This window comes from Ahaetulla prasina, chromosome 6 (genome assembly GCF_028640845.1).
Source record: "Ahaetulla prasina isolate Xishuangbanna chromosome 6, ASM2864084v1, whole genome shotgun sequence".
Lineage (NCBI taxonomy): Eukaryota > Metazoa > Chordata > Lepidosauria > Squamata > Colubridae > Ahaetulla > Ahaetulla prasina.
Genome location: NC_080544.1, coordinates 114874064 through 114990751, shown reverse-complemented (window position 1 = coordinate 114990751; position 116688 = coordinate 114874064). Strand labels below are relative to the sequence as shown.

Sequence of the window (116688 nt, the reverse complement as noted above, 5' to 3'; positions counted from 1 at the left end):
ATTATCTCCTTACAGCCCCAGGAACCTCTGCTAACCTACCATAGTGACCCCAGGAATGGTCTTCAGAAACTGAGGGTTGCTTTCCTTAGGAAGTCCCACTGCCCAGCATGCCCTCTGTTACCCTCCATCCCCAGAGGTGCTTAGCAGAAGGTTCGATATGGATGAGGATTAAGTGTCAGAGCAGGGCGGACCAAGTTTGGCAACTTTAAGACTTGTGGACTTCAACTCCCAGAATTCCCCAGCCATTTGACAAGGTCAGACCGTAGGGTCTTCAGCCCCCCCACCCCGGGATTTACCCTTTGGGGTTTGCCATCCTGATTGATCTGCCCTGGTCTCCTTTTCCAGGCCAAACCACTAAGCTCTGTTAGCCTCCATGTTGGGCTTTTCCGGGGTTCTGCCATTTGGATCCTGCCTGGGGATTTCCCAGGATTGGCCTTTCGGCCTGTGCTGCAAGGCACCAGCTGTGCCAGGCAAGAAGGGTGGCCTTTAAAGAGTGCCTGCTTCCTGGGCTGCCAAGCACAGTTTGTTCTTCCACTGGCCTGGGAAAGCTGGTGGGGGAGTCCATCTTTGGGACATCCTGCCAGAGGCTCTTCTGGCCACTCCACCATGTCCCAGGCCGTTCAGACCCCACGTGGACCTTAGGTTGTTCCCTGCAGGGTGCTCCAACCATCTTCAGGCAGGATGGTTTTGCCAGTGCAAGGAGGCGGTGAGGCAGAGGAGAGGCTACTTCCTTCCATGCCTTTCCTCAGAGGTGCTTCTTCAGGCCAGGTGGCTGTGGCTGTGGCGGTGGCAGGGCTTCCTCTCAGAGCCAATCCAGGCTGGTCCTGTGTTTCTTTAGCACTGGTTCCTGCTGGACCAGCTGCTCCGGTCATGGCTGCCACCTCCGCCAGAGCAGGCTGGGCTGAGGAACCTTTGTTCTGCAGCGGGGGTACAATCCGGTTAACATGCCCGGCTGCTTTCACACAGATGCTCTGCAGGGGAGAGTCTTCCAAGCAGCGCTTGGATCTCTGAGCTTCCCCTGGGCTGATCAGATGACAGCAGCTGCCCAGCCAGCTGTTCCTGCTGCCCAGCCTCTCCCAACTGGGGTGGAACAAGTGCCCAGAGCCCCTCACCACCTCCTCCCTCGCCAACAGAGCTTGTTATGGCTTCCCGGGGGTGGGGGCAGCCTTTTAGGGGCTTCTGCCCATCTCAAGCTGGCCTAGGGCTTTGGAGGTCCTGCAAGGCATATCCCTGCCTGGCCAGGCTGAAAGGGAGAGGGGGCTGCTCCCTGGCCGGTGCTTGCGGCAGCGGCCGAAGATGCCACCTTCCAGGAGACGCCTCTCTCTGCCTCCTTTGGCTGCTGCAGGGCCGCAGTTCGCCTGCACAAGGGGCGTCCGGCGGCTCTTCACCGGGAGGCGGGCCTGGCTCCTCAAGCTGCGTGGATGGAACGCGAGTCCCCTGAAAAGAGAAGCCGACGTTCTAAAGAAAAACCTGGACAGGCACCAAGTTCGAGGCCGCCCTTGGAACGAGCCGAGTTGAGCGGGGCGTTTCTGCCGGCCATTCCCGACCTCCCTTCTCCCAGGGAGGGGCTGCGGCCGGGCCGGAGAGCCAGCATTTGCCCTTCGGCCAAGCAGCCCCTCGGGCCCCGCTGAGGCATCTGGAGAAGGCAGCGCTGGCCTTTCGTTCCCCCGACCACCCCGGCCGTCTTCTCGGGCCGGAGCGCAGCGGGGCCCTCGGTGGCTCCGGTCGCGCAAGGCGTCACCTGACGCAGGTGAATCACCGGCTTGGGGCGAGAAGCTTCCCGAGCGCACCCGGCTGTCAGAACGGATGCGCTCGTCGCTTCTCTCCCTCTCAGGGCGGGATCCGTGGGCGACGCGCGCCGTGAGTCACCGCTCCGCCCGACGCTCTTGAAAGACCCTGTGGCTGCGGAGACCCGGTTTCGCCCCGCCCCGCCTTCTCCGCTTTGTGGGTACCTCGTTATCGGTTTATTAAAAACATTTCTATTCTATTCCTTTGCTTAAAAATCCTGAAGACACCAATAATATTTGCAAACAAATACCTCTAAACAAACAAACAAACAAACAAACAAACGATTAAAAGTTGAATTAAAACCATCCATTCAACTCCAGAGGGAAATGTTAATAGAATTAATGACAAATGAAAGGCAACATGAAAAGCTATTTTTTCCATAGATGCCAGAGAACCATCAAGCATTACTGGGCAGAGCACGAAAGCCTCTCTGCTGCTCCGTCCATGGGCCCCTCCTACAGGAAGCCCCCCACCTTCTTTCACTCTGGCTGGCAGGCCTGGAACCCTTGGGGGTCTCCAACCTTTTGCTGCATAAGGTCCCATTTCCTGCTCTCCACCTTTCCATCCTGGGTATTGCCCACTCTCAGCCCCCCCCACCCCCACATGCCCTCTTTCTTTCCCTGGCAACACACTCCCCCATTGGGCAAGGGTGATGCCCAGAAGGTGGGCCATACCATTTCCCCAAGTTATAGGGCGAATGTTCCTTTGCCATCCAGGGCAAATCTCTGGAAGGAGCAACTGGAGTCCTGCCGGTTTTCCACCTGAAGGCCTTGGCTGCTAGAATCATTCACAAAGCATTCTGCTAACCTTGGTTTGAGGGCTCTAGTACCTTTGGATTTTTTCCCAAGGTATTGTGTGAACCCAAAAGAATTGGTTCATTCAGTGCCCCGTGCAACCTGTTGTCCGGAGGCAGAACTGCCGTAGTTCCTGCAGAGCAAGGGGTCTGTGGGTGGCCATAGGTAGAGTGAATGGGGGCTGTGGGGCATCATTAACAAAATTAAAATCCTTTAAAAGCTCCCAGGGGTTTTTCCAAACCCTGAGCAAAGGATTTCACTGGCATCTCAGGACCAAACTGCACTGCCCACAACATTCCTATCAGAACAAACAGTGGCTGCCTCTCTCGGGAGCATGGTTTGATTCATGAAACCTACATTCACACAATACACTAGGCTCGTCTACTTTTAACCTTTTTTCACTGGTTTAGCATGTTAGGTGATTGCAGGTGCTACATTTCTCCTTGACCAAAAATTATATTCTGCCAACTCAGCTCCTTTGGATAGCTTAGGGTCAAGGTTCCCCCAGTGGGCTAATTAATTAAACCAGCTGCACTGCATGGAACCTCCCTCCCTCCCTCATCCCAAGTGACGGAAAGCCGCTGTGGCCAATGGATAGGCAGAATAGACATGGAGAGGCCAGGAGAGCCCCTGCCAGCCCTTCAGGGCCCAGCCAGGGAGCAAAGCCGGCCTTTGTTGTACAGTGAACCCAGGAAGTCACCTGTGGTGAGAAGCGTGAGTGCAAAGGGGAAGGAAAGGATCCCACCCAAAAGGCTGCTGGTCAACCAGCCACTGTCCCTCATAGTGCCTTCAATGGGAAGGTTTCCTTCTTCCTAGAAACTCACTCCCTCTCCAAGCCAGAGGTGCATCGGGGCCCTAGTAAGAGGAGGGCAGGGAGGCTAGGGATGATGGTACTACTTCCCTGCCTAAAGGCCCAGTGAATCTCCTGCATCTTTCTAGAGATCTGTCTGGATGGAGAAAGCAAAGCCCCATGAGCCACAGCCACACTGGCTCACCTGTACAGAAAGGGCCAAAGGTGGTCTCTGCCCATTGGAGGACAATGCTGGCACACACGTGCTGGAGTTCCTGCTGCAAAGTCCTCGCCTCCAACAGCCTACAGTCCCTCCCAGGCTGGTTATCCAACCGCTTTGAAGGAGGACTGAAACCAAGCCGGTCATGAGCCTGAATTAATTATAGCTCAAATGACACCCAGACAGGCGTCCCAGAAACTGAGCTCTCAGCTCCGTCCAGCACAAGCTGGCAGCAGCCTACCTGTCTGGTTGTGGGCCTTGGCAATGTCCAAGAAGGCCCAGTCTGGCCCATTGGCCACATTCCTCAGAGCAGCACCCAAGGCCTCTCCACAGCCCCCTGGGAACGGCTTTTTGGCCAGGAGCTCCCAGGGCTCCAAGTGATTTGGGGTCTGGGGCAGATGGAAGCTTGACTGAGAAGCCACCGAGAAGCCACCATCGCCCAAACCAGGTCTTGGAATGAAACCAAAAGCAATAGAGGTGGGGCTCCCTGGCCCTGCAGGCGAGATGAAACAGGACTGGGAGATGCTGGGGAAGCTGAGGTGCTAGACTGGTGGCGGGGTGGTGGTGGAACCTCCAGCAAGCCCACCTATGGCAAGGAGGGCTGAGGAACTATCTCTCCCCCCCACATCTTGAACCAGCAGGGAGATGCCAGGGCTGGGTGCACGCTGCCCCATCAAATGAAAGCACACGGGTGGGTTGGTGGGTGGGTGGGTGGTGGGGTGGGTGTGCGTGTCAATGTGACTAGCTGCCTTCCTGCCCAGAAAAGGTTGCAGGATCCAGTCCTGCTGGAAGTCATTCCTTGGCTTCTTATTCTATAACGAAAAAAAAGCTCCAGGAATCAGGCTGCAAATTTGGACAATTGTTCAAATTCTTGCACCGAAAAAGCTCCTCCCACCCACAGAAGAGCCGCCTAAGGCAGGACTCCAACAGGCAGCACCAGCCAGTTCCCAATCCAACTCCCCCAGGACCACCCGAAGCCCAGCTGGACTGTGGGATGGGCTCAAGAACAGGACCCTCCCTGCCCGGGAAGCACAGCGCCGCAGCTTTTCTGTTGCTTTTATTGTGTGCAAGACAAACCGAGACAGCCAAAATCCAGGTATCCCCCCCCAGGGGGCAGCGACTCCTCAGGTTCCAGTGAAGATCCACACGGTCCAGTTTCTTTTTGCACAGCAAAAGATCCGGGGGGGGGAGAGGGGAGGGAAGATGAGCCCCTGGGGAAGGGACCCCTTTCCCCAGCCTTCCGGGGAAAAGACGCCCCTCTCCCCGCAGAGCAGGACCGACGAAGGCGCCCCCGCCCTTTCAGACGCTAAATTCCACGGCTGTAAACAAACGCGCCCCTCCCCAACCCCGAAGACCGACCGATGTTTGGCCGCAACTCGGAGGGAGGGCGCCAGGCAAGCCGACCTCCGGCGCCCATCCCGGGCCGTTCTCCGCCAGGCCGCCCTCTTTCCTGGCGCCGTCTGGGGCCCCGCAGGACTGCGGGAGGAAGCGGAGGTGGTCAGCCGCAGTCGGGCTCAGGGCTGTGACAGGACCGCAAGGGCGGCGGGGGTGAGGAGCCTCCTCCTCCTCCGCCGCCGCCGCCGCCCTCGTGTCCGTTGCTCTCGATGGAGGACTCGCTACCGGTGCTTTCCCCGGAGAGCAGGCGGGTGACGCGCAGGTCGGCGCGGAGAAGCGCCACGTCGTTGCCGATGGCCAGCTCGCCCAGGCCGCAGATGAGCTGCCCCAGGCTGGACCCCGCGGGCGCCGCGCCCTCCCCGTCCTCCTCCTCCAGCGGGGCTAGCAGCTCGTCTTCCTCGTCCTGGGCGCCGTCGCAGTCCTCGTCCTGGGAACCGTTGGCGCAATCCGGCCCGGCGGCACGCTCCTCCAGTTCCTCGCCCAGCGAGTCCTCGGTGATGGAGCCCAGTTTGGGCGCGCTGCGGCTTCGCTCGACGGGCGGCTTGTAGCAGCCGCCCGGTCCGTGCAGAAGCAGCTTGCGGAGCGGCACCAGCGGGATGGCGCCGTCGGCCCCGGGGCCCACCTGCTGCAGCTGCTGGTGCCGCGCGTCGGCTCGCTTCTTGAGGCGGCGGAACTCGGCCAGCGCCGCCGCTGACGTCTGGTACAGCAGCAGCGCCATGGCGCGGGCCTTCTCTGCTTTGGACACCAGCACGGCGTGGCAGCGGAGCAGCACAGCCTTGTGCTTCACCTCGTGGCGGTAGATCCAGGCGAAGAGGCGCGGCAGCCGCGGGTCCGCCACGCAGTAGGTGACACGATGCAGCAGGTAGAGGTGGCCCGGGCGGGAGGCGGCCTCGGCCGGCACCGCGGGCGCCAGACGGATGCCCTGCGGCCCGATGGTCAGCTTCATCTTAGTGCCGTGGCGGCCGGCCTCGCTCTTGGCCCAGATCTTGGCCACGGCCACGTCGGTGCAGCCCTCGCCCTTGGCCTGCAGCGTGGTGGCGTTGCCCAGATAAAGCGCCGTGTAGGTGGGCGCCTCGCTGCTCACGCGGAACTTCTTGCGCTTGGAACGGAACAGGCTGCCCATCCTGGAGAGGGCGCTCTCGGCCGGGCAGGCGCGGGCCAGCGAGCCCAGGGCGGCGGAGCAGGGCAGGCTCCCGGCTGCCGCCTGGCAGTAATCCTTGGCCTTCCCCGACGGCGGAGGAGATGCGCCTCGCGGGCCCGCCTGCTGCTGCCGCTCCCGCCGCCGGCCCTGCGGCTGCGGCTGCTGCTGCGGCTGGCACTCCTCGTCCGCGGCCAGCAGCTCGAATTTGTGCCTCTTCCAGGGAAGCATCGCGGCGCCCCCGCCGCCTCCCGACGGCTCAGCCAGTCCGGGGCGCTGCGGCTGCTGCTCCCGGTCCTCAGCTGGACGCGCCCGCCGCCGCCCCGGTCGCCCGCGCATCCCGAGGGACCGCCGGCCCGGGCCCCGCCGCCTGCCGCCGCCGCGCGCGCCGCCGCCCCGGTCGCCCGCGCATCCCGAGGACCGCCGGCCCGGGCCCCGCCGCCTGCCGCCGCCGCGCGCGCGCCCGCCGCCACTCCGTCGCCATCGCCGCCGCCGCCGCCGCGCGCGCGTTACATGCCGGCCTAGCCCCGCTCCGCCGCCGCGCCTCTGCTGGCACTGCTTGGCCGCACCGCTAGATATAGGCCGGGCGAGGGAGGCCGCTGCGCCGGGAGGCGGCGCCCGCGATGCCGGTAGAGAGCCGAAGGGGCGGGCCGAAGCAGCCGCTGCAGGAGGGGCCGAGGATGTGGCCGTTGGGTCGGGGGGTTCAGCCGGGGCTCCCCGCCCTGCTCGCTCCCGCTACCCTCGCTGTCAGTCGGAAGTCCCCGCGATCAGCAGCCCGGGCATGGCGGGCGGAGGGAACCTGGCCTTCTGCCCCAGGACGAAGCGGGGCACATTTTTGCCTCGGGAGAGTCCTCCACTGAGCCCAGACGCCCCGCGCGCTTGGAAGGGCCGCGACCGGGCACCCACTTGCGGAGCCGCACTTGGGTTGCCTGCTCCCTGCACCGCCGGTCTCTCCGCGTTTGCCGAATGCCGGTCCCAGCTCTTCCACCGGTGGGGCCACCGCAAGGCGTTTCCTTTGGACAAGCGTCGCCCGCCTGGGCTATTTCCTGACCAGCAGTAGAGGCTTTAAAGCGCGCCCGGCCTCATCCAACCCGGCTTGGCCTGACGGGCCGGGTATTGCACCAGGAGCGCAGCTGATGCGGGACGGGAAGTTTCTGGTGCTTTCGGGGTTTTAGAATAGAATAGAATTTTTATTGGCCAAGTGTGATTGGACACACAAGGAATTTGTCTTGGTGCATATGCTCTCAGTGTACATAAAAGAAAAGATACGTTCATCAAGGTACAACATTTACAACACAATTGATGGTCAATATATCAATATAAATCATAAGGATTGCCAGCAACAAGTTATAGTCATACAGTCATAAGTGGAAAGAGATGGGTGATGGGAACTATGAGAAGATTAATAGTAGTGCAGATTCAGTAAATAGTTTGACAGTGTTGATGGAATTATTTGTTTAGCAGAGGGATGGCCTTCGGGGAAAAACTGTTCTTGTGTCTAGTTGTTCTGGTGTGCAGTGCTCTATAGCGTCATTTTGAGGGTAGGAGTTGAAACAGTTTATGTCCAGGATGCGAGGGGTCTGTAAATATTTTCACGGCCCTCTTCTTGATTCGTGCAGTATACAGGTCCTCAACGGAAGGCAGGTTGGTAGCAATTATTTTTTCTGCAGTTCTAATTATCCTCTGAAGTCTGTGTCTTTCTTGTTGGGTTGCAGAACCAAACCAGACAATTATAGAGGTGCAAATGACAGACTCAATAATTCCTCTGTAGAACTGAATCAGCAGCTCCTTGGGCAGTTTGAGCTTACTGAGTTGGCGCAGAAAGAACATTCTTTGTTGTCCTTTTTTAATGATGTTTTTGATGTTAGCTGTCCATTTTAGATCTTGCGATATGATAGAACCTAGAAATTTGAAGGTTTCTACTGTTGAAACTGTGTTGTCTAGTATTGTGAGAGGTGGAAGTATGGAAGGGTTTCTCCTAAAGTCTACCACCATTTCTACGGTTTTGAGTGTGTTCAGTTCCAGATTGTTTTGGTTGCATCACAAGGCAGTTTTCACTGCCAGATAAACCAATCCCGAACAGGGCTTTTTTGTTCCCTTTTTTGCTTCACTGGTTGATGTTATGGAGGATTTTACACTTCAGGTTAAAAGGGAAGATTTTTTTGGGGTGGGGGGGCCCAAAATTTTTATTTTCCAATTATTATGGAAAATAAAAATTCCCCCCCCAAAAAAAGGGAAGATTTTCAGAGGTAAACAGACCATCTCAAAAAGTGTATGGCTGCACACTTAACCTGGTAACTGAATTAACTTGATATATTGATTGACTAATGGACAAAGCTGGGTTTGCTACAGCACTAAGCCACAATGGATTGAAGAACTGGTAAACCAAGTTTAATGTGAGTCTGTGACTTCCTCAGGTGCACCTGTTTACTCAGTTTTCTGGTCACAGTGAAAAGACACACACTGGGACCAATTTTACCCTAGAGTTGTATGAACTTGTTCCAGCTGGCCCTTCTGAGCAGGAAATGCTGTGGCTTTCAGGGCTTTTCCCAAAGATGCTGGCTAGCCATGGGAAGTCCCAGGGGCAAGACTATCCTATGGACTGCAACTAAGGTGCTGCACTGGCACTGGGCAGACACAGGTTCAAGCTTCCCACATGGAAATCAAAATAACAGAGTTGGAAGGGACCTGCTGAAGGAGGAGCTCCTATACCAGTATTGGGAAACCTTTTCGGCACTGAGTGCCAAAAAAGAGCACGTGCACACTAGTCTGCGCCGCAACCCGGAAGAGGAGCTGCCCAGGGTACATGCGCGCGCCCAAAAATGAACTTCCGGTTTCCAGCACGCACATGCTTGCCAGCCAGCTAGTCTTCCAGGTTTTTGGTGCACATGCGCATGTGACGATCAGTGTGCATGATCATCCAGGATAACGGAAGACCAGCTCTTCCAGTTTCCAGTACAGTCGCATGCACGAAGGCCAGCTAATCATTGCACGTGCATCCGCGCTAGAAACGGGTGCCACCGCACGTGCCAGGTGACATGGCTCCACATGCCATAACTTCGCCATCACACCTATACCATTTAAGACAAATGGCTGTCCAATCTCTTCTTGGAGTACCCACCAACTTCTGGAAGCAAGCCGTTCCACTGATTCTTCTCATGTCTTCTTTCTTCTTAATTCTAGGTTGGATCATTCTTCAATTTATTATTTATTATTAATCCAATTTCTATACCGCCCTTCTCCCGAAGGACTCAGGGCAGTTTACAGCCATATTAAAAATACAAAAATACACATAATATAAATAACAAATTTAAAAAACATTTAAAACAAATATATTAATTGGCCAGATTGCTAAAACGGTCAAAGCCGACATAAAACCCCTTAAAATTTAAAAGCTATAATTAAAATACATTTAAAATACATTTAGGCTAGTCCCGCACGATTAAATAATAGAGTTTTTAATTCCCGCTTGAAGGTTCGGAGGTCGGGGAGTTGGCGTAACCCCGGAGGTAACTCGTTCCAAAGAGCCGGTGCTGCCACAGAGAAGGCTCTCCCCCTGGGGGCCGCCAACCGACATTGTTTGGTCGACGGCACCCTGAGCAGGCCCACTGTGGGAGCGCACAGGTCGTTGGGAGGCTATCGGTGGCAGAAGGCAGTCTCGTAGATACCCCGGTCCTAAGCCATGGAGCGCTTTGAAGGTGGTCACTAACACCTTGAATTGCACCCGGAAGGCTACCGGCAGCCAGTGCAAGCCACGCAGGATAGGTGTTATATGGGAGCCACATGGTGCTTCCTCTATTACACGCGCAGCCGCATTCTGGACTAACTGGAGCCTCCTGGTGCTCTTCAAGAGGAGCCCCATGTAGAGAGCATTGCAATAGTCCAGGCGAGAGGTAACGAGGGCGTGAGTGACCGTGCGTAAGGAGTCCCGGTCAAGGAAGGGGCACAACTGGCGAATAAAATGCTCCCCTGGCGACGGCCGTCAAATGTTCTTCTAAAGACAGCTGATCATCCAGGAGAACGCCCAAGTATAAAAATCGAATAAATAATAATACTTCACCCCCAACAGTCAGCGATGGCGAAAGCTGGCTGTACTGGGATGCCGGAACCCACAGCCACTCTGTCTTGGTCGGGTTGAGCTGGAGTCTGTTCCTCCCCATCCAGACCCGCACGGCCTCAAGACACCGGGTCATCACCTCAACAGCTTTGTCGGGGTGGTTTGGAGTGGAAATGTACAGTTGAGTATCATCAGCGTACAGATGATAGTCCACCCCAAAACCCACGGATAGCCTCACCCAGCGGCTTCATGTAGATGTTGAACAGGAGAGGCGAGAGAACCGACCCCTGAGGCACCCCACAAGTGAGGTACCTAGAAGTCAATCTCTGCCCCCCTGCCAACACCATCTGCGAACGGTCAGAGAGATAGGAGGAGAACCACCGATAAACGGTGCCTCCCACCCCCAATCCCTCCAACCGTCGCAGCAGGATACCATGGTCGATGGTATCAAAAGCCGCCGAGAGATCTAAAAGGACCAGGACAGAGGAACATCCCCTGTCCCGAGCCCTCCAGAGGTCATCCACCAACGCGACCAAAGCTGTCTCAGTGCTGTACCCAGGTCTGAAGCCGGATTGGAACGGGTCTAGAAAGACAGATTCCTCCAGGTATTGGGGAAGCTGATATGCCACCACTCTCTCAATAACCTTCGCCAAAAAGCGAAGATCAATGATCTTCCACCCATTGCTTCTATCTTGTCCTGCCTTCAGGTGCTTCGGAACATAGGTTGACCCCTTCTTCTTTATGGCGGCCTCTCAAATATTGGAACACGGCTATTCTGTCGCCCCGTCCTTCTTTTCACTAGACTAAGACATACCCAATTCCTGCAACTGCCCTTCATATGTTTTAGCCTCTAACCCTCTTAATCAGCCCCCTAATTAAGATGTACACTCTGCCGTCCTGGGGGGGCCGGATTGCCAATCTAGACAGAGGGGCAAGGGGGAGGAGAAGCAGTGCCACACAAACACAACCCCTTGCATGCTATGCTAGAAGAGAAGGTGGGGTGGACTTAGTCACAGGCCAGTGAAAGATTCTTCAGCTGGCAGGATCTGCGTATTGGGGGGGTGGGGGCAGGATCTCAGCAAGTCCCAGTAAGTGGAAAGAGGCTGTTAGCCCCCTTCCCTGTGTTGGTACTGGTGCTGTCCCAACCCAACGCACTGACTCTTCCTAGCAACGGATGAGGCCAAGATGTACTGCCTGCCATTGCTGGGCATCTTACCTTGGAGGCTTTGCCCTTCTTTGTCCAGAAGTATCTGGTCATTTAGGGTAGCCTAAAGCTGCGCCCAACCAAATTGTCATTCTCAGCTTAAAAGCCATCCTAGAACCTGCTCGGTGGAATGAAAGTGACCTGAGACCGGCCAATTCTCCTTCCCTCTGCTGGATCCTTTGCACTCCCTGGCCACGCACGCATGGACAGGTGGTCAGTCTGACTTCGGACGTTTTGGCACTCAGCCGGTGTGGGCTGGGAGCCACAAACTCCCCAGGCTTTTTATTTATTTTATTTATTTTATTTTGTCACAATATATGTAGGTATCATACAAAAGATTATATAGTATATAAACACATATATGAGTAAATATAAGGAGGTATAAGCATATATATAGGAAGAAGAAAAGAAAAAAAACAATAGGACAGGAACGGTAGGCACGTTTGTGCGCTTATGCACGCCCCTTATGGTCCTCTTAGGAATGGGGTGAGGTCAGTAGTAGAAAGTTTTTGGATAAAACTTTTAGGATTATGGGAAGAGACCACAGAGTCAGGTAAAGTATTCCAAGCACTGATGATTCTGTTACAGAAGTCATATTTTCTGCAATCTAGATTAAAGCGGTTGACATTAAGTTTAAATCTATTAGTTGCTCTAGTATTATTGCAATTAAAGCTGAAGTAGTCTTTAACAGGAAGGACATTACAATAGATGATTCTGTGAGTTAAGCTTAGGTCATGTCGAAGGCGACGGAGTTCCAAGTTTTCTAAGCCTAGGATTTCAAGTCTGGTGGGATAGGGTATTTTATTGTTTTCAGAGGAATGGAGAACTCTTCTTGTAAAATATTTCTGGACATGTTCAATTGTATTGATGTCAGAGATGTGGTGAGGATTCCAAACAGGCGAGCTGTATTCTAGAATTGGTCTAGCAAATGTTTTATATGCTCTGGTTAGTAGTGTGGTGTTTTTGGAAAAGAAGCTACGCAAAATTAGGTTTACAACTCTTAGAGCTTTTTTTGCTATGTAGTTACAGTGGGCTTTGGCACTTAGATCATTTGACATGAAAACTCCAAGGTCTTTAACGGGATGGGGGTCGTCTGTAAGGTAACGTCCATCTAGTATGTACTTAGTGTTTGGGTTCTTTTTTCCTATATGTAAGACTGAGCATTTGCTGGTTGAAATTTGAAGCTGCCAATTTTTAGACCAAGCGGATAGATGATCAAGGTCGTTTTGAATGATAGAAGTATTGTCTGTGTTGTTAAATAGTTTGACATCGTCAGCAAAGAGAACACAATTACTTGAGATGTGGTCACAAAGATCATTAATGTATAGTATGAAGAGTGTTGGTCCAAGGACGCTGCCTTGAGGAACGCTACTCTTGACAGGAACAGGATTTGATAAAGCATTGCCAATTTTGACCACTTGTTGCCTGTTAGACAGAAAAGCAGATATCCATTTGTGGAGGGGTCCTGAGATGCCATAGGATGTTAGTTTTAGGAGAAGTTTATCGTGTACTACTGAGTCAAAAGCTTTGCCTTGCACGCGCACGTTCAAGCGGTTACGCCAACCACAAGCAGCTCTCCACCGTCTCCCCCTCCGCGCCCCCCCCAATGCGTGGACGGACGGACGGACAGAAGCGTCCCTTCCTCGCCTCCGCCTGAGTTTGGAGGCCTGGCGCTTGGGCTACGGCAGGCCGCCTGTCCCCTGCAGACGACGAGGGCTCGGCCGTTTTCGGCAAGAGAAGCCAAGTTGTGGCTCCCTGACCCCGCCGCCCCCTTTAGCCGGCGCGAATGCGGGCGCGCGAGGGATGCCTCGGGTGGGTCCCGTGAAAAGGCGGCCCGCGTTTGTCTCCGTGTTCTTTGCCCTGAAGGCTGGCGGGTCGGCCTCGATTAGCCGCCTTCCAGCGCTTCTCCACGCTTCAGGCTTAAGTTTCCAGTCCTCCGAAGCTCCGCCGAGGAAAGAGGAAGCAGCGGCGGCCCTTCAGCGCCCCCGTCGCCGGAACCGCCGGTTTGCGGAGCGCAGTTTCCGCCCGGAGCCTTCGCGGCGGCGCTCCCGGCCGCGCCGCTGATTGGCCGCGCCCCGTCCCGTGCCCGGAAGCGTCGGCCACGCGATGGGCAAGAAGCAGGCGCCGGGGCTGGGGCGCTCCCTCCGTCGCGGGGGCCGCCCGGGCGGAGCGGGATGGGTGAGCCGCGCCGCTTCCCTTCCCCCTTAACTCCCTTCCCGCGGGGCGGGGCGGGTCCTGCCGGGGAGCTCCCGCGGCTCCCGGTGACGGCGCGTTTCCTCCCGCAGCGCCACACGAGCGAGCTGAGCGAGCAGGGTCGCGGCCCGCCGCCGCAGTCGCTGACAGAGCAGAGCCCGCTGGAGGCCTTCCTGGCGGCGGCGGAGCTGGCGGGCGCCGCCTTCGTCGCTGGTGAGGAGGGCCGGGCCGGGCCGGGCGGCGGGTGGCGGGGGCACCTCTGCCCGCCTGACGCCGCTTTCCGCCCGCAGAGAAGCTGAACGTGCGCCTGGCTCCCGGCTGCGGGGCTGCAGAGGAAGCCGGCCGGCTGCGGGAGGAGGAGGAGGAGCGGGTCCTGCGCATCCCCAGAAGGTGCGTCTCGCGAAGGACCAGGCCGCTCCGGAGAACCGGGGAGGGGGGGAGGATGGGGGGTCTCCTAGCAAAGGCCAGGCAGGCCGAGGGCGAAGCGCTACTGGGTCCTTTCCCATTTTCTTGGCTCAGGATGCTGGAGTTGCCGTTTCTCCCTGATAAACTTAATCCTGCCTGTTTCAGCCCCTCCTTTTCTCTCTCTTTTCTGAACCATTTGCTCTTCTTTCCAGCTTTGTGATTGTTTGCAAATTGGATCCCTACGTGATAACACCTTTATTGCTCAACTAAATGTGAGCTTGCTAAAGCTGTAGGCAACTTCGATAATGTAAATAAACTGTGTTGAAAGGTGTCTGGTTTTGTTTGTTTTTTCCAAAAAATTTTTTATTTTCCATAATATTTCCAACAATTTAACCAGTGTACAATACATTCAATTATCCAACATTAATTCCTCCCCATAAATTGTACTCAATCGGGCCTGCCCAGTCGCCACTCCCTTCCTTAAATCTTTCTACCCTTCTCTACCTTCTTTTACTTTCTCCACCTTCCTCCACCTCACTTTCCTACTTCCTCTCCTCCTTCCCACTTCTCACTTCCATCCTTTCTCTCACTTCCCCTCCTTCTTCTCCCCCTACTTCCTACCTACCTACTTTCTTCCTTCTCTCTTCTCCTCTCTCCCTACCCTTTCCCTTCTGGAGTGGTTGCTGAGCAGGCCCGACTTTGCACCATTCCAACTTAATTAATTCTTCAATTATTCATGTACATTGGCAATCGATCAATTTATAATCTTCCCCCTTCCCCCCCCTTTCCCCTTCCCCTCAAGACTTCCCAGAACAAAATACAGGGTATTATATCTAACAAACATAATCTGAAATATAACATAAGACATAATCCTCAGTCCTTTCATACCTTCCCACTATCAATTCCCTTCTTTCTTAAACTTACTAATATAAAACAAATCCTAACTTCACTCAAAAGCTAATTGGTATTTTTTAATCTGATACTTATTTTGAATATAATCAATCCACTTTCTCCATTCCAAAATATATTTTTCTTGTGTATAGTCTTTCAAGTAGGCAGAAATTTTTGCCATTTCTGCTAAATTGGATACTTTACTAGTCCATTCTCCAATTGTAGGTAAGCTTTCTTCCAATATTGTGCAATCAATAATCTCGCAGCAGTTATTAACTTCAAAATCAGTTTAGTCTCTATAACAGTACAATCTGGAATAATTCCTAATAAAAAGAATTGTGGAGCAAACTTAATCTTCTTTTTCAAAATGTTCTGCATCATCCACCATATTTTAATCCAAAAAGCTTTAACTTTTTTGCAAGTCCACCATATGTGATAATAAGCATCCTCACAATCACATCTCCAGCATTTTGCTTTCACATTTGGATACATACACGACAATTTTTTCAGATCTAAATGCCATCTATAAAGCATTTTGTAGAAATTTTAAATTTTGTGCTTGTGTAAATTTAACATTCCTCACCCAAATTTTTTCCCACGTTTCTAACATCATAGGTTGTTGAAAATTTTGTGCCCATCTTACCATACAATCTTTGACCATCTACGTTTCTGAATCAATTTCTACCAATACATTATATAATCTCTTTATATGTTGTTGACCTTGATCTTTTATTTGTTTTACCAAATTATCATCACTTTGCCTAATACCAATTTTCTGATCTATTTTCCATCTAGTTTGCAATTGTTCAGCTTCGGGACGGATTGGATCAAAATTGGGTAGATTCGGACGAGAGTTTCGAGACCCGTCTTGTTGAGAGTGTTTGGGATGGTTTTGACCCTGTGACTCCCGAGGACATGGACAGGTTGCTGGGAAGACTGAATGCCACCACATGTTTACTGGACCCGTGCCCCTCCTGGTTGGTGCTGGCCACGCAGGAGGTGACACGAGGCTGGCTCCAGGGGATTATAAATGCTTCTTTGCGGGAGGGGGTCTTTCCCGCTGCCTTGAAAGAGGCGGTGGTGAGACCTCTCCTCAAGAAGCCTTCCCTGGACCCAGCTGTTTTAGGAAATTATCGTCCGGTCTCCAACCTTCGCTTTACGGCGAAGGTTGTAGAGAGTGTGGTGGCATGTCAGCTACCCCAGTACCTGGATGAAACTGTCTATCTGGACCCGTTCCAGTCCGGCTTTCGGCCTGGGTACAGTATGGAGACGGCTTTGGTCGCGTTGGTGGATGATCTTTGGAGGGCCAGGGATAAGGGTTACTCCTCTGCCCTGGTCCTATTAGACCTCTCAGCGGCTTTCGATACCATCGACCATGGTATCTTGCTGCGCCGGTTAGAGGGGTTGGGAGTGGGAGGCACCGTTTATCGGTGGTTCTCCTCCTACCTCTCTGACCAGACGCAGACGGTGTTGACGGGGGGCAGAGATCAACTCCGAAGCGCCTCGTGTGGGGTGCCGCAGGGATCGATTCTCTCGCCTCTCCTGTTCAACATCTACATGAAGCCACTGGGTGAGATCATCAGTGGTTTTGGGGTGAGATACCATCTGTACACTGATGACACGCAGCTGTACTTTGCCACCCCAGGCCACCCCAACGAAGCTATCGAAGTACTGTCCCGGTGTCTGGAAGCCGTACGGGTCTGGATGGGGAGGAACAGGCTCAAACTTAATCTCTCCAAGACGGAGTGGCTGTGGATGCCGTCACCCCGGTACAGTCAGCTGCAGCCGCGGCTGTCTGTTGGGGGCGAGTCATTGGCCCCGATGGAAAGGGTGCGCAACTTGGGTGTGCTCCTGGATGGGCAGTTGTCTTTCGAAGACCATTTGACAGCCGTCTCCAGGAGAGCTTTTTATCAGGTTCGCCTGATCTGCCAGTTGCGGCCCTTCCTGGATTGGGATGCCCTATGCACGGTCACTCATGCTCTCGTTACCTCTCGCCTGGACTATTGCAATGCTCTCTAAATGGGGCTCCCCTTGAAGAGCACCCAGAGACTCCAGTTAGTCCAGAATGCGGCTGCGCGGGTTATTGAGGGAGGGGTTCGGAGCTCCCATGTAACACCTATCCTGCGCAGACTGCACTGGCTGCCTGTTGTCTTCCGGGTGCGCTTCAAGGTGTTAGTTACTACCTTTAAAGCGCTTCATGGCTTAGGACTGGGATACCTACGGGACCGTCTACTGCCAACGTCTATCTCCCAACGACCAGTGCGCTCTCACAGAGAGGGGCTCCTCAGGGTGCCGTCAGCCAAGCAATGTTGGCTGGCGGCCCCCAGGGGGAGGGCCTTCTCTGTGGGGGCTCCTACCCTATGGAACGAGCTTCCCTCTGGACTCCGACAAATACCTGACCTTAGGACCTTCCGCCGCGAACTTAAAACCTACTTATTTCGTCTTGCTGGACTTGCTTAAATTTAAATTATCAAATTGATTTTATGGGTTTTAAATTTTTTGTAAATTTTAGAGGGTAATATTTTATCTATAAGTAGCCATATCAAATAGGTTTTTTTAAGGGTTGTTCTTAGTTTTGTATTGTTGTTTTTTCCTGTATTTTATTCTTGGCTGTACACCGCCCTGAGTCTTTCGGGAGAAGGGCGGTCTATAAATAAAAATATTCTATTCTATTCTATGTCTGGGGATTGCCCATATTGGTATCTTACCATCTAACTTATATTGGTATTTTTTCCAAACCCTCAACAAAGCACTTCTAACCATATTATTCTTAAATGCCTTATCAATTTTCTTGTCATATAATACATATGCATGCCAACCATACAACAAACCGTAACCTTCTATGTTCAAAACCCTTTCCTCTGTTAAATTAATCCAATCAGAAATTAAAGATAGGGCGACTGTTTCATAATACAATTTCAAATTTGGCATTTTTAATCCCCCTCTTTCCCTAACATCTTGCATTATTTTTAACTTTATTCTCTGTTTTTTACCCTTCTACACAAATTTACTAATCCCTTTTTGCCATTCCTGTAAGTTTGCTTCTTTCTTCAATATTGGTATCATTTGAAACAAAAATAAAAATCTAGGCAGAACATTCATTTTTATAGCTGTCACTCTTCCCAACAATGATAATTGTAATTTCTGCCAATTCTCCATTTCTTTACTTTCCGCCACAGTACCTTGTAGTTATTTTTATATAATTTCACATTCGATGCAGTAATATATACTCCTAGATATTTAACCTTTTTTACTACTTCATAGCCAGTTATTCTTTCTAATTCTTCTTTTTGATGTATATTCACATTTTTAATTATCATTTTTGTCTTCTGTTGGTTCACTTTAAACCCAGATACCTTACTATACTGATCAGTTGTCTCCTTTAAATATATAGCTGAATGTGTTGGTTGAGATAAAGTAACAACCAGATCATCTGCAAACGCTCTTAATTTATAATCTTGATTTTTAATTCTAATTCCTGTTATTCGATCTGAACCACGTATATTACTCAATAATATTTCCAAAGTTAAAATAAATAATAACGGTGACAAAGGACATCTTTGTCTAGTCCCTTTCTCAATCTTAAAAGACTCTGTTAATCCACCATTTATTATTATTTGTGCTGTTTGCTTTCAATATATAGCCTTAATTGTTTGGATGAAATAGTCCCCAAATGGCATTTTTTCCATTACTTTAAATAAAAACTGCCAATCCAATCTATCAAAAGCTTTCTCCGCATCCAAAAAAAAAGAGTGCTGCTGAGACCTAGCTGTTTCTTTCCAAATATTCAAGTAAATTTACAATTTGTCTCATATCTCATCTGCCTTCCCTTGATAAATTTTGTTTGTTTTAACCCTATCAAGGTCTTTGTGAGTTTTGCTTAATCCTGAAGAATATGTTGAGTTTAAAACTAGGTTTCATATTTCTACTGTAATTGTGAGAATCAGAGCCTATGAACTGTTCATCGTCTCATCGAGCCTTGAAATCTTGCGTGCTCTGCGGCTTGTTTCCTCTGGTTATGAATAATGACAGGCGGCAAGACTTGGACATCTTTTCCTTGCCTCTTCTGTGTTTTTAAAATATAATTTTCTCTAGAGAACTATTTTTGAGAACTCGACAGTTTGTGATGTTTTGTGTTCTTCAGCTGACCTATGTAACATGTTGATATGGATTGTTGCTTTTGTGTAGCATTAATGTTCGGGAACCCTTTTGGTGAGATCTTTGCCCTTGGGGAAAACAAAGATCGAACATGTTCTTGTACTTGCTCTGCCTTTTTTCTAGGCCACCAAGGAAGGACCTTATGCAGGACAAGAGGTTGGGCTAGAAGAACTCCAGGGTCCCTTCCAATTCTAAGATTCTACAATTCTGCATCTCTTATAGGCAGCTGATAGCCAGCTCTCTTCAAGATGAATTTCCATCACTTGTTTTGCTTTCCTGCTCTTTCACATGTTCTATGAAATCTGTCCTCCCATGAATTTTGAATAGATAACAAAATGTTTTGAGTTCTGTCCCTCTTTCCTTCCGTGTTCCTTTTAACTATCATTCTCGGGTATAGAAGCTGCTTGCAAAAAGTTAGCTCCCATCTTCCCTGAGGGGCAGGAAGAACTGCCTGAAAGACTCACCAACCAGAAAGTCACTTCCCAGCCTGTCCAGCTAGCTCTCTTTTCAGCCTTCCTCTAGGGTCCTCAACCTGTGTTTCCATGGCCCACTACCGGGCTATGGCCTATTCTCAACCGGGCCATGTAAGTGGCAGCCGGTATGCGTGTGCGCACGGCTCAACTTACATGAGCAGCAGGCGCCAGCACTTGCAACTCCACTCGCACAAATGAAGCTGTACGCATGCACACAAAACCATCCCCCTTTCCCCCACCTCCCCACCCCTGCGCCAGGCCACCAACCCGGAAAGGTTGGGGAACACTGCTCTAGCAAGTGCCTTTTGGTTTCCATTACCAAAACTTTCTCTCCCAAGATCATTTTCTACTACACTGAAGCAAGTGTTTCTTTGTGGTGCATTCAGCAGGCTAATAAACCTCTTTTTTCATTTTGTGCTTGTTCTTCCAGGCCACCATGGGACAAACAAACAAGCCCTGCAGCATTGAACCAGGCTGAAAGAGAGAGCTTCCTGAGGTGGAGGAGGCAGCTTGCTTGGTGAGCCTTCTCTCCTGGCGTTGGCCCAGGGAGTCAGCAAAGAACCCCTGAGAAGCCTAAATTGGGACTTGAGGAGACTGCCAAGGAAGGAGAGAGAGAGAGAGGGAGGAGAGAGAGGAACCCACAAGCCTCATCTTGCGGGTTCCACCACTACTACCACCACCACTACTACCCCTACTACTTCCACCATTACTACTCAATGGTAGTAACTGTGAGAGGGATCTTGGAGTCCTAGCGGACAACCATTTAGATTTTTTTGTTTGTTTGTTTACATTTATACCCCGCCCTTCTCCGAAGACTCAGGGCGGCTTACAATGTATAAGGCAATAGTCTCATTCTATTTGTATATTTTTTACAAAGTCAACTTATTGCCCCCCCAACAATCTGGGTCCTCATTTTACCTACCTTATAAAGGGTGGAAGGCTGAGTCAACCTTGGGCCGGGCTCGAACCTGCAGTAATTGCAGGCTTTGTGTTCTAATAACAGGCTTCTCTATTGCCTGAGCTATCCCGGCCAGAAGTGTGCAGCAGCTGCCAAAAAAGCCAACACAGTTCTGGGCTGCATAAACAGAGGGATAGAATCAAGATCATGTGAAGTGTTAATACCACTTTATAATGCCTTGGTAAGGCCACACTTGGAATATTGCATTCAGTAAAAAAGATGTTGAGGCTCTAGAAAGAGTGCAGAGAAGAGCAACAAAGATGATTAGGGGACTGGAGACTAAAACATATGAAGAACGGTTGCAGGAACTGGGTATGCCTAGTTTAATGGAAAGGAGGACTAGGGGAGACATGATAGCAGTGTTCCAATATCTCAGGGGTTGCCACAAAGAAGAGGAAGTCAAACTATTCTCCAAAGCACCTGAGGACAGAGCAAGAAGCAACGGGTGGAAACTAATCAAGGAGAGAAGCAACTTAGAACTAAGGAGAAATTTCCTGACAGTTAGAACAATCAATAAGTGGAACAACTTGCCTGCAGAAGTTGTAAATGTTCCAACACTGGAAATTTTAAAGAAAATGTTGGATAGCCATTTGTCTGAAATGGTGTAGGGTTTCCTGCCTGGGCAGGGGGTTGGACTAGAAGACTTCCAAGGTCCCTTCCAACTCTGTTATTATCTTGGTTCTCTCATAACTGTTGGAGAGACAGAGATGGAGGCAGTTGAAGTTCTTTGTTATCTAATCCTTTTGGTGGAAGGGACTGTCTTAAAATCAAAGTTGCCTTCTACCTAAGCAAAAGGGCTATGGGTCCTCAGCCCCCAAGCATGACAGAAAAGAAGAATATAATCAGCAGCAGAAATTATATAATGTCGGCAGACAAATACTTTGATTTAAACAAGTGTCCTCATGACTGCTGTAGGAGGCCCCAGTCAGTAAACAATAAAATGGAGGTGGGTAGAAGAAAGCCTGAGGTTGACCTTAATTTTTAGCCTGGTTTAATATGAAGCCAGAAAAAGTCACAAAACCCTACCCAGCCCCTTTTAAAATACGTATTTGGCCACCTCAAGGCAGCTGATGCTGCTTCCTCCTCCTATTATCCCCTCAACAACAACCCTGTGAGGAGGGTTGGGCTGAGAGAACGACTGAGCCCAGATCACCCAGATGGCTTTCATGCCTATATAACAGCTGATGCCATTTGATATTTTGCTGTAATGGATATTGGTTTGCGGCAGTGGTTTTTCATGATCTTTCTTCTTCTTTTAAGTTATGTCCTTATAAATTGTCTGAGCAATTTATAAGTGTAAAAAATGAGAGACTTCCAGACAGTGAGGCTAATCATGAGTTCAAAGCACATGTGCGTTTAAGAGTGAGCAAGAGGGGCTCTCCTCCACACAAAGAAACTGATGGGGCATGTTGGGAGCTTCTGTGAGACGGTTTTTCAACCGATGTCAAGAAGCACTCAATATACTGAACATCCAAGACAGGAGGAGGACGTTCGCTCATTAAACAAGATTATCCAGAATGATATTTTTTTTAAATTGCCCTTGTGCTGCTTCCTGTCATGGCCCAGCCTTAAAATGAAATCAATTGAAAATAAAAGTATAGTGTTTAATAAAATTCAGATAATAGCACAGCTTTTATTAAATGGCAGAAACAGCCCTGAAGACAAAGTTAGCCAACAAATGGAGAAGATTGCTTCTGCAAAGGAAAAGGACACACACACACACACACCCCATGTCTGGAGAGAGGGGGCTCCAAGTTGCACCTCCAGGGGAAACTGGCAGAAGCCAGAGTCAGGAAGGAAATTTTTGGTTTAGGATCAGCCATTTCATGCAGCAAAAGGATCAGTGATGAGGGACCTCACAAAATTGCTCTTTCAGATCTGTTTTATTCTGCAGGATTTATGCCCCTCAAGTTCATGGTATCATTCATTAAATAACCATGTGATTGTGACCAGAAAAGCATCTCTTAGTGTGCTTCCTTAAAATCCCCAAAACTCACTCTTCCCCTGCATTCATACAGGCTGGAGGAAGAGGAGAACCTCCTGCTGACCCCGTTTGAGCGAAATTTGGATTTCTGGCGTCAGCTCTGGAGAGTCCTGGAGAGAAGGTACCTCTGTTTTGACTGTGACAGTCCAGCTTGCGTCCTGGGGCCAGGTGGGCTGTCTCCTTGGTGGCTCAGGCTGCCTGTCAGCAGGTGGGATGGTGAAGAGGGGTCTCCTTGTGGACAGGATGCTCTTGGCTGCCATGAAGGAGCAGCCTCGGGAACATGCCCACCTGTGGGCTGTGTGTGTGTGTGTGTGTGTGGGCTAGCTGGCTGGCTGCCTCAGGCTCCATGCTGGGATCCTGTGGATCAGGACTGCCATGAGCTCAGGGTGTGCTTTAAGCTGGGGGAATTTATTTATTTATTTTTCACATTTATATACCGCCCTATCTCCCTAGGGACTCAGGGCGGTTCACAGGCAAATAAAAAGTACATATAAATACAGACTAAAATAACAATTAAAAAACTTATTCTACATAGCCGAATTATTAAAAACTATATAATTAATAAAACCCATTTAAAACCAGTAAATTTAAAATCTAATCCAGTCCTGCGCAGATGAATAAGTGTGTTTTAAGCTCGCGACGGAAGGTTCGGAGGTCCGGAAGTTGACGAAGTCCTGGAGGGAGTTCGTTCCAGAGGGTGGGAGCCCCCACAGAGAAGGCCCTTCCCCTGGGTGTCGCCAGACGGCACTGCCTAGCTGACGGCACCCTGAGGAGTCCCTCTCTGTGAGAGTGCACGGGTCGGTGAGAGGTATTCGGTAGCAGTAGGCGGTCCCGTAAATAGCCCGGCCCTATGCCATGGAGCGCTTTAAAGATTGTTACCAAAACCTTGAAGTGCACCCGGAAGGCCACAGGTAGCCAGTGCAGTCTGCGCAGGATAGGTGTCACACGGGAGCCACGAGGGGCTCCCTCTATCACCCGCGCAGCCGCATTCTGGACTAACTGAAGCCTCCGGATGCCCCTCAAGGGGAGCCCCATGTAGAGAGCATTGCAGTAATCCAGACGAGACGTCACGAGGGCGTGAGTGACCGTGCATAAGGCATCCCGGTCTAGAAAGGGGCGCAACTGGCACACCAGGCGATGTCGTGTCCCACTCCTCCGCTGACGGCCGGGTCAGGGAAATCGGAATCAGGCTTGCCTCTGCAGCTCTGCCCAAAGTCCTAGCAAAGTCCTCAGAGAAGGCAGGAGACCAGTAAGTGACTTCAGCAAGATAAGTTCGACTTTTGCCTGACTCAGAGACTGCCAGAAAGTAGATCCTTTATATAGGCCATGGGGTGTGGCTCCATGACTCAGCACTCATTAAGGCCTGCCCCTCCCTTCCCTCTGTTGCCTCCGCCTATCCAATCTTCTGATGCGAGGATTACTCCAATCAGCTGTTGGGAATAAACCCTCCTCAGGCTCACATGCTGTGGAGGAGGGGGAGGGGTCTAGCTGCTCCGTTTGCCTGGGCATGGAGTCAGGGCTGGGGCCGGGAGATTCTCCTTCTGCAGTTTGTGTGGGCATGGAGCCAGGACTTGGGCCGGGAGGCATACATTCCTCAGTGTTCGGGAGCAGGTAAGAAGGCCCTGGCTGCTCTGAGGGCGGGCAAGACACAACAGGCGAACCTGGTGGAAAGCTCTCCTGGAGACGGCCGTCAAATGATCTTCAAAAGACAGCCGTTCATCCAGGAGGATGCCCAAGTTGCGCACCCTCTCCATCGGGGCCAATGACTCGCCCCCAACAGTCAGCCGTGGACTCAGCTGACTGTACCGGGATGCTGGCATCCACAGCCACTCTGTCTTGGAGGGATTGAGCTTGAGCCTGTTTCTCCCCATCCAGACCCGTACGGCTTCCAAACACCGGGACAGCACTTCGATAGCTTCGTTGGGGTGGCCCGGTGTGGAAAAGTACAGCTGAGTGTCATCAGCGTACAGCTGGTACCTCACACCGAAGCCACTGATGATCTCACCCAGCGGCTTCATATAGATGTTGAGCAGAAGGGGCGAGAGAATCGACCCCTGCGGCACCCCACAAGTGAGGCGCCTCGGGGCCGACCTCTGCCCCCCCTGTCAACACCATCTGCGACCGGTCGGAGAGATAGGAGGAGAACCACCGATAAACGGTGCCTCCCACTCCCAATCCCTCTAACCGGCGCAGCAGGATACCATGGTCGATGGTATCAAAAGCCGCTGAGAGGTCTAATAGGACCAGGGCAGAGGAACAACCCCTATCCCTGGCCCTCCAGAGATCATCCACCAACGCGACCAAAGCCGTCTCAGTGCTGTAACCGGGCCGGAAACCGGACTGGAACGGGTCTAGATAGACAGTTTCATCCAGGTGCAGGGGAAACTGATATGCCACCATACTCTCTACAACCTTCGCCGCGAAGCGAAGGTTGGAGACCGGACAATAATTACCTAAAACAGCCGGGTCCAGGGAAGGCTTCTTGAGGAGGGGCCTCACCACCGCCTCTTCCAAGGCGGCCGGAAAGACTCCCTCCAACAAGGAAGCGCTCGTAATCGCCTGGAGCCAGCCTTGTGTCACCTCCTGAGTGGCCAGCACCAACCAGGAGGGGCACAGGTCCAGTAAACACGTGGTGGCATTCAACCTACCCAACAACCTGTCCATGTCCTCGGGAGCCATAGGGTCGAACTCATCCCAGACAATATCACGAAGACCACCCTCAGACGCCCCATCTGAATCGCCGCAATAGCACCTCTTGCCTTCTCTTTTGCAGCGATGTCGTGGTTCAGATCTTGGATGCCAGGAACCCCCTCCTGTTCAGATGCCGAGATCTGGTGGGTAAAAGAAACTGAGGCAGCAACTCCACTTTTTGCTAAAAGTCACCCGTGTTCTAGGCCAGGCCAGCTATCCTGCCTCCTGGTCAAAATTAGGGTGGTCCTTAGAAAATTAGCAGTTGTGTATTTTGGCTTCCAAAAGACTGCATCTCACACAAATAACAGGTCAGAATGAAGCACCTCAGGTAATTGCTGGGGGGTGGGGGGGAGGACCTGGGCACAAGTGTGGCTACTTGTGCAGAAGCAGGAAGCTTCCTTTGCTTCCTCTGTTCAGAGCAGTTGCGCCTCTGAAAGTTAAGTCCCTCTGCTCAGGAAAGGCTGGGTCAGGCCGATCAGAGTCTCTGCACTTCTGGGCCTGAGGAAGGTAGCAAGGCTGCCTTCCACACCCTCCTGGCAGAGCAACACGTGGGCGTTCAGGCTCCCAAGAGCTTCTTCCCAGGGCGTGAAGTGCCTCCTTTGTGGAGCTGGGCTGGAGGAGCCACACGCAGATGAGCAAAGAAAGGGAAGATGGCAGGGTGAGAAGACAGAAACTCTGAACTTCAGAGTTATTCAGATGGAGGCCCAGAATCTAATAATTGCAGAGCTATTTGCTAGTGACCTTTTGTCCCCAAGGGACTTGCTGAGACTTTGCACATTTTTGCCAGTTGTGCATCACAGACTTTCACTTGCAGCAGCTTCTCTTTTCCCTTCAGCATCCATTATGCAAGCGACTTCTGCCTTCCTCACAGTCCACATTATTAAGACTGGATGGCAGCCATCCCAATGAGATGGCTTCAGCTGTGGGCGTATCCGTCCATGCCTACCATGGTGCTTCCATCTAGGAAAGTGTCCCTTTGATTGAAAATTGTGGTGTGTGACCCATTGCTCCCCTGGTGTCTGGAACCAGGAACAGGTGAAGTTCACCCTTGCAGGGACGGAATGTTCCAGGGTTCCAGGAACATCCTGTTTGCACTGCCTGGGCCGTATCCAGACCATGACAAATCCCTTCCTGAACCTGAAGGTATAGTTTTGGAAAATTGCAAGCAAGCCCTACAGATTGGCACATTCAGGCAGGAAAACTGAACATTATGGGGTGTTACAGCGAACTAATTTAAAGCCACAAACCTGCCAGCAGGATTGCCATTCAACTGCTCAGATCTGTATAGGTGAAAACCTCTGTTTTGGGCTGGACTAGCAGGACAGATTGGTGCATGGTTTACCATAAATGGATAGTATTTAACAGGACTCTCGATAAATCACCAGGGGGCTTGAGGAGAAGTCTTGACTCCTGCGATGGGCAAAAAAGTATTTCGTTGCAACCAAGGACATAAATTGGTAAACGTGAAAACAAAATGGCTGAATCAGCAGCAGCTCGTGCAAAAAAAGTAAGAAGTGCAGCCTGGAGGTTTTCAGCCTTTTAACAGAATAACAGAGTTGGAAGGGGCCTTGGAGGTCTTCTAGTCCAACCCCCTGCTCAAGCAGCAAACCTTGTATCATTTCAGGTACAGGGTTTCCTCTTAAAGTGGATCTCTGGCATCTCCAAAGCTCTCCTGCCTCATTCCTCTGATCTCTTCAGATTGAGGCCTCCAGGATAAAACAGCCGACAGTCTCAGATGTCCTAAGAGCACCAGATTGGGATAGACCTGATAGTGATGAGGAAAGAGTGTCTGTGGTGCTTCCGGGTGCACATTAACGCATCGTCATGGGATCCTCGGTTTCCTTCAGGTCTTTCTGGTTCCAGCTCTGAATACCAAAATTTGCTGTGACCTGCACTTCCTCACTCATGCTAGATTTCCCAATCAACTTTACATGCAATGAAGGGTAGTCCGACTGGGGTCTGATGATGCATAGTTTAGTAATGGACGTGCTTGTGGTTAGTAAAGAGCAGGAATCACAGCATGATGGCGCTCAAGGGGGCCATTTAGACCACTGGAACAAAGACCTGGCTTCCTGCAGAAATAAATGCCTGTTTAGCCTTTGCCCTAAGATGCCCAGTAAAAGAAAATCTAAATCATCATAATGGGTTATGTGGTTCCATTATCCAACTCCTCTTATTTTTAGGATTATGTTTCCAATTATGGTATATTAAGTTACAGTATTCTTAACAGGCTGTTATGTACATTAGCAAATCAAAAATAAAAGGATTAGTCTAGCAAAGAAAAAAAAAAGATTCCTTGAAAGAGCCATGCTGGTTTCTGGCAATTACATTTTTTCAGAGTGCTTTCAGATCATTCTGCGAGATGCTGTGCTGTGGAAAGGACCTTGGGGGACGGGAGGAGGATCCACAGCTTAGTTGACCTCTGATAGGAAGCAGCTCGGTCTGCAGGTGGGCAAAAGCCTTTTCCCAGGGACCCTCCCTAGTTTTTTGGGGACTAAAAAGAGAGGAGGGTCCCTTGGGAAAGGCTTCCCAGGCTTACCCCACCTGTCCTGAGATGGCCTGAGCTGCCCGTCTTCCAACCATGGCCCTTTTCTTAGGCATCAGGGTCTGCTCTCTTGGGGAGATCTGTGTCAGACCGCCCAGTCTTTAGTTTTCTGTGTCTTCCATGCCTTCAAAGAGAGAGGCAACTTGGCTTTTCTCCAGATATTGGCCACACTTCAGTTAAGAGGAACGTCCGATCCCTCACCTCCTTCCTTTGACAGTTCACGGTGCAGTTTCTCTGCTTCTGGAGATTGAAAGAGGCCTTTCCTGACCACGTTTCTCTCCATTTCGACCTTCAGTCCAGCTCCTGGTGGCTTTTTTTGGGTGTGTGTGTGTGTGAGAGAGAGACGGGTGAATCAAAATGGGCCTTGAACAGGTCTGCCTTTTCTTTGTTAGCTGTTGGTCTTTAGGTTTCCCTAATTGAGCAGAGTTGGTATTTCTTTTGGGCACAGAAACCCTTCTTTATTCTTACCATCCTTAGAATCACCTCCGGGTGGCTTACAAATCTGATAAGTAAATCAATCCTTCACCATCCTCATTCTGAGCTTTGTTTTCATAGTTCTGGCATACCTATCCATCCTCTTCCTCTCCCACCTGAACTGTCCTCTTATCCTCTCTTGCCAAGAGATCCTACTAACCATTGCTGGCCCAGCAACAGGTGAAGAGGACGGTGGTCATCTCCAGCTTTGTTTCCATTTATTCCTTGAAGGGGGAACTGTGTTTAAATGGATGCAACAAAAAAAAAAAAGGAGAAAAGAAATTTGGCTGCCCAGGGAATAGACACCAGCGATTTGGGTCAGCTGAAAAAAAGTGACCAGAAGCAGAGCGTGAGGCTCAGGCCCAGACTCCGTAAGGGGCTGGACGATTATCCGATCGGGGTGTGTGTGTGGCCATCGGGGACACTCCTAAGGCTTAGGAGGGTCTTGCAGACTGCAGTCATGGGGTGGGTGTGTGCCAGTGGGACTGTCTAGCACTGGAATTAAGCCCAAGAAAGATGTTTGGTTGTGTGCAGTTTTTGTTTCCTTCAAGAAATCCAGTGCTGGAGAGTCCCATTCATCCAGTGTTTCCACTATCCCAGTTCTTTCACTAAATTTCCCCTGGTGGTTAGTATGGAATAGCTGACCACTTTCTGTCAGGAGAAAATTCTCATCAGACAGTTGAGGAATTCCCTGGGAGGACTGTGCTTGGTGACATTCATCATCCAACTGATGACATCACAGGGCGACAATATTTATAAATATAAGCTGGCATCATTTCATGTGACTGAACAGAGGCGGCTCCTCCCCCGGAAACAAGAAGCAAGTTCTTGTGGCTGTGACTTCCTGCCTGAAGACAACTCATCCTTTCATGACCATGACTGCAGAACCATCCGATTCTGGGGATAATTTAGTCCAGGCATCTCCAAGCCTGGCAACTTTAAGGCTTGTGGACATCAACTCTCAGATTTCCTCAGCCAGCATTCTGGGAGTTGAAGTCTACAAGCCGTAAAGTTGCCTAAGTTGGAGGTGCCTGAATTCTAGTCCAGCACCTTGCCCAGTGAAGAGCTGCCCCACTGCCTAGCATCCCCAACAGGCGGCCTTTCGAAAAGCCTCCCAACAGAGGGAACCAGGCCGCCTCCTGAAGTTTCTCTTCTGTTGCTGAACAGCTATTACAGAACATTTCCTGAGCTCCAGCCAAAATCAACTTCCTTGTAATGGAAACCCATTGATGCTTGTTCTGGAATACTTCTGAATAATTCTACCCCATCTTCTTTATAATTCAAATATTTAAGGACAGCTTTCTTGTCTCTCGAACAAACTCTACGTTTCTTATTGTCCCTCCTAAATTTTCCCTTCAGGCCCATTTTGGTTGCTCTCCTCTGGACTTGCCCCAGATGGACAACCTAGAAATGTAGAAAACTGATGGTAGAAAGAGCTAGTGGTCCGTGGAGTCTGCCCTTTAAGTTTTCTTGCTGTTTGTTTTTAAATTTTTGTCAGATGATAGACATGTGTTTTCCCCAGGGATGTTTAAACTCAGTTTCTGACGCTTGGCCCTCTACCTCTGCTGGAAGTTGGTACGACTCCTTCTGTGAAGCCATCCCTTCTGAAATGACTTTTCTCAGTTTGGCCCCCTGGCTCTTGATTTTTGCTTGACTTTTGATGTCTTTCCTAGAAGGTGCTCAGAACTGGATTTGGGTGCGATCTGAGCAACAGGTTAGAGAGGAGCAAAAGATCCTCTTGATCTTGACCATCTTCCCTTTTGTTTGTATTAGCATCACACTCTTGGCTCACATTTGGGTTGGGATCCACTGAAGCACTGAGATCCTTTCCACTGAAATCCTTGTTGCCCAGAATGTTCCCATCTGGGGATTTACCCACCCACCCAGGTGTAACACTCGGTGTTTGTGGCAGAGTGGTGTTGTCGTGTCCCACTCCTCCGCTGACGGCCGGGTCAGGGAAATCCGAATCAGGCTTGCCTCTGCAGCTCTGCCCAAAGTCCTAGCAAAGTCCTCAGAGCAGGCAGGAGACCAGTAAGTGACTTCAGCAAGATAAGTTCGACTTTGCCTGACTCAGAGACTGCCAGAAAGCAGATCCTTTATATAGGCCATGGGGTGTGGCTCCATGACTCAGCACTCATTAAGGCCTGCCCCTCCCTTCCTTCTGTTGCCTCCGCCTATCCAATCTTCTGATGCGAGGGTCACTCCAATCAGCTGTTGGAAGTAAACTTTCCTCAGGCTCACATGCTGTGGAGGAGGGGGAGGGGTCTAGCTGCTCCGTTTGCCTGGGAATGGAGCCAGGGCTGGGGCCGGGGGATGCTCCCTCCTCTGCAGCCTGCTTGGGCATGGAGCCAGGGCTGGGACCGGGAGGTGCCCCCTCCTCTGCAGCTTGTCTGGGCATGGAGCCAGGACTGGGGCCGGGAGGCATACATTCTTCCGTGTTCGGGAGCAGATAAGCAGACCCCGGCTGCGGTGAGAGCAGACAAGACACAACAGGTGTCTATTCCCTGGGCAGCCATGTTGGGTTACCGTTCCTTTCTTTTGTCCGGTTTTTTTGTTATGTCCACTTAAACCCAGATCTCCTTTAAGGAATAAATGGAAACAAAGTTGGAGGTAAGCATCATCCGCCTCACCTGTTCTTGTCCGAGCCATGGGTCCGTCCCTTCTTTTCCCTCCATCGATAGAGCCAGAAAGCCCCCAGTGTGGCTCTTCCTGTGTTGTATTTGCACTTCCATGGTCGTATTTTTGCATGGCTCCTGGTTCTCCTGTGCTTCCTTTGACTTGGTGGTTTCTGGCCACGAGAACTCAGCTAGTACTTCTCTGAACTTGCTTTGATTGTCTCTCCAAAACTCGAAATTTCTGAGGAGTTTTGGGATCTTGCTCTCCTGGCCAAGTTGTTCTTTATTGCGTCCCTCCTCCCTGAAGGTTCTGAAGATTCAGTCAGACCCTGGAGGGTCCAGACCTTCTGCCAGCTGGGAGCAGACCGGGCCAGCGTTAGCTTTGTCTCGTCTCCTTCCTGCCTGAATGTTCGCAACTGGACTCCCACCTTCACATTCTTGGGTCTCCATGCTTCTTCCTCCTTCTTCCTGCCAGATTCTCTTCCACAGGATCTTTTAAAATGGGGGGATCCCCTCACTTCAGTCTCCCGTCGCTTGGCATATCTTGTAGGAATGCTACGCTAAGGAAATCAGCCTGGAGAAGGAGAACCTCCTCCTGCTCAACAAAGCGGACCTGCTGGGGGAGGAGCAGCGCTTGGCCTGGGCCCAATTCTTCGAGCGGGAAGGGGCCCGCGTGGTCTTCTGGTCAGCCTTGGCAGAGGGGAACCGGCTGGGGGCCAACCTTGAGGTAAGAGGAAACCCTTCCAAAGACCAGACGGTTACGTGGCACCCAAACTTTCAGCTGCTTAGTGGCCGCCTTGAAGTTCCTGCCTTGTGAGTGCCTTGCGTGGACCGCCTTGACTGGCGTGGTCTTCTGCCCTCCCCACCCCTTCTCTGGCTTTTCTTTGGGAGTGTTGTTTGCGTTACACCCACTTCACCTGGCAGCTGTGCCACCTTGGTGGTTGAGACCTTTCCAGCCACGCCCTCTCTGGCAAGGAGGGGATGCATGGAGTCTGTTTGGGGGGGAAAGGGGTCTCTTCTCCGGCTTTTGGCCACAGGCCTCCCCTTTCCTTTGCTCAGGAGCTGGAAACCATGGAAGTGGCAGAGCCGGTTGGCCAGGGTGCCAGCCCGAGGGAGGAGCAGACCACCCACCGAGGGAGTCCCCCTGGCACCCAGCAGGAGAGCAACACGGAGGAAGAGGGTGACGTGTATGAGGACTGTGAAGAAGAGGAGGAGGAAGCCTGGCTGACCTGCTCTGAAGATGGGGAGAATGAGACTCCCGTTGTGCCCTTGGAGAGAAGCAGGGCTGACCTCTCACAACCAGCAATGCCCCCTCAGGACCTCCCTGTCAGAAACAGCAGCCGCCTGGTACAAAGAGATGAGCTCCTGGAGATATTTAAAGCCGTTCATGCTGGGAGGAAGAAGGTCAGAGAAGGAGAACTGACCGTTGGCTTGGTGAGTTAATGGTTGCCCTGGGGACATGCTGGCTGTCAGGTCCTCCTTTGGCTTGACTCCCACCCACCTTCCCTGCAGAGCAGGTGGGCAAGGGAACACACACACACACACCCCGTGCTTCTGCCATGAGAGATGAAGTGGGGCTCCGTCCTGGTCCCGGTTGGCCAAAGGTTGTGCTGGGGGAAGTGTGGACTGTGTGAAAAGACTTCTTGGGGGGCGGGGAAGACAGAGCACTTTTCCTCATTGCTGAGTTGAAGTGACCAGCAATGGCCAGGCTGAGGAGGGGAGGCCCAGAGGAGGATGGGCTGCTGTGTCTTGGGGGCTCCTCTACTTATATCACTTTTACAAGCAGCTTTTTCATTGTGTGCAGTCAGACTTCCATTTGGTTTATTTCTTCTAGCACACATAACTTTTCCTCACAGCCTGTTGAAAAAAACGTGCTACTCTGTACCCTTAAATACCTGAACTCTTAGAGCCCAAAGAGGAGCTTCAGGAGGGCCACCGGCTTGGGGCCGAAATCCCAGTCCAGACCTTCCCGAGAGGTGGCTGTGCAGCCTCTCCTTGAGGGGGACCCCTGGCCCCTCTGGGTCGCCGAAGGCTTGTCAGGCACCTCGTCTTCAGGGAGCTGCCTTCCTGTAGCTTCCATCTCTTACTCAGAGGAAGCCCACCTGGCCCTTTCCCAAGAACCCCCCTTCTCAGAAGCAGCCAGCTCACAGACATGACTCGGCCAAGCTCCCTGAAGTGATCAGTATCTGCTCCGGCCCCTCCCTCCCTCCCTTTCCAGGTGGGCTACCCCAATGTGGGGAAGAGCTCGACCATCAACACCATCCTCGGAAAAAAGAAGGTGTCTGTCTCCGCCACGCCAGGACGCACGAAGCACTTCCAGGTAGTGTGAGGAGCTCTGTAGGCTGATGGTCGGAGACCCCTCCCTCCCTCCCTCCCTCCTGCTTGGTCACCCCCTGGCAGTGAACCCCCCCTTTTAAACTCCATCCGGGAAAGGCCTGGCATCTGGCCAGTGGTGGGATTCAAATAATTTAACAACTTCTTTGCCCTAATGATTTCTTCCAACAACCAGTTTGCCAAACTGCTCAGAAAGTTAACAACCGGTTCTCCCGAAGTGGTGCAAACTGGCTGAAACCCACCACTGCATCTGGCCCAACAAAGGGGTGCCCTGTTGACTGCCTCATTCTTCTCTTTGGAGAGCCCGGGAGGTGGCAAAGGGCCCTTGCTGGTTCCCCTGTGAGCGAAAAGGCGGAGGGTGCAGAAGCCCCGGGATGAAGCCCCCCTGGATCTGCTGTGGAGGAAGCCCAGCTCTGGGCTGGCCTACCCCCTCCTCCCCTGCAGGAAGGAGAGGCTTGTCCTGACCTGGGGGTGGGCTTTGCAGACACTGTTCGTGGAGCCCTCCCTTTGCCTTTGCGACTGCCCTGGCCTTGTGATGCCCTCCTTCGTCTCCACCAAAGCTGAAATGGTGTGCAGCGGCATCTTGCCCATCGATCAGCTGCGCGACCACGTCACCCCCATCAACCTCATATCCTTTCTTGGGGTGCACCATGGCTGGACAGGGGAGGTGTACAGAGGGTGGGTAGGGAAGGGAGAGGCATGCCCGGGGTGGTGGGGGGAGGGAGGAAGGAAAGAACTTGTGAATGACTTTGCCAATATTCTTCATAGCCTTTGCTGTGGGGTGGGGTGGGGTGGTCTTTCCCCTGGAGAATTGGTGCTGCACATAAAAGCCAGTTTCCTGAATAAGGGAGGCAGGCAGTGGGCCTCTGGCTGGAGAGGGCAGGTCCTTCAGGTCTCCAATGTCTGGAAACAACTGGGAGGCAGAAGGGGAGGGGCTGGCCCACCCAGATAGGGCTCAGCTGTTCTAGAGTGAGGAGGGGAGACGGGGGGGGGGTTCTCTCAGGAGGGAAAGAGGATCCCCAGTTCAAAGGCAGTTCCTTCACTCCCCCACGTCTGCCAACGGATCCCTCGGCCTGTCTTGGAAGCCACTTATGGGATCAGCATCCTCCGGCCACGCGAGGATGAGGACCCTGACCGGACACCCACACCAGAGGAGCTTCTCTCGGCCCTGGGCTGTGAGTAAACACCCCCCTGGGAGGCCCCGAAAGGGTGCCAGGGTGTTTGTGCAGGATCTGTATGTCCTAGTCCACAAACTGCAGGGAGATGAGGGCAGGGGCTGCCACTTGGACCGCTGGTCTGGAGGGTGACCTCTGGGGTTGGTGGGGGAGACAGGCATGGGTAACTTTTGGGGGGGCCTCACACCAGAGAAAACCGCTGGGCAGAAACCTTTTGGGCCAGGAACAGGCAGCTCTCTGGCTGAGCACTTAAAAAGGGGAGGAAGTGGGAGAGTGCCATTCCCCAAGTGCAGATCCTGGGAAGCTCTTAAAGACTACTCCTCTTCTTCCTCCTCAGCAGTAAATCTGATCCTCCAGCCCTGGGTCTCCTTGGAAGGGGGAGAGAGGGGAGTCTAATTGCCCTGTGGGGACACAGCCTTGATAGGGCCCAAGTGCTGGGTTAGGCTAAGCTCTGTGTGGCCCTCTTGTCTCTCCAGCAAAGGTCCTGGGGCTTGGGCTTGCTTCCCCCTACGATGCTTGTCCTGCAGGTGTGGTGACCCCTGGCCTCTGGCTTTCTCTCTCCCCTCTACACAGGCATGAGGGGCTTCATGACGGACCACGGGCAGCCAGACCAGCCGCGCTCAGCCCGTCTGGTGCTGAAGGACTTTGTCACGGTGCGTTTTCGGGTGTCTGAGCCGTGGTGCCGGCCTTGGGACAGAACCGCTTCCAAAAGCGGAGGGCGCAGAGGATGCATCCTTCTGTCCCAGGGGCTTGCCGTTCTGCTTGACCCTCTGCAGGTCTCTGGCCTGGCAGGAGGCAAAGCCCCCCAGAGCACCACCACCCCACCCCCATAATTCAATGAGGGATTACTGCGAGGAGGGAGAAGCCTCCTTTACTCCAGGATTTCTGATCAAAATGGGAAGACATTTCCTAGAACAGACAGGTAGAAGGCTGATGTACCATATGCAGCAACTGCCCAGCAAGTCTTCAAGGCCAGGCTTGGCTGCTTTTATTCAGGGCCGTTGAAGAAACCACTCTTCCTCCTTTCCCACCTTTATCCCAAGCCCAAACCAAACTGCAGGTGGTTTAACCCAATGTGTAAACCCAGACAGAAAGCAAGGAATACCAGGAAATGGGGAGGCCAAGGATTAGTGGAAGCTGGCTGCCTGGGCAGGGACCAGGGGTCGGCCAGGGCTGCTTTCGGGCCTGTGGGCACGGCCTTGCTCCCCCAGATGGCAGGTGTTGTGACCGAGGCCCAAGTAGTGATTACCAAACACAATTCAGTCCTAAACCAACTTATTTTATTAAAACAGGTGAGAATTAATTCATTTGCAGCTTAGTTCAAAACAAATTCTTTATAAACAATCCTTCGGCCTTATCATCAACCTTTGTTGTCTTTGGCAACCTGCCAAAGGCTTTTCTTGGCAAACCCCCCACAAAGTTCAAGAGATGCTGATAGGAATCAATGGTGCTTTTCCACAAAGAACCCAACAGCTTGTTGCTACTCTTTTAAGCCTTACGGGAGTGGCCAATCATCTTCTGGCCTTACTCCAGAGTCGTCCTTTTTGCTACAGCTGTTCTTGCCTTCTGGTAGCTCTTCTCATGCGTGCACTAGGAACAGGCTTCTTCAGAGGCTCTGGAGTCTGTGCATCACTCCCAGATGGCCCTGGTCTCATCTCTGCCTCTGACACAGAGCCCTCGTCTGCGCCTTCCCCGACTCCCCGACTGGCCCATTGTCCTCCTCACTGTCCAACTCTGCTGCCAGGTCCTCAGGTTGCTCCTGAATGTTTCTTCTCCTGGTCTTCCCTGCAGGGCAAGCTGCTCTATTGCCATCCACCTCCGGGCACAGATGCCAAGCTCTTCCAACGGGGTCTTGAGCGGCTTCGTCCCAGCAAAGAGGCAGCAGCACAACGTAACGGGGAGCAGGTGTCTGGCAGGGGCCCCAAGGCAAAGCAGATGGAGAACCCAGTGGACCTGGCCTTCTTCCACCAGGTGAGGCAGGGGAGGCCTCAGGCGGTCAGTGGTCCTGGTCTCGCTCCTCCCTGCAGTGGTGGGGGGGTGCGCCCCCGAACAAAGCAGCTTTCAGGATTTGGAGCACTGCAAATGGCCAGGATAACTGATGTGCCCCGTACCCCCTCGTCTTCCTGCCCTAATGGGGGCTCAAAACAGACTTGGTCTCCAGAAAGGAGAGGGGAGAGTTGCTGGACTGACCCAGATGAACCTCCTGCCCTGGCATTTGCCTTTCCTGTGTGCCTCCGTCCCCCTACCCAGTCCCACCTCTCCTCCCCCCCCCAACATTGATTCGGCTTCCACAATCTGTTGAGCCGGAAGCTCACTTTAAAGGAGCTGGCTTTGCAGAGTGCAGGAAGCCTAAATTAAGCAAGGTTAACTCTAACCAAGTTAACGTTGTGCAAACGCAACCCAGCTGGCAATCTTAAGCACTTAAAATAAATGCAGCCATGGCAACACCATAAGATCCACAAGGGTTCAAGACCGAGCGTAGCACACAGACTTTTAAAGGAGTCGTGTGTTTTTATTGGGGCCGAGCCAGGGCCGAATGGGCAACGGTTGGTTCTCCAGAAACCGTGCCTGAGGCATCCCACACAAGACTTTTTCCCATCCTCTCCTCTCTTCTCGCACAGCTGCTTCTTGGGAAGCTCCTAGGAGGGTTTGCCCTCTGGCCATCCAATATCCAGCAGCCCCTTCCCCTTCAGTGCAACATTGGGCTAGGCCTATGCCTGTCCCTGGACGGGGCCTCAATGCTGTGGCTGTCTTCCAGGAGAATGTCCGGGCCCTGACCAGAGGCAACCGGGCTGGACTGGGCTATCCAGCAGGGACAGCTGCTCACCCCCCTTCCGGACCTGACTTGGCTGATGGAGCCGGGAAACCATGGAAGAGGCACGGGAACAGGAACAAGAAGCAGAAGCTGCGCCGCCTCACCAGGCACCTGGAGGCCTGATTGGGGGAGGCGGGTGGGGGGAGCAGAGGCTCCTGAGGCAAGGGGCTGTCCTGGTGCTCAACTGGGGCATTCAGAAATAAAGGACGTTCCTTAATAGTATCTCCTGATCACTTGGGCTTCATCATCTCCTGAATCATCACGAAAGGAGACAGGCACCAATCGGCTGGCTGACAGGATTGGGTGGTTCTGCCAGAGAGGTGGGTGGGATGGCTTTTTTATGGGTTTTTTTAAATTATGCGCTGGATTTATCAATTTTGTAAGCTGCCAGAAGCCGAACTGTAATATAACTTTGTTAAATAAAATAAATGAAATGTTGAGAACTACCTGTCAGCAGAATCTACTCCCCAAGTGGTGCCTTTTCCTTTTTCAAGCCCTGCCTCAGTTAACTTCCCACCCTGGCCTGGCAGGTGTATTCTGGTAACAGAGTTGGTTGTAGAAGCCATGATGACTTTAGCAGCATTGCTGTGTGGGTCTTGCTATAAGGCCAAGGAGAAGGCTCAAGGGCGGGGGAGGGTCCTGCTGAAGAGCACCCCAAAGGCATTCGGTTGGCCTCCATGGAAGACAATGCTGGACTGATGGGCCCTGGCCTGATCTGACAAGGCTGCTGGCCTTGGCCAGCTTGGAGCCTGTTTGGGTGGGGGTGAGGATTGCCTGGCCCTCTTGCGGGGATTCTCAGCAGGTGGAAGGCTCTCCCTGGGCTCTCAGAGGGCTGCTCCTCTTGTTGACATTCCCTGCAGCTCTTTCCCTCTCTCCCCCACAAGGGAGCGCTCTTCCCCCTGGATTAGCCACAGCAAGAAACAAGCCTGTTTCCCCTTATGGGGAGGGGAGGGGAGGGGAGGGGAGGGGAACAACCTTGGAAAGTCATTGAAAAAGCACCCACATGTAAGGTTTTATTTATTTTTTATTTTTTGTATGTGGACATCTTATTATTTTAGCTTTATTCTAGCAATATATAGAGGTAATGTAACTGAACAAAAAAAACATGAAAAATTAGCTGGCAATATTTGTACAAGAAATTAACAGATATGTGATTCCCTTTTGTGGAAAAAGTAACACACCCCCTTTATTTCCCCCTTTAGCAGAAGCAACCTCAGGGGGAATTTTTGTAACTACCTCCCACCCTCTGACATCCGGGTGTGTGTGTGTGATTTTTGCCATGCCTCCATGCAGCATGTTTCCAATGCTTGAGGTACCACATGCACAGCCCATTCCAACTCGCCCCGCCCCCTCGCACCTTGATGGGATTTAGAGGTGGGCTTGACTCCGCCATCCCCAAGCCCTCCATTTCTTTTTTCAGCTCTGCTTTGGTGGATTTATTGGTATGTGGAGGACCAATGTCACGTTGCAAGTGTTGTGGTCCGCTGGCAGCCTGCAGAGCTGGCAGCAGTCGGACAGTGAGGAGGTTGGGGAGGAACATGGGCCAGTCCTGGAGTCAGACGGGGGCTCTGTGTCGGAGACAGAAGGGGCCAGGACCATCTGGGAGTTACGTGCTGCCTCTGGAGCCTCCAGAGGTGAACATCAGCGAGGCAGAGGAACCGGGGGAGCCAGTTCCCAGAGTGCGCATGCGCTGAGCTGCCAGAAGGCAAGAACAGTTAAAACAAAAGGGACGAGTCGGGGAGTAGGGCTTGGAGAGGACTGGCCCCTCCTGTAAGACATAAAGGAGGAGCAAAGGCACGTGAGCCTTTGCAGGAGGCAACTTTGTTCATGCTGGTCGGTTTAAATTCTGAAGCTCCATTTTGACTGCTCCGTGTGGCCTTGCAAAGCTAACTGCCAATTAGGTCTTTGGCAGTGTGTCAAGGGAGATAAAGGTGGGTACTTATCAGCCTTATCCCGAAGGACTGTGGCAGACTTCTGTTGGACTCTTTGTGACTCATTACAAAGAGTCCAACAGAATGAATGAACAATAATTATGAATGAACAATAATTCAGTCGTTGAAATAAAAGGATTTTTGGAACTAATCGTGTGCTTTTTACTGTCTCGGGAAGCCTAGGTCAGAACAGCAAGGTCCCCGTTGCCCTGAGCTCCACTCTCCCAAGAGATGGTATCCTGCTACCCCCTCAAGCATCCCCTGGTACAATGAAGGCTTCATGGTGCCCTCTGTGATGGTGAGCTGGCCAGGTCCTGACGCTGTGAAGCAGTTCCAGACCATAACTTTAACTCTGGCCATGTCCCAAAGGTGCTTTTTCAGGAGGCAACTGGACTTTTTTGTTTTTTCTTTGAAGACGTTTTGCTTCTCATCTAGTGTTTTCTTTGAAGAAACATGCCCCCGGTCCCCCCTTTCCCCAGGCCATCCACACATTCCATTCCAGGGCTGCAACCAGAAATGACAAACTTGGAAGGGGGTACCGCTTAGCAGGCGATGCGGGGCTCCATAGGGTAAGTTCTAGAGTTGACCCCATTGCACAAATCCAGCAGGCACCCACACCACCCACGCAACTTGTCTATTGAACCGACCACTTTCTGGGCTCACAGCAATTCCTGAGCCAATAAGGACGATCCAGGATGGCAGAAAAACGAAAGCATGAAGACTTGAATGAACCAAGCTCAACCAGCCTGCTCTCTTTCCGACCTGGAAAGCAGCACCCTTTTGAGCATGTCCTCACCTGATGCCCCCAAGCGGAACCCTTGCCCCCCCAAAGGCTGCCTGCCCTGCTCTGTTCACTATAGCTGGTGAGGGCTTTGCATGTTTTTTCCCTTATTTCTTAAAAATGCATCCTTTTTATATTTTTATGTGAGCTGCTCTGAGCTACTGATTGCAGATAGCAAGTACTCGTTAATATTTTGTATGGATAATATTTTGTATTGCAAACTGTATGGAAGGTTGGGGGATCGGAGGTGCCTTGCTATGCTTGTACAGAAAATGGACGAGGGGTCTCTAGCCTCATTGGGCTTCACTGTCTGTGTAATTCAAACAATGTTGTGTAAATGCTCTTGATTCTGGTCCAGTAACAGATGGCTGTTTTCTGGCAATTCCTCTAGATTCCTTTTGCAGCCGCAGTTGATTGCCTCTGGCCCCCAGAACCTCTGGAAAGTGAGGGGGGCACTCCAGTGGGCCTGCTCCACTCTTTTCCTTTTCTCCAGGAACTCTGGGGCAGCCACAGACCTCCAGCACTGGGGGTTTTTTGGGGGGGAGAATGCTTCCCTGGCCGGTGGGCAGCTCTGCCTAGCCTGGAACATTTCATGGGAGGGGGCTTCTGGGTGGTCCTTGGGGACTCTGCAGCTATCCTGGTTGCCAGAGGAGAGAAAGCACCTCCTGCAGAAGCTGTGTCCGCCTGTTGGGGTGGGGGATTCATCAGCCCCACAACTAAAGCCCTGTTCCCAAGACCCACCGGCTGCCTCTCCATGGTCCCCCACCTTGTGTCGCAACTTGTGCCTGGTCCAAGACAATGAAGGTGGGGGGAGAACCAGCTCAGGGCCCAGGAGAAAGGAGTATCCTTTGCAGTATCCTTCCCCTGGAGTGGGGTGGGAATAGAGATTTTGCAATATCCTTCCCCTGCTACACCCACCAAGCCACGCCCACCGAACCGGCAGTAAAAAATTTGGATTTCACCACTGTCCTCAAGCTTTCTGCCTGCTGGGGCGGGGGCTGTTCCAGGGCCCTGGGTCACGTCCAGGAGGAAAGTCTGCAGGGTGGGGGGGGGAGTTCGCCCCGTCCTTCGCTTTCCCTGCAGCTTCAGCTCCCGGCAGGTGGGCAGGGGGCGTCCTCGGCCTGGTCGATCCCCCCCCCCCCGAGAGCCCTGCCGGTCCTGCTGGCCGAGGGGCTGAAGGGCTGGCCGGAGGGCAAAATCCCCCCCCTCCCAGACGGGAGGGGCATCTTGACTTGGGGCTGCGGCCCTGCGGGGGCGGGGGGGGCTCCCTTCCTCGGCAGGTCCTTCGAGGGTGGCGGGGGAGGCGTCCCGTCGGGCGCTGCACTGGCCGCAGTTCCACGGCGGGCACCGGCCCTTCGGAGCCGTGGGCGAAAGGAAGTGGCCCCCGCAGGGCCCCTTCGCGGGTTGGCGAGGTTGCCCGTCGCCCCTTCGACGCCTGGCGGGGGTCGCCCGGGGGAGGGGGCCCGGCCTTTGGGGGTCGCGGGGGCGGGGCCGCCGGCGAGCGCCCCTCCCGCAGAGGCACGTGGGCCCGTCGGGAGGCCCGGCCGGCGCGGCGCATGACGTCACTTCCCGTCGCCGGCGCGGAGGGGGCCGCGGAGCCGGTTGGACGCGTGCAGCCTGGCCGGGAGGGCGGGACGGCCGCGGCAGGTGAGTCCGGTGTGGGTGGGGGGCGCCTCCTTCGCGGGAGCCGCGTGGCCGGGCCGGGAGCGGGGCCCGCGGGAGGAAACCTCTGGCTCGGGGTTCAGGCCGGTTCCCCGGAGGGGGGAGGAGGCGGCGCCGGGGGCGAAGTACGGGGCTCCCCTCGGAGCGCGTCTGCCCAGGAGGCCGCTCCAAGGAAGGGGGAACCGCCGAGGGATCCGGCCTCTCCAGGCAGGAGCCCGCCTGGCAGCTTCGAAGGGCCGGAGGAGAAAGCGGGAGGCTCTCGAATCCTCCCTCCCGCGGGAGAAGCCGCCTTTGCTGCCCTCGGGGCTGCCCCCCCTCCCCCCATCGCCCGCCCCCGGGGCCGGGAGAGGCAAGCCGAGGCTCTCCCGCCTGGCCCGGCTCCTTTCCCCGGCTGGTTCCCTTCCCGTGCGCTCTCACAGAGAGGGACTCCTCGGGGTGCCGTCCGCCAAGCAATGCCGGCTGGCGGCCCCCAGGGTTAGGGCCTTCTCTGTGGGGGCTCCCACCCTCCGGAACGAGCTTCCCCCGGGACTCCGACAACTGCCTGACCTTCGGACCTTCCGCCGCGAGTTGAAGACTTAAATATTTATTCCCGCAGGACTGGCATAGAAATTTTTAGTAGCTTTTAATATTTTGAGGTAAATTTTATGGGGTTTTTATGGTTTTAAATGGTTTTAATTTTAGCCTGATATTCAATAAGTTTTTTAATTATTGTTTTTATTGTGTACATAATTATTGTTTTATTCTGGCTGTGAACCACCCTGAGTCCTTCGGGAGAAGGGCGGTATAAAAATCTAATAAATCTAATCTAATCTAATTAATCTCCTGGCGGGGCTGAATTTCGGGCCGAGCCTGAGTCCTCTCCTCCCTTGCTAGGTTGGGCTGGGAGTCCGGGACCCAGGCAGGGCTGGAGGGCTTGGGGTGAAAGGACCTGCCCTTCCCGGTTGGAGGAGGGAAGGACCCCACGGCCCTACAGGGTTTCCCCCCCCCCCCCCCGCCAGGTAAGGCTCTGGGTTCAAGAGCCGCCCCCCCTTCCCTTCCTGGAGTTTTTAACCTGGTGTTGACTTTGAAGTCGGATTTATGAAAGGACTGTTACATTTAGAATAGAATAGAATAGAATTTTTATTGGCCAAGTGTGATTGGACACACAAGGAATTTGTCTTGGTGCATATGCTCTGAGTGTACATAAAAGAAAAGATACGTTCATCAAGGTACAACATTTACAACACAATTGATGGTCAATATATCAATATAAATCATAAGGATTGCCAGTAACAAAGTTACAGTCATACAGTCATAAGTGAAAAGTAAACCAACAGAAGATATGTTTTATGTTCATAAAAATAAGGTGACTTTGGGATTGGTGAAGTTGGGTTAATTTATTTATTTATTTTATTTATTTTATTTGATTTTTATACCGCCCTTCTCCCGAAGGACTCAGGGCGGTGTACAGGCATAATAAAACCGACAATACAATATACAAGTTTAAAATACGATTTAAAAAACTTATTTTAAATTAGCCCAATGATTAAAATTTACCATACTAAGAAAACCCCGTTTAAAATTAATAAATTTAAACATTAAAATCCCAATTTAAGCCAGCCCTGCGCGGATAAAAAGATGAGTCTTGAGTTCGCGGCGAAATGTCCGAAGGTCGGGTATTTGGCGTAAACCCGGGGGAAGTAGACTAGTTTTTCAAAGGTTCCCCCTAAAGGTGAAAGAATGGTGGGCACAATGCAATAATTCTGTACAAAAAGAATACTCATCAGAGGAAACACGCACCTTTCCATCTTGCTTTTGAAAACCCTGACACCTGGGCCCTGCAGGGTCATTCTTTTGTCCTGCCTTCACTGGAAAAGTTGGGATACATTCATATATCCCAACATGATCCCAACTACCTTAAAAGTGTTGAACTGTATAACATAGTCAAAATATCAGCACGGGAAATGGTTAAAGACATTTTGCATCACATCATAAATCACTTTAAATGTCCTAAAATATTCTTTAAAAATTGCCAAATTTCAATTCTGTGAGAATTGTGCATCCTGGGTTTTGGATGCATTCTGTAAGTTAGCCGTTTGAGGTACCTTGGTTCAAAAGGTTTTGCCCTATAATGCACGGTTTTGCCAAGTTAAACGTTACAGGCATCAGATTTTTATTAGTGTATAGATTTAAAGCATCTTAATTCCAACCATTGCATCTAGTTTTGTAGTTTGATAGATTCCCTACCAAGAGAAACCTGCACCATCTGTTGATTTCATGTCATTGTTCATCCAAGACCAAGGAAGATTAACACATCATTTTAAATTACTCTGAATTTCTTTACACAAAAATGCCTGTGGTTATATCCTTCCAAAAAATCCTTATTGTGGATATTTTACTTTTTATAATACTTTATATATCCCATTCAGGAGAGTAAAAAAAGCAGAAAATAATGAAAATTTCCCCCTGTCCTTGTGACTTAAGGCAGCATTTTCTTAGCGTCTGCTGAGTTCAATCCCTTCAGAAAATAAAACTTAACAGCTATTGTGGGGAGGGGGGGGGCTCTGAAAGGGCAATGACATTTGAGTTTGGTTGTTTTCATCAGTTTTTATTCCTTCTTTGTTTAATATGGCACTAAAAAATTCAGAACTTTCAAAAAAGAAAATAGAGAACTAAAACCAGCCAAAAAAACCAGAAAGGCGTATGTGTGTTACTTACATTACACAGACAGTCTTAAGGAGAGAGGCCCCATGGTTGGAGTTACATATTCAATATTCCTAGAATTTCATTAGAAGAGAAAGCAGTAATCTTGGTCAATACAGGCAAGAATAATGGGCCAGGTTTGGGAGAAAGAAAACTGTCCTTTAATAGCAGGGTTCATTAAAGTTCTTTAACTGTTGCTTTAGTCAGAACTCCGATAAGTGGGAATTTCATTTCTGACTCAGGTCTAGAGTTTAGTCTGGAAGCCAATTAAAATTGAACTTCCAGGTTGGACCTGAATCCTATCTTGTGCTGGTGATGCAAATCCCTATCTTAACTGGGATGCAGGTCAGAATGTCTTGACACAGCAGATCTACTCTCCACGCCTGCCGTGTTACGAAAGAACGTACTACTACACCTGGGCATATCTAGAGGGAGCCCAATAGCCCTCCTCTCGGGCGTACATTGTACCTTAGCTGTGATGTAAGGTTTTGCTTGTCTGATTTGTTAGCATAAGGTACCTTTGGCCTTAAGTCTCACTGTCCAAATGAAATATATTTTTTACAGACGGCAAAACCCATAATTCTGTAAAGAATGCACTTTTCAGCAATGTAAATATTCTTTTAGTTTGATGGGTGCTAGATACAATGGTCTTCCTTAGGCCTAAACTTTGAAACAAAAGCTTACATTATGCTGCAAATCCCAAGATGGGAAACGATAAAAGAGAGAGCTTTGTTAAAAAGTTGCTGGTATACTTGTAAAATTTCCAGGTATTCATCCAGTGATGATGTCATGCAGATTTCCAAGTGGCGTCAAGGGGGCAACTAGACTTGCCATTCAGCTGCAGAGTCTTTCTGGCCGCACAAAAGCTCCTTGGAGGGCTGGAGTGGCTGCAAAGAGGCAGGAGGAAAATCAGGGCCAGGGGCTTTTTAAAAAAAAAAAAAAAAGAAGGCCATTGTGTAGCCTCTGCCTTCTTGTCTCTTCACGGAGAATACCTCAAAAGAGGAGGCAGAAATGTGAGGGAGCCATTGTCCATTTTTCAATAGGAAGAGGAGATGACCCTCCTGTGGGACCACTGATGGAGGAGAAGCTTTAGATCTTGCTTTACAGTTGCGCACTCTCTTAGACCAAGGGCATGATGATGCCTGTCGCCGGGAGGTGTGACTGCAGAGGCCAGAGCGGACTTCTGATCCATTAATACCTTAATGGCATTAGCTCTCTTGACCCAGAGTTTGCTGGCGTGTTTTATTTATTTATTTTGTGGGGGAATGAAAGCTTCCTCCTTCTCATCTTGTACCGAAGGCTGCTTTTTCAGTTTTTATTTGAGCTGAGCACAAAACAGGCAGCTGGTCGTGGAGAAGGCTCTTGAACTAAGGGGAGGGTGATGTCAGATTTTGGAAGTCACTCAGCAGGGACAGGAGGGGGTGTAGGGTTGCACAATTGGTTCTCTTAGTCTGGAGGGCTTCATGGCAGGAATGGTTGGGGCTTCTCTAACAAAACCTCCAGTAATGTGTGTCCTTAGAAATGTTATCGCTCGGAAGATAGGAACAAGGACAGACAGGGCGGCTGCTGTTGCATGACATAGTTCAGGTATTGTTTAAGCAAAATATACACTATTTTTAGGTGCCTCCAAGTAGCTGTTGCCAACTTCCTTTGTGATTTCATCTGGCCTCCCAACACTCTGGCGAGCTGTGGGTCATACGGGCCACTCTGGGAGGCGCCTTTCTCGGAATGCGCCTGGACTCTCCGGAGCTGCTGTCCCGAGGTCTGAATGCCTATGAAACAAAGCACACATAGCGCTGCCCTTCCTGAGCTGTTTCTGCTTTTCTGGGGGTGGGGGTGTGGAGAACTTCCGTGGGAGTTGAGGGGAGCTGTTTCCCGGTCCAGCAAGATCATTGGCCTCTTGGTTAGTAAAGCATGGAGGCCTCTGGGGATGCAGCTTCACCTTCTTGGAACCTGCCTTCCACTGAGGACCTGCCCACTGCACGAATCAAGAAGAGGGCCGTGAAAATATTTACAGACCCCTCGCATCCAGGACATAAACTGTTTCAACTCCTACCCTCAAAACGACCCTATAGAGCACTGCACACCAGAACAACTAGACACAAGAACAGTTTTTCCCCGAAGGCCATCACTCTGCTAAACAAATAATTCCATCAACACTGTCAAACTATTTACTGAATCTGCACTACTATTAATCTTCTCATCGTTCCCATCACCAATCTCTTTCCACTTATGACTGTATGACTGTAACTTTGTTGCTGGCAATCCTTATGATTTATATTGATATATTGACCATCATTTTTGTGTTGTAAATGTTGTACCTTGATGAACGTATCTTTTCTTTTATGTACACTGAGAGCATATACACCAAGACAAATTCCTTGTGTGTCCAATCACATTTGGCCAATAAAAAATTCTATTCTATTCTATTCTATTCTATTCTATTCTATTCTATTCTATTCTATTCTATTCTATTCTATTCTGTTCTGTTCCAAAGATGGGGAGCCCCAAAGAAAATGCACTGTAAATAAACCATTCTCTGCTTCAGACAGAGATTGAATGAGCATCAAGTCGTTCTGAAGTCCAGACAGATCATCGCTTCTACTTGAGGATTGGTGTGATGCCCACATGATGATCCCACAATATCATCAGTGTGCAAATGTTATTGTCTCACTTTCATAGCTCTGCCTCTTCTAAAAAGGCCCATGCAGCTCTGTGCAAAGTTACAAACTCAGAATTCCTTGGTGAAGGCTGCTGTCGTTCCTGCTCAGTGGGGTACTTTCCCAGCCCTCTCAGAGGTCTGGATTGACCTGAAGACCTGGCTCTTCCCTCGGGCACTGAGGCAGCAGCCAGGATAGGCATGTGATGAATTTTCATCCTGAAGCTGTTGGTGCTTGTTTTTGGTTTTGTCTTATTTTGGTTGGACAGCAATGATTGAGTTGTTGCTTTTCATGTTGTCAGTGGCTTAGTTGCTTAGTGAATGAGCATCCATACAAATAGAATGAATGAGTGAATAAATGAATAAACAATTGCATCAGTAAGGGATGCGATCTGGTTGAATTCTGTGCATGCTTTTCCTTCTGCACTGGCAGCATTTCTGGATTTGTGCACTTGTCACAGCTTTTCTCACCAGAAGTCGTGAAACAGAAGTTGGGGAGGGAGGGGGCGGACCTCATGCTTCTGAGGCAGACGGCCCCCTTTGAACACCTGGTCTTTAGGCACCACTGTTTCTTCCCTTTAGGAAGTTGTTCTGTGAACCAGGAAATACATTCTTGGGAAGCCTTTCAAGTTTGAATCCCAAGTAGGGGTGTCTTCTATGCCAGTTTTTATCAACCTTAGTGATTTTAGTCATGCGGACTTCAATTCCCAGAATTCCCCAGCTAGCAAAACTTTGAGTGGAAATCCATCTGACTTAATGTTGCCAAGGTTGAGAATGACGTTCTGTGCTCTTCAGCCTGCTAACAGAGCAGATGAGGGATGGCGAGAGGCTGTAGCCAGGTCTGCATGCAGACTTCCCTGCTGATGGGGAGCAGGCAAGACCCGCCCTCATTCCTGCCACAGTTTGACCAGTCTGCCACACGTCCAGCCGAAGCCCAGTTTCCCCCCCAAATTCTCTTTCTGTGCTACAGAAGCTAAAGATGACCTTATAAGCCAGCCTACTTTTCCTGATAGCTGACCACCCTGGAGGCCTGGGTTCAGGTGCATCTGCCTATTTTCTTATGCGAAAATAAGAGTTGAGTAAGCAAAGGCAAGTTCAAAGCATGCAGGTGGAAGTCTTAATAAAGATGTCTGGTAAAATAAGATCTAATAGAGTCAGGAATGAACGGGTGTTCAACGAATCAGTGCAAAAGGGAGTGACCGGTGGAAGTAGTCATTTGGGGAGAATGACTATTGTTTTTACTAATAATTAATACAGGAAAAAGAAGAGATGGGCCCATTTCTATGATTGCCCGCTTGCCAAGTGTTTCATTTTGGCTAACAAAAACAGGGTAAAAAATCCACCAGGAATACGCAACCTGCTGTGCCAAGGACAGTTCACACACACCTGCAATTGAAGCCATTCGCCCACCAACTCTGACCTGGGGCTTGGGCAAGGCCAAGTCTTCAAGGTCCTTTCAAAGGCAGCCATTTGGCTCTCGGGCAGTCACTGGGGCAGGGCAGGCACAGCTAGGACGGAGAAGCTGGAGGGAGGGAGGGAGACAGGTTTTTCTGAGACCCTCCCTAAAGTGAGAAGAGGTGTGAATGTGCAGATGGTTGGATAAAGGGATGGAGAGTTAAACCTCAGGCAGGAAACCCTGTACCATTTCAGACAAAGGGTTGTCCAGTCTCTTCTTAAAAACTTCCAGTGTTGAAGTTGACGTGAATGCTCCAACACTGGAAGTCTTTAAGAAGAGATTGGACAACCAAGGTAAAGAGCAGGGAGTTGGACTAGAAGATCTCCAAGGCCCCATCCAGCTCTGTTACTCTGTAATTCTGTTAGTGAGCAATGCTGGCATTGAGCCCTCCCTCCCTTCCTTTTTTTTTATTATTTTATTTTTAAACAAACATACATAAAAAACATAACATCATCTTCTATTAAAATTACAGACAGTGTGTTGGTTGGTTACAATTTTTTTTTGCATTTTCACCATATTCATAGATTATAGTTTATCTAATTTCACATTTTATAAATCTAGTATATATCCTCATTAATCATTTATTTAACTATGAGTATTTCTTCCCTCATTTCATACAAAATATTCTAAATTTTAAGTTAACTTATATTTGTATCATTTATTTATTTATTTATTTTTTATTGCAAAATTTTTATTTTTCCATAATAATTCCCACAATTTGACCAGTGTACAATACAATCACTTATCCAACAATCAGTCCTATACTCAAATTATACTCAATCAGGGCTGCTCGACTGCCACTCCCCCCTTTAATCCTTTCTTCCCTTCTCATCCTTCTTAAACTTCCCCCACCACCTTCTCCTCGCTTTCCTACTTCCCCTCCTCTTTCCCACTTCTCACTACCATCCTTTCTAACCCTCTATCTTCTCCTTCTTCTCCTCCTCCTATCCTTTCTTCTCCCTCCCTTCTTTCCTCCCTACCCACCTGCCTACCTACTTTCTTCCTTCTTTACTCCTCTTTCCTTACCCTTTCCCTTCGGGAGTGTTTGCCGAGCAGTCCCGACATTACACCATTCCAACTTGTTTAATTCTACCATTATTCCTATACAATGGCAACCAATCAATTTATAGTCTTCCCTTCCCCCCCCCCGAGACTTCCCAGAACAGAATACAGGGTATTGTAACTAACAAACATAATCTAAAATATAACATAAAACATATTCCATTTCACACCATCACACTATCAATTCCCTTCTTTCTTAAACTAATACATAGTAATTCTTAACTTCATTCAAAAACTAATTGATATTTTCCTCCCTTCCTTTTTCTTGCCTTTCTTACTCATCTGTTCTTGGCTGTTTCCCCACCTCAGGGGAAGAGCGGGATAGTTGTGTGATTGTGTGTGTGCCAGGTATGTCCTTTTTTTTGGATGAATTGCACTAGTCATGCGGGCAGTTTGTGCGCCTGGGTCCAGCACCCCCCCACCGTCCCTGTCCTGTCCTCTGGCAACAAAGCCTCCCTCCTGGGCAGCCTCACGGTCTTGTTGGGTGCTTCTTTGTGGGCTGGGTGGCATATCTGGGGTGCCGTCCCTGCATGGCTGACTCCCCAGGGCAAGCAGTGACCGCCATACTTCAGTGCCAGAGTGTCGGCGCCTTTTCCCCTGTTTTGGGGTCTCGTGTTTGCCCCAGCTCTGAGCACAAAGCCGCCCATTGTGGAAACAAGGAAGGGTTTGGTCGGAGGCATAATATCCTCCGTGCTTTTAGCCCTGCAGATAAGATCAGAACTCCTGCCCGCACGGCCCTCGGTCCCAACCGGCCATTTGTGTGCTTTGAATAGAGTGCGCTGCTCCCTCCGTCTGGGGGCTGCCGGCACATCCTCCATCCCGGCCCCCCATTCAAACCAGCCATTGTTGGGTTTTTTGGTGGTTGCGCGCTACAAGGCACGCTGTGCCAAGAGCTTTCTTGATAAAAGAGTTTAAGCACTTTGGAGACTTTGTTTTTTAAAGGTTTTGACAAAACAGTTCATTGGCAGGACTTCCTCTCAGATAGCAGGATGGCTATTAAGGACCGGCTGCAGCGATAAAAGCTGGCCAGGCAGCGGAGAGGATGGAGGGGAGCTGCTGCTGGCACTGAGGGAGCCGGGCTGTGGTCCATCTGAGTCTCACAAACAGCCGGTTCGCCCTTCTGATGCGGTGCTTTTCCAGGCTTTCATCCCAGGGGGTGAGCGAGGCACCTGGGGGCCAGGAGACGATGGATGCTTGGCAGTCTGGCTGAAGCAGGAGCAGAGGGGAGCAGGACAGTTGCGGGGGGGGGCAGCAAGGCTGGCAGGGGAGGGGAGGAAATGGAGTGCTTCACCCACCAGGGTCTCCTTGGATCCTTTCAGCTTTGGTATCTTGCCCTGCAGGAGGGTGCCAAAGCTGCAGAAGGCAGGACTTGCTCACTTTCTGCTGGAGTTGACACTCTCCAGCTTTCTGTTGTAGACTGGGTGGCTTTTCTTCCTTTGGCTGCCAGATGTGGCTGACAGTCAAGCTTCATTGCTTGCAAGGGCAAAATAATTTTGAGGACCAAGCTCAGCATTATAGAATATAAAATAAGTTCTGTGCCCGGTTATCATTTCTTACGTCTTCTGATCTGGCAAAGAGGTGAGTACCGTTTGTCCTTTCCAAGGGACAGAGCCAGCCCTTCAAAGGAACAACTGAGAGCCGCAACATTATTATTATTTATTATGGTTGATCAGCCAGATATTTAGAGAGGATTTGGCCTGATCCACTTATAGGAACCTGGAATGGTCAGATGGTGGTGTTTGATGGTATTAAAAGTATTGTCTCAAAAGGTAAGCCCTCCGGAATGCTTTTTGCAATCGACTGACAGTGATTTTGTGAATGCTGCCGGTGTTCAAGCAGTGCTCCAGGTGTCTGGATTGCACCCAAAGCGTCTATCATTACTATTGGTCTGATCCTTGCTCTCTTTGGCCACAGTCACTCAACTTTCATTTGCAGGTCTTTATAAGTTGGATTTTCTCCAGTTTTTCTATTTTGTGTCTTCAGGAATTGCAACATCCATTATTCAGATTCTTCTTTCTTTCTTTCTTTCTTTCTTTTTTCTTTCTTATCAAAAGTTGTAAAGTCCGGAATGGTCTGTGTCGGTTTGCATTCTAAAGTCCTGGAGCGCTTTAGAGCTTCTTTGTTTTCTATGACTTTCTCTATTTTATGATCCCACCAGTTCTTGCTTGCAGGCAAATGGTATTTCTGGAAGATCGTTGTTTCTACCTTGTCATGCCATTGCTTGTAGTCGGTCCTTGTGGTTTTCTTACAGCAGCTAATCAAGTAGCCCACTGTTTCTTCACCTCCTTTACAGAGGCAACATTTTCTGTTTGTAGTGGTCTTCTCAGTGCATTGGTTCTCAAGGCTTGGTCTTGTGCAGCCAGCTTTAGCTACTTTCTTCAACTTTCCCGCTCTTAGCCATTGCCACATCTTGTTATTACCTGCTTTGCCTGCTATTTCTTTTTTAATGTAGTGGCCACGTGATACTTTGTCTTCCCGTGTTTCTTTCGTGTTCTTCATTTGGTCTTTCTTGTAGGCCATTTTGGTCTCTCCAGTACTCAGTAAGCTTCCTCACTGTCCTTCAGATAGTCTTCCAATGCCCTTTTTGCTTTTTCAACTGCCTCATGTACTTGCAACGTTCCCCATCCATCTGTTTCCCTTGGGAGGTAGAGCCTGTCAACATTGCTGTGTGGATTCATTGTCATTATTTTTCTGATCTTCCTATCCAGGGCTTTTAGTTCTGCTTCAGTCCAGCTCACTATTATGAATGGAATTGCCCAGGTGTTGATTGCCTTGATGCTATTTCCTCCTCTTGAGTTTGGGCATCCTCCTCAAAATATTTTTCACTCTCCTGATTCCTTCACTTCTCACCATCTTCTTGACTTCCATGTGCTTGGTGTTGTCGGTTTGAAGGATGCCCAGGTGTTTTTAGTGGCTGTCTTCATCCAGTCAGACTTGGTGTTATTTGCAGTGGATTCCTTCAGCGTTACTGTTTTCGCCTGTTGATGCTAAGGGTGGCACCTTCATCCAGCCCAAACTCCACTGCAGCATCTTCAGTATCTATATCCTCTTATGCCTCTTGCCTCCCAGAACAGGTAAGAACAGGTGGATCTTTTTTTTCCCTTCTTTTTCCAAGGAGACATTCTTAGATCTGCTCAGACGGTAGCATGGATTCTGGGAGATGCTTTATTTTGGGGTCCAAATCTAAACGGCAGACTTACTCAGGGTCAGGTCCCAAGTTGGCTTTATTAAGTTTTCCAAGGAGTTTTAAGAGCTTCTCAGCTTGAGGTGGCATTTTCTCCCACCCAGTGACAACATCTGGGGCTGCCCTTGTGGGGAAAGAGTGGCTGCCTCCTGGCCTTCTTGAGGGCTGGTTGTCCCTTTGGGGACAGAGGCTGGCCTCTCTCTTCCGGGGCTCTCCTGTGAATTTGAATAATTCGGTCTTATTCTCTCAGGGAGCATCAGTCCCACCTTTACCGTGGAACTGCCATAGGCCCCAATTCTCTCCTGGCTCTGGAAGAAACGGGGAGGCCGAGGCTGGCTGCTTCTTTCTTTCTCAGGGGAGGCCTCGAAAGGCAGCCCAGGCCCAGCAGCAGAGTAGGCGGTGGTAGCCCTCTTGCCCTTTGGAGGTCATGCTGAGCTCTGAGCAATGTCCTGATCGCCAGCTGGGTACAGATGGTGCTGGGCGAAAGGAGTGTCCTGGCAAGGACAATAGATAGCGCAGTTAGAGCAGACCAGGGTGGAAAAGCCCACTGGGCAAAGTTTTCAAAGTTTAAAAGGCCCCCTTCTCCAGTGCAGAAGTAAGCATCTTGCTGCCTCCTGTTTGTTTTGACCTGTAAAGCCTCTGGGTATCGCTCGTAGCCCAGCCCTGTGGTTTTTTGCCTCCATCCCTGTTCCCTGCAGTTGGAGTGAAGATCAAACCTTCTGGACTCTGCCGGCAAACCCCACCCCCCTTAACCTAGATTGATTTAGGTTTATCGAAAGGTTTTAAATTAAAAACTGGAGGGAGAGAGAAACCAGTTTGTAGGACCTGATCCCAAGGCAAGTTGCCTGAGTGGTAAGAAAGAAGGGGAACTCTACATACAAAACGGGAGGCGGAGGAAGCAAACAAACACAGGGTCAATCAAAAGGCACCCAGATGCCCTATGCACTAATCCTCAAAGTATGAGGAACAGATCCTGGCACACTGCTGCCTTTAATGAAACTTGGTGGGATGAAATGCAAGACTGGAATGTACAGCTAGAAGGATTTAAATTGTTCAAAAGAAACAGACCTAACAAAGGAGGAAGTAGAGTAGCACTATATGTAAGAAATAACTACACCTCTACAGAAACTGCCAAAAAATTTGGATGAAAACCTTCCTGAATACATTTGAATTATCATCATCAAAGGGGGGGGGAAAATGACATTGTCATAGGTGAATATTACAGGCCATCCAACCAGAGGAAATAGGTGAACTCTTTACTGACCAGTTAGCTAAAGTGTATGGGAAACACACTACAATCATAATGGGGACGTTAACCACTATCAACTGGGAGACAAACTTTGCACCGAGTGGGGGATCAAACAGATTCCTGACAAACCTAGCTGACAACTTTGTCTCCCAAAAGGTAAAGAAGATGACTAAAAGGCCAGTTATACTGGGCTTAATTCTTATTAACAGATGAAAATGATAGATGGGGTTGAAGCTCCAAAATGGGAACTTTGGATGTGAGTGAACATGTCACACTGGAATTCAGTATAATGCAGACACAAAGCAATAGAGCAAAAATAGAGTGTCTTAGCCTTGAAGAGGGCTGATTCCAACAAACTTAGAGCTTGGGAAATAGTCTGTGGATGAAAATCTTCATCTCAAGGAGCTTGGGAAACACTAAAAAATGAGATTATTAAAACCCAGTCCAATATAATACCACTGAAAAAGAAAAATAAGAGATCCAAGAAGAAACTAGTGTGGTTTCATAAAGAACTCTCAGATAATCTGAAAGACAAAAAAGACAAGTATAAAAAATGAAAAGAAGAACACATAACTAAACCCAAATACCAGCAAGTAGCCAGAATCTGCAAAGACAAAGTCAGGAAAGCTAAGGCTCAGTATGAACTTAGATGCAAGTCAAAAACAAATGTCAGAAATAACAATTTAAACAGTTTCACCATGTAAAAAGCAAGAAAAAAGTAAAGGAAATGATTGGCCCACTAATGAGAGAAGATGGCAAGGAGGTAACAGCTTTCGGGGAGAAAGCAGAACTGCTTAATTAATTTTTTGCATTTGTCTTTAGACAAAAGGGAAAAAAACAGGCCGACCTATCAAGCTGTACCATAAAAGACAGAATAGGAATGCAGGCCAAAAAAGGCAAGAGAAACCAAAGGCATACATATAACACAGTGGTACCTGGCTCAACAGTAGTAACTGCGAGAGGGATCTTGGAGTCCTAGTGGACAATCACTTGAATATGAGCCAGCCGTTTGCTGCAGCTGCCAAAAAAGCCAACACAGTTCTAGGCTGCATTAACAGAGGGATGGAATCAAGATCAGGGAAAGGGATAGTGCTGCTTTATGCTGCTTTGTTAAAACTTGGAATACTGCATCCAGTTCTGGTCAGCACAATACAAAAAAAATGTTGAGATTCTAGAAAGAGTGCAGAGAAGAGCAGCAAAGATGATTTAGAGCAGTGGTAGTCAACCTGGTTCCTACCGCCCACTAATGGGTGTTCCAGCTTTTATGGTGGGCGGTAGAAGTTTTGTCAAATTATCAAATTATAAATTTTATAAAGTAAAGTTACTTCCCTACTTTATAAATCACCGTGACTGTGGAACCGGTGGGCGGTTAGAAAATTTTACTACTAACAGAGATATAAAAGTGGGCGGTAAGTATAAAAAAGTTGACTACCCCTGATTTAGAGGGCTGGAGGCTTAATGGTATGATGAACGGTTAAGGGGACTAGGTACATTTAGCTTGTTGAAGAAAAGGATTAGGGTGACATGTCTTCCAGTCAGGGTGGATAAAAATCGATTTTTATCAAATTTATTTTAATAAAAAACTTTTGAAGTAAAAATCTAAAGATTTCTATTTAAGTTACATTAATAATTGAGTTTATTCAGCATAAAATGGCGCTTAGTTGTGTAGCACGAGGCTGCATATTCTGTAATGTTGGGACTGTCGGTGAGTCAGCAGTGGGTCAGAGGAGAAGCTGCCGTGGGACAGTGATGACAGTTGCTCTTTAAAAATTACGTTTTAAAAAGTAAAGAGATAGTTCTTCTGCGCATGCACGAAAATGGAGGGTTTTTGATTCTCCGAGGAATGGGGGGCTAGAGATCCTGAGCTAATGTGGCGCCCGGACTTGCCGCCGGTCCGGTCCTGCCTTCCGACTCGATGTTAGAATGCCTCGGCGACCGAATGAGACCTTTGGGCCTCGGGAAAAATCTTTGGTCGCCGAGAATTGAGTCGGGGAGGCGAACGGCGTGTGGCGGCGTCCATTTTGGGCGCATGGGGGCGGCGTCTCGGCCTAGCCAGTCCTGGCCGGAACAGAACAGCCGAAGGCCGCAACAAAAGGTCTATCAGTTACTTCCATCGGCGCGTGGGGGCGGCGTTCCATCGGCGCGTGGGGGCGGTGTTTCGATCTGGCCTGCCCCAGCGTCCCGGCCTGCTTCAGCGTCCCGGCCTAGCGTCCCGGCCTAGCGTCCCGGTCCGGCCTGTTCCAGCTTGTCCTAGCCTGCCTTAGTCATTTCGGCCTGGATCTTGTTTGCTGTCGGGCGGCTTCCTGGCGGCGGCGGCGGCTGTCCATTGGTTCCTAGGATTGGCATCTTCCCAGCTGAGATTTACCTATCGGTGAGGGGGTCTCTCCCACAGCCGATAAGGTCTTCCATCGCCAGCTGGGATTCTCCAATGGCGGCAGCTATGACTTTCCAGCAACGGTGGTTTCTTCTGCGGCGTTTCCTGCTGCCTTGGCCATTCTCTGCTGACTTTTGGAACTTTTGGCTGCCCGTACAATTCCAGCCTTGCCTGAGGACGTTGGTGGGGAAGATAGAAGTGGATGCGATCCTCGGGGATGAAATTTGGCTGGACTGTTCCGGAATGCCTAAGATGGGGCTGTGCCATGTGGAGGGACAGAGTGATGGAGGCGACAACGGAACTGGAGGGACGAGGGAGATATATTCTGCAGGCTGCGTCAACCCCTATTATGGTCTGTGTCATCTTGGTCCTGTGTGCTTTGAAGTGGTCTGTGATTGTCATCTATCAGACTATTTATTTTTATCCGACTATTGCCAGGGTTTTTTTGCCTGGATGACTGATTGTCGAACTTTTTTCCATCTTGCACCAGGCCCTAAATGGACCCAATTAAGCTGAAATAGTTTTTATTTATTTATCATCTTCATTGATCAGAGTCAATGCCACTGTTTAGCCGCCTTTTTCTCTATGAGATACTCACCTTTCGAACTTTTTCGCTTGCGAGATTCCCCCGCCTCGCAAGAATGGCCCTCCACGTTATTGAGGGCCTACCTTAATGAAGGGTCTTGGGACCCAGAGAGGTGGCATGCGGCCAAGAAGAACTTTCGGGGATTTTTAAATAGATTTTTAAATAAGGGTTTTCTAAGGGGAGGGGAGGGATATGACGGGTGGGGGGAAAAACCCGTTGGGGAGGGATCCAGTCCCTGTGCTTGTTCGCGGCACTATGGCATCTGGTCTGAAGGCAGAGGGGGAGGGGTTTGTTTCAGGATTAGAGGGTCGTTCAATCTGTACGGTAAGTGGGAGAGGCAGATATGGCGGAGGGGGGGGCCCGCATTGAGTGTTGGGAGCACGTGCTCGCTGTTTGAAAGTGATCACGTGCTCCGGCCCCTCAGTCCCTACCCGTTCCTCGGGCAGCCATGATCCTCAGAGCCTGGGTCTTCGGTTGATGTTATGTAATGCTCGGTCCGTGGTTAATAAAGCTCCCCTGATTTGTGATCTTATTCAGGGGGAGTCCGCGGACCTCATGGGCATTACGGAGACCTGGTTGGGCCCAGAGGGGGGGGTCCCCCTTGTTGAGTTGTGCCCTCCGGGTTTCCGAGCATTTCATCAACCGAGGGCCCAAGGTAGGGGTGGGGGGGTGGCGGTTGTTATTAGGGAAGATCTAGAGCCGAGGGAGGCCACTGTTCCTCAGATTGCCGGTTGTGAATCCCTCTTTGTGAGGTGGGGCCATAGGAATCAGTTGGGTTTGTTGATCACGTACCTGGCTCCTTGCTGCGTGACTACAGCCCTACCCGAGTTGTTGGAGGTGCTTGCCGGGGTGGCGGTTGAGACCCCCAGACTTATAGTCATGGGGGATTTCAACTTGCCATCGACCGGCTTGTCATCGACTGCAGCTCGGGAGTTCCAGGCTTCCATGACGGCCTTGGACCTGAAATGATGGCCCTACGCACATGGGAGGAGGCACGCTGGATCTAATTTATATCTCTGGACAGTGGCTAAATGATCTGGAATTAGATGATTTAGCAACAGAACCGGTGTCATGGTCAGATCATTTTCTCCTTCGCCTGGACTTTTGAACCGCCACTCACCATCACAGGGAGATGGAACCAATACGCTGGTTCCGTCCCAGGCGCCTGATGCACCCGGAGAGGTTCCTGACGGAGCTTGGGACATTTCCTGAGGATCTGGCCCACAGCATGGCTGAAGAACTAGTTGCGGCCTGGGAAAAGGCCGCGGCTGGAGCTTTGGACCGTGTCGTGCCTTTGCGGCCTCTGACCCGGCGCAGATCTCAGCCGGCCCCTTGGTTCTCCGAGGGGCTGAGGGAGATGAAACGCCGGAGAAGACGCCTAGAGAGTACCTGGAGGTCCAGTCGTTCCGAAGCTGATCGGACACTAGTTAGGTCTTATTCTAAGACCTACCTAGTGGCAATGAGGGAGGCGAAGCGTTCTTACGCTTCCACCCTCATTGCGTCGGCAGATAACCGCCCGGCCGCCCTGTTTCGGGTGACCGCTCTCTCCTTCATCAGGAGGTGCTGGATGACCCTTTGCAGGGACGTGCCGAGGAGTTTAGTGGTTATCTATACGATAAAATCGCTCAGCTCCGGGATGGTCTGGACCAAAATTGGGATGATCCAAGTGAGAGGGCGGAGCCACGTCTTGTCGAGTCTGTTTGGGATGAGTTTGACCCTGTGGCTCCCGAGGACGTGGACAGGTTGTTGGGGAGGCTCCACGCCACTACATGTTTACTGGACCCGTGCCCTTCCTGGTTGGTGCTGGCCACACAGGAGGTGACACGAGGCTGGCTCCAGGGGATTATCAACACTTCTTTGTTGGAAGGGGTTTTCCCTGTCGCCTTGAAAGAGGCGGTGGTGAGACCCCTCCTCAAGAAGCCTTCCCTGGACCCAGCTATTTTGGATAATTATCGTCCGGTCTCCAACCTTTGCTTTGTTACGAAGATTGTAGAGAGTGCTGTGGCGCGGCAGCTGCCCCAATACCTGGATGAAGCTGTCTATCTAGACCCGTTCCAGTCCGGCTTCCGACCCGGATACAGCACGGAGACAGCTTTGGTCGCGTTGGTGGATGATCTCTGGAGGGCCAGAGACAGGGGTTATTCCTCTGCCCTGGTCCTGTTAGATCTCTCAGCGGCTTTTGATACCATCGACCATGGTATCTTGCTGTGCCGGTTGGGGGGATTGGGAGTGGGAGGCACCGTTTATCGGTGGTTCTCCTCCTATCTCTCTGACCGGTCGCAGACGGTGTTGACAGGGGGGCAGAGGTCGGCCGCAAGGCGCCTCACTTGTGGGGTGCCGCAGGGGTCGATTCTCTCGCCCCTCCTGTTCAACATCTATATGAAGCCGCTGGGTGAGATCATCAGTGGCTTTGGGGTGAGATACCAGCTGTACGCTGACGACACTCAGCTGTACTTTTCCACCCCGGGCCACCCCAACGAAGCTGTCGAAGTGCTGTCCCGGTGTTTGGAAGCCGTATGGGTCTGGATGGGAAGGAACAGGCTCAAGCTCAATCCCTCCAAGACGGAGTGGCTGTGGATGCTGGCACCCCGGTACAGTCAGCTGCAGCCGCGGCTGACTGTTGGAGGCGAGTTATTGGCCCCAAAGGAAAGGGTGCGCAACTTGGGTGTTCTCCTGGATGAACGGCTGTCGTTTGAAGATCATTTGACGGCCATCTCCAGGAGAGCTTTTCACCAGGTTTGCCAGTTGCGCCCCTTCCTTGATCAGGATGCCTTATGCACAGTCACTCATGCTCTTTTCACCTCTCGCTTGGATTATTGCAATGCTCTCTACATGGGGCTCCCCTTGAAGTGCACTCGGAGGCTTCAGTTAGTCCAGAATGCAGCTGCGCGGGTGATAGAGGGAGCTCCACGTAGCTCCCATATAACACCACTCCTGCGCAGACTGCACTGGCTGCCTGTGGTCTCTCGGGTGCACTTTAAGGTTTTGGTTACTACCTTTAAAGCGCTCCATGGCTTAGGGCCTGGGTACTTACGGGACCGCCTACTATTACCCCATGCCTCCCACCGACCCGTACGCTCACACAGAGAGGGACTTCTCAGGGTGCCATCCGCCAAACAATGTCGACTGGCGGCCCCCAGGCGAAGACACTTCTCTGTGGGGGCTCCTACCCTCTGGAACAAACTTCCCCCTGGTTTATGCCAAATATCTGACCTTCGGACCTTTCGCCGCGAATTGAAAACGCATTTATTTATTCGCGCGGGGCTGGCTTAAATTTTGTTGTATTTTTAATTTATATTTTATATTTCTAAATTTTATATGAATTTTAATGAGTTTTTAGAATTTTAAATGTTTTGAAGTTTTTTCGGCCAATTGTATAATAAGTTTTTTAATTCTGTTTTAATTGTATATTGTATTGTTTGGGTTTTTATTTTGGCTGTACACCGCCCTGAGTCCTTCGGGAGAAGGGCGGTATAGAAATCTAATAATAATAATAATAATAATAATAATAATAATAATAATAATAATAATAATAATAATAATAATAATAATAATAATAATAATAATAATATAAAAAAAATCAAGCCTTTTTACTAGTGATTTAAATTGTGATTTAAATCAAATACACCTGCTCCAAGTGCTGGAGGGGCTGCCCCAGGGAAGAGGGCTTCGATCTATTCTCCAAAGCACCTGGTGGCAGAACTAGAAGCGACAGGTGGAAGATCATGAATGAGAGACGCAACCTAGAACTAACAAGCAATTTCCTGACAGAACAATTAAGCAGTGGAATGGCTTCCCTCCAGAAGTTGTGCCTGCCCCATCAGAGACTGGGCAGCCATTTGACCAGCATAGGAAATAGGGTCTCTTGCCTGGGCAGGGACTTGGAAAAGAAGATGACCCTACCAACTCTTGTTATTCTCTATTTGTCTTCTGGAAAAATGGTCTTTTTCCTCCAAGAGGCTTAGAAAGGTGGAGGTGGAGCCCTTGGGCAGGGAGAGGAGAGAGCAAAGGTCTACTCGGGAGCCCTGATAAAGGAAAACCATGACCATTCTGCTATTTCGCTACCAAGGGGGAAAAGGCCACCGCTTCCTGCTGTGGGTGGTGGCCCAGGGCTTCTCCTGCACTGCAGATAGAAACGGGCAGGGTGGGGTGGGGTTGGTTTGAGCTCATCCGCTACAGAAACGAAACAAGCCTCTGTGGGAAGTGTCCGGTATCGTTAGCAATATTACCTTATTTCCTGGTATGGGGAATCCAGGATGGCGAAATAATGGGATAAACACACCTACAACCATCCATTGGTGTCTTCAGCAGAGGAACAGAAACTGGAGGGGGTGGGATTTAAGGGGCAGAGATAATGCCAAGGAGGCGGGGGGGGGGAGGAGTGGTCAGGTGTGGCTCTTCAGGTGGAGCTGCCATCCACAGTTGTTGACAGGTTTGGGTTCTGTTTACTTCAAGAGGCCCTTATTTCTTGAACAGGATTTATACACGGATAATCCTCCACTGAAGCCGAATTTCCATTGCTAAGAGAGTTGTGCCCCATTTTGTCACTTTTTGCTGCAATTCAAGTGAATCCCTGCAGCTGTTAAAGTGAAACGTGGGGGGAGGGTTAAGCAAATCCGGCTTCCCCCATTGACTTTGCTTGCTGAGAAGGGGGGAACCTGCGACTGTCCTACCGCAGTGCCAGTTGCCACGTGTCTTTCAAGAAGAGATTGGACTGCCGTTTGTCAGAAATGGTGTAGGATCTCTTGCTTGGGTAGGGGGCGGGGTTGGACTAGATGTCCTACAAGGTCTCTTCCAACTTGGGTTAATCTGTAAAGTGTCCAAACTGACCCTGTCACTGCGGGCAGCCTGCAGCGGTCACAAGTGTGAAGCCGGTCATAAGTCACTTTTTTCAGTGCTGTTGTAACTTCAGACAGTCACTAAATGAGTGTTTGTAAGTTGAGGGCTACTTGCACACCACCTTTTGTAGCAGAAGGGCGACGAGGAGCAACATCTTTGTACACTTTTAAGAGCTCCATAGTTGAGTCTAGGTCAGGAATTTCTTCTGGGCTGTTGCCACTGAACTGGTGCCCCCCTCTTCTCCCCCACCCTCTGTGAAGGCTTGTTTCTTCCCAACTGCACTGCGGGTGGCATGAGAGAAGGTGGCGGGGTTTTCTCCAGGTGGCCCATTTGTCATGGGCTTATGGGGCTTCTCTTGAGGAAGGCCAAGGCAGAACCAACCGCTCTTGGTAAATGTGCTTTAAAACAGCGCTTCTCACTCTTGGCTGGGGATTTCTGGGAGTTGAGGTCCAGAGCTCTTAAAGCGGCCAAGGTTGAGAAACACTGTTTTTAAAGCTGTTTCCTTTTTCTCTCCCAATCCTAGGTTTCCTGGGACTGAGCTAAGAATTCAGCATCATGGACAATGAAGAAAACATGCTCCAGGAAGGTGAAGAAGAGGAGCTGGTAATTCCTTAATCCTGGTTTCTTTCCCTCCTCTCTAGCCCCCCCCCCCATTTAACTGCATGGCATGACACACACACACACACACACACACACACACACGCAGCTGCAGGAAATAGTTGACCAGAGATTGAAGGCTTCCTGCAGCCATTCTGAGCCCTCCCACAAAAACTGAGCCCACATGTTGACCAAGATCTTACCCGCCTTCAACATGCCCTCAACCATGGAAGTTCCCTGGGCAGCTTGGGTCAAGCTCGCTCTCTCTCTCTCTCTCTCTCTCAGCCCAGCTTACCTCACAGGGCTGTTTGGGGGAGATAAATACCCACGGAGACCATCTAGACCGGAAAAATCAATCCATCCATCCTTCCTTCCTTCCTTCCCCTCCCTCCCTCCCTTTCTTGAGAAGATGCAAAGGTCACAGCTCCCACAGGGGCTCTGGAGACTTTCTTCCCTCCAACAAGCTGCACCACCATCTCTAGGCATTGCCCCTCAGGGAAGCTCCGAAAGGGCTTTTCCCCCCCTCCCCCCCTACACAAAGACAGTGCCTGCAAGCAGGCCTAAAGGGCAGCTCTCAAAGGGAATCCTGGGAGATCCTTATGGGGAGTAAATGCAGAGTGGCCCAGCCGGGGCAGAGGCAACCTGATCCCCCTTCCTCCCATAGGGCAGCTCTTCAGAGACCATGGAGGTGGGGCAAAGTTGCCTTAACTTTTGGGTAGGCCTAATGGAGGGGATCCTGCCTGGAAGCCCCCAGGGCCGGGTGAGCCCCACTTGCAGAAAACTCCAACCAGCCCCTTGGCCAGTTGCCATGGAGACAGGTGCCCGGCTAAATATTGATTGAGGGCAAAGCACCTCTAGGGCAGCTCCATCCTCAAAGGAAAAGAGCATTGCAGGACCCAGCCGCTCAAGCTCATTTCCAAAGCGGTGGCCTTGGTAGGAAGGGCTGTGATGGCCCTGGAGGGGTCTTGCATGGCAGGCTGACCCCAGAAAGACTGAGGGGGCACCTGGTGGGGGGGAGGTCTGGGATGGCCTCAGGGCCTTTCAGAACCCCAGGAAGCTCCCTGGCTTCTTTGGCCTTCTTCCCAGAAATCCATGGTGCAGACTGTTTCATTGCCACTTCTGGATGTCCTGAATTTCCTTAGCAGAACCAGATCGTGGAATCCAGTAGAGTTCAATCCTTCTTTTGCTTCTATCTAATGGACAGAATGTTGGCAGACTGAAGCTGTAACTTTCTAAGCCGCCGCTAAATCTATCTGGAGAGATTCTAGGGTATTAACCCTGAACTTCATTTCCTCCCCACCCATCCAGTTTGGGATTCTTCAGTCTCTGGAAGCCTTTGGGTTGTCCAGGCCTTCCCCCTCTGCTGCTGCGGGTGCCCAATCCATCACTCGCCTGCCACCTTCCTTGTTGCTCCCACTGGGCCCTTCCTGGCCCCGCCCTGCAGTGGAGGTGACCTTGCAGCTGGGGTGAGGGGCCGGGCCCTCTTGTGCGTGGCCCAGGGCTGCCGCTTTGGGACACGGGGCTGCTAAGACTCGTCCTATCACAGCCCTCTCCTTGTACCACTTTCGATTGTGGCCGTGCCCCACAGATCCAAAGGGCCATCACTAGGTAACTCATTGTAGACGGCTTTGTCCCGTTGATGCTCTTAAATTTAGCCCCTTTCAGCTAGGAACCTCTTTTTGGGGTATTTGTGGATGGGATGCCTGGGGTGGGGGCACTTAGGGCTCCTGCCTTGCTTTCTCCCTGCTCTTCTGATGCCAAAATGGTATTGTGGGGGTGGGGGACAACAGTAAGACCACCACTCCTGTGCCAGGGCCACGAAAGCTCTTTAGGCTGGTGGCATCCGGCCCAAGAGCAGCTGTGAGCTATCCCCAGCCAGGCTGCTCTCAGGCCCCACCCCCCTTCCATAGGTAACCTGCTGGAGCTGCTGGACTGCCAGGCTCAGCCGCCTCTCTTTCTGTGCAGAAAATCTATGGGTACAACTTTTGCCGATGGAAGCTGGTCTTTGTGGCTGGAGGAGTACTGTGCTCAGGCGGCCTCCTTCTCCTCCTCCTCTACTGGATGCCGGAGTGGCGAGTGAAAGCCACCTGCCAAAGGGCTACGCTGAAACATTGCCAGGTGGTCCTGCTGAGAACAACCGTAAGCCTGGGCCCTGGGAAGCTGCGGCGGGTGGGATCGGCATCTCAGGAGGGTTTTTGGGTCAGGACTGCCCCTGTCTGGATTCAGGAATGGTTCTTAACACCGTCTGGGTTGCCCCTCGGGCCTTCTGCTTCAAGAGCCAGCAAGCGGTTGGACTTGCTCATCTTTCATCTTTTAATCCACCTTTTGATGATGTTGTTTTCCTGGCTGAAATGTTGTCAGCATAGGACAATACAGTAATAAAAAGCAGAAAACATAAAAGAAAATTGAGGTTAGATTAGACAATATGCTAGCACCTAAAACTGGGTTAGCAAAATGTAGTTTGTGGGGTCACATAAGTTAATAACGGCTTAATACTCAACATGCTAAGGCAATCACTAGGTCTCACCCAGTTAAAGAGCTGAAGAGTCTCAAGAAGGAGAAGGGGCAGTTGTGTTTTTATGGCTTTGGAAAGTGGCAACCATTTTGCGTGTTGAGTGACAGGAGAGTTGTGGAGTGAAAACATGGACAGGAGGATAATTTAAAGCTCAGGTGCTTAGCAAATACCCAGATGGAGCATTAAGAGAATTCAGTGGAGAAGACAAGAGGATGAACTTTGGCAGAAGCGCTTTAGAATTCACTTTGGTTTAGGCCTTTAGGAATTGGGCCTTTGGGTCTGCTCTGTCAGCGGACCTTCTCAGGCCAGGGGTGGCCACTGGTGGCCGCACCATAGTTGCTGCCCCTGGGAAAGGCTCTCTGGGCTGGCCTCTGGCTCCCTTGCTGCCTGTCCTGGGTGGCTCCCCCTTTGCTGCCTTGGCACAGAGAGTCTGCCCTGCATGACCAGGTGGCTCTGAGGGCAGGAAGAGGGATCTGTCAGGGCGGCCCAAGCAGGTCTCAGAGGGTTGGCAGCTGGACCCTCTTGGTCTCCTGTGATTACAGGAACCGAAATAGAAATGTGTTCTACCTTTTTTTCTTCCTCCAAAGGATGAATTCCAGACCTGGTTCTGTGCAAAGGTCCGCACGGTCTTTTCCCTGGGCCCCCACCCCTTACAGGCCCCCAAAGAGCTGGTCTTGGAGAAGGTAGCCAATGGCTCCAGCACTCCTTTATGCATCCCTCCCTCGGAAGAGAACGGCAACAGCGCCTTGGATGGCCTCTCCCAGGCCCCACAGCTCCTCCAGGTACCCAGCACGGCCAGAACAGCCTGGTTAGCCCTTGTTTCACGCAGGAAGCTTCCGGAAGGCTTCTGTGGGAAAAGGGGCTTCCCTGCGGGTAAACTGCCCCAGAGAAATGGGGTGAGGGAGGCAGCAGGTGGAAGGGTGTGGAGGTGTAACACCGCTGCCAGTGCTCCATCTGCCTATATGAACAGCACCGGCTGAGTCTCCCCCTGAAGCAGCAACCCGGCCTGTGTTTCTTGCCTTCCAGCTGCGCTATTTCACCCACCACAGCGTGAAGTATTTCTGGGATGATGCGATCCAGAATTTCACTTCCATAAAGTAAGAGAAGGACGCTGATGCTGGCAGCACGAGGGTTTCTCCCGCCTGGGCTGCCCTTTCACACAACCCTCCTCTCCCTTTCCTGCAGAGGTTTGGATGACTCCACCACCTGCGCTTCCATCCACCGGGAACACAGCACAGGGCTGACGAAGGAGATGCAGGACTACAGGTGAGCCACTGCAGGGAACATGGGGGAGGGCTGCCCGGCAGCTTTCCTCTCAGCACCAGCTGCTTTTTCCCTGCCTCTCGGCCACCAATATCGCCTCCCTCTCCCCATTTGGCTTCCACATCCTTGAGGCCATCCGGAGAGGGCCCAGAGGTGCCCAAGAACCCCTGCAGGACCCTCGGCCTCCCTGCCACTCTCTCTCTCCTTCCTATCTGCCAGCTCTTCCTCCTCCTGGCTGGCCTTCTTAGTGCTGGGTGGCTGTTTTGGGTAGCAGCTTCCAGCTAAATTTGTGCACTTTTTGTTTTTTTATCTCTTTTGGATGCAGGAAGATTTTCTACGGACTGAATGAAATTGCGGTCAAAGTGCCTTCCATTTTTAAGATGTTGATTAAAGAGGTGAGCCTTTTGCTGTGGAAGCGGAGTGGGGAATGGCTATTCTTGGCCGTCTGAGTCTTGAGAAATAGTTACCGGGGGTGAGGGGAGACTAGCAATCTCTCAGCTCCCCTGTCTCAGGCTGCTGCCTATGTGGGTTTCTGGGAGAATCGGTTGACTATCTCAAAAAGCAGACAGGGTTGGGTTATGCACAAGAACGCTCCAAAATCTGTGTTGGGGCATCTCTTGTGGGCCAGCCTGCTTTTAATTTGCTACGTCATCTAAAAATGTTCCTGCTTGTTAAGCAGAGTCTGGTTGCTGTGCTTCCAGGGTCCTGGAATGGGAAGAGGCCAGACAAGGACAGAATGGTTGGGGGGGGTGGGAAGACTGGGCCATCACTCTGAGTGAGGTCTTTGCAGGTTGGTGTAGTGCAGGGGTGGCAACTTTAAGACCTGCGGACTTCAGCTCCCAGAATTCCCCAGCCAGCATGAAACACTGCTGCAGTGTCCAATTTCTTTTTGCTTTTATTGAATGAATTTTAAAAAAAACAGAGAGAAGGAAAAATAACAATAAAGAAAAAGGAAATTAAATTAAAAATCAAAAGTAGGATATATGTGCACAAAGGCATTTCAGTAAAGGTTGTCTTTCCTTACAATCAGTCTATAGCTAATCTATTTCAATACCGGAGTCAGTCCTAAATTGCTAATATCATCAACTCTGCAAGCTATTGAATAGCTGAGGCCCTTATTTATCTTTCCCGTGCTGGAGAATATTTAAGTAGGACACAGAGAATCCATTTTTTTTGTCCAGGTGCCAGTTTTCACACAATAAGAATGTAGTTCAAAAGGATCTAATATTAAATCTTGTCTCAAATTGAGCCTTAAAGCTTTTGGGACCTGCAGCATTTAAGTGAAACATTAATCTCACTGGAAGATATAACTTTTTGTTGAATAAAGTGCTGTGTAGCTTCTGCTGAGACTTTTAGTACTGATGTTAGCATCTTCCCAGGGAAACAGCTGAAGACAATGGGAACTGAACTCCTGTTATGTTAAAGCTTGCTTATGGAACCCATCCATCACAACAGAAATGTATAAAGTGCAATTGGTTGTGTGTGTGTGTGTGAGAGAGAGAGAGAGAGAGAGGGAGGGAGGGAGGGAGGGAGGGAGGAAGCTGAGAATGCCAGAGCTCCAGGCTGAGACTCAGCAGACACTCTGGCTGAAAACTACGCTTGTCCTTTGGGATTTAAAAAAAACACAGCCATTTTCCTCCCTCAAGAGCCCACAAATATGGGTCCTACCTTCCACCCAAATGACAGCTCTCCCCACCCTCAGAATTCCTGTTTCCTAGAAATAGTGCTTGGACAAGGGACCCCTGCGGCCCCTCCTTGTGGTTGGGGCTCTCGCAGCTTCCCCAGGGCCACAGGAATTGCCCTCTGCGACCTCCACCGTGGTCGGCTTCTGGCAAGCAAAGCCAATGGAGAAGCGGTGAGAGATCCCAGGTGGAGACCACCACTGGACGCTGCGGACATGCAAGGTTCGCCTCATGGTGGCAACTGGAACTGCTGCAAATGCCATGCGTGAGCCAGCATGGCCATGCGACATCAGCCCCCCCAACAACCGGGTCGCTCAGGGACGGAGTTCCCAGGCCCTTTTGTCTCTGGAGTAGCTGTCTTTCGTCTTGATCTCAAGAAGACTACCAACTAAGATGCACCATGCGAACCTTTGAGAGGGCCTCCAAGAAGAGTTTCCACTAAAGGGAGTCATCCACAATTTGGTGCTGTAAGATATACAAAAGGTCTAATTCAAGATGTGAAATACCAGATTCTCCCCTCCAACAGACAGCTGCATGTATTTAAATCCCCACAACCATTTGTGAAATGTTGAACTAAACATTAGAAAATGCTTCGTAGATTGCCTAATGTGTGTGTTTGAATTCCATGCTGGGTCTCTTAACCCTGAGTAGCGAATTCAGCATTTGGACAACCAGGTGACGCAGGGGGCTACTTTCACTCCAACGCTAGTTTCTGTTTTTCTCTCTCTTCCCCCCTCCAGGTCCTCAATCCTTTCTACATTTTCCAGCTATTCAGTGTGATCCTCTGGTGCACAGATGAATATTACTATTACGCAATCGCCATTGTGATCATGTCTCTGATCTCCATCGCCAGCTCTCTCTACAACATCCGGAAGGTGGGGAGTGGGACCAACAAGCCCTGCTGGGGCTTGGTTTCTTTTACTCCTGCTGTGCATGATCAGCTGGCTGGGGTTGGTGCAACGGGCCAAGCTTAGGTTACTTTTAACTGATCAAGTGAATTGCAGGAATCCAGCCAGTTTAGGGCCCTAGGTCTGGAGGAAACACTCCAGTTGGTTACTGTGTTAAGTATGTTAGTATACAAACGCAGCCTTTGTGCTCCCAGCACATTGTGTTGTCCTGCCCTAAGCCATGGATGTGTCTGGTCTTGGAGGGTGTCCTTCCTTGGCATCAGTTTGCCTGAAATATTTCCCAGATCCTGCCATCATTTGGCCACCTACTTCGGACTGACCAAACCTCTGAACGTTCAGAGACATTTCAGAGGAGACGACAGTGATGTTGAAAAGCTTATGAACAGTTTTGAATGTTCAACATTTCTGCATAAATGAGTCAGAAATAAATATGTATAGTTTTAGATCGCTTTCTTCAATGATTAGATTAACAGGTCTAATATTTTTGACTAATTGGAGTCACTTTATCTGGTTTTAGGACTTGTGGGGAGAAGAGAGCACATTTCAGGTCATATTTATACAGAAATAATGAAAATTCAAAACAGTTCACAGACGTTTAAGCATCACTTCAGTTCTGAAAACAGAAAGTGCCCGTCGCGGGGGACTGCTGCTGGGACCTGTTTGGGTCACCCCCATTAGCAGCGTCCGCAGAGATTCAGACAGAAGGACTGTGCTGGACCCCTGGGTAGCCTTCAGGAACCCCCAGAAGTAGCTGACAAGGATGGCGTCTGAAGGGCTTGTTCCAGTGAGCTTCCTTGAGGATCATCCTTAGCTCACAGCAATCAATCAAATTGCAATAAGATTAATAAGTGATTAAGATAAAAGATAGCGAGCACGATAAAGCGAAAAGTCTTGCCGAAGTCCTGGGCAATCAGCCAATTCTTCACATTATTTCAGAATGTGTCTTCTAATGCTCCCCGCCCCCTCCAATTTGTCTGGTGCTTCAAGACTTTGTCTGGGGTCTTGGAATTGGTGCCACATCCTTCTGAGGGTGCCAGGCGCCACCTCTCAAGCGAAGCCCAAGGGAGCTTTTTAAGCTCCGAACGGGTGTGTGTGTATGTGTGTGTGGTATCCTTTGAAAGGCAGACCAGGACGATGGTTTCCTCTGCAGACTCAGTTTCTAGGTGCTCCTTAGTTCATCGCTGAATTTGGGTTTCGGGAACAAAGAGATTAGGTCCGTCAGCTGCTTTGGCCACCCCTGGAGGCCTCGGCCAGCTGGCCCAGAGGACGTGGAGGTGCTCTGCTTGGGCTGAAGAGAATCCCTCCTGGAAGCCTCCCAGCTCTGCTGGGGATTCCACAAGAGGCAGAAGGGTTAGGCAGACTGGACCCTGAGAAAGCCGGCGGTCAGTGCAGAAAGAGTGCAGGATACTCCAGCTACACAGGTTTTGTCTGCATCTGTAGGACCCTGCAGCTCCAAGAGAGCGGGCTGCCACCTGGGGCAGTCCGGCTAATTGGAGCTGCTCCTCCTTCCGCCTTCCCCTTTGACTTGTGGGGTGGCTGGGATTGCTCTGTCAGGCTTGGGGCGTCTGGCTAGCAATGTTTTCCTCTCCTCCCTTCAGCAATACACGATGCTGCACGACATGGTGGCAGCTCACAGCATCATTCGGGTCTCCATCAGCAGAGCCAACCACGGTAGGATGGGCCGGGCAGTTTAGCTGGCAGGAAGGGAGAAGGCTCCAGAGGGGCATCTTTGGGGTTCCTGCTTAAGCAAGCTGCTGTGGGGGCTGGGGGGTGAGGGAGCTTTCCAAAGCAACAGGCCAACGCTTCAGAGCTGGGGTTGGTCTTGGGGCAGAGTGCCAGTCCTTGGCTTGTTGCTGCCAAGTATGCTGCAGGACAGGCTTCTCCATCGAGGGACCGTGACCCTTCCGGGGTGGGGGTCCCTCTGCCAGCCTTAGGCTCCTCCCAGAGTCTTTGCCAGCTGCTCTCTGCATCATCAGCCTCCGGGGAGGCAGGAGGCGTGAGGGGGTTGGGTTTTGCCTATTTTCAACCCTCTTGTGCCCTTCAGGTGTAGAAGAGGTTCTGTCCACGGACCTGGTGCCTGGAGACGTCATTGTGGTCCCGCTTAGGGGAATGATCATGCCTTGCGACGCGGTACTTCTCAGTGGCACTTGCATCGTTAATGAAAGCATGTTGACGGGTGAGTCGGAGGGGGCGCTCGCCCCGTGCCCAGAGCCAGGCCACAACACCACCGGTGGCATAGGCAGTGAGCGAGGCTCTCCTTCCCTCCTCAGGGGAGAGCGTCCCTGTCACCAAGACCAACCTGCCCAACCCGTCCAAGGACTGCCAGGCCCTGGAAGACGAAGTGTACAACCCGGACGGGCACCGGAGGCACACCCTCTTCTGTGGCACGACAGTCATTCAGACCCGCTTCTATACTGGGGAGCTCGTCAAGGCCGTGGTCATCCGAACAGGTACACCAGCACCGGGCGGGAAGGAGGGTCCGGGTCTCTTTGGGGAAGGCTGACTCCCATCCTTCCCCATCTCTTTCCCCCATCGCTGCCCCAATACCAATCAGAATAGAGGTGGGAGGGACCCTGGAGGTCTTCTAGTCCAGCCCTCTGCTCAAGGAGGAGATCCTAATACCATTTCAGACAAGTGGCTGTCCAGTCTCTTCTTTAAAAACCTCCAGTGATGAAGTACCCACAACCAGCTGTGGCAACAAGCAGTTCCACTGGTTAATCGTCCTCCCTGTTAGGAAGTTTCTCCTTAATTCCAGGTTGTTTTTCTCCTTGATTAGTTTCCATCCATTGATCCTTGTCTGGCCTTCTGGTGCTTCGGAAAATAATTTGACCCCCTCTTCTTTGTGGCAGCCCCTCAAATACTGGAATACTGCTATCACGTCACCCCTAATTCTTCTTTTCTTTAGACTAGCCAAACCCAGTTCCTGCAGGTGTTCTTCATATGTTTTGGCCTCCAGGCCTTTGATCAGTTGCTCTTCTCTGAACTTTTTCCAAAGTCTGAACATCTTTTTTGTAATGTGGTGGCCAAAACTGGATGCAGAATTCCAGGTGTGGCCTTATTAAGACTTTATAAAGTGCTATTAATACTTCACGTGATTTTGATCCTATGCCTCTGTTTATACAAGCAAGGGTTGCATTCGCTTTTCGGGCTGCTGCCACTCCCTACTGGCTCATGTTTGTCCACTAGGACTCCAAGATCCCTCTCACAGTTACTGTTTTTGAGCCAGGTTTTGGCCAATCTCTACTTGTATGTTTGGTTTTTCCTGCCCAGGTGTAAAATCTTTCTTTTCTTCACACTGAATTTCATTTTGTTGGATAGTCTGTCAAGATCTTTTTAGATCCCAAGCTTGTCTTCTTGGGGTGTTAGGTGTTGCTGCCAGCCTCTGCCAGGAGGTCCAGCTCCCTCAGTGCCTATACATTGCTTGCCCCACAGCAAGGGCCCTTTGAGTGGCTGCCTGAGTGCCCTTTTTGGGGTCAGGACCTTCTCTGCCACAGACATGCATGAAGCCTGTGGGCTCCGGGGGGGTGGTGGTGGCAGCAGAATCCCTCTGGAGAGATTGCTGAATGGCTGTGCTGCAGCCTGTCTGGGTCTGGGTCACCTGGGCCACATCCCTGACCCTACCTGCCTCTTTTGAGGGTCTTGGCACAAGTGAAACAAGCCATGCCCTCTGACCTTCCGCTTTTGGTGAGGCTCCATGCAACTCTCCATCCCTCCTGAAAAAAGGAATGGCTCCTCAGAGATTGTTTTGATTTCGTAATGGAGGTCTTTCTTCTCTGCCCGCCTTTCCCCCGGATGATGAGGCTCAGTTCCTCCTTTCCCCAAGATTCTTCTCCCCCCCTCCCCTGGAGGGAGCTGCCCTGGGTCACCAGCTTCACCTGCCTGGGCCTCCGGCTCTTCTAAGGGGGCAGGAGCCTCCAGGCCCCCTTGGCAGTTTTTGGGCCAAGATGCGGGGCGGGCCTCCCTTCTGATCCACTCTTTGGGGATCCAGGCTTCAGCACTTCGAAAGGGCAGCTGGTGCGCTCCATCCTGTACCCAAAGCCTACCGACTTCCAGCTCTACCGCGAGGCCTACCTCTTCCTGCTCTGCCTGGTGGGTGTGGCGGGCATCGGGTTCCTGTACACCATCGTCATCAGCATCCTCCACCAGGTAGGCTGGCAATGCCCCCCTGCAGCAGAACCAACCGTGCCAGTGCTGGCTCAGTTCTCGTGGTCTGCCCTTAGGCAAGGGGCAAGGGGCTGGCCCGGGTGATGCCTCTGCTGGCCACAGAGCCACCTCCTGGGCCAGGCTTGGCTGCTGGCGCACCCAACAGGGCTGGGATGGCTGGCCGGAAGCTCCTGCCCCAGCAGCAAACAGACACTGCCCTCCCTGAGGCCTTCCCCAGCTCCAGCAAGGAGGTTGATGCCCAGTCCTCCTTCCAGGTTCCTGCCCGCATCATCATCATCGAGTCCTTGGACATCATCACCATCACGGTCCCTCCGGCTCTTCCGGCCGCCATGACAGCCGGCATCGTTTACGCACAGCGGCGGCTGAAGAAGGTCGGCATCTTCTGCATCAGCCCCCAGAGGATCAACATCTGTGGGCAGCTGAACCTCGTGTGCTTTGACAAGGTCCGGCCTCTGGCCACACTTTGCTGGGCTGCTGCGCGGGGGTGTGTGTGTGTTCATGAACTCAGGAGGGGGAAACCCCCAGCCCCAGCTCTTTTGCTGCCCTCAGGACCCTGCTGAAGAAACAGGGAAGGAGGGGGAGCAGGACCTGACAGAGCCCCCCCCCCAATCCTCTCTGCCCTCAAGCCTGCTCGGCCCCTGAATTGGGCGGGGTGGGGGTGGGGCTGCTGCTAGCATTTTCTCCCAAGAGCCAGCCTGACCCCTCCCAGGTGATAGGCAGTCCTTGATTTACGGCCGTAATGGATTCCAGAAATACAAACTTGTAAGTCATGTTAACTGGGTCACCACATGCATGTGCCCAATTACGACCTTTTTTGTGGTAGTCAGTAAGCTAACACTCCTGGTTAGATGAATCTATTACATCATTTTCTGCCGGAAATCAGGAGTAAAAGGGAGTTTCCAGCAAATAATAAAAGAAACGCTGAGGTTGTGGTTAGGTGACTGACTGCAAAGGGTTGCAAATGCAGAACGGTTGCTAAGCACCCCAAATACCGTCACATGACCGAAGGGGGGTGTTGGAACTTGGAAGCCAGTGGAGGCCCCTCCTCACTCGGAAGAGGCTCCCTGTATGCAGCCCCCTCCCCACTCAGCCAAAAAGCCAGCCTTGCTTTGCAAAAGCTCGGTGCCCCCCTCCCCGAGCTGTCCTTGGAGGGCTCCATGTGTGTGAACACCCCTCCCTTGTTTGGCTTGGGAAAGCCAAGGAAAGGAGCCGTTGGGGAAGTGGGGAGATAGGGGGGTGGGAGGAAGTCTGCACAGCAGGGGCCGGCAAGGAATTCAGCCCTGGCTGCTGTGTTGACAGAATCTGGGGAGGCGGGGGTGAGGTGGGTGGGGAATAACAGATGTGTGGGGGGGGAGAGCAGGACAGATCCAGGCCCCTCTCTAGGAGCTCCCAGGGAGCTGTGGGGGAAAGCTGGGAGACCCCTTATTGAGCTCTGAGGCTGCCCATCCTCTTCTCAGAAAGCTCTTGGACAGCCTTCCTCCCCTTGGGAGCCTCTGGAAGCAGGGTGGTGGTGATGTGATGGGTGGGCGGGGGCCGAGAAGAGATGATGCTTGAACTGGGGCCTGACCAAAGCCACTAAGCCAGGTGCCCCCTGAGCTCCTCTTGTCCTGCTCATCCTTCACCAGTCTGGGCTGCAGGCATCCTTGGGTATCAGCCAAAGGAAGGAAGGCAGGCTGGGCGAGGGGAGGAGAAGAGAAGAGAGGAGAGCCAGGGAGCTTTGTCTGCTCTGCTCTGCAGGGGGAGCAGGCACAGGCACGGCCTTCCCAGCTGCAGGGGGTGGGGTGGGGTGGCTTCTCTCGTCTTCCAGGGTTGTAATTGCAGTCCTGCCTCTTGGACACCTGAGAGGGAGGGGGCCTCGCACAGCCCCTCCCTCAACTTTGCCGGGGTGGAGGGGTGGGGTGGGGGGCAGCGCTCAATGCAGTCTCAGCCACCAGAAGGAGCCAGCTTCTCTCCACCCCCAATGGGTTGGTGTTTCCTGGCCAGATTTGGGAGAGTTTCCGTGGCTCTTCACTGGGCCTGGCTTGTCTCAGATCTGGTGTCAGGTCTGTGGCCCCAAAAAGCTGCCAAGCGGCTGGTGAAGCCAGGGGGTGGCCCTCTCAGCCCCACAGCCACCACTCTGCATAAAGTGCCCTTCTTCCCCCTAGACCGGGACCCTGACAGAGGATGGCCTGGACCTTTGGGGCATCCAAAGGGTTGAAAACGCCCGGTAAGTCAGAGAAGAGCAAAATCCTTGGGTGGGGGGCCTCCTGCTCCTCAGCCACCAGGTGGCCGGGACCCAACCTGTCCAGGGTTTGGGGTGGGCCGTGCAGATCAGCCCCCTCTCATTGGTCTTTGGGTTGTCATTTCCACTGAAGGGCGGGTGAAGAGGCGCCTTCCTCATCCTCCCTCTCTCTGCTCCATTCAGCTTCCAGCTGCCTGAGGAGAGCGCCTGCAAGGAAAGCCTGGTGCGGTCGCCCTTCGTGGCCTGCATGGCCACTTGCCATTCCCTCACCAAGATTGAAGGGGTGCTCTCCGGAGATCCGCTTGATCTGAAGATGTTTGAAGCCACCGGATGGGTGAGTACGAGGTGCCTTTCCCCACGGCTGCCTTGGGCTCTCCGGGCTCTGCGCTGATGGATGCCTCGGGGGCTCCGTTCCCTTCAGGTGCTTGAAGAGGCCACAGAGGAGGAAACGGCTCTTCACAACCGGATTATGCCCACGGTTGTCCGGCCGGCTAAGCAGCTTCTTCCGGACTTCAACGCTGGAAACAACAAGGAAATGGTGGGTCCCCTGGCTCCCTCCTCCTTTCCCACCATCTGGTTGGGCTGCCTCTGCTTCTTCCGGGCCAGCCGTGTTCCTACCGTGGCATCTTGGGTGGGGGGCTCCCACGTGGCTCAAGACCCCCTTGAGCTGCCCCTGCTGCTGGGGAGGCTTCTGTCCCAGGCAGTCCTGCAGAAAACTCTCTTCTCTTCTTGCCTTGCAGGAGCTGTTTCAACTCTCGGTGAGTGGTTCCCCTCCACCCCCTTGGTGGCTCTGCTGGCTGGTCGTCAAGTGCCTCTCTTCACCTGCCTCTTTCTTAACCAGGCCAGTTACGAAATTGGGATTGTGAGGCAGTTCCCCTTCTCTTCCGCGCTTCAGCGGATGTGCGTGGTGGCCCGGATCCTGGGGGAGAAGAAGATGGACGCTTTTATGAAAGGGGCCCCAGAAGTGGTCGCAGGGCTGTGCAAGCCAGCCACTGGTAAGCCTCCCCCACTCCTGGCTCCGGCTCCCCTGCCCCACCTCCTGGGAGAGGGTGGCCGGGGCCCTGCTGGTGTGACCCTCAGTCGGTGGCCTCTCTTCCTTTCCCAGTGCCTGCTGATTTTGAGCAGGTGTTGGAGGACTACACCCGGCAAGGCTTCCGGGTGATCGCTCTGGCTCACAGGAAGCTGGAGTCCAAGCTCAACTGGCACAAGGTGCAGAACGTGGCCCGGTGAGTGGATGGAGCTTTGGGCAGGGGGTGAGTGAGTAGTCCAGGCACTCCAACGTAGCCACTCTGGCCCAGAGGAAGAGGGAGCTGCTGGACCCCCAGCAACTTTCTTGGGGTCAGGCCCACATCCTGCCCAACAGCAGGGAGAGGAGGATGCCTGGCGGGTGCTCCATCTGCTCCGTCCCCTGGCGGAGAGGGGCCTTTTCCATTCCCCCCTCCAAAGTGGGTGACCCTCCCTGCCTCTCCGGCAGCTCCCCCTCCTCCTTGCAGCCGAGTCTGGGTGGCGTCCTCCCTCTTTGCCCCGGGTGTCTGTCGGCACCTGAGAGAGACCAGGGTCCTTTCAAGGCTAATGGGGTTGGGCCTGGATCTGAATCCTGAGCCGCTCTGGTGAAAAGGGGTGAGGTTGAATTCCAAGGGGAATTGGTGCTCGGCAGTCGTGGCAGCTTCCTGGCCTTCATCCTGTTGCAAAGCCCAGCCTGATTTTCATGGCGCCGCCCCTCCTGCCCTAGAGATACCATCGAGGCCAACCTGGATTTCATGGGGCTCATCGTCATGCAGAATAAGCTGAAGCCGGAAACTCCCGCTGTCCTCGATGACTTGCACAAAGCCAACGTCCGCACCGTCATGGTCACAGGTTGGTGAGGGGCTTCCTCCGAAGGGGCCTTCCTTTAGCCACCTCTGTGCTTGCTTAGACCTTCTCTCTCATTGGGAGCGCTTCCCTTCCCTGGCTTTGCCCGTGAAGGAGGGCATAGGAGGTGGCAGGGACCCTGGCTCAGCCAGCCCCCCCCCCTTGTGGCTGAGGTGATCCAGCCTCTCAGGGTCGGAGCTGCTGTCAGAGAGAGGCTATTGTGCTCCATCCCCATCCCCCCCCACCCCCCAGGCGTGCTTTGCTGGGTTCAGGTGCTCCTCACTGGAAGGAAGCTGGATCTCCTTTCTGGCAGGTTTCTAGTTTTTCTGCAGTCTCCCCTGGTGGCGACAACCTGAAGGCCTAATAGGGACTGATTCTTAATCGGATCCAAACCTAATCTTGCTTCCAGTTCTAAATTCCCATCTTTGCTCTCTTAAGATAAACATTTAAGCTGAGGAGGATGAAAATCATCAGGAGGCATTCAGAACATCTGTTTGCTTAAGGAAGGACCTCCGGGTCCCTTCCAGTACTTTGAAAAGGCCAGATTGCTAAGGGAGGGGGGTGAGGTGGGTGGGCGGGTGGGTGTTTATGCATGTGTGTGCTTGTGTGTTTAAGTGAACGGCTGCTGGGATGAGGACTGCCAGGGAGCAGCTGAGCCCTGGCCAAACTCTCTTTGCTTCACAGGCGATAACATGCTGACTGCCATCTCTGTGGCTCGGGATTGTGGCATGATTCTACCTCAGGACAAGGTCATTGTGGCTGAAGCGCTACCTCCCAAGGATGGGCACCCTGCCAGGATCAAATGGCACCACGCAGATGCCCTCGAGAGGGCTCCCGACGCCACGCCTACCATCAACTCAGAGGTAAGGTGGGTCATCCGGAGGGCAGGGAGAGACCCTTCCGCCTCAGGTTGGCCCCTTAAGTGCACTTCGAGGGAGAGCCACTGGGTGGGGAAGTTTCACTCTCACACACACACACACACACACACACACTCTCTCTCTCTCTCTCTCTCTCTCTCTTCCAATCTGCACTTTCAGCTTGGAGGGAAGTTGTGCCATGGGAAGAAAACGGGTCCTGGGAGAAGGAAGGGGTGGGGAAAAGGGCCTGGGGCCCCCTGAAGAAGCTCCCTGGAGGAGGAGGAGGAGGAGGAGGAGGAGGGAAACGCCTTCAAGGGAAAAAACCCCAAGTCCATCCGCCTCTTGCAAAAGAAATCGCCTTCTGGGACAACCATGGGACCTGGGTGACGGGGGATCTCCAGAGGCCCCCGGGGTGGATTCCACCTCCCCTCTTTGGCCCTGGACCCTCCGGAACCTCTCGGCCCGTGATGGGGAACCTGTGGGCACTTGTGCTGTCGCCTGTTGCTCTTCTGCTTTCCGGCACACCAGCCAGCTGGTCTTTGCGGGTGCCAGAGCGCTGGAAAACGGCCCCAGAACAGGCTTTTTGGGTGTTTCCAGGCCAAAAATGGCCCTGAAAGTGGGCTGGAAAATGGCCTGAAAATGGCCAACAACGGCAAAGAAACAGGCCTGGGTTTCCGGTGCTCCGGTGTGCACAAAGACCAGCTGGCCAGCACACATGCTGGGAACTGAAGACCAGCTAGCAGGCACGCGCATGTCCTTCGGGTTTCCGGCACTCTGGCATGCGCACACGCATGCGCATTCCTGTTTGGGTACTTGGTGCCAAAAAGTTTCGCCGTCATTGGGCTAGGCGGACAATGGTCTGTGCAATTCCCTCCTTTGGACGTGGGTTGGATGCCTGCCTGGGCCTGGAAAGTGTAACTTTCATATATTTATTTTTAAGCTGGGTACTCGGTGGACACGCCTCGTTAATGATGATTGGCTCAACACTCTTACTTCCTTCTGGATTTTCATATTTTAATCTCTGTAGTTTTTAATGTTTTGATACTTTAATTTTTTACTTGTTCTGTAAGTTGTAAGCTGCCAGAATCACTTGTAAAAGAGATTGGCAACATAAAAATTTAATGAATAAAATAAATAATTGGTCTCCCTTAGATAGGAAGCCTAGTCAGTGCTAAAGTTGCAGGTGTTTCAGATCAGATATTAAATCTGCAGCAAAGTTGAGTCAGCGCTTCCCCCCCCCTCCCCATTTTTGCCAGGTCTAGGTGGCAGTGACCAATTTTGTTGACTTTACACGTCAAACATCTGCTCAGGAGGTGCTGCTTTTAGCAGCTGCACTTAACTATTTCCTGGAAATTCAGAGGTCCTGCCCGAGAATCCCGGGTGGCTAAATTGAAACGGGGATGTCGCTTCTCTTCTGTTGCAGGATATTCCTATTAAACTTGCCCAGCAGAACTACGAGGATTCCCATAAAACCAGGTTCCATTTTGCAATGAACGGGAAGTCCTTCGCTGTCATCCAGGAGCACTTCCAAGACCTGGTGCCCAAGGTCTGTCCCTGCCCAGCATTGGGGGTCTTACTCTGCCCGTGGGGCAGCTCCGTGCAGCCCTGTGGGGAGAGCCCCCTGGCCCCAACGCCTGCATCCTCCCCCCAACAGAGCTTCTCTCCTCTGACTTTTCTGAGCCTGCGCTTCCTTTGGCCTTTCTGAGGCTTTCTCGAGGGAGGGGCGGGGCTAGCAGCAGTTCTAGAGAGTCGCCCCCCCCCTTCCTGAGAAATACTGCAGAATGAAAAGATGCTAAATGTTTCCTCACAGTTAAAGGTGCATTGCCTGGAGGAAAAGAATGATGCCTTGAACTTTTCCCCCTATTGCCATACACACACACACACACACACACACAAAACGCAGCAACTGTTGTCCTTTCCGCCTTTCCTCCCCCCCCCCCCCCAAGTGCTGAGAGAACCAACTCCTCCCCTTGCCTTCCAGCTTGTTTTGCATGGCACGGTCTTCGCCCGCATGGCCCCAGACCAAAAGACGCAGCTGGTGGAGGCCCTGCAAAACGTGGAGTAAGTACAAGATGGCAGCCCCCCTCCTTCCTCCCCAAGAACAGGCAGAACCTCACTCTGCTGCTGCTGCTGCTGCTTGGCATCTGGCAACAGGGGGGCAGGGCTGCCAAGGTCACCAGGCAGGAGACTGGAAAACGGAGCTGGCTGCTGCCTGGCCTTAGGCTCTGCTGCTGGGGTGGGGTGAGGGGAGGTTACGTAGGAAGCATCCCCTCCTGCCCATGGCTCATCAGCCTCTGGGGTCACCTTTCCCAAAAGTGAGGGAGTGGCTGGCGAGGAGGGCTTTTGCTTCTGTTGACCCCTTGAAGGCTGGTCATCCAAGGGGTGGTGGTCAGGAAGCAGTTTAAGGGAACCTTTGCCGGATGATTCTCCTGGGCGATCCGTGGAATGCCCCCTGCTCACCCCCTCTGCTGTCTCTTGCAGCTACCACGTGGGGATGTGCGGGGACGGAGCGAATGACTGTGGCGTGAGTATTCCCCTCCCTCCCCTCCCCCCTGCAGCTGCTCTGTTGGGGCCAAAGAGGGTCCCTCTCAAAGTCTCTTCTCCCTGGACAGGCTCTGAAGAGGGCCCATGGTGGCATTTCGCTCTCCGAGCTGGAAGCTTCTGTTGCTTCTCCCTTCACCTCCAGGACAGCCAGCATCTCATGCGTGCCAAACCTGATCAGGTAAAGGGTTTGGCGTTGCATAGCCGGAGGCCCCTCCTCCATGGGACCGAGCACCAGGGCGGCTGGCCCTTCAGGGGGCAGGGGGAGCATGCTGAGGTCTGCCGGGAGGAGAGACGTGGCGGCCACTGGCTAAGCCCCTCTGGACAAGGTGCTCAAGCCACAGAGCCGAGGCTCCACTGCCCAAGTGGGTGTCATGCCACAGCAGCCACTTCCTTCCCTGGGAGGGTTGGGGGTCTCCTGTTCCAGGAGGGCACGGAATCACCCAGGCTGCCTCCTGCTTCGGCCACCACATTGCAAGAACTGGAGCCTTTTCCCAGATGGGCCTTGTCTTTCGGGGTTCTGGGCTGTCCTGAGAAGTGATGCTTCCCTTTTGCACAAGATGTGCATGGGCTCTCCCCGGCCACACAAGTCCCCTCCCTTATGAGATGGGGCTGAGCAGGAATTCTTGGCGCCCCCACCCCGAGGAAAAGTGGAGACAGAGCGGGATTGTGGTTGTCTCCATGCCTGCTGCTTTGCTTTTGCAGGGAAGGCCGGGCCGCCCTAATGACTTCCTTCTGCGTGTTCAAATTCATGGCTTTATATAGCATCATCCAGTACCTCAGCGTGACTCTGCTGTACTCTGTGAGTCCCTGGCCATTCTGGGAGAGGCAGGCTGTCCCTGGGCACCTTCCCCGAGGGTGTTCTGTGTGATATGCTTGCCGCTTAAGGTGGGCTCCAGACCCGTTCAAAACAGGGAACTAGAATCTGCTGTGGAGCCAAGCAAGTTTAATAGAGCAGGAGGAGAGGAAATTTGCACCTGGGCTGCAGCAAGTAGGCACCCAGTGAGTGAAGCGGCTTTCCAGGGGAGAGAAAGTCAGCCTGGCTGAGCAGGAAGCTGAGCTGATTCTGTTTCGTGAAGGTCGGAATCTGGGCACTTCAGGAGGAGGAGGAAGCGTTCAGGACGCCATGCCCCCTTTGAGAGAGTAGCCGTGCATGCGCGCGCGTGTGTCAGAGGCCAGGATTGCCCAGGGCTTGAGAGAGGTGACAGGGAAGTGCAAGCCCTGGACTACCAGCAAAAGGGGGGTGGGAGGACACAGCTTGGTACAAGCCTCAAAGGGAGGTTTAGGAGGAGCTGGTTAGCAGAGATAACTCAGCGACCACAAGAAGAAAGTTAGGCACCCCCCTCTCTACTTTGGAGGGTGGAAGAGTTAAGGAAATCAGTATTCGTACAATTACTATTAATATCTTAAGGAAAATGTAATCACAAGCCAGAGTGCTGCTGGGTGACAGAGGTTCCCACTGCTGAGGGGGGCAGGACCGAGGGGTCCTTCCAGGTGGGCAGAATAGTCTTTACAAAGTCTCTACTTTAAAATCCAGCCATCCAGATTTCAGAAACGAAAAGCAGAAACGGTTCTTTCCTTCCCTTCTTGTTCTGGGGAGAAGTGCTTTAGCAGGGAAGGGGCTGCCACTTCCAGGCACTCGAAGGGGAGGGGGAAGGTGCTCCTCCCTCTCCATCCCTACCCGTGTGCCTTTGCCAAGATGGCTGCAGGATGCCTTCCCTAGCAGCCACCTGGCAGGGGTTCCCAGAGGACGCGGGAAGGGCTGTGAAGGGAGATCACGAAGCTCAGCCTGGTGGGGAGGGGGGGGCAGGGGCCAGGGGGGAGGAGTAGCTGCCCCACCCTCACCCTCTGAAGTGCAAACTCTCTTCTGCAGGTCCAGAGCAACTTGGGAGACTTCCAGTTCCTCTTCATCGACCTGGCCATCATTTTGGTGCTGGTCTTCACCAGTGAGTAGGGGAGGCTGGGACCTTTGGGTTGGGGCTTATGCTGGGGAAGCAAGCGGTCTTTCCCCCCCCCTCCCCTGGAGGGGATCGGGAGCGCTGGGATCCTTACCTGGCTGCAGAGAGATGAGGAGGAGGCTCTTGGTCCCGAGCGGGCTTGTCCTCCCCCTCCTGGCCTGCTGGCTTCCTTGAAGGGCCCAGCCCCAGCCAAAGGCTTTTCTCCAGTGCAAAGGTTCCTGGACCATTTTGCCCCACGGCGGGGGGGGGGGGGGGCAGGAGGGGAAGTCCCCCAGGCTAACCTCTGCAACCCTTTGCAACCTCATTTGTCATCGTGTATGAACTCAGCCAGTCTCTTCCAAAGAGCCTAATTTGTGTCAGTCCCAAGACTTTTGCTGTGGCTGGGTGTGGGCAGATTCCCTGACTGCCCCCCCTCTCAACTCCCTGCAGTGAGCCTGAACCCTGCTTGGAAAGAGCTCGTGGCCCAGCGGCCGCCTTCGGGCCTCATCTCGGGGGCCCTCCTCTTCTCCGTCCTGTCCCAGATCCTCATCTGCCTGGGCTTCCAGGTCCTGGGCTTCCTGTGGGTCAAGCAGCAGCCCTGGTACGAGACTTGGAGCCCCTTCTCAGAGTAAGTGGCCCGCATGCTAGCCCAAGGCGCTTCAGGTCACCCTGCCGCCCCAGGGAGAACGGTGGCCCTGGTGAGCAAGGCTCTCCCGCCTTTCACTTCCATAGCTCTTCAGAAACCATTTCGGTTGCCGCGGCTTTGGGAGCGGATAACTGTTCCCCAGTGGTGGCGCAGGGAGCGCGTTCATGACGAGAGGCCACGGAGCAGGGCATTCGTCTATTTCTCACTGCCGGAGCCCTGAGCTGGGATTCAGGAAATCTGCATTCTTAGCCTTCCCCCATTGGATGGCAGCAGGGTGTTATAGCAAGTTGAGCGTTTTGCTGTCACCTAGTGGCCATCAGGACTTCTGCACCCTGTGAAAGTAGCTTGGCAAGCGGTTGCTTGGTCTTCCCCTTTTCTCAGCATTTTTCTGCTTTGAGTACTGAGAAAACACAGGAGAAGCTGCGCCCCCTCCCTCCCCCTCCCAGTTTCACCCTCTTCCTCCAGCGGAGGAAGGCGGGAAGAGAGCCCCAGTCATCTGCATGGCCAAAAAAGCAGGACCAGCTTTTCTGCCGTATATTTTTTCAAAGACAGAACATTTTCACCATCTGCACTTTGGATGCGGGAAAGAGACTAGGCTGGTTTAGGATCTAAATATTTTCTTCTTTACCATATTGTTCCTTGTTTTGGAACAAGGCTTCCTAATGTTTTGGCAAAAATAAGGAGTTTAATAGCACTTTTCCAGCCAATTTTATTACGAGGCAGAAACTTAGATTGAGGTAAGATGGGAAGGGAAGGGAGGTTGGCCTGTGAGAGGATCTTCCCATTCAGTTAAACGCTTTATGCGGCTTGCGCCATTTCTCGCTCAGTAGTGCCTCAGCCTAGCTGCTCAGAGCAACTGATGAAAGGAAGCTCAGATTCTCCCTGAGTTTTTGCTGGTCAGAATAGCCCAGTTCAATCCTGGCTGCAGTTGGGCCTCTGGAAGGAGGCAGGTGAAGCCACCCAGCTTCCTTTCTCCTTTACAGACCTTGCCCAGCTGAGGCGCTGGAGCCAAGAGTGGGAACATGGGCGCCTCCTACAGTGCGAAAGGCGGAAAGGCTGCTCAGGCAGGGGTTGGGGCCATGGGGGGGCTGGGTGTTGCAGAGCAGGATTGAGTCTGGTCCCCACCCCAATGAAGATGATGCTTCTCTGCTTAGCCTGCAAAAAGCCTGGCAAGGGGGGGGGCACCTGAGTTCTCCCAAAGGCTTGTTTAGGGTCTGTCTGGTTGCCGAGTCCAGGGTCCCTCCCGCCCTGGGCCTGGCTGAGCCGGATGCCCGCGAAGGAAGCCGGTGGCAGAGCCCAATCCTCTCTTCCACTTGTCTTCCAGCGCCTGCAACCTCTCGGGCGTGGTCAACGCTTCCCAGCCAGGTAACGTCTCCCATCACGACGAGCACAACATCCGAAACTACGAGAACACCACTCTCTTCTTCATCTCCAGCTTCCAGTACCTCATTGTGGCCGTGGTCTTCTCCAAGGGCCGGCCCTTCCGCCAGCCCTGCTACAGGAACTGTATGTGGCCCTGGGGAGAAGAGCCGCTTGGCTTGGGGGGAGGCTGGGAGCCTTGCAAAGGCTGCACATGCGCGCGCGCACACCCCCCCCCCTCAGCAGAGACTGGTTGGCAGGGAAGGTCTTGGGGGCCCCCATCAGGGCGGATGGGGGAGTAGGCAGGGTTGTTCTGTCGTCTGCTGGGGAGGGGGCTGCAGCGGAGACAGCTGACCCATCTTCCCTCCCCAGATCTATTCGTGGTCTCTGTGGTGGCCCTTTACGCCTTTGCGCTGACCATCCTGCTGCACCCAGTGGCAGCCATTGAATCCTTCTTGGAGGTAGGCGAGGGGGGTGCCTGGCCCCCAGCCACAGCCTCGGTCCCCTCCCTGGGAGCTGAGCCCTTCCCCCCACCCTCCCTGGGTGGGCTTCACAGCAGTGGCCCCTCTGGCTCTAGAGCCAACACCTGTCTGGGGGAGGGGCCAGGCAAGGGGGGCACTCCTGGGAACCCGCCCGGAGTGGGCTTCTCCCCTGTCCCAGCGTGGCCCTCAGGGGCTCCCGCCGAGGAGGTGCAGCCACCCAGCCTCTGATGTGCGGTTGCTCCACAGCTTGTCTGCGTGCCTCATGCGTGGCGTGTCACGGTGCTTCTCCTGGTCATGGCCAATGCTGCGGTGTCCATGCTGGTGGAGGTAAGCCATGGGAGCCGGTCTTTCTGCTGGAGGGGAGGCTGAGCAGGCAGCCCCACGACTGGGCCTGCCAGACCTGAAAGTGGGTGGGGTTCTGCTTACCCCGCCTCTTCCGAAAGAGATGGGCTTCTTCAGGCCTGGCTGTAGTTGGGACTTAGTTGAGCCTGTCCTAAGGGGGAGCTCCGGAGGTCCCCCTGGCGCTGAGAGCAAGAGGGACCCTCGATCCAGGCACCAGATGTGCTGGGCGGGAATGGTTGCCCTCTGCATGCGCCTGTCTGCCGCCCCCCCCCCCCGCTCCTCCTGGGAGCCCCCTCCCCAGCTGTCCTTCTCTGCACTGACTTAATGGCCCTGACTTTGCTCTGGTTCTGGAGCCCCTCCTGATTGTGCCTTCTCGATTCTCCCTGCTTCTTGGATCAAATCACAGAACTTTCTTCTTGACATGGTCCTTTGGAAGGTCCTCTTCAGTCGAGACAAGCAAGGGGAGGACCGCCTAGCTTCCTCTTCCTCCTCCTCCTCCTCTTCTTCCTCCTCCCACCCGTCTCAGGTTGGAACTCTGCATGTTTCCCCCCTCTTCAAGCATGCAGCGGCCCCCCTTCGAAGGCGGTTGGGGGGGCTCAGCTGCTGGTGGAGAAGAGCTTGTGCTGGCCTGTGGAGGTCTCGGCGGGAAGTGGGGGGCACGTTGCGGTGGGGAGAGCAGGGCAAGGTTAGGGTCTTGGCTTTGCTGCAGTCCCCCAACCCCCAACCCCAGAAGCTCCAGGGAATAGTGGGTGGCAAATGGGCCAGATAGTGAGTGGGGGTGGGGGTCGGCTCTAGGACTTCTCCCCCAGCTTAGAGGACTGGCAAATTGGGCAACAGCATCCCCCTCTCAGCTCCCGTGTGGGCAGGCAGGGGATGATGCTCAGTTGGTCTGCAGCTGTAGTAGAGCACCCTGGGGAAGGGAGGGCAGTGGGGGGTTTTAGGAGGTACAGATAGACAGTTGAGGAATCCTCCCGCTTTTGCCTTGTTTGAGGGGCCAAAGGTCAGGCCAGGGGGACTGCCCAGCTTCCCACCCTCTGTCTCTTTCTAGGAGGGGCTGGACCGTTGCCATGGATGCGCCCTGCCAGGGCTGCTGGGCCTGAAGAAGAGGCCGCCCAAGGCCCGCTACATGCACCTGGCCCAGGAACTGCTGGTGGACCCGGAGTGGCCGCCCAAGGGCCGCACCACCACGGAGGCCCCCGGCCCCTCCTGCCAGAACGGCTCTTGCCAAGTGATCACCATGACGTAGCAGAGGGGGCCCCCTGGCGCACGCTGGGGCTGCCCATGACCTGGCCTCTCTGCTGCTGACCGGACGGACGGACAGATCCCCTCCCCTCCCGCCCTGCTGATGCCAGTCTTCCTCCCACCAGCCTCCTGGGCTGAGCGCCTGGAAGGACGTTCCCTCTCCCAAGACAAGACTGAGAGACCTGAAGGGACGGGGCCTACCTGGCACTCCTGGCCACTCTCTGGGTCCGCAAAGGACCCTCTGCATTTCCCAAGGGGCAGAAGTGCTTCTCCATCTGGAACTATGCATGGAAAATGGCCCTCGGCCCCACCTGAAACATGGGGGACACTGGCTGGTCTCCAGGGGAGGGGAGGGTTGCTCCCTCTGTCCTCCCCCAACCCTGGGATGGCTAGATCTGCCCCTCCCTGCCTGGCTGTATGGGGCTCTTATCTGCCGCTCGCTGGACCTGGCCTCCGGGAAAGCTGCTGGACCTGTCTGGGGGCTTCTCAGGCTGCTAGTTGCCAGATGGTGAGCCTCCCTTCCCCCTAAAAAATACCTCTCGCCACACCAGGAGATGCAGCCCCCTCCCCATCTGGACTTGAAGGTGCTTTGCAAAGCCCAGGGGCTTGTCCCAGGAAGCGGAAAGAGCCCCGGCAGCTTCCCATCTTCCTTCCGCAAGAGCTCTACGCAGGCGCAGGCAGGCTGCCTTCTACCCTCTGGAACAGCTCTGGGCTCCTCCTCCCCAGATCCCTCCGGGAGCCCCTGGCCGGCTGGAGCACGTTGCCTTAACTGGTGGGAGCACTTGGCAGAACTCTGGCTCAGAGCAGCTGTGGCGGTTCCATCAGTGGAGCCGAAGCCTTTCACTGTGACCGCATCGCTCGGGGCATCAGTAAGCACCCCTGAAGATCGCCTCCCGAGAGGAAGGCCGGGGCAGGCAGATAGAAGAGGCAGCAATCCCGGCTGGACAGACTTTTGAAGGCTACCCAGAGCCCCGAGTTTTAGGCTGGGCAAAACATGACCTCTCAAATTGCAGGCCTGTTGAGACAGTGGCTGTGCCAAGATCGCAACTCCTCCACAATGGTGCTAATAGTTGGACAGCAGCAACAACCAGGAAAGGCTACCAGAGAAGCCCGCTGCAGTCAGGCCTCCAGCCCCATGCCACATGCAAAGGAAGGCAGCCCATGCGGCGTTTTCCCTTTCTGCATTTGAAATTCACAAAGATCTGACTTTGGCGGTGGTGATGAAAGAACCTGCGAGGCTCCTTTGACCCTGGAACTGTGGCTTGCAAGCACCTCCCGCTGCTGGGAAGCGGTGGCTGCCAGAGGACGGGGGAACCCTTTTCTGATAAGGGGCCACCGTGACTGCCAGCTGCACCTACCAGCTCTCCCCCCCCCCCAGTTAGGCAAAGAAAAGGGGGCTGGTAAGCAGGCTTTGAGGGATTCGCAGGGACTGACCACACAGCGTCTGCACAGGGTCATCGGACTAAAAGCAATACTTGGTTAAACCTACCTTTTGGGGAGCAGTTGTGGGGACCCCCTCAGAGCAAGCTGGTCTCCCCTCTGGAAGGGATGTGATGCATCAATCTGTTCGAAGGACACTTAAAATTCCGAAGTTGGGTGTTTTTAAATAATTATTTTCTTATACTTCCTTGAAGGCTTGTGAATTCAGGTGAACAAAGATCACTTTGCTAACTTGGATTCAGAGTGGTTCATAAATTATTTGAGACAGACTTACCCCTAAAGCTGTTAAGATTGTATATATGGCCAATTAAATATTATTTTATTATTTATGCATATCTCTAAAAGACTTGCTCAAGAAAAAAAGAGCAACTCTTAAATTATACTTTTTAAAATATCCAGATTTTAAAATAATATATATATATATATATATATATATATATATATATATATATATATATATATATATATATATATATATATATATATATATATATATATATATATATATATATATACACACACACACACACACACACACACACACACACACACACACAGACACACACACCTCCATCCCTCAGGGTTATTTTTTTATTAATGCTTTTATTTCTTCCCAAATAATGGTAATTATAAGACTGCTGCATGTCATGGCATACGTGGGCAGGACAGGCACACCACTTTCCCTGGAAGCTGCTTGTAACCCCAGTGCTTCTCGCAGCTGACACACGGCAGCCCCCCCCCCACTCACAGGGCAGCCCTCCCCCCTAGACTCCAGAGTGAATGGGGAGGGGGCAGGAATCCTCTCCCAATATTGGGGTCTTCGTGTTCTGCTGGTGGAAAGAAGGCTGTCTCAAAGGGGTAAGGACTGCCACCCAGTTTCCTCTGGCAGTGTTTTCAATTGGCCATTTTGAGAACTTTCCCTCTTCTTCATTTTTATTTATTTTTCCAGCGGAGAAACGGTTTTCCTTCACTGGGTGATTTTATCTACTGTAATATATTACGGCTGCATATCAGTAGTTACGAGGTGAAGAATAATTCTTAATGCTGCAAATGATCTTATTCTCAAAAACTTTCCTTGATTGTCACAGACCTAAAAGGGCTTCTTTAGCTTGCAAAGATTAAATTCTAAAATCAAATGTTTGTATATATGATGGAAAAGTTGATTTAAAGATTCAGATATGATCATTTTAGGGCATAGAAATGTCCAATTTTTTAAAACTGTATAAATATGCAAACATTTGGATAAATTATGTATTCTCTGCCACCAGCACCTCGGGTCAGAATTGGCAAGATCCCATCATCTTAAAACGTTTGAAAAATACTTTTGTTTTTTGGCTCCACATAAAAAATTATTTTGCTGTTTTTTATAATGGTACCCAGTTGTAATAAAGACATTTTATGTAATTGTAGTAAATGGCCTTGTACAATCCCATTACTATTGGAGTAAATCTGATGTGCCCTTTCCATGTTTCTGGGCTGCTGTGGCTACTAACCACGCTGCATTCCCTCTCTGGCTGCTGCTTTCCTTGGGTTTGGCACCCAGCAGAAGGACGGCCTTGTGGAGGAAGCAGAGCCCCCAGCCCTGAAAAGCAACAGACAATAACTGGACGTATGGCAGGGAAATTCTGGGTTAGGAATAGAATAGAATAGAATTTTATTGGCCAAGTGTGATTGGACACACAAGGAATTTGTCTTGGTGCATATGCTCTCAGTGTACATAAAAGAAAAGATACGTTCATCAAGGTACAACATTTACAACACAATTGATGATCAATATATCAATATAAATCATAAGGATTGCCAGCAACAAGTTATAGTCATACAGTCATAAGTGGAAAGAGATTGGTTAGGGTTAGGGGACCTGATCATGACACGAAGGCCCCATGATGGAGTGGAGTTGCTCTCAGAGGGTGAAAAATTCAGCCAGGCGAGGAGGAGACGCAAAGATCCAGCTAAAAACTCGGGTGGGTGGGGTTTTCACCCACAAGGCTCTGCTCTGGGAAACAGGAAAACCCTGCCCACCCCGCACCCCACCCAGGCTCTCTCCTTTCCACTCCACATATCTGTAGAGGTGGAGGAGGCTCCAAAGTGGAGGACCTGGCAGAGGATGCCATCGCCTGCCCCACTCCTGCTCTCTGCTTCTTGAGTGGAAGTTGGCCCACCCCTACTTTGCTTGGATGGGGCAGTCGGGAGCCGATTTGTTCAGAGCCAAGAAGGCAAATCTCCCTTGCTCCCAAGCGCCTGGAAGCTGGCACCTTGCAAGGACCACGCACACTATGGGGCTGGGCAAGCGGAAGGAAGGAGGAGCAGAGGCTGGGCAGGAGGGGAGCCTGCCAGGCTCTGAGGGGGAGAGCTTTGGGGCTTCCCTTTGCGGGGGAGGTGGTGGCAGTCGGGAGCCCAGGCAATCCCTGCTCAGTCCCCCAGAGATGTCAGCCACGGTTGCCGGCAAAAGTCAGGACATCTACCGCTGTGACCTGAGCCCAACCGGAATCGATCAAGAGCCGCTTTGGAACAAGGGCAGGAGGCCGGCTGTACTGGAGCCTCAGGATCCCGCCTTAGGCAGGAAAGTCGGCTGGGCGACTCTGGTCTAGTCACCCGCTCTCAGCCCAACCCACCTCACAGGGTTGTTGTGCGGGAAATTAGAAGGAAGGAGGGTTAGGTATGCTCGCCTCGGACGCGTCTGATCCCAGCGTCCTCCTCCCGGGCGCAAAACACGCGCCTTCCTCGCCCACGTGCTTGGGGAAGCCCCTCCGCCTGCCAGAAGTGCTTTCCCCGCTACTTTACTCCGGGCGCACCTGTGCCCTCCACGGGGATCCACTTCCGTCTCCCCGCCACCCTCCCCGGGCCAGCCGGGCAAAACCTTCCAGGCGCAAGCGGCCCAGAGCGCCGCTTCCTGCAGAGAAGCAAAACCGCCTTTCTCCCGTCTCCCCACCCCCACCCCCACCCCGTTTCCATCTGGAGGCAACCCACTGTCAACTCGCTTTGCCTCCCGTTTCCTTGGAGGCAGGACCGACCGTTTGGGCAAATGGGACCCGAGGAGTGTTGGGCGGGTTCCTCCTTCCTCTGTAACAGACCATCATCACCTGGTCGCGTTTTCTGAGGATCCTGGCTTCATCTGGTAGTACCGCTTTATACTCTGTTGGTGAGACCACACTTGGAATACTGCATCTAGTTTTGGTCACCATGTCATAAAAAAGATGTTGAGATTCTGGAAAAAGTGCAGAGAAGAGCAACAAAGAGGACTGGAGGCTAAAACATAGGACGAACAGTTGCAAGAATTGGGCATGTCTAGTTTAATGAAAAGAAGGGTGACATGATAAGAGACTTCCAAGATTTGAGGAGGTGTCATGGAGAGGAGGAGGTTGACTATTCTCCAAAGCCCCGATGGAAACTAATCAAGGGGAGAAGCAACCTGGAACTAAGGAGGACTTTCCCGACAGTGAGAACAATTAACCAGTGGAACAGCTTGCCACCAGAAGTTGTGGATGCTCCCTTGCTGGAGGTTTTTAAGAAGAAATTGGATAGAATGGTGTATTATCTCCTGCTCGTGCTGGAGGTTGGATTAAAACAGGGGTCTCCAACCTTGGCAACTTTAAGACTTGTGGACTTCAACTCCCCAAGTTCCTCAGCCAGCAAACTGGCTGAGAAACTCTGGGAGTTGAAGTCCACAAGTCTTAAAGTTGTCAAGGTTGGAGACCCCTGGACTAGAAGACCTCCAAGGTCTCTTTCAACTTTTATTCTGTTCTGTTCTATTCTGTTCTGTTCCGTTCTATTCTGTTCTGTTCTGAAATGTATCCTTGAGCCCCATGTTTTCTCATTCCAGGGGCCAGAGAGTCAGAAATGCTTAAGAAACATTTGTTATCCTGCCAGTTTCTCGGACTTTGTCAGTTTTGGTATCCTCCCAGCCCCTCTGCCCCAGGGGTTGCCCATCAGCTTCAATTGTCCCCCTACTCTATAGGCATCAGAGCCAAGCTGGCAGGCTCTGTTCCCTCATCTGGAAGGCTGTTCCTGCTTTGGCAACTTTCCATAGGCTACTCTTTCCCTCTCCCTCCCACCCCTCTCTCACACACATACAGAAAGGTGGGGGTGATGCATAGAGTCCAAAAACATGATTTATGGGGTTGTTTAGGATAAAGGACTGGGAGAAGAACTAGGCTAGTCTGCTTAACTATGCAGGATCCAGCCAGATCTGGACTGTCATTTTAAAGTCCTTCGGGAGAAGGGCAGTATAGAAATCTAATAAACCTAACCTAAAAATGTGATAAATAAATAAATGTGATAAATAAATAAATAAATAAAAGTTGTAAGGAAATTCGTAATAAACCGGCTGGGTAAGCCAAAGGAAATCATCAAAACCATAAACAAGTGAAATTAGAATATTTCAGATATGTGATGCCACACACGAAAAATACGGCATCTCCAGGGAAAGATTGAAGGCAAACAAAGTCCAGGCAGAAGAAGAACATCATGGCTTCAAAATCTAAGGGACTGGTTTGGACAAAACTCAGCAGCACTTTTTCATACAGCTGTTGATAAAAATGGGATCGCCAATATAATCGCCAACGTCCGATAACAAATATGGCACAAGAAGAAGGAAACAACAAAATACCTTATACTCTCCTCTGAAAACAACAAATACCTTATACCACCAGACTTGAAATCCTGGGTTTAGAAAACTTAGAACTCTGCCGACTCCAACAAGACCTGTGTTTAACCCATAGAATCATCTATTGCAATGTCCTTCCTGTTGAAGACTACTTCAGCTTCAATCGCAATAATACAAGAGCAAACAATAGATTTAAACTTAATGTTAACCACTTCAATCTTGATTGCAGAAAATATGACTTCTGTAACAAAGTTATTAACACTTGGAACACACTACCTGACTCTGTGGTCTCTTCTAAAAATCCCCAAAGCTTTAACCAAAAACTGTCTACTATTGACCTCATCCCATTCCTAAGAGGTCTGTAAGGGGCGTGCATAAGAACACAAAAGTGCCTACCATTCCTGTCCTATTGTTTCCTTTCAATATATCAAATTAATATAGTTATTGCATACTTTTGCTCATATATATGCTTATATGATATGTAGTTATTTTATGTTGATGCTTGTGTATACTGTTGTGACAAAATAAATTTTAAAAAAAGGAAACTCATGGTGATGAAGATAGTAAGTGAATGTACATTTATATACAGATCTTTCGATTTGGCTGAGAAGTCAAGTAATCTGCAGCAAGTGTTGGAGAGACTATATGAGGCAAGAAGAAGAATGGACAGGAATTCAAAGTTATATAGGATTATATAATTATATAAAGTTATATAGGATAGACTTCAAAGTTTTGTTTAACAGGAAAGATGAACAACTGCAAGTCCACAGCTGGATGGCAGGACTCAGATGTTTGGGGTGGATTACATGTAACAGGGCTGTCTGGCCTGGGCCTCAGTGTCATTTCCTTATTTCCTGCCTCCAATTTCTCAGGTTACTATTTTGGGGCAGGCAGGCATGCATGGCTAAGTTCATTTCCACTTGGAGATGCCCAGTGGGATGGGGGTGCCTGACTCAGGCCGTCACAGCTGCCCCCTTTCCTGCTGCCCCCAGCAGGCAACCTGCTGAAAGGGCAGCCAAGCTAGAGGCAAAAACCCAGCCCAGCCCATGCCAAGTCAGCAGGGCCCTTCGGCAGGCGCTTTGAAGAAGAGTCCAGCTTGGTGATGTGGACAGGCACTTTCCTGCTGGTGTCAACGACAGAGCGGCCTTGAAATCTGGATGGAGGAAGTGGTGACGTGGAGCTTCCAGAAGGATCCCTGCCTGGAAAGGCTCTATGCGGCTAACAGAGGGGGAGGAGAGAGATGCTCCAGGCCACAGCAGCAGCGCCTGCCCCTGCAGAGAAGAATCCAGTCAAGGAGGACTGAACAGCAGTAGCCCAACCACAGCAGTTTCCCTGCCAGGGAACACATGGCCCAGGATGCTGCTTCTCCCACCGAGGCGGGGGAGGGTGCTGAGCACCATCTGTCCCAGTCAAGGGGGAGCCTGCAGGACCCCCCAAAGGGTGAGTAGCTGCTCCTATTCCTCTTCCCTGGCAGGAAGGTCCCCTTTGAGCCTGAGGCTTTGCCACTCAGACAGAGCGAAAATCTCACGCAAAGCTCCTTGGGGCACCTCAGGGACGTCAGGCTGTGAGAGCCACTGGGTGGGGTGGCAGAGGATCCAGCCCTCCAGATGAGAGGCAGAGGGTTCCTTCTCATCCACAGGGCAGCCCTCCCACTGCCAGCCTACATGAAACGGGGGTGGGGGAGGGCATTGCCACCAGAGACAGACAGAGCAATACTCCGTGGCCCTGTTGGCTCCTGCTCCTACTGCTGGCCCTATCCTTGGGGAGGCTGCTGCAAACTCTGCTCCAGCAGGACTGGGGCATCAGGCACTGGCCAGACTGGCAGTCAGATGCAGATCAACCAGTTGCCCAGCACAGCCTTCAAATAAGATGGTTGGTTTTGCCGAGGAGGCCATTGCACCAGCCCAACTGATTTGGGCAATTTATGGTAACCAGGAAAAGATTGCTTCCAGACCGCATCCATAATGCCATTTGGGGCCCGTGGAAATCTGCTTTTCTTGGAGGAAGGAGGGGAGAGGCTCTTTTTCCTTTGCTCCCCCCCCCCTCAGAAAAAAGAGGATCACTTAGGCCCCCTTGCTCTGCCTTGGAGTCACACAAAATCCCTTTCCTTCTCTCAGCCTTTTTAATCCTCTGCCTCTTTCTGTGGCTTTGTTCTCATTTAAAGGAATTTTGAACTCCACAAGGTCTTTGAGACATCCTGTTGTTGATGTTCGCTTTATGTCATGTTAATGCTGCTTTCATCTCTGGTTTTATGGTGTTGATTTTGACTGACTGTGTGTGGATTTGGCTGAAGACCTGCTGATTACCCCAGGCTCCTTTGAGAGCTGTTGGCTGCCAGTGAGGAGAATCAGACTTGGAAGTCATTACAGGGAACTGTGGGGGGCTGCCAGATTTTGAGCAAGTCCTGGGACAGTATTATCCTCCCCCACCTCTCCCGCTGCGGACTCTGACATGGGAACTGCTAAGCCCAGGAGTTTGGTCAGGAAGCTGCCTGTGGACTAAATTTCAGAGGCCTGGAGGAGCCACCCGCATGAAACGCTGACACTGCAAGCAATCTGCAGCCTCCCTTCAGGAAGGAGGCCGGAGAAGCAGGGAAGAGCCTGATGGCGCCCATGAAGACATCTCCTTCTGCTGTCTCTTTTGTGGACTCCCCTTTCAAGTGCCGCCTTTTCCCCTACAGGGCTACCCCCCCCCCAGCCTCCACCCCATGTGAGGCCTGGGGCACCCCAAAGGATGCTGCCTTCCCTGGGGGAGAAAGAAGCTCCACTTGGGGGACACTTTGACATTGGCTTGTCTGGAGGCTCCCCTCCTCTTCCTGGGTTTCTGCAGAGCAGAGCACCCGGACGAGGGGAGCAGGTGGGGCTTCAGCTTGGTGGAACCAGAGGAGCATGGATTTCAGGGAAAGTCTCCCAGGGGGGTGGGGGGTGGGGGGGGGCACAGGGTGGAGAAGACAGTCAGAAGCAGATGGCTTTCTCAGGGAGGGGGCCACTCAGGCCACTCAGCAGAGCCCCCAGCAAAAGTGCACACAGGTGGGAGATCCAAAGGAAGTCCTTTTCCCATAGGACACAGCAGGGGATTCAGCAGGGTCCTGGCTGGGTCCACAGCACATGCTCACTTGCAAAGGGATGGATCCAGAAACAGGTCACCATATTAAGCGATAAAATCAAACCAAGGTCAAAACGACTGAAGTCCCACCAGTTGAACACAGGCAGCGCCAGCACTTCACTGAGGTGCTCAGACAAGCAAAGAATAGAATAGAATAGAATTTTTTATTGGCCAAGTGTGATTGGACACACAAGGAATTTGTCTTGGTACATATGCTCTCAGTGTACATAAAAGAAAAGATACCTTCATCAAGGTACAACACTTATAACACTTAATGACACATAGGGTACAAATTTAACACTTAATAATACAACACCTAATTATACTCATAGGCTACAAATAAACAATCAGGAAACAATCAAAATGGGCCACTAAGACTGAACTGGCCCAGAGGGGGGCCTGCAAAGCCTGGGCATCAGACAAGATGACCTCTAAAGACCCCATGATTTTAGGAAGAACTATGTTGGCAGGCAGGCGGACTTTCCCCACCTGGGTTGCCTACATTCCCTCCGGCTCTATTGCACAGAGACGCAAGAGAGTCGTCTCTGCAGCTTCCCTTCCTTCTTTACTATAGGTCGTGTGAATCCAAGTCCCAAGTCGGCATTTTAAGAGACCCAGGACGGAGGGAGGGAGGGGGGAGGGAGGGAGGCTGGCTCTCGGGCGGGTCTCTTTCCCCGCTCCTCCCGCTCCCTGCTCGGTTGCAGCAACCTGTGACGCTTCCCCTCGCTGGTGCTTTAAATACAGAGAGGAGGAAGGCGGAGGGTCGCAGCGTAGCCAAAGCCTAGCAGCCCTCGGCACGGCGCCGTCGCCTTTCCTTGGTCTCGGGTAAGTGCCTCCCGGTGCCTCTGCAATGACGGCGGCCTGTTCTCAGGGCTGCGGGACGGGACGGTGGGGATTCTTCCTTTCGCCTTTCATTTCCTTTCCCTTAGCTGCTCGCCGGGAACCAAACCGTTACGCTGCAAGCCAGACGCCAAACGGAGAAAGCGGTTCAAACAAAGAGGACAAAAGAGATCCGAAGCCCCTCTCTCCGAGTGCTGGGCTTGGGGTGGGCGTGGGAGGGATGCTAAATTCATTCTGCCAACGAAACCCTCACCCCGAAATGCTCCTGAAGTGCCGAGGAGGGCGGGACCCGGAGAGAAGCCCGTCCCGCATCGCGAACTGCTTCCATATGGCCGAGGCAAGGCTATGGCGTGGCCAGATTCCTTCCTCGGGGAACCGGCGGTGGGCTGATCTGGCCCAGCTGCCGCCTCAGGGAAAGTTCTGGCTTGGAGGACGCGCGCACGTCCGGAGCCTGCGGGTCGGGGTGGGAGGGGCAGCTCGGGATTCCTCCCAGAGTGATGCTCTTGAGAACGCGGCCGGGGGCGACCTGGAAACGCCTTTCCCTCGGAACTCTCCGGGAGAGGAAGGGCGTGCTGGAGATGCCCTGGCCGAGAGCACAAGCAGCCGCCGCCGGCGGCCTCGGCGGCCCGGGGAGCTGAGTGTCTCAGACCCCTCCGCCCTTTGGCCGACGTCCGCTTCCCACGGAGTAGTTCCCAGATGGGAGCTTTCTCCCCGCGACTCGATTCCACACGCTCACACAAACACACGCATAGCGGAGGATGGGATTGCGGGGTTGGTTGGAGTCTAACCCTCGGCTCAGGGAAAGGACTCTGCATGTTCAGAGACACGCGCTGGCCGTGTTCGCACAACACCCTCCCTGATCACATACAGACTTCGCAAGTGAGTTCGCACAACAGGTAAACTTGGTGACTCTTCACTTGGATTAGGGATCTGCTGTGTGAAACGTAGTTTGATCGATTGGGGTTCAAAATGTTTATGTACCCAGAGAATGAGCGAATTCAGGAACCAGGTAAAGCGGTTCCTGAGAATGCAGCCAAAGGATAGTTACTCCGCAGCATCGCGGGCGAACCCGACGGAGCGGCTGCGAAGGTCCAGGCGGGGTACCCTGCCTTTCCCTCCCTCGGGCAGGCCGAACATCGCGAGTCGAGCGTCTGAACCACACGTCGCCCGGCGGCTGCTGTTTTTGCGGGTTGGCTCTGCGCTCAGCAGCTCCCATGACCTCACCCGTCGCGAATGTGTGTGTGTGGGGCGCTGCTCCGATGCCTCCCCCATCCGCTTCCTTCCTCCCTCCCTCCCTCCCTCCCTCCATGGACTAGAGGGTAGTCCAAACTATGGTGGCCGCAAAGGCTTCGCTCAGCGTTTCCAATGGCAGGCTGTGGGGAAGGCGCGCTGAAAAGGACAGCCTGACGGGAAGGTGGGCATAGCCAGGCCTCTGAGATGGGGACCTCCGTCGCCCCCTCTCTTGTTCTGCACTCCGGGAGGAGGCAACCAACCACCCTCAGGAGCACCCGCCAGAGACCAGCCGCGGTCCCTCTGCCCAGATTCTCCTGCCAGACCCACGCATCATATGACAAGGACAGATCCTGTCAGAGCAGAGGTTCGGAGAAGTTTCGGCCAAGCTACCTGGAGTGACTTAAGGAGGCCGGCAGAGTTTGGCCGTCTCCCAGAGAGGAAAGGGGATCTCCTCCTTTGCCCAAAGCTCAGCAGCCCCTCCTGTCGGCAGAGAGCAGGGTTGGTCTATAAGACTTCTCTTATAGTAAGAATTCCTCTTACTGATTTCTACTTGTGGTTCCAGGTTGCCTGGTTCCGTCTGAATCTCAAACCTGTCCTCTAACTGTCCCGTCCCGCTTATGTTGCGTGCAAATCAGGCAATCTGATCATCTAACGGCCCCCATTCCGCCGTAAAGATGAAGGCTTCCCTTGTCCAGTCGTATCTGACTCCAGGGAGCGCTGTTCATATCCATTTCTTGCCCAAGGGAGCTTCCGTTGTCCCGGAAGACCCTTTCCGCGGTCATATGGCCAGCATGGTTATATGTCGAGGGGCACGGGACGCTATTACCTTCCCACCGAAGAAGTCCCCATTTAATCGCATTTGCATGCGAGGCGGGCTGGACTCCTCAGCCCGTCAGGCAGCACTCGGGCCTCGAACCCAAGCGGCCAACTTTCCTGCTCGGTTCTGCTGATAGGCAGTTCATTGGATTTGCGCAATCGCTGCCCACGTAAGCATATTTGGGCCTAGTCTGCCACCGGGCATGGTTCTTCCAGGGCGCGGATTTTCCCTGGGGCTCCGACCTCTCATTCTTGGCCCAAAAGATGGGAGTATTAGCGCTGCAGGAGCTGTTAGTGGTCCTCCATCCCTAAGATTGGCTGTTCTTTGGGAGGGCTCTACTTTTTAGCCATTCGGCTTTTATGGACAGAGATCTCCGGCCCACCAAGAAGGATCGTGGATTTTCTCCACTTGTTGCCCTTAATAGATTACACACGCCAGGGATAAGAAAAGGCTTTACCAACTAAGCTGTGTTCCACAAACCAACCTTGCTCGGCTGGAATCCACTCTCCTTCCCTCGCTCAGCCGGCCGGACTAATCCAGAGCCTTCCATAGTGAGGGGCAGACAGGTGGGGGATATCGAGTCAGGAGGGGGCCTTGGAGGCCAAGTGCTAGGAAACAGGGCTAGGATGGGGGGGGGACACAGGAAACCCTCTCCCTGCACTTTTGCTACCATTTAGCAGCATCAGGCCGGGAGGGAGGGGCAGCCCGGAACTGCCCCGCCAGACTCCCCAGCTGCCCGGAAGGCTCCAGGCTGCCTCTCTGCCAGTAGGGCGTGAGAAGAGAGGGTACCCGCTCCGTGCGGGACAGCCTAGAGTCGGGTCTCACGCCAGTTTCTCTTTCTCCGCAGGCAACATGGCGCTCCGCTCTGTCCTCCTCCTGAGCTTCCTGCCGTCGGTCCTGTGGGGCGGCGGCTGCCCCCGCTGGTGCTCCTGCTCTAGGACGGCCCAGGTGGAGTGCTCGGGCGCTGAGGTCACGGAGATGCCAGCGCCGCTGCCCGGCAAGGCCATGAGCCTGCAGGTGGTCAACACGCGCCTGGTCGCTCTGGGCCCCACGGCCTTCGGCAACGCCTCGCAGCTGCTCGCCCTGCGGATGGAGAAGAACCTGCTGGAGCGCCTCAGTCCCCGCGCCTTCCGGGCCCTGGGGGCGCTGCGGTACCTGAGCCTGGCGAGCAACCGGCTGCAGGAGCTGCCGCCCGAAGTCTTCCGGCCGCTGGCCCGGCTGGAGGCGCTGCTGCTGTCGGGGAATCAGCTGCTCCGTATTCAGCCGGCCCACTTCGCCGGGCTGAGCGCGCTCAAGGAGCTGCAGCTGCACGGGAACCGCCTGCAGGCCGTGCCCCCGGGCGCCTTCGACCAGCTACCCAATCTGGCTCGCCTCAACCTAGCCCGCAACCAGCTGGTGCGCCTGCCGCCCCGCCTCTTCACGCCGCTGGCTCGCCTGCAGGTGCTGCGCCTCTACGAGAACCAACTGAGTGAGCTGGCGCCCCGCGCCTTCGGCGGCCTAGGCGAGCTGCAGGAACTGGCCCTCTACCAGAACAGGCTCCGCCAGCTCCCCTCCGGCCTCTTCGCCGGCCCGCGCAGGCTGCAGAAGCTGCTGCTGTCCGGCAACCTCCTGGAGGCGCTGCCCGAAGGGCTCCTGCTGGGCCTGCCCGAGCTCTCGCGGCTCTCGCTCTTCGGAAATGCCCTACGCGAGCTGCGCCCGGGCACTTTCGGCCCAATGCCGCAACTGCGAGAGCTCCGGCTGGCCGACAACCAGCTGGCCTCGCTGCCCAGCCACGCTCTGGCCAATCTCACCGCGCTACAGATCCTAGTCTTGAGCAAGAACCGCCTCGTCTCGCTCGCGTCCGCTGCTTTCGCCGGTCTCCAGAGCCTGGAGGAGCTCGCCCTGCACTCCAACCGACTGGCCACGCTGGACCGGGAGCTCTTGAGCGGCCTGACTTCGCTGCGGAACCTCTCCTTGCACAGCAATCGGCTGGCCGCCTTGCCGACGCATCTCTTCCAGGGGACCCCCGGCCTGCGCGCCCTTCAACTGCAGAACAACTCGCTGGAGGAGCTTCCGGTAGGCATCTTCGACGGGCTGCCGGAGCTGCGCGACCTCCAATTGCACTACAACCCCTGGCGTTGCGACCCCGCCCTTCGGTCGCTCCGACGCTGGCTGCGGGATAACAGGTCCAGGCTCGGCGGGGAAAGCCGCCATCCCCGCTGCGCCGCCCCGCCTTGGCAGCTGGGCAAGTCCCTGCTGGAGCCAGAAGCCACAACCTTCGATCCCAAGACTTCCGCACTGCCGGAGGGCTGGAGTACCATCTGGAGCCGCACCGAGCCCCCTTCGGAGAGTCAGCCGACGCTGGAGACGCTTTCGCCTGAACTCTGGCAGCCGACACTGGATAGCGAGCCGGGCAACGCAGAGATCGCGCATGGGTTCCCGGAGGAGCTCCCCGAAGCGGGGCGAGGGGGAGGCGGGATTTGGGGCCTGACCCGCACCCAGACAGGTGTCGTAGTCACTTGCCTCGTGGTGGGCTCTGCCTTGCTCCTGGGGATAGTGCTGGCGGCGGGCGTCTATGGCTCCAGGCGGAAGCGCTCTGTCCCGGCCAAAGCCTAGTTCCGCCATGGGCCTGGCTGGGTTCGCGCCGTTTCTTCCAGCACTCACGCCTTCACCCGCTCCACCACGCCAGCCCCGGCACAGGCTCAGCAGCGGACCCGCGCGCCACAGCTCTAGGCGTTACTACCCGACTTTTGCCCCGGGGATCTGTGCCCAGACGGACGGCGCTGCTTCGCTCGGCGCTTCTTTGAGGCAGGTTGCGCACCTTTGGCCGAGGGACGCCCAGGGCCGGATTCGCAGCAGGACGGAAGTAGGGACAGTTTGAGGTACTTAGGAAGAGGTGCCAATCCGGACCCGCACTTTCTTCACGCAGGCCGCAAGTCTGGGCTGTTCGAAGGGGCAGGACCCCCATGCAAGCCCTCCCGTCTCCAAAAAGGCGCTTGATTCCTGAACCGTCGATCTCAAACGGTCGGAGCTTACACGGGTCACCACCGACCAAAGGCCGGCAAAGGGCTTCTGGGGCGGGCTGGGATGGCCCAGGGGTGGCGCCACTTGCACGTTTCCTATAGAGGCGCACAGAAAGTCAGCAGATTCCATCTAGGGAGGAAGACTCCCCTCCCCCCGACGCCCCGTGGCTGACCAAATGAGAACCGGCCTGGCAATTAGCAGTCTCGTCCTAGTTGAGAAAGGCCCGAGGCTCTACCACTGCTTCTCAGGCCAGGACGGCGCTCCAGACTCATCTGGCTTCCATAGGAAGAGGACCGGGCTGCGTCTCGGCCCAGTAACCCCGACTGATTGGATGTTGCGGAAGGCGAAGCGCCAGTTTCGGGACTACAGCAGACCGGTTCCCCAGGAGCCGAGGACTGAAAGGTTCGCGGGCGCTGCTACGGTGAACGGCCGGCTCCGAGGCGCGGAAAGTTTCCCCAGCAGCGGTTCGTGACGCTCGAATGCGTTTTGCATTTCTGGGGAACACGGAATCCGACAGACATTCCGCCAGTGAACCCGGAAAGGCTGAGACAGGCGGGACGCGCCTTCTCCGGCGCCCCAGCCTGGCAGTTCCGCCGGCTAAGAGTGGCCCGCAACGACTGTAGCGCCTTCGCGGCAGGAGACTTGGTTCGGGTGGGGGACGGGGGCAGCTCTGGGAGGGAGCAGACGAGCCTGGTAGAGCGGCTGTGGATAGTGCCCGGGCCTATTAAAGCTGCTCTTCTCGCTTCATCTGACGCCCACCCCTTTTCTGCATTGCCTTCCCCGACCTGGCCCCGCGCGTTAAAAACGTCCTCTTCTCCTGAGCCCAGGTGGGGGATGGGAGGGGGACAGAGGGACTCAGAAGTCGCCCAAGAAACTCAGCACAGCATTAAGTTGGACTGCTGGTTGGGTGGGTGACTGGGGGTGTGTGTTTTCAGATAGCAAGCACCCCAATTTTCCCTCTCCTCTGGGCCAGCTTGAACGTCTTTATCCAGCACATGGATAATGCCAGGAGATGCACTTATGCCCCCAACTACCCCCCTCCCATGGCTGCCAAGCCTGGCTGAGAGTTTGGCCTCAAACTCAAGGTCTTGGTGTGTACACCTCCGCCTGCCCCACCCCCGCAGTCAAATCAATCTCAGCTGCAGCTTCACCTGGTTCACACCTCATAAAAGTTAAATCAAGTGAGTCCCCAGCAGCGGCTCTTTTTCCTATGAAGAGCAGCACCAACCTTCACCACCACCACCACCCCGCCCACGCGCTTCACAGCATGACTAGCACTGCCCAGCCAGAATGGCCACTGGACAGAGCTGGGCAAGGTGGGGTGTCTACAGCGGAAGAGTGCCTGGGAGAATCCACTCGCCCACCCATCAGGGATGGCTCTGGGGCTGCCCGCCATCCCTGAGTCTGGGGGGGCCACAGCAGTTCCAGGAAGGAGAGAGCCCCCTGCAGTGCAGGGAGGCCAGCACAAAGTTCCAAACCCAGGAAGAAGAGGTGTGTGCGTGTGTTTCCTGTGTTGCCAGTGGCAGAAGAGACTCTTTCCTCTGTAAAGCAGGAAGCAACCAAGGGAGATCTGTGTTGGGAAGCCCAAATCACTCAGCCTGCCCCTCTGGACTGGGATGAACATCAGAACAACCCACAGACCCCAGGAGATAAAGTGGGGAGTTGAAAGGGGAGGAAGGAGGAAGGGCCCATTACTTCTAAGCTGCTTTAGGCTCTCCTGTAGAACACTCCCCCACCCCATTTTCCCACTCTTCCAGCAAGAAAGAAAACATGGAAACAACTACACCCACCAAAAGACACTCCTCCCCCATTCCTATACTCGTTTCTGGCCCTGGGTTGTGTTTGGCCAGGTAAGAGAAGAGGCATTCCTGACTTCTGAAGCAGAAGGGACACACACACACACACACACAAACTTTCCCCAAAGGCTACTAGGATGCCTGGCCACCCCCAGGCCCCTGGGGATCAGGGGAAGGCAGCCAGGGGTTACAGCCCAGGTGTGTGTGTGTGTGTGTGTGTGTGTGTGTGTGTGTGTCACAGGTGAGGTGGGGTGAACATGGCCAAAGAGCACGCCTCTTCCTCCTCCTCCTCCCTTCCATAGGAAGGAGGGCAATCCTTGGTTGACAGAATTGGGCAGACATAATGGCATTCACACAACATATTTAACCTGACTCCACTTTGTTGAAAAAAATCAAACAAATGCAGGATGTGCCAAGCTACAGGAAATATCTTCTGTGCCAAGCTCACCTATCAGGGTCGATAGACCCAGTTGTATGAACACAGCCACCGAGAGCTCCTACCAAAAGAACCAGGCGAGACAGGCGACCCAGAAGTGGGTAGCCCTCACCAGAGGAGGCCATCCTGCTCCCTTCCTGGGCTCAGGGGGCCAGCCACCTGCCCCACTGGGGCTCCCAAACGCTTGAGGACTTAAGGATCTGGGGAAGCTACTGCTGGGGCTTTATGGGTGCCTGGTGAACCTACAATTGTTTCCAGTGTGGGCTGCCCAAAGGCCATGCAGCTGCCCCAGAAGTGTTCAGCGATTGGAGGCCAGGCCTCAGTGCCTCTCCCCCTCCCTCCCTCAAGGGGAGGGTCCCTTGCTGCTGCAGTTGTTGACTGAGAGGCCAGTGCCCACCCTGCTCCCCTTCCAAGGCTGCCAGCCTTTGTCCCAATCTCTGGAAAGCAAAGTCCTGCAGCTGCCTCTGCCCAGTGGGTCACTGACTCAGCCAGCCTGTTGACCGAGCCTGCTGATGGAGGCAGGGGATAAACAGTGGGGGGGCTTCCTTGGGCATCTGGTCACACAGAAGGTAAGTGAGCATCTGGGGAGCAGGGCCTGAGCTGTGCGTTAGGGGAGGCGTTCTCCTCCCTGCTATGCTGGGCTGGGGAGTGATGATACTCGTGACCCCCACTACTGAGAATTTGCAGTCCCATTTCCAGAATTCTGAAGTAAGAAAACGCAGGAAAGTATCTGGGAAGCTCCCAAAGTGCAGCATTAGCAAAGCAGAAAGAAAAAAGAACTCACTCCCCAACTGGTCTCCTTTGGGCTCTTCAGCCACACTCCTTGTGCATCGCTGCCTTGCTTGGAGGGGGGAGGGGAGACAGACTGATCTCCTTGTCTGGCATTCAGTGCAACTTCCAGTCACCCCCGTCATTCCCCCCACCCGAAGTCCTCTGTACAGGATCCAGCCCCAAACCACATCTATTTCATGGGGAAATCCACCCTGGGCCAGGGATGCCTGTCTGCATACTGGGAAGGGCGAGCGGGGAGCGGGGGCATCCTTGGCTTCCTGTCTGCTCACTGGGGTGAGGAAGGTTTTCCAAGAGGGGCTTTGGCCCGAGAACCAACCCAGGGAGAAAGGAAGTCATTATAAGGATGGCATCCTGAACACCTGGAAGTCTGCAAGAAGGCAAATTTGTGGTCAAGGGCTTAATGACTGGATCTGTTTCATTATGTGCCTAAATAAATAAACATCATGGAGTTGGAGGGGACTTTAAAAGCCAACTACTAGCTCTGTTCAGGATCCACAGGGGCTCTCCAGCCCCTGAAGTCCTCCAGCAGAGAACCCAGGGGTGAAATGCTCCTGGTTCAGACCGAATCGGCTGATCTGGTAGCGATGGCAGCGGGATACAGCCGAATAGGTTGTAAAAAAATGCTTTTAAAAGTTAAAAAAAAAAGATTGCGTGCCACAGTTGATCACCACCACCCCGTGCGCTGTTCTACTTACCGCATGCCTCCTTTTGGCGTGCACTGTGTGCGCACCTCATATTTGGTGTCTGGTGCGCACTGCGCATGTGTGCGCAGCACACATGCACAGCCAGCGAACTGGTAGTAAATTGGTTCAGATTTCACCACTGAGAGAACCCTGTCCTGAGGCAGCCTGTTCCACTGGAAGAGTCAGGAAATTCCCCTGAGCTCCCTCCTGGGCACTTGGATCCACTCATTCTGGTCTGCCCTTTGCAGCCAAGGGAAGTCCATCTATTCCCATCTCCCCCCCCCCCGCACCTTGGGTGGGCTGAGCATTCCTAGATACATCTTGGTAGACTTCCTCTAAACTGGCACCAGTTGGCTGGTGCCCTTTGCCCAGAACTGAACCTGCCTTCCACGCAGGGCCTGGCCAGGGCAGAGGGGAGGGGAGCAAGGGCTCCTCAAACATTGGCTTCCAAACAAGCTGTTTTGCAAACCTTCCCAGGATTCGTCCAGCTGCTCTTTCAGTTCAGGAGGCCTGGCGGTGGGGGATGGGAGAGTTAGGACAACTTGCCCAGCTGACAATAGCTCATTGGTTGCACCCCAGTGTCCCATTCCAGCCTTTGGGACCCTCAGATAAGTTCCATTGTTTGGCCCCTTGCCTTTGGAAGATGGGAGAGAAGGGACCTTGCCCTCCCTCTGGGGGCACCTCCTTGGGGGGCCTGCCAGCATTCTCAATGGGCCCAGCCGCATTGCCCTCTCCTGCTGAGCCTCAGGACACCTCCCCACCCAAGCCTTTCCAGTTGATTGGAAAGTTTGCAGTTTATTTATTGTTATTTATTTATTAATTGCATTTGTATACTGCCCTTCTCCCGAAGGACTCAGGGCGGTTAACAGCCAATTAAAAATACAATAAATACACATTAAAAACAGACTAAAAATTTATATAAATAGTGGCCAAAATATTAAAAACTAAATAATACAAAAAACTAAAACCCCATTTAAAATTACTTAATCAGGCCGCCAGTCGACATTGTTTCACCGACGGCACCCCAAGGAGGCCCTCCCTGTGGGAGCGCACAGGTCGATGGGAGGCTGTTTGTGGCAGTAGGTGGTCCCGTAAATAGCCTGGTCCTAAGCCATGGAGCGCTTTAAAGGTGGTAACCAACACCTTGAATTGCACCCGAAAGACCACCGGAAGCCAGTGCAGCCGCAGGAGAGGTGTTATATGGGAGCTACGGGGTGCTCCCTCTATCACCCGCACGGCCGCATTCTGGACCAGTTGGAGCTTCCGGGTGCTCTTCAAGGGAAGCCCCATGTAGAGAGCAATAAATCTTCTCTAGAGATCTGTTCAGCCTGTGGGGGGGGCGGGGGAGGAGCAGAATGGACAGGCAGCCCCTTGCTTGCCTCCTCTTTGATAAGAAAGCTCACTGGTGGGTCACACTGGCTGAGGCAGCAGTAGTGGCCCTACCTACCTGGACCTGGCCACATCATCTCATGCCCTCCTCAACGCTTGTCTAGAAGGATGACAGTACTATTATTATGTTTCATCCTGTCATTTTTGTATATAATTCAAAGGAGAGAACAAGCCTAATCCCGTCCCCTTTGCACCTCCATTTTTTTCTGCAACAACAACCCTGTGAGGTGAGTTGGACTGAGAGATAGGGACTGGCCCCAAGTCTGCCAGTTGGCTTCCATACCTAGAACTCACTGTCCCCTGGTTTCTAGGCACATTCACACCACGCCAAACATGCTCAGGTGGCTGCCTTTAAAGACCACTTGGGAATGCATCGGGCAGGGCATCACCCAGCAGTTGTGGGTGGGAACAGATGACCCTCCAGGGACCCAGAGCCTTCCAGGCGCAGCTTACAGCACTCACCTTTACAGCTTGCCAACATCCGCCCAACCTTGGTGGCTCCCCATTTTGGGGAGTGGAGCTGGGCTGAGGCACAGAGGGGCTGCTTTCCTGGAACACAGCCAGTCCCTGCAATGCCCACCTGCCTGCTTTTATCCGAGTCGCCCCCTTGGCCATTTTCCTGAAAGCCAGCATCTTCAGGGAATTCTTTTGGAGACTGGTTTTTGGATTTTTATATCCGGTTTTTGTATGCTTCCGGTTTTCACTTGGGCTGTGGGTGTTTGGATGACTTTTGCATTCCTGCAAAGCCCCCGAGTCTCCTGTGGGTGAGTGATAGATGGAGTCCATCTGAGGGGGGCACTGCTGCCACGAGTGGAGGCGCCCACAGTCCCGGATCTCTCACCCCCTCGCTCTTCTCTGCCCCTGTGACTCCCCCTCCCCTGGGCAGCTAAGGAAGGCTTTCTCCGCCTTGGGGATTTAAAGCTGGGTGACCTATCTTGATGCCGCCAAGGGTGGGAAAGAGCGAGGGCAGAGTCTTCCTCGAGGCCCCCCCAGTCTGACTGCGGCGCTTCTGCCTTTCCTCCACAGGCAGAAAGGATGCCCTCCCGGCCTGGCCTCCTGTTGCTGCTGCTGCTGGCCTTCTCGGGGCTGGCCCCGCCGGGGAGCGCCGCCTGCACACGCCTGTCCCAGTGCCGGTGCTTCGGCGGCGCCACCGTCTTCTGCTCGGGGCGAAACGTTTCGGGAGTCCCGGAGGAACTGCCCCCCGAGGCCACCCGGCTGCTCTTCGTGGGCGCCTCGCTGAGCTCCCTTCCCTGCCGCTCCTTCGCCCCGCGCGGCAACCGTAGCGGCGGCGGCGCCCTGCGCCAGCTCTCCTTCCTGGACTGCCCGCTCCGGACGCTCCCGGGCTGCGCCTTGGAGGGGCTACAGCGGCTGCGGGAGCTGGACGTGGCCCTCGCCCAGCTGGCCAGCTTCCCCCGCGGGGCCCTGCTGGGCTTGGGCCGCCTGAGCAAGCTGGCCGTCCGCTTCAGCCGGCTGGAAGCCCTGGAAGAGGGGCTCTTCGACGGCACCCCGGCGCTCCAAGCGCTGCAGCTGCAGGGCAACCGGCTGGTGGCGCTGCCCCCGCGCCTCTTCCAGCCGCTGCCCGGCCTCCAGGCTCTCTCCCTGGCTCAGAACCGGCTGGCCGAGCTGCCCGCCGAGACCTTCCAGCCGCTCCTGCGCCTGCGCCAGCTCCGGCTGAGCGACAACCTGCTGGCGCGCCTCCCGCCGCGGCTCTTCCGGTCTCTGGCGGCCCTGCGGGAGCTCTTCCTGGACGGGAACCGGCTGACCGAGCTGCCCCGGGGGCTCTTCGCGGGGCTGACCCGCCTGCGGCGGCTCCACCTGCAACACAACGCCCTGGGCCTCCTGGAGCCCCCCGGCCTCTTGGCGGGGCTGCCCAGCCTGGCTTTCCTGCAGCTGCAGGGCAACCGGCTGGCGGCGCTGCCCGCGGGGCTCTTCCGGGGGACGCCCCGCCTGGTGGAGCTCTCCCTGGCCCGCAACCGGCTCCGGGAGCTGCCCGCGGGACTCTTCGGCAATCTCTCCGAGCTGTCAGTCCTCAGCCTCGCCCACAACCGGTTGTGCCGCGTGGCTGCCGGGACCTTCCAGGGCTTGGCCGGGCTGGGCCGGCTGCAGCTGCGGCACAACTGCCTCGCCGTCCTCCCCGGGGCGGCCTTCGCCAACCTCAGCAGCCTCGAGGCCTTGGACGTGGCCCACAACCGGCTGCAGAGCCTGCCCGAGGGGCTCTTCGACGCCAACGAGGCCCTGGTCAGCCTGGCGTTGGAGGGCAACCCCTGGCGCTGCGACTGCCGCCTGGCCCCCCTGGCCGCCTGGCTGAGCTCTCTGGACCACCCGCTCGGCGCCCGCGTCTTCTGCCGGGCCCCCGCCCCCTTGGAGGGCAGGACACTTCTGGCTGCGAGGGAGGAGCAGCTCCTTTGCCCCTGCCAGCCTAGCAGTGGCCGCTGCCGAGGGGAAGCGGCGACTCCCACGAAAGAGACAGGCGCCCTGGACCGGGTTGCTTAGAGGCTGCCGGCATCATTCAAGGCAGACCTTCCCATTCCGGCAGAGGAGGGCCGGGAGGGGGACGGGGTGGGGTTGGGTTGGGGGAGAAAGAAACCCCGGCCTGGTGGTCTTGTGCTGGACAGCCGGATACATTCTGACAGTGCCTGCCTCTGAGCGGGGCAAAGGAAGGGCGGGGAGCTGAGGTGGGCAGGCGCGGATCAGGCAGCGCCGATCCCAAGTGCTGCAGGATCCAAGGCTGGGAGCCACCAGTAAGCGCTGAAGTTGCTCGCCTGGGGGTGTGTGTGTCCCAATCCTTGACCAGCTCCTGCTACAGAGGCAGCCTCTCTCCTCTTCCCCAGGCCCCGTTCCTCGGGGCTCCTTCAACAGAGCTGATCGCTGGATCCGAGGCTTTCTGTGCTGCGTCTGCCAGCCGGCCGGATTCTCGTCCCTCATCATCGGTGGAGGCTGTTAGAGAAGAGCCTCGGGGTTCCTGCAACAGCACATGCCCCACCCCTATGTGTGCCTCATTCCTTTTGGGACAGCTCTGAAGACCTTTACATTTTAGCTAGGCTTGTTGTGTTTCCTCCTCCCATTTCCATTTCCCTCCCCCTTTCTTTCCTTTCCTTTCCCCTCCTCCTCCTCCTTGCCTTCTCCTCCCCCCTCCTCCTGTTCCATTTACATTTCTTTTTGCTTTTTGCAGATTTCACACATATTTGTTTGTTGCTATTATAGTTGGTGTTATGATGTTTCAGGATTTTAATATTTGTGTGATTGTTGTGTACTTTTTGCAGGGGCTGAATTAAACCCAATCCAGTGTTTAACCCAACGAAAGTACATGTAACATGCTTTGTCTAAACCAATAAATCATTATAATCAGTTATTACCAGTCTCACAAAAATCTGCATCTCTCCCTTCCCCCCCAAGCTTGCTGAGGGGCACCCAAGGGGCTTACAAGAGGCAGTGGTTACAGACAGATCTGCCTTTGGTCTCCCTTACACTAACCATTATGTCCCTCGTCCTGGTCATTGATTTCCCCCCAAAGTGTGTCTCTCCAGTTTGGCACCATGGGGTTGCTGAGGGCCCCAGCTAGGGAACCCCTTAAGGAAGAGGGAGTCCCTGTTCCTGCCTATCTCTCCTTCCAGAGTGCAGGGAATCCCAAAGGTGCTTTTTCAAGAGATCGACCACGAGGCACCTCCTGTGTGGGATGCCGCAGGGGTCGGTGCTCTTGCCTCTCCTGTTCAACATCTATATGAAGCCGCTGGGTGAGATCATCCGTGGTTTTGGGGTGAGTTGTCATCTGTACGCTGATGATACGCAGCTGTACATCTCCACCCCTAACCACCCCAACGAAGCCGTTGAAGTGATGTCCCAGTGCCTGGAGGCCGTGCGGGTCTGGATGGGGAGAAACAGGCTCTAACTCAACCCGTCCAAGACTGAGTGGCTGTGGATGCCGGTGTCCCGGTATAATCAGTTGATTCCATTGCTGACCGTGGGGGGCGAGTTGTTGGCCCCCACGGGGAAGGTCCGCAATCTTGACGTCCTTCTGGATGCACGGCTGTCGTTAGAAGACCATATGACGGCCGTCGCCAGAGGGACTTTTTATCAGGTTCGCCTGATACGCCAGTTGCGTCCCTTCCTGGACCGGGATGCCCTGTGCACGGTCACTCATGCCCTCGTTACTTCCTGTCTGGACTACTGCAATGCTCTCTACATGGGGCTCCCCTTGAAGGGTACCCGGAGGCTTCAACTGGTCCAGAATGCGGCCGCGCGGGTGATAGTGGGAGTGGCTCGAGGCTCCCATATAACACCTATTCTGCGCGGGCTGCACTGGCTTCCGGTTGTCTTCCGGGTGCAATTTAAGGAGTTAGTGACCGTCTTTAAAGCGCTCCATGGCTCAGGACCAGGATACTTACAGGACTGCCTGCTGCCACCGGTAGCCTCCCATCGACCAGTGCGCTCCCATAGAAAGGGTCTCCTCAGGGTGCCGTCGGCCAGACAATGTCGGCTGGTGACCCCCAGGGGGAGGGCCTTCTCTGTGGGGGCCCCAGCCCTCTGGAACGAACTACCGCCAAAGTTGCGCCAACTCTCTGACCTCCGAGCTTTCCGGCGTGAGCTGAAGACCCTTTTATTTCATCGAGCAGGACTAGCCTAATAGTTTTTAATAGTTTTAATTAGTTTTTAAATAGGTTTTAGCAAATTTTTACATTTCGGCCAATTTAAAATTAGTTTTTTAAAATTGTTCTTAACTTTTGTATTATTGTTTTTACTTGGCTGTTAACCGCCCTGAGTCCTTCGGGAGAAGGGCAGTATAAAAGTTGAAATAATAAATAAATAAATAAAAACTGGACTTTCTGGTTTTCTTTAAAGCCACTTGGAGCCTTAAGCACCCTCTAAAACAGGGGTGTCAAGACCAGTGGGCCAGATCTGGCCCGCAGGGTGTTTAGATCTGGTCCCTGGGGCCAGTCTGGAAACAGCAAAGGACAGGCCTGCAGTGCCCCTGCTAGCAAAAATGGGGCATGGGTGGGGTGCAAGCACACACACCCCGCAACCGCTTTCGGCCTCTGCAGTGGTCCAGGAGGCTGTGCTTGACTCAGAAGTTTATAAAAGGGAGGAAAAGTAAAATATTTTACCTTTCCAGCTTGCAGGATTCTGCTACTATAGTCTTAGGTCAACAATTTATAGTTCTGGTCTTCCTATAGAGTCAGTTTCTTGATCTGGTCTCTCTCTCATAAGGTGATCAAGTAGATCAAGTAAGTATTAAAAAAACAAAATCACAGAAATGTACCTCTCTCTATTTTTATAAGTTTATAAAACCATGTCTGCGGAGGTGCAGTCCCATGTCACGCCCACCATGGCTATGGCCATGCCCACCCACTATCGGCCCTCCAAGGTCAAACCCAATTCTGAGGTGGCCCTAAATGAAATTGACTTTTACACCCCTGCTCTAAAAGAACGCAAATTACCAGCTGTCTGCAAAGACTATATAAATCCTTCCATTCCCCACCATCCATTCAGAGCTGAAGAATGTCTTTAAAGAAAACACCAAAAGTCCAGTTGCCTCTTGAAAAAAGCACCTTTGGGACAACTATGACCTGGAAGATTGAGAGTCTCCATAGACATAAGTGCAGGGAATATGCTGGGGTGCTGGCCCTGCTTCTGGGAAGATGGGGGCACCCTTGACTAGACGGTGCCTCTCTTCCTTCTGGTTAGCTTTGGCAGCACCAGGCACCTGCCAGCCCAGGGTGTCTCCACACTGTGGAGAGTGGGTGCCAAGGGAGGGGCAGCTGAGCCCCAATGTCCCCCTCTGGCAGAAGAGAGCAGAGCCGCCAGCAGTGACTCCTGGGGCTGTCAAGTGCCTCTCACAGCTTATCAAACCAAACCAGAGAGCAAAAGGTGCCTTGGGTTGCACCCAGATCTCCTCCCCCCTTCTGGGATGTCTCCTGGAGATAAGGGCCACCTATCCCGCAGCAGCCCATCTGGATCAGGGGCAGATTCTCCAGGGAGGTGAGTTGCACATTCTCAAGACCTCCTGCTATCCTAGCCAGCAAGGATTTCCAGGGGCTGCTCAGCAAACAGGTACGTCTTCTTAGCTGCCACATCACAGACCTGCGGGGAGGCCCTGAAGAGAAGGGTGGGCAGTCTATATCCCTTTTGCAGGGCCAAATGCTCCCTTCTGGTCTGGCTGTGGCTGCAGCAGCAGAGAGCAAGAGGGAGGACGGGTACCTGGGCACATGCCAGTGGCCGACTTGCTTGCCTTCACACATTTACTCAGAGGGAAGCCCTGCAGTGTTCCTCCGGATATAAATCCATTGACCAATGACTTGCAAGAATTAAAACGGCAGGTTGGGAATCTGTCAGAAGGGTGGAAGAATTGATTCAAGGGGTCCTAGAAATTAGGACGCTGCATTGCAGAAAAAGTTGGTAGGCACAGGGAATACTTTGAAAAAGGCTCAGGGCTGTTGGTCTCTTCCAGCATGTGGCTCAAGGCCACCGTCCTCCTCCTCCTCCTCCTCTTCCAGACCAGCCAAGGGAACCAGGGTTGTGGTGGCACTTTGAACAAGAGCTGTCCCTATCAAGACGTCTACATGAGGACCCGAGATGTCACAGAGATCCCCAAGTCAGTAGCTCCCATTATCACCGAAATGTTCTTTGTGGAGACCAGCATTGTAGAAATCAGACAGGGAGCCTTCCTGAACATGTCTAACCTAGTGAAAATTGAATTTATAAACAGCAAGATTAAAAGAGTTGAAGCAGGAGCATTTGATAACTTGGAGAAATTGACGGATTTGGAAATCACTGGGGCTGAGTTAGGGGATCTCCCTGTGGGCACCTTCCGGTCCCTGGGTCGCTTGCGGAAAGTGAGCCTGAGGGACTCCCAAATAAAAAAGATTGAAAAAGGACTCTTCGATAGTCTTGGGGATTTGGAAGAGATTTATCTACATCGGAATGAAATTGCCTCTCTCCCCGATGGAGTTTTTGATGGTCTCCCTAAACTCTCCTTGTTACATTTGGGGTGGAACCAGATTTCCAACTTCTCACAGGATGTTTTCCAGCAACTGACCCAGTTGAAGACTCTCCGGTTGCAAAATAACCAGATAGGGAGTTTAGGGGAGGGGAGTCTGGACAGCCTGCAGGAGCTGGTGGAGCTCAATCTTGAAAGCAACAGGCTCCAGACTCTCCCACCCAACTTGCTAAAACAGCTGGTCAATCTGGAGAAGGTTTTTCTGGGCAAGAACTCAATTGAAGTTCTCCCAGATGAGATCTTCCTTGGACTGAGAAAAGTGAAACAGCTGAAGGTGGCTTCCAACCACTTGAAAGCCTTCCCGCCCTTGGGGACCCTGCGGCTGTTGAAGGAGCTGGACCTGAGCAGGAACAAGATCTCCTCCCTGGAGAATTTGGCAGTGGCTTCTCTCCCATCCCTGACGACTCTTAAGCTTCAAGGAAACCTCCTGGAAACCATCCCCACAGGTCAATTGGACCAACTGGAAAAACTCTCTTCCCTGTATCTTGGAGACAATCCGTGGAGGTGTGACTGTCACCTTCTCTATCTTCATCAGTGGATAAACATTAATGCCAAAAGAATAAAGGATGCCAAAAAGTTAACCTGTAGAAGCCCAGGAGACCTGGTTGGCAAGGAAGTGAGCTCACTGTCAACAGACCAGCTGGTCTGTATAACAACTACACCTATTTTAGCCACCTTCAAAACCACCCCATTGCCCACCTCTGCTTCTCCCACCGCAGCACGGAGAAGCACAGCCGGAGCTTCAGCTCAGTCCCCCACGCTGCAGGAGGCCACCACCGCATCTCAGGCCTCAGCCACAGTTCCTCAGACCCATCCTACGAAAAGCACACAAATCATTACCAGCAAGCCAACAACCACCCCCATGAGCATCCAAACCCCAACTTCAAGCTCCCCCTTCACCCCCACTCAGAGTTCCATCTCAGCCAGGACAAATCCTGAAATCACAAGTCATCAAGCCACAACTTCCACAAGTTCTTCAACCACAAACAAAGATACCAAAACTGTCTTTGAGATTTCTTCCACAACGCATGAAATAATTTCCACAAATACTCCAGCCACAACCAAAAAAGCCACAACTCTCACTGAATTGCCTTCTACAATCCTTCAACACCCAACTTCCATGACTTCTCCAACCACAACCAAAGATGCAACAACTGTCACTGAATTGCCTTCTACAACCCTTCAACACCCAACTTCCATGACTTCTCCAACCACAACCAAAGACGCAACAACTGTCACTGAATTGCCTTCTACAACCCTTCAACACCCAACTTCCATGGCTTCTCCAACCACAACCAAAGACGCAACAACTGTCACTGAATTGCCTTCCACAACGCTTCAAGCCACAACTTCCATGAGTTCTCCAACCACAACCCAAAATGCCACAGCTGTCTCTGAGATTTCTTCCATAAGCCACCAGTTCACCTCTTGTCTAGATACTCCAACCACAGATGATGAACCCAGTACCCGAACCACGGAAGCTTCTGTGCCCTGGGGCACCCCCACCAAGGCACCCCCTACTGCTCTAACTAACATCAACTCAGCAATAACCTATGAACAGTTTACAGTCCCCAAGAGATCCACAGAAAGCCAGGATCCACCCACTGGCAGTCCTGTGATCACCACATCATCTGTGTGTAGCTCCAGACCCTCCGCACCAGACCCATCCACCAGGCTAGCGATGACCATACCCAGCCCCACAGCCCCCAGGGTGACACTGGCACAGATGCCTGTTGCAGGCTCAGCCCTGGCACTTCCATCTGCAGCAAAGCTCCCCTTTTCCCCTTCCTCTTCTCTCCCTTCTTTGCCCCAGAGTGCTGGGAGCCCCCTTTCCCCCAACCGCCCTGCCCTTCTGCCACAGCACCAGTCCTGGGGCTCCCTGCTGAGCTCCAACTCCGGGTATTGCCAAGTGTTCCTCTTGCTGTATCTCTCCATGCTCTCCGTGGCCATCTTCTGTGCAGTTGTCTTAGGGCGCCTGGCATACGTGCTCCACAAAGCCACAGAGTCGGTCCAGTTGCCTCCCAGGCCAGTGAGGTTAGTGCACATCAAGGCCAGGTGAAGGAAGAGTGAAGGGTGGTGGCAGAAAAGCATCCCTGCCATCTCAACTCTTGCCTCCTGGGATGCCCACTGAGACCCAGGGCAGAGTGCCCTGCATTGGATTGCTTCTTAATACTGCCACCTCCTAGACCCCAAGGAGAGGGCAGATGAGGAAACTGAATCTACCAGCTGTAGCCCTACCTTATCCTCTCCCTCATGTGGTGGGGCTATTATAATACACTTGTGGTAGTAAAAGATCTCCCATATCACAGACATAGAACCTCTGAGATGCCCCCCCCCCACATATGAACCCTCCCCCCACCCATTAGGAAACTTTACAGCTGGCTGGATTAACCCTGAGTGACTCGGCCAGGCATTGGGGGCCCAGGGAACCAGACTGCTTCTATTCACTGGCCAGGTGTATCTCAGAGCCTTCCTAAGGACAAGGTTATCTAAAACCATCCAAGCCCAGGCTGTAATTCCACTGGACCAGCTTCTTCCTTTGCAATGCAGCCCAGTAGACAAAAGATAAGTAAGGTGTGGTTCCTCCTTTGGATCAAGGCTCTCAGCGAACGCCAAAACCGTGTGGAGGGCCCATTGCATGCATGCTAATAAAAAAAGAATATTAAAACATCAAAGTGAGTTGATTGTTTAGAGTGGCTGCAGCCCACTGACTGTGGGGCTGGAGTTGAAGAGCACTCAAAACCTTTGCTTGGTCCAAAATGCACCCACTTAATTATTGGCCAATCCAAATGTAGGATCCCTGCGCCCTGAGCCCCCACTGGTGTCCAAAGAAGGGCAGTTCCAGGTGTTGGGGGGGGTCACCTGTGTGGGTTGAGATGCAGTACCTTCAAGGCTACCCTCTCCTTTGGATGGTGGGAGTTTATGTTTTCTCTGTGCTGCTTTTTTTTGTTTCCTGCGTTTTATTGCTGGAAACCACGGAGAGTGTTGGGAGTGCAGTAACCTGATCAATAAACAAGCAAGTGCCTGGGATAAATCCCACCTGGGTGTTTTCTGCTGCTCTTTGCTGTCAGGCAATCAAAGGCTTACTGAGTGGATCCGTTTTCCAGCTTGGCCCAATGCCCAGAATGCCCAGAATTGTGTGTGGTTCCCACCCTGAAGCTGTTCTGAAAGGCTGAAACAGAACAGAACAGAACAGAATACAGAATAAATAGAAAACAGAGTAAAACAGAAAATAGAGCAGAATAGAATACTTTATTTGGCCAACTGTTTGGGTTAGACAAGCAGGTGAGCTCTGGGTTTGCTTCCTATAGTTTTTCTGGACACTCATCCTTTGCTCCTTTATTCTGGTTTTTTTATAACATAAGCACCCAGAGATATTGGGAGT

At 52.7% G+C, this 116688-nt stretch overlaps 6 protein-coding genes across 11 annotated transcripts in view; 5 read left to right on the top strand and 1 right to left on the bottom strand.

The window, feature by feature from the left end:
• Window positions 1-4634: 4634 nt before the first annotated feature.
• Window positions 4635-6693, bottom strand: FAM43A (family with sequence similarity 43 member A). Its single transcript, XM_058188948.1, has 2 exons — window positions 6568-6693; window positions 4635-6495 (listed from the first exon to the last, which is right to left on the bottom strand). The coding sequence occupies exon 2, from the start codon at window positions 6462-6464 to the stop codon at window positions 5091-5093; it is 1374 nt and encodes a 457-aa protein (XP_058044931.1). The 5' UTR covers window positions 6465-6495; window positions 6568-6693; the 3' UTR covers window positions 4635-5090.
• A 6711-nt stretch (window positions 6694-13404) lies between these two features.
• Window positions 13405-37540, top strand: LSG1 (large 60S subunit nuclear export GTPase 1). Its single transcript, XM_058187347.1, has 14 exons — window positions 13405-13564; window positions 13672-13792; window positions 13870-13969; window positions 19937-20023; window positions 22483-22569; window positions 25222-25282; window positions 31324-31500; window positions 31833-32207; window positions 32992-33093; window positions 33592-33735; window positions 34159-34282; window positions 34856-34935; window positions 36074-36253; window positions 37041-37540. The coding sequence occupies exons 1-14, from the start codon at window positions 13493-13495 to the stop codon at window positions 37218-37220; spliced, it is 1890 nt and encodes a 629-aa protein (XP_058043330.1). The 5' UTR covers window positions 13405-13492; the 3' UTR covers window positions 37221-37540.
• Window positions 37541-41320: 3780 nt separating this feature from the next.
• Window positions 41321-88044, top strand: ATP13A3 (ATPase 13A3). 4 transcript variants are annotated; one of them, XM_058187342.1, is made up of 33 exons: window positions 41321-41456; window positions 62086-62165; window positions 64125-64298; window positions 65262-65456; window positions 65701-65771; window positions 65860-65940; window positions 66263-66332; window positions 68360-68494; window positions 70126-70198; window positions 70572-70703; window positions 70798-70977; window positions 72516-72673; window positions 72946-73134; window positions 74836-74897; window positions 75096-75246; window positions 75334-75450; window positions 75653-75670; window positions 75754-75907; window positions 76018-76138; window positions 76645-76769; window positions 77448-77626; window positions 79044-79166; window positions 79602-79681; window positions 80102-80144; window positions 80233-80342; window positions 80867-80963; window positions 82035-82107; window positions 82549-82726; window positions 84069-84250; window positions 84476-84564; window positions 84832-84912; window positions 85334-85453; window positions 85976-88044. In XM_058187342.1, exons 2-33 carry the CDS (start codon window positions 62118-62120, stop codon window positions 86171-86173), a joined length of 3807 nt encoding a protein of 1268 aa, XP_058043325.1. In that variant the 5' UTR covers window positions 41321-41456; window positions 62086-62117; the 3' UTR covers window positions 86174-88044. The 4 variants fall into 4 exon arrangements, with proteins under 4 accessions (XP_058043325.1, XP_058043327.1, XP_058043326.1 ...); XM_058187344.1 differs by lacking the exon at window positions 79044-79166; XM_058187343.1 differs by lacking the exon at window positions 85334-85453.
• Window positions 88045-95174: 7130 nt separating this feature from the next.
• On the top strand, window positions 95175-103048 carry LOC131201445 (leucine-rich repeat-containing protein 15-like). Of its 3 annotated transcripts, none has more exons than XM_058189353.1 (2): window positions 95175-96145; window positions 99058-103048. In XM_058189353.1, exon 2 carries the CDS (start codon window positions 99063-99065, stop codon window positions 100803-100805), a length of 1743 nt encoding a protein of 580 aa, XP_058045336.1. In that variant the 5' UTR covers window positions 95175-96145; window positions 99058-99062; the 3' UTR covers window positions 100806-103048. The 3 variants fall into 3 exon arrangements, with proteins under 3 accessions (XP_058045336.1, XP_058045337.1, XP_058045339.1); XM_058189354.1 differs by lacking the exon at window positions 95175-96145 and adding an exon at window positions 96928-97056; XM_058189356.1 differs by lacking the exon at window positions 95175-96145 and adding an exon at window positions 97497-98379.
• A 2740-nt stretch (window positions 103049-105788) lies between these two features.
• Window positions 105789-109655, top strand: CPN2 (carboxypeptidase N subunit 2). The gene has a single exon (XM_058189357.1). The coding sequence runs from the start codon at window positions 107345-107347 to the stop codon at window positions 108800-108802; it is 1458 nt and encodes a 485-aa protein (XP_058045340.1). The 5' UTR covers window positions 105789-107344; the 3' UTR covers window positions 108803-109655.
• Window positions 109656-112257: 2602 nt separating this feature from the next.
• LOC131201444 (platelet glycoprotein Ib alpha chain-like) overlaps window positions 112258-116688 on the top strand; it is a 6879-nt gene continuing 2448 nt past the window's right edge. Inside the window, exons 1-2 of the mRNA XM_058189352.1 lie at window positions 112258-112357; window positions 112755-116688. The exon at window positions 112755-116688 is cut by the window's right edge and continues 2448 nt beyond it. Coding sequence (XP_058045335.1) covers window positions 112756-115362 — 2607 coding nt within the window. The 5' untranslated portion in view covers window positions 112258-112357; window position 112755 and the 3' untranslated portion in view covers window positions 115363-116688. The remainder of the gene's footprint in view (window positions 112358-112754) is intronic.

Excerpts from the sequence above, each read along its gene's own strand:
- FAM43A (XM_058188948.1), bottom strand. The coding sequence starts at position 6,464 with ATGCGCGGGCGACCGGGGCGGCGGCGGGCGCGTCCAGCTGAGGACCGG.
- LSG1 (XM_058187347.1), top strand. The coding sequence starts at position 13,493 with ATGGGCAAGAAGCAGGCGCCGGGGCTGGGGCGCTCCCTCCGTCGCGGG. Across the intron at positions 25,283-31,323 it reads TGTTCAGATGCCGAGATCTG|GAATGCTACGCTAAGGAAAT; the intron begins GTGGGTAAAAGA and ends CATATCTTGTAG. Across the intron at positions 33,094-33,591 it reads GACGCACGAAGCACTTCCAG|ACACTGTTCGTGGAGCCCTC; the intron begins GTAGTGTGAGGA and ends TGGGCTTTGCAG.
- ATP13A3 (XM_058187342.1), top strand. The coding sequence starts at position 62,118 with ATGGACAATGAAGAAAACATGCTCCAGGAAGGTGAAGAAGAGGAGCTG. Across the intron at positions 68,495-70,125 it reads CTCTCTACAACATCCGGAAG|CAATACACGATGCTGCACGA; the intron begins GTGGGGAGTGGG and ends TCCTCCCTTCAG. Across the intron at positions 82,727-84,068 it reads ACTTGGAGCCCCTTCTCAGA|CGCCTGCAACCTCTCGGGCG; the intron begins GTAAGTGGCCCG and ends CTTGTCTTCCAG.
- LOC131201445 (XM_058189353.1), top strand. The coding sequence starts at position 99,063 with ATGGCGCTCCGCTCTGTCCTCCTCCTGAGCTTCCTGCCGTCGGTCCTG.
- CPN2 (XM_058189357.1), top strand. The coding sequence starts at position 107,345 with ATGCCCTCCCGGCCTGGCCTCCTGTTGCTGCTGCTGCTGGCCTTCTCG.